The sequence below is a fragment of the Pinus tabuliformis genome, chromosome 2_1, assembly GCF_031772625.1.
Source record: "Pinus tabuliformis cultivar Carrire ecotype Pingquan chromosome 2_1, CPIR1, whole genome shotgun sequence".
Classification (NCBI taxonomy): Eukaryota; Viridiplantae; Streptophyta; class Pinopsida; order Pinales; family Pinaceae; genus Pinus; species Pinus tabuliformis.
The window spans coordinates 197,755,137-197,899,315 of record NC_142299.1 but is presented as its reverse complement, the minus strand read 5'-3'; the positions used below and the strand labels follow the sequence as shown (position 1 = coordinate 197,899,315).

At 38.9% G+C, this 144,179-nt stretch overlaps 1 pseudogene; it reads right to left on the bottom strand.

The window, feature by feature from the left end:
* Positions 1 to 48,528: 48,528 nt before the first annotated feature.
* LOC149199400 (uncharacterized) lies at positions 48,529 to 113,049 on the bottom strand (annotated as a pseudogene).
* Positions 113,050 to 144,179: the final 31,130 nt, after the last annotated feature.

Genomic DNA, 144,179 nt, shown 5'->3' with positions numbered 1-144,179 from the left:
GGGTTAGCATGTTCCATATTTTCAGCTCTAGGATGCCCTGTTATGCCACCTGGGTCACCTTTGTGTTCCTTCAAGTGAGCGTGCCAAGATGATTTGGGAAGCGCACTATAGTTGGGTTGCTGGGAATTTCGAGGTCGAGAAAACGATGGAAGTACTATAGAAGTATTTCTATTGGCTGAATCTTCAACAAGATGTCAGGAAGTACATCAGATCCTGCACTGATCTGAAATCACCCGTAGATGACCTTAGTGAATTAATGAAGGTATTACAGACTCAAGTGTTGGGGTGTGCCCATGTTATTTTATGCAATGGATCGATAAGATTGCGAAATACACAGACATGGAAATAGTAAGAGAAACATGATAAGCAAACACATAAACACAAAAAATTTAATAAGGAGTTCACCCAATCCTCCTGGGCTACATCTCCTAGTCTAGCCTTCAGTGGTGGCCTTTCTATTGTGTCTTAAAGTAGAGTTTTTACAATAAGGAGCTCAATTTGAGTCTCACTTTAACAGATGATGATCAAGACAATTGTACTTGCATTCCCCAAGTCTCTAGAGTACACAGAATCCCCTTTCTGAGTCTCGACCTCAACTGGTCACAGTGGCATGAGTCCAATTTGGTACTCACTACCTAACAGATATACACAAAAGCGTTGCTTGAATCTCTCAAGCCTTCTCTGGAGTTCACAGACTCTCAGACTCTCTCTGTCTCTGTCTCTATCTACTAGATGCTTCCTTTGTCTGTAGGTCAGCTCGGCTTCTCTATTCTCTACAATTTTCTTCTTTCTTTTCTCTCGGCTTTCTGCTTCTCTTTTTCTGCCTCTTTTGTACTCTCTATTTGTTCGTGGCTTAAAACCAATTGGTTCCCTGACTGTTCATTTCCGCTTCCTGGCTCTTTGGATCTCCTACCTCTGTCTGCTTGAATTCCTCTACTCTGCATCATCATCGCTGTAATGCTTCACAAAGAGGTGGCCACCTGTTTCCTCACAAACTGAGTGTCAGTTCTCTTTGAACGATCGTTATTTCCATTACTCCAAGATTGCTCGCGAAACTGATTCCTTTGCCAGCTCGGTGGTCATGTCGGACCTCAAATATTATATGACTTAGCCTATTTCCCTGTCGAATCCGGTCATCCATTGGATCAATTCTCCATCGTTGATCTGGAGCCCCCAGATCCTACGGTATTCACTCATATCATACGGGTAAGTTGCGTGACTGTTACTCACATGATGTAAGTAGTTTTCTCTCTCATCTGCTGGACACACGTCGTCTAGTGTATGAAATCATGTAGGACTCAGTTGAACCTGTTTAATGCTTGAAGTGCTCGCGATATCCTACGGATTTTGACGCGGGACCCACCTTCTGATGGAATCGGCAGTTTCCGCACGATTCCATGCCTTTCCTTGTGACTGAGCGGTTGGGGCTTTCCTTCACTAAGGGGGATGCCCTGCGATATGCGATTGGCACTTTAGCACTAATCACGTATCAAAAACTGCCTCTGTTTTTAGATTTGACCTTCCATTTTCCAATTTATGCCAGTGCGCAGTCACCATGGGCCAACGGTCAGCACGCCTTGACCGAGGGTCCTCATTGTTCTATGTTGGCCACCAATTTCCATTGTCTAGAGGTTATTTTTGATAAGCTCGATATTCATAAGATTTTGAAGCTTGGCATGATTTGAAACAGTCATGGAAACTTAGATAATGTTTAAGGATCTAATTCAGATCAAGGCCTTCCCACTGAAAAATCTTTTGGACCACCAAAAGTTGGTTTTCAAGCATCAACTAAGTGAGGGTACAACTGTCTCACTTGTCCAATCTCTATCCATTTTGCACTACTTGGATTTGAACCCTTGAGTCCAATTCTGAGGTACTCAACATCTCCCCTATGCGTCGTCCTCACCTTCCTCTCCATAATTTTGTCTTCCTGCAATTCATTGAGATATTTAGGTAACAGATCATCAATAGAAGGTGTTGGGTGTGGATCCTGATTATCTTCTATATTCAAAGATATCGCCACATTGGACCCTAGTTCGAAATGGGGGCGGAAACACAGCCCGTAAAATATTCGCTGCAGGGGGGGTCTAGTGGGGGGCGGCTGCGACCTTTGGGAGCCCCCTCCTTGGCAGGGGGTTTCGGGGACAACGCCCCTAAAGCTAAAAACAGCTGTAAAATTGCCTTGTAAAAGTATAGTAATTTCTAGTCAATCTAGGTCGTTCATTAGGCGGATGATTTGACGGTAGAACTTATGTTTAGTTTAGGGTTTTTTTCCCTAGAAGGCAACCCCTCTCTTTGTATGAGGGCATTTTATTTGAGGCTGTGTGATAGATGTGTATTCTGTGAGTGGGAAATAGAGAGGTGAGGCTGTGAGAGAAAACAGAGGATATTACATCGGATCTGCTGTAGGTTGTGTCTCTTCATTTTGCTGGATAATAGAAAGGAAGGACTGGCTGTTCGGGGTGGACGTAACCCAAACTGGGTGAACCAGGTATATCTGTGTCTCTCTTGTTTTATGCGCTTTCTGTGTTTATATTTCTGCAATATTTTATGTGTTCCATTGCTCCATAGTATATAATTTTCTAACAGAAGGCAATTGACTATTCTCTTCGGGATCTTCAATTATTGAAGGTTCAAATAGTCTCAAGCTATCTGCATTAATGACTGAGTAGATGTGCATGTAAGCTAGTAAATCAAGGCAAAAAGCATTTCATTAATTTTCTCAAGTATCTTGAAAGGTCCATACCTTATTGGCTTTAGCGTTTTACCTTCACCTTGCATTCTGTCTTTGCTGATATACAGCCAGACTTGATCACCAAATTGGAAACTATGCTCCATCCGATGCTTGTCATGCCTTGCCTTGTATTTGGCTTGGCTCTTTTCCAGCTTTTCCTGTACTACCTGGTGAATCTCTTGGATTTGTTCAATGAACTTGGTTTCCTTGTCCATATCACTGTGTCCACCAACTGCTATGTCTTTGTCAAAGATAAAATCCAAGGGAGAACTTTGTGTGAAACCAAAACGGGTCTCAAAAGGATATCTCTGTGTAGAAGAATGTTTTTCTCGGTTGTAAGCATGTTGAACATAAAACAAATGTTCATCCCAAAGTTTGGGATGCTTTCTGCAATAGCCTCTAAGCAACTGGATCACTGTCCTGTTGACCACTTTTATCTAGCCATTTGTCTGTGGATGAAAGGCTATGCTTTTCTTCAGTTTGGTGTCCATCAGTTCCCACAAACTCGACCAAAACTTCCCAACAAATCGGGTGTCTCGATCAGATACAATGGAGGTGGGTAATCCAAAATGAACCCATACATGCTGAAAGAACAACTTTGCAGTTTGTTTGGCTGTAATATGTTTATTACAAGGTATCAAAATACACATTTTGCTGAACCCATCCAAAAAACAACATATAAATAGTCATGACCTTTCTTAGATTTAGGCAGTCCTCCAACAAAGTCCATGGAAACACTTTCCCAAGGATGAGAAGGAACTGGTAGTGGAGTGTACAAGCCTAGTTTCCAATTGTTGGGCTTGCTTTTAGCACACATAGTACACCCTCTTACATATCTAGAAAATGTCTCATTCATTTTTGGCCAATAGAAAAATCTTTGCAGTTGTGCAACCATTTTACTTACCCCAAAGTGACCTGATATTAGAGAAGTGTGTGCTTCTCGAATTATCTTTACTCTTTTAGTTTTTGGAATGCATAGCTTCCCACAATGATGCAAGAGTTAGTCCTTAATGTGATAATCCAATTCTTCTACTCGTTTTCCTTGACTTAAAGTTGCATAGACATCTTTAAAATCTATATCTTGAGCATATTTTTCAACGTAGCTCTCATGCAATACTGAGTTATGCTTAAGTATAGTAGATGCATTTATAACTGGTCTAGATAACATATCTGGAACTTTATTGTCTATGCCCTTTTTATATTTGATGACTAAATGAAACTATTGTAGAAAACCCATCCATCTATAATGTCTTGATTGCGGAAACTTAGTTTGGGAGTGTAGATATTGAAGTGGTTGATGATCAGCATGTATAACTGTCTCTTTTCCCATTAAATAATGTTTCCACTTTTTCACACTCTGTACTAATGCATACAATTCTTTATCATAAGTGGTATAGTTAACTACTACAGAATTAAATGTCTCAGAATGATAACATATAGGTTTACCGTGCTGTGTCAACACTGCTCCCATGGCATAGTCACTGGCATCTGTTTGGATCTCAAATGGTCTTTGAAGATTGGGTAGTGTTAGTACTGGTGCTGACTGATCCTTTCTTTCAAGGTGTCGAAGGATTTTTGTTGTTTGCCTCCCCACTGAAACACCTTGTTCAATCCTGTTAAAGCATGTAAGGGATCTGCAACTAAGGAAAAGTTAGAAATGAACTTTCTCCAATATTGTGCTGCTCCTAAGAAGCTTCTAACTTCTGGAGCAGATTGGGGTTTGGGCCAGTTTACAATGACTGCAACCTTAGAGGGATCTATGTTCAATTCACCACCCCGTACTATATGTACCAAATAATTCAAAGATGTTTTGCCAAATTCACATTTTGAGAGTTTAACATAAAGTTTTTCTCTTTTCAAAACATCTAGTGTCTGCTTAACATGCTTTAAGTGTTCTTCCCATGTTTTGCTAAATATAAGAATGTCATCCAGATATACAATAACAAAATCATCAATAAAAGGTCTGAGTACAGCATTCATTATTCTCATGAAAGTAGCAGGGACATTAGTTAAGCCAAAAGGCATAACTAGCCACTCATACAATCCCTGCTTTGTTTTGAAAGTAGTCTTCCATGCATCTTGTTCTGCAACTCTGACTTGATGATATCCACTATGCAATTCTATCTTGGAAAAATAAACAGCTTGTTTTAACTGATCTAACAAATCATCTATGTGAGGAAGAGGATAACGATTTTTTATTGTTACCTTATTCAATGCTTAGTAATCAATGCACATTCTCCATGAGCCATATTTCTTTCTCACCAAAACGGTTGGACACCCACATGGTGATGTGCTAGGTCTGATGAACCCCTTCTCGAGCAACTCCTACACCTGCTTCTTGATTTCTACATTCTATAAAGCGAACAGCCTGTACATTCCGATGTTAGCCAATGGAACATCTTGCTGCAAATTAATATCATGCACTATTTCCTTTTTGGGTAGCAGAACTTTAGGTTCTTGAAACAATATATCATATTCTGAAACAACATTTTCTAAATTAGCTTGCTGTTTAGCATCACAACCCTCAAATACATTGGTTTTATCAGGTTTATTTTTCTTTACAACCATTAGTAAGAATTGTTTGCATGAATTTACAATTCGTTTCATCTACCCTTATTTTATGAGAGTATAATTATTCTTGAGCTTATGAGCTCTTACAATATATTCGATTCCATCTTTAACAAGGCGATACTTATTCCCAACTCTATAGAAAATAGCTTTTCTATCATACAAGTAGGGACTTCCCAAAACAATTCCACATATATCCAAAGGAACTATGTCTAACTCAACCTCATCTACAAATGCTGACCCAGAAGAAAACTTAAGTTTACATTGTCTAGTCACCTGTAGTTGTGTTTTATCACTTAACCAACCTAATGGGTATGGTTTCTTGTGAGGTGTAGTCAGTAATCCCAACTTCTTTACAATTGCTTCAGAAATTAAATTTACTTGTGAGCCACTATCAAACAAAGTATCAATCTTTTGATGCTTGGAAATAAATTGAATATGGAAAAGCTCATGTATTTTTCTCTCATTTTCTTCATTATTAGTAGATTGTGTAGAATTACTAGTAGATGCTTCAGAATTTTTACCTTTTATACTTGTGGCTGCAATAGATGTTTCATCTCCTGAGTCTGACCCCAAATCTTTCTAAATAGCTGCAAAAATCTTCTTCTTCTTGCCCTCGAACTTCTTAGGTCTCAGCTCTGAATGCAGGATCCAATAGTGCTCATCATCATGACCATCCTTCTTACAGTGAGTGCATGAAGACCTGCTTTTTTGTGTAGTGTTGGTCTTTATCTCTTTCCATTTCTATTTTCTTTTCTCCTTATTCTTGCTTGCAATGGGCTTGGATGATCCCCCAACTTCTAGGTTCCCATTCTTTCCTCTAGATTCTAGATGCGTAGCTTGAACAGATACCTCATCTATACTATTGGGATTAAACATGAGTATAGTGTGCCTCATGTAGCTGTGTAGACCACCTATTTACTTCAATAGAGTCTTAGGTGAGTCTAATGAAATTCCTAGAATCAAAGCTCTTTTCCTAAATTCTTGGGTGTACCCTTGTACACTTTTCCCTTTCAATTGGCGAAGAGTTTGCTAGCTCATCATGGCTTGCTGCATGTAAGCTAGTGGATAGAACTTCATTTTTATTGTAGAAACAAATTCACTCTAGACAAAAACAATCTTACCATGTTTCTTCATGTCAGCTTGTGTCCTTCCTTCCCACCATACCAAGGTAGTGCCTCTGAGGCGTAGGTTGGCCAACTGAATCTTACTCTTGTCTGAGTCGATACTTTGCACTCTGCAATAAACATCAATTTGTCTGATCCAATTATCCAGATTCTCTACATTCAACTCTCCATGGGCCAATGATCAGCGCACTTTGACCGAGGGTCCTCGTTGTTTTGTGTTGGCCACAAATTGCCATTGTCCAGAGGTCATTTCTGATAAGCTCAATATTCATAAGATTTTGAAGCTTGACATGATTCGAAACAATCATGGAAACTTAGATAATGTTTAAGGATCCAATTTGGATCATGCATTGCTTGCGATATTGCCAAAACAACCATCAAGAAGAAAGGCCTCTATACTCCGATGCCTACCCCTAGTCGACCTTGGGAATGTATCTCCATGGATTACATGTCAGGCCTTCCTTCTACTAAGCATGGCAACGACTATGTTTTTGTGGTCGTTGACAAATTCTCGAAGATGTCCGTTATGGTCACCTGCAAGAAGAATATCACAACAGAAGCCACTGCTAAAGTCTGCTTTGAACAAGTGTGGGTACACTTTGGGATCCCACAATATATCATCTCAGATTAGGACAGCAGGTTCCTAAGTGCATTTTTGTCCAGTCTCTAGCCAATGCTAGACACCATGCTCACTAAGTCCACAACTTTCCATCACCAAACTGATGGCCAAACATAGGTCATCAACATGATGATCATACACATTCTGCACATGTACAACTCAAAGCATCCACGCACATGGGATGAGAATCTCCCCTATGTCCAGCACAACTATAACTAGGCCCTCCACAACTCAATTAGCCACAACCCCTTTCAGGTGGGCTTTGGATTCCAACCACTATGTCCCATTGATGTGGCCATGCCATTTGTAGCTACTCAGGCAAATTCAGCTCATGTCCCAGTCCAAAACCGATATGGCAAACAACTTCATTGAGCACATCCAACATATCCGCAAACAGGTACATGACATTTTGGAGAAATTAAATGCCAAATACAAGCAGTGACATGATCAACATCAGGTTCCACACAAGTTTCAGGTGAGTGACAAAGTCTAGTTTCATTTGCAAAAGAAACGCCTTACCGAAGCCTATTGGAAACTTAGGCCACTTCGATATGGTTTGTACACCATTACCAAGGTTGTGGGAGACAATGCGTTTGAGCTCAGCATTCCCCCATTCCTTGGCCTGCACACATTGTTCAATGTGGATTGCCTTCGACCATACTTCCCACCATTGCTAAACGCATCAAACATTGCAGAACAACTCACACCTAAGAGTTAAATCGAGATTGCATGGAACAAGCCACAAATGATCGAATCTTGGACATGCAAGAGAAATAACACCAAACAACAAAGAATCCAACTATATCAAGTTGTCAAAGTAGGCCAACTCCTTCACCATGGCAAGTGGCTCACCAGGGACCAAGTTCAGTAGAAGTTTCCTCATCTCATGGGGGAACTCAGCGCAATGGGGACCATTGCTTCCTAAGGGGGGAGGAATTATCACAGTGGATATTTATGGCCATATACCTATTCCACTTGGACCTCCACCATTGTTTCTTTCAGTTTTTTAGTTTCCTTATTTGTAGCACAATTTACTATTTTTGGCTATTTTTCGGGTCCTAAACTTCTGGAGTCGTTTTGAGGCCATAAACGCCTTTTGTGGGGAAAAATAGGAGCAACATGGGCCCATGGACTAATGTTTCTCATCCCAAATTTGTAGTCCTCAGATAGATCTTTCTAATGAGGTATTTTGTGTGTCAAACAGAGATCGTATGCCAAAGTTACAACCCCGGGAAGTTGATGTACCAATTTACCCAAAACAGGGCCCATAGTTTGGCACTTCATCTCCTAGGGTTAGGTTTTTGGTTGTTTATGGATTTCCATTGTTTCTCAACAATAAATAGGCCTTCGAGCCTCATTGTAAGATAGTTCAGAGGCATGTAGCTGCCACACCTATTCTTAGAGATAAGCTACCATCACCGGAGCTAGTTTATTTCCATTTCTATTTGTAAGTGTATTTTAGTATTTTACATCAATGAAATGAAGTATCATCTCTGTTTTATCTTTGTATTTATGGTCATATTTTTAATTTGTTGCATTCCTATTTAAATCTAGATCAACATATTTCTTTGATAAACCCCTTGTCGCATAAAAATTTCCTTTTCTTATTAAATGATGTCTCCCCAATTTCCATGACTAATGTATTTCTCTCCAATGAAATTTCCCATGCTACACTAAGGGTCTACCATACATTGGAGCGAAGATACATGCTATGTTCAGAGATTGCAGGGCCAAGTTTGTCTAATTTAGCTTAACACAGGTTCAATTCAAAATATAAAAATAAAACCCCAAATCTCATGATATACCATATGGAGGGTGTTTATGAGTGGCTGGGTGAATTTACATTCAGTCTCGATTGCCGAGACACAATTATTAAGGAATTGAATCTCACTTCATGTTGTTCATGCCCCTTTTGAAGTTCAACAAATGTTGACTTTCATATCTGCACCACCATACTGAAAATAACATCCACAATTGTTTGACCAAGAGCTAAATGATTTAGTGAAGGCCTAAATTATAATTTTAATGAGAATTCTAACTGGAATCAATTCAAAGTGGTTTCATGAATCAGGTGCTCGATTTCACCTCTTCAATGAAAATTTCCCACACTTTCCAACACAGAGAGCCAATTAAATCTTTTGTGCATATGAGAGGATCATCATCCATGGCGCCCTTTCAAATCTCAAACATAGCTTCAAACTTCCTATGATCTGAAATCTGAAATCTATAAGGCAAATAAAATGACAATCATGCAACTATGCATAGATTCAGAAGACATTTTTGATGGGCAATACACATCACAAAATACAAATATAATTTCAACAAGTGATTCTCATAGATGCAAAAATAATTATTCATACATGAATGAAAACAGTTAGAGGCAACTTACCGAGAGTTCAAATAATTGGGCTCAAAATCCCTAGTTTAAGGGCTTTCGAAAATCAGTTTTCATTTTCTGTTCTTTTCCAGTAAAAGATTTGTTTAACAATGCAAGACATTTAGAATTTCAAATACAATGAATGTTTAATTGTCTGATAACATGTTTAGCAATGAACTTCAGCTACGCAATAACTTTAAACAAAATCTCAAGAAACTATGTTCTTTGAAGTGTTCTGATAATCTAGTTGTATGACCATACCTCCAACATATACTCGTGGAGGATATAAGTTGAGAATAATAAGTGAAATACAGATTCTGAAATAGAAAAGCTTCAATGGAATAAAATGGTTTATTTTTACAAAAAAAAAAATTCATTTTGTGGTCACTATTTTTGTTAGATAGGTTGAATGGAATATATAAATTTTAGTCACACCACTTTCGAAGATGTAAAATGAATATATTTATACTTTTTTTAGTTGTTTTCAAATTGATTTCTAAACCATGGATTGTACATGAATCAAATAATTTGTGTAGTGATGGGCCTGTTATCACTCCAGGAAAATCTCCTATGGTTGCAACTTGGAGATGCTTGGTAACATATAATCTTCAATATCGTTCTCAGGATTATTGGAATGGATGATGATTTTGAACAAGTCAGATGACCATTTCAGCTCTATTCCCACTCAAGATATGCATGAACACTCTTAATAACACAAGGCTTTAGACCACTAACGCTCAATAGTTTGTAGATTTAATGGATAGATGGAGAATGCTTAACTATACCAGCAGATTGCATACATGAACATATGTGAATGGCTAGATACAGGTGGAAAATGAGCTTACTGACTGTACTGGCAGATTATATATATGACAACACATATAAATGGCTAGCTACAGGAAGCAAAGAAGCTTTCAAATCTAATATATCAAAGCAGAGATAAGATGGTAGTTATCTGGCCTCAGATACACAAAGAACATGAATGGACTATTCAAGTGCAAGCGCAGAACAGAAGAGAAATGGATATTGAACATATAAAAACAAAAGAATAATGTATTACTAAAGGATGCAAATGAGAAGCTTGAAGGAACAGAGGAGGAATAGTCTCCAAATTTTGAACCCTTATTTCATCTTGTTTTTAGCTATTTATAGCTCGTTTACAATGGTCCTGAGCCTTTTGAGGCTTCAAGTGTCTTAATCTATCCCTATATCTTGTTTAACCATTTGATTCCCTCAATAGGCAGCATGATTCATAGGTTTATTGTTCTGACAGAAGACTAAACATATTAAAATATTTTGGGCAGCTTGTTGTGATGCCTGGGAGCTCTCTCATGCCAGAGATGCCCCATAATGCTTGTTAATATGGCTGTTGCACTGGCCGGATCGTTGATGCTCCATGATCTCATTTGATTCGGGTTACAACATGTTTTGGCCCCTCTCTTTCCCTTTCTGGGATCTGTCCGCTGGCTGCTATATCCCGGCCGAACCCCTCTTTTGGCATGTAAACATTTTTGTGCAATGCTTCTAAGGATGGTTGGCCACATGATATTTCAAATGGAGTGGCTATCGAGCCTATGAAATCCCTGCAACAGTCCCTTTCAAATGATAACCATGAATGTTTCCTATTTCATACATAAAATGCTGCAACTGTGTAAATCTCGCCCTTATCTATTCTTTTCGGACCTCAAAAATCCTTAAACATTGCCTATTCTCTCATTGATTCTACCCCCTGGGTCGTTGTTGTCTATCACAGCTGGCCTAGTCCCTTTTTTCCCCTTGTATTTTTAAATACTTAAAAAACACGGGAAATACATGAAAATTGTCCCCCCTCTGGACTTTAAATCTTATGGATTTCAATCCCGAACCCTTTCGGGTCTGGGACTCATTGCAATCGGCGCTACCACGTGTATAGAGGCCCTACTCCTTCACAATATTCCGATGTGATCTTGCGATGCGATTTGATCGCAATCGCATATCGCTCTAGCCAACAGTCTTCATATAACACAAAATATGTTCTTGTCAATTGCGAACTTGCGATGCAATGTGGGTACCCCGACCCTTGGTAATTTTCCACTACGATGTAGCAATGCGATCTTATCACAATCCCTGATCTCTCAATGTCGAGGCTTTATAGCTTATGCTCTCCACCATCGCAAGTGTTGATGTGACTCACCGATCAACTATCCCTTTAGCTTGGCCAATTGCGATTTAGCCGGTTAGATCTGGGTCGTTGATCGGCCAGATCTAACAACAACTGTGCGTTTCTCTGTTCGCGCCTGCAATGCTCTGTTTTTTCACTGTTTTGGAGTATTTTAGCCTCCCAATAGTGTATTTTTTCCCTCTTAAGGGATTTTGGCATATGATTGTTTCGATATTGGGATGATCTTAATCAACTCTTGAAGACTTCAGGAGTGTTTTGGATCCATTTTTTGGGCCAAATGCCAACAAGGCTAACAATGGCTCCTTCTGGGGATGAAATCCTCCCTGTGAGGTTTTAAGAAGCACAGAGCAATGCCTCTCCTATAAAACAAAATTAAATCTTCCCCCTAGTGTTCCATTGGGCATGGATTCTTTTTAGCATAAACATAAAAACTGAAAGAAAAACATATGTACAATAATAAGGCTTTAAGGCCTTAAATGAAATAGAGTTTTAGGAACCGCCCATTTACCGGGCTACCAAAAGTGTCTCCTCCTTCTAGATTTTGTAGGATGAATGTATAGTTATGTTGAACTTGAGCACTGACAAAATGACCTGTCCATAAGGAGTCAAACTTGCCATGGTTACCTTTCTTTTCCTTCAATGCATCCCATTTGAGCACCCAATCACCAACTTGGAAATTGTCCACTTTTTCCTTCCTTTCAAAGGTTTCTTTGATTTTCTTCTGATGGACTTGTGACTTCTCAACCAGCTGCAATCTGATCTATTATAGTTCAACTAAGTTATTCATTCTTCTTGCCATGCCATTTTCTTCATCTTGTTCTTCTTGCAAGAACTTAGCCACAGGGAGGATCATCTGGATAGGAAAAACAACATCAATGCCATAAACCAGTTTAATTGGAGAATTCCCTATGGACTTTTTGATGGAAACTCTGTTAGCCCATAGTACAAACATCATCTTGGAATCCCAGCTCTTTTTGTTGTCTTTTAACAGTTTTTTGATTATCCTTACCAGACTGTTGTTAGATGGTTCTGCCAGGCCATTTCCTTGAGGATAATATGAGGTAGAATGCACCACTTGAATTTCCATGGATTCAGTCATGTCCATCAATTCTTTTGCCTTAAATGTTGCTGCATTATCGGTGACTAGTTTGGTTGGGCAACCAAATCTAGCGAAACTATTCTCATTCAAGAACTTTATGACAACTTGATGATTATCACTCTTGGTGGGTATAGCCTCAATCCACTTGGTGAAATAATTAGTGGCTACTAAAATCCATTTGCGTTGGCCACTGTAATGTGGGTTAATCTCACCTATAAAATCCAAGCCCCACTGTTGGAAGGGACTGTCGACATGTATTGGCTTCAAAGGCAGAGATTTTATATGTTGTCTTCCTACAAACCTCTAGCACTTGTCACAAGCTTTTACAAAAGAAAACACATCATAGAACAACGTAGGCCAATAATACCCAACCCTCAATATATTGTGAGTTGTGGTTTTCCAATAATGATGCCCACCACAAATGCTAGAATGGAACTGGTGTATGACCTCTACAGATTTTTCTTTATCTAGACACCTCAAGAGGATTCCTGATGGGTCTTTCCAATAAAGAAGATTTTTGTTAATGTAGAATTTTGTTGATCTGAGTCTAATGGTAAGAGCTTGACTTGAGCTAAGCCCTAGAGGAACTTCTAGCTTCTGCAAGAAATGAACTATGCTGGAATACCATTCACACGTGGCTAGATTTCCAGCCAAGGACTGATTCTACTTTTGCTCTTCTGATGATCCTTTTGTGTGCTCATCATTTGAATTTAGACCCATGCAATTTATGTCTAACAAGCTGTAATTTTCTTTGGTCATGAACTTAGCCAAGCCCTGGCCTTTAACAAGCTTAGTGGGCTTCACCTCTATGTCAAATTCTATGAATTTTTCAATCCATTTTTCCCTGTTCCCATCAATCCCTGGCTGAGTTAAGACATCTTTCACTGAGGCTGAGGGCAGATATGCAATTACTTTGTAATGCAGAATATAAATCCTAAATGCTTTCAAAGATTTTATGAGAGCATAAGCTTGCTTCTCAATAAGGTCATACCTTAGTTCAACATACCTTATAGTTTTGCTGAAAAAGGCCACGGGGTGCTCTATGCCATCATCATTTTTCTGCAGCAAAACTGTTGCTAGTGTATCATAAGAGGAAAAAGAGAAGATACAAAACTCCTTAGTGTAATTTGGGCTGATTAGAGTGGGAGCTTCCATGATAGCTTTCTTGACGGCTTCAAAAGAGTTTCTTGAAGCAGCTGTCCATTTTATCTCCGATCCTTTCTTCAGCATGGAAGTGATGTGCTTTACTAACTGCAAATTTTGGAATGAACCTCCTTACAAAGTTGATCTTACCTAGGAAGGATTGGATGCCCCCTTTTGACCTTGGGATGGATAGTATTTGACTGGCTTGAACCCTTGCTGGATCAATCTTCACACCTTCAGTAGAAAAAATATGTCCCAAAAGTTTGCCTTCTTCTAGAGAAAACTGTGACTTCTTTGGGTTTACTGAGATTCTGAATTGTCTGCACTTTAGGAAGACCTTCTTCAAATGCTATAAATGATCTTTGTGGTTGTTGGAGAAGACTGTTATGTCATCAAGATCAATAAGGACAAACTTGTCCTTCTCTCCCACGAAGGCTATGTCCATGGCCGTTTGAAATGTAGCCCCAACATTCATCAGTCTGAAAGGCATCTTGGAGTACATGAAAATACCCCAAGGAGTAGTGAAGGCAGTCTTTTCTTGATCTTCAGGATGTACAACAATCTAATTTTAACCTGAAAATCCATCTAAGAAAGACATGACTCTAGCCCCTGAAACGTTTTGCAGCAAGTGTTCCATCATGGGCAGGGGATAGTTATCTTTTTTAGAGCACTTGTCCAGATTTCTAAAGTCGACACAAAGCCTGATTTCTCCATTTTTCCTCCTTAACACCACAAGGTTGACTATCCACTTTGAATACCTTAGGGGAATTATGATTTTGGCATCCAAAAGCTTCTTGATTTCTTTCTCATTCAAAGGCAGTAAGAGAGGGCTGACAGGTCTTAATTTCTTCTTAAAATAGGTGGTGTTCTTTTCCAGTGGGATCATATACTGAATAATGTCTAGGTCATAGGTTTTAAGATCACTATATTCCCAGGAAAAAATATCAATGAATTGCTTCATGAGGGTGCAATACTCAGAATTATGGGCAAAATACAAATGAGTAGAGAGATTGATGAATTTGGGATAGGTTGGGCTCCCTATATTATGTTTACAAACAACATACTCATTCTCTGTTTCAGATGGCTTGTAGGGCACATCATTATGATCGAAAAGTTTCTCTAGAGGCACCAATCCCTTTGGTATGTGATTACTGGGCAGCTGGACGATGCTTTCTCGGCTGATTTCACTTTTTAGCTTGGATTGGCTGAATTCTTCCATGTTTTCATTTTCTTGGTCAATGTGCGTTTGAGCAAATTCCTCAACGACTTGTAAAAACCTATTAATTTCCTCATCGTCTTCAAAAAATATCCAATATTTGACATTGACTGGTAGGGACAGTCTGTATTTTACCTGAACTTCATATGTCAATTTTTGAGGCAAAGGAGGAATAAACGTGCTAGCAAAGACATTAAGGGAGTCGGCAAGGTGGTTCTTCATTCTTGGAATATAAGAAATGCTGAAATCTTTAAAAGAATCTTTGAGCCTCCATACCTCATCCCTATATGCTTTCAGATTTGGATGCTTTTCTTGGAACGTTTTATTTACCTACTGAATGATGAGGTCTACATCTCCAAACACTTGCAGGCCTTTGATACCTATTTCTTTAGCAGCGCTTAAGCCCAAAATCAAAGCTTCATACTTTTCTATGTTGTTTGTGACCTGAAAGGTTAATTTGAAAGACAAATGAATGTATTCCTGTGTTGGGGACACAAGGACTACACCTTCCCCTGCAACTTTTTTAGAGTAAGCCCCATCAAAGAACATATCCCAAATCTGTGGGTTTCCATCCTCTACGATCTGGCAAACTGGTTTCTTGAGCTACGTGGAGGCCAACTGAGATTCTCCAATATGAAGAATACATGCTCCAAAATCAGTATCCACATCATATATGGGATGATTCTTAGGGTACTTCTCATCACTGATGATATAAGCCAATTGCGCCTCTCTATGTAATCTCTTGCTTTCACCTCCGAAAACTGGGACAGTAGCATAGGATAGATCATTTTGTAATGATCCACCTAGTCTCTTGATCCAACCTCTTGAAAGTAACATGCCAAACTTGGGTGGTACATTTGCTACCACAATATCCATCATCATGCTTTTCATGGGAAGCTGAGACAAAGTGATGGCTAGGTCCTTGATTAATCCTAGACATTTCACTTTTCTAGAGTCAAAAGAGAACATGTCATGATAAGGCTTGGTAATGTCTAGACCTAGCTCATCCATAACAGCCTTGGGCATTAGGTTATAGCTAGCTCCAGTGTCCAAAAGGCAGTTGTGAAGGATTTTATCATGAATAGTCAGAGAGATATAGAATTATGGGGAGTTGTCCTCACCATTTTCAATCGTGGGACTGAGAATAATAGCTGGCTTGTCATCTTGTAGATTTACACAATCATTGGAGGTTTGGATGGCTTTATGCTCAAGAGCCTCGAGGATGGATCTTTTGAAGGACTCATTTTTCACTAATTCAATCAAAGGCATATGTATTCTTAGCTTCTGAATTTATGATTGAAAACTAAAATGGGAAGGAGACTTGTCAAGGCCTCTTACCTCATGAGCTAAAGCTTTGAGGGTGATTGGATCAACTGCAGGCTGTTTCTACTTATTATCTTGCTATACTACAGGGACAATAGTTGAACAAGAGTTTCCTTGGAATTATTCATCTTTGACCACAGATTATATTTGCGCTGATCTTCAGTTTGTAGGATAGCTTCATCATCCCATTCATGGCTGATTTGGTCATTACATAATGACTTTTCATAGGCAGCTAAGGTCAAAAAGGAAGCATTGCCCTTGTCTTCTAGACAATGGATCTCATCATCTTCTTCAAACTACTCTTCTTCCATGACTGCATTTTGAAAAGGAGCCTTCACCCTTTGGTTTTCATTTGCATCTTTGTTTCATTTCAAAATATGCAACTGCTAATTATTTCTTCTATATGGATTTGGGTTTGGATTTCTATGGGCAAAGGTATTAGGCATTATTCCTTTCCTTGGCTGTTGCTCAACCTTTAATTTGGAGATTTTAGAGGCTAATGACTCGATCATTTTGGTCATTTTATCTATCTTAGGGTCAGAGCGCGATGAAGACTTGCCCCTTTGTCTTCTTCTATCAACATTCCCCTTGAGCTTCTCTGCAACCATGATATTTGATTCTACTTCCAAGGTTGCATCCTTCATGTTAGCCAAAGTAGCACATTGCATCTCTCTCAACAATAGGCAGAAGTCAAAGTCAAAAGCATTAGCATTGCTGAGTTTAGCAGAGGTAGTAGTGGGCTTTACTTCAGCTGGTATCTTGTTGTACATGTAGTTAAATCTCTTATTAAAATTGGATAGCAGTTCACCATTTTCTCTCTTCAAGTTCCCAAACTCAGTGTGGTAGTAGAGGAGGTCCTTCTTATCCCCCCAATGTTTTAGGAATGCATCATCTAAGGCTTCAATATTTGCTATAGATCTTGGGGCTAGTTCTATGAACCATTTTGTAGCCTCCCCATCTAGGATTTGGACAAAAACTCTCATCCACACATCATCTTCACTAATGTCTAGATTATCAACATCGCTATAAAATGACTCAAGATGTTCTTTAGTAGTAACACCTCCAGTCCCGGTGAACTTAGGCATATACTTCTGGTATTCTCCAGTAGGCATAGCATTCAAAGGAGCGGGCAATATTAGAGGTCCATACCTAGCATCCATGATTCTTTCCATTTTGGTAGGTGCTTGTGGACCTTCCATAGCTGTGGTGGCTAAAAGGGTATTGGAAGTCTGAATGACAGAGGGTTGAGAAGTGACTGATGAGAATAAAGGAGTATTATGGATAGGAGGTGAGGTTTCCTTTGGGCTTTCAACAAAAGGAGAAACTAAAGAATAAGGAGCTTTATGAATTTTTGAGAGTTTTTCTTCATTGCTAGTATTAGAATCTATACTCTGAACATGTATTTGTTCTATTGTAGGATTTTATTGAAGAGATATAGAACATTTTTTAGGTTTACCTGAACTTGATGCTCCTTTCTGCAATGTCTTTCTTTCTTTGAAGGTCTTTTTAGGGTTAGGTATTGGATCAGCTTGTGATTTCTAAGGATTTCTCTGAGTGTGCCTCACAAACTGAGCCAGAACTCCCTAGTGGAGTCGCCAAGAGGTTTGGCCTCCAGGAGAGTCACCAAATAGATGATTACAACCAAAAATGTGCCCAAACTTTGTCTATCATCAAAGTTGGGTCTATGTCGTTTCCCAGGGAAGCTGAGCTTCAGCTTCCTTTTCCCGGCAACGACGCCAATTATGTTACCACTCTAGGAAACTCTCCCATGGTTGCAACTCGGAGATGCCTGGTAACATATAATCTTCAATATTGTTCTTAGAACTATTGGAATGGATGATGATTTGTATTGGGTAGTGGAGGTCCTGCATAACAATTTTGGGTCTGATATCCTAGAAGTTACAATAAAAATATTGTAAACCTTTGAAATATGTGGAGCACGAAATGTAAAAGGTCGAGTCAAAGGTTTGTCTGCCCAAGAGATAATATAGAATAATAGGAAGTAAGTCGGTCCGCGGACCATAGGAAGGTATAAATAGAGCGAGGCTCTATGGGTAGAAGATATTTTTTTTGGTATGTGATCTTGGATCTGAAATGTAATGGGATTTTGAGAAGGAAAGTCTAAAAGCGTCTTTAAGTCCAAGTCTAGGGTATTGGGTAGTGGATAGAGGCTCTGCAGCTATGTGTGCAGAGGGCTGGAAGAGTTTGTAGCTATGTGCAAAAACCCTTGCAGTTGAGTGCGTAGGGCAGATCTGGATGTATCGATGATGAAGTGGAAATAAAGATAAGTTACTTCTGTAATTTTGTGTTAAATCTGAATTGTCATAGATCTGGCTTTTTATATGGCTAATATAACTCGTTGATATATGTGCATATGCTTATGTTATGAATATATGTGAATCTGAGTTTATTCTAAGTGCGTAAACTAGTTAAATATGATTAATGTTTGCTTAAAGACCATAATAAGTAGATTAAATAGTGCATTAATAAAAAGTAAGGGTTATTCTGGGTCCATATCTGCACGAAACAGAGCAGCGTGAAGCTGCGGAATGGTGCATGAAACCTCCAAACCACATCTAGACATCCCAAGGGTGCAGAAACTTGTTTCCAGCACCCTCCCCTGCTACCTCGGGTGAGATGTTAGTCTGCGCTTCGCGGATTGATGCTGAAAGGGCCCGTAGCTGCAGGATTTGTTTGGCTAAATAATTCTTCCGAACCTGGGTCAGGCCCATATAAGCCAAAAAATGGTTCCATTGCTAGGACCAGGATCTGCCTAAGGGGTGTCTGATGTGAAACGTGGATACTCTATAAAGGAATAATTTAAGGATTGAAGAGCAGTAGTAGTTCAAAGTATATTGGTAAGGGTGACAATGACGAGCGCGGTCTAGCTACCAGTATTCAAAGGAGCAGGAGGAGAAGACCCATAACAGTTTTAGTTCGTGTTAACATCAGTACAGAATGCACAGAGAATTGCAAATGATAGTATAAAAAATGCTACCTTAGTTAGAACGCTGCAGGACCAAGCACTGACATGGTACATAAAGTACTCAAGCGACCACCCAACTGTGGGGACAACAAAAATCCAGACCGAACTAAAGAAAGAGTTTAGATGACTAAATTCAAAAACTCAGTCGATCATAGGGTTTAAGGACATCACAATGATGCTTGGTGAAACCCCGTGGGATTTGGACCAAAGACTGAAAAGTACCATCCTCTAAGCAAACATGACACTAACAGATGCACAGAACCGCACTTGGTTTATGGCATCATTAACACCACATCTGAGGATGACTTTATCACAACAGAAGATCTCAACCTAGTTTGAGGCATTGGAGACAACGATGAGGTTGCATGAAACTCTGCTACGAGACCCAGGGTTGGGAGTTCAACAAATCCAAGCGCATATCCAAAAATTGTGTTTGGAAATCAAGAAGTTAAAACGGGAACAGGCACCGTGCCTAGAAGTCCAGGAGGAAGTATGGTGTATAAAGTGCGGGGGCCAAGGAGATGATAAAGATCACTGCCCAATCTTGGCGAATTATGTGGCAACGGGGGGACCAACACCATTGTGACCAGAGGCACAGGCAGGGCCAAGAATGACGACCCCTCTCTAGTGCGCAATCTGTCAGGTAGGAGGAAAGAATAACACCGATAACCATCATCTACTCCCAAAATTCAACCAGACCCTCCAGTAGCTATTTTGCAACTTTTGCAGATTAGTGGGTCATGAGGAGAGAGACTATCGTAGCTATCAATTATTAATAGACTAGCCACCCACTTATAGAATGCAGACTGAGGCACGAGGTCAGGCTCCAGCTGCGGTGATCGCGCGCAGAGGGTTCCAGGGACGTGGACAAGGACGGGGAAAAATGGGGCCAGGAAGGGGTTGTAGACAACTAATCTATTACAACTGCAGAGGTCCAGGCCATTAGACGTGGGATTGTACGAACCCAACTAGAATCTCATGTAGCTATTGTGAGAAATTCGATCATGAAATGATATATTACCCTACGTTGATAGCACAGATTCATGAAAAAAGGGGTGCGCAACCAACAACGACCCAAAACGTGCAAATGATGAGGTTCAAACCCTACGATGAAGATCCCAAAGTAAACATGGTATTGAGAAGTGGCACGGTTACAAGAGCAAAAAGATGGAACCTAACTAAGGAAGATGAAGGGGTTGGTAAGGAGACATATCTGGAAGCTAAGGAGAGCTTCGCGGAGGTCTCTACCCTAAGTAGTAGGGATCAACTTGAGTCAGACAGGGATCCATCGATGATAACTACCTTTTTAGAGACATGTATAAAATTGCTTCATGACAACAAGATAGTTAAAGGCTTACAGGAATTGATAAATAGATGTGCAAGATGGAGTGAACCTCGCGTAGTTCGAAAATTGGGAAAACATGCATCGCGGACCAGGAGGGAAATGCGATTAATAGTGCAGATCGATGATTATGAGACGGATCAAGTCATTCTAGACCTAGGCTCAGATGCCAACGTACTGCCTAAACAGACATGGGAGCACATGGGTAAGCCTACACTACAATGGTCCCCTATCGAATTGCAGATGGAAAACTAGCAGAAGGTGCAGCCCATGGGAAGGCTACAAGGAATTACAGTAGACATTGACGATGCAAGTACTTGGATGGACTTTGAAGTTATTGAGCTCATGGATGAAAGTACGCCTTATCCTGCATTGTTAGGAATAGATTGGGCTACTAACATGAATGGGGTTATTAATTTAAAGAAGCGGAAAATGATATTTGAAATAAAGTCGCTCTGCATAGTCGTTCTGCTAGATCTGACTGAATTACCATGCTACATTGAACCCGTGTGCAACAGAGAAAGCGACAACGACGTAGATTGCAGCTACAGAATGTCTGAACAAAGGAAATAATGGGTCAAGACAATGGAGGATAGAGGAATATCATGGGGCTATGTAGAATCATGCACTACTAATTCAGATGAAGAAGACGAGCGGTGGCATAACAGGTTGAACGGAATGACCACGCTACACTGCAATATGGTGACTAAATCTCTGTACTGCGTGAGGGTCCAAGATCTCGAATTGGCAACGTATGATGGGCTGACAATAACAGATGAATTCCTGACAAATTTGAAATCACGGTACCGGAGCACCAATGGTTTGATGCGTTGAGATGGGCGTTGCGTACGACACCTACACGGTGGTGGGGCACACATGAAGGGACTTTCAAAGACTGGCGCATCTGCAGGCGCATGATGTAGATAATATTTGGGAAGCCGACGCTATGAATGATGGAGAAATACAATGGACATGATTACCCGCACATGCACCTTACTAGATGGATGAAAACCTATGGAGAGGAACCTCAACTAGAGTGGGTGCACTTATTTTATCACACCCTGGACGTCATTCCTAGAAATTGGTATATGGAAGCAGAACTCCAACACGACATAGGCGAGTGGGATATTTTGCGTGAAGGGTTTTTGTCAACATTCCTCTTTGAAGATCAATGGATGGATACCATGGATGATGCGTTATAGCTGGTGAAGGCCGCCATTTTTAAAACGCCACTGGAACCAGAAGAAACTGTGTAGCCCAATTGGTCACGACAGTTGAGCTAGGCCATTGAATGTTACAATGTCTAGGTGGAAGATGATGAGAACGATCCATGAAACATCAATATTCCGGAATTAGAGGGGAGCCATGAGGTGCGTGGACCTAAAATAAAAGATCTAGATATCATGACGCAGTTGAAAATGAAAGAAGTAAATATAAGAATAGAAGAAGAGTTGAAGTATGCAACTCTTGGGGACTATTGGGACGACGCCATAGTGGAAAAGGTCGTCAAGTTTCTTTGCGAATATCAAAATTTATTCCCAACAAAAATAATGGAGCTAAAAGGGATCCAAGGTGATCTGGGAATGATGAAGATAACTTTGAAGCCAAATGCAAAGCTAGTTAAGCAGCGACCCTACCGATTGAATCCAAAATACAAATCGAAGGTCCACGCAGAACTGGACAAGATGTTGGCAATAGGAATTATTGAACTAGTCGAGGAGTCTGACTGGATAAGTCCAATGGTTGTGCAGGAGAAGAAATAGAAGGGGAAAATTTTCATCTGTGTGGATCTCAGGAAGCTCAATGATGCATGTGTTAACGATCCATTTCCAACACCATTTACATATGAGGTACTAGAAAATGTGGGTGGGCAGGAAGCCTACTCCTTCACAGATGGGCTATCAGGATACCACCAGATCAAGATTGTGCCAGAGGATAGGAGTAAAACAATGTTAACCACTGAATGGGGTTGTTTTCAGTATATGGTGGTGCCCTTTGGACTTAAGAATGCGCCAACAATATTTTCAAGAATTGTGGTAGCAACATTCAAGGAATTTATACATAAGTTCTTAGAGGTCATCTTAATGACTAGACCATGTTTGGACTCGTTAAAAAACACGTAGCGAGCTTACGGTTAATGCTGGATACTTGCCGCCGACACCAAATTGTGCTAAACCTAAAGAAGTGTACTTTCCTCATCCCCTTCGAGAACCTCCTAGACCATGTGGTTTGTAAGAAAGGCCTAATAATGGATCTGGCAAAGATCACTGTCATACTCAATCTACAAGTGCTGTGAAGTGTCAAAAAACTACGCGCCACACTAGGACACACAGGTTATTATCGGAAGTTTATCAAAAGCTACGCCTAGATCACGGCTCCTATGGAACAGTTGCTAAAGAAGGATGCTACTTATTGCTAGAATGAGGAATGCAACAAAAGTCTGGAGACGCTTAAGGAAAAATGGCATCTGCCCATATATTGGTCTATCCGAAACGGGACGTCGAATTTCATGTGCATGTCGACACGTCATGCATAGTGTTGGGGGCGGTACTTACTCAACCAGAAGTGGAAGGAATTGACCATTCGACTACGTTCGCAAGTCACCGGTTGTCAAAAGCTAAGAATAATTACTCCACTATCGAACGAGAGGGATTATCGATGGTATACGTGCTTCAAAAATTCTACCACTATCTGCTTGGAGGCCACTTTAAGATGTATACCGATCATTCCGTGTTAAAATACCTAGTGAATAAGCCTATGTTGGGGGGGCACATTTGTAGGTGGTTGTTGTTATTCCAGAAATATGACTTCAAGGCTGTCGTAAAGTTGGGGCGTCTAAACACAAGCCTAGATCACCTGTCCCAAATTGAGACCGGTGAAGAGCACACAAATTTAGAAGATGGACTCCCAGATGCAGAACTATATGTGGTGCGAGTAGCGAATGGCCACTTTGAGGATATAATCCATTTCTTAACTACAGGAACCACGCCGCAGGGATATTCTATTCAGTAGAAGAAGGTACTGGTGATACGCACAGAAAACATTACCGTGATTGCAGGACACCTCTACAAAATGGGCAATGATGAAATATTACACAGGTATGTCCCAGAGTTCAAGCGAGGATAGATCTTGGCCGAAGCACATGGGGGGGTTGCTAGCAGGCATTATGTGGGTCGCGCCACATGCAAGAAGATTATTCGTGCAGGATTATGGTGGCCCACTCTACATCAAGATTTGAAAGCATACTTCTAATCCTACGACGTATGTTAATGGATGGGGAAACCATCATGAAGAGATGAAATTCCGCTCCAGCCCTAGATGATGCTACAACCATTCGAGAAGTGGTTGATTGACTTCGTAGGACCTATTAAGCCGCGAGGGAAGACGAGCGTGTGATATATCATCACCGCGATAGAATATTTGACTCAATGGGCTGAAGCACAGCTGGTTAAGGACTACACGACTGCGATAGCTGTGAATTTTTTGTTTGAGAACGTACTGACAAGGTTTGGATGTCCCAAAATTCTCATGAGCAATCGAGGAATGAATTTTCTGAATGAAACGATTAATGCACTCACTGAGGAATTCCAGATATATCACCAACAGAGTACACCATAGCACCCATAAGCGAATGGGACGATTAAGACATTCAACAAAATTTTGGAGACTGTGTTGACCAAGGTCTGTAAAGCACAGCGAAATGACTGGGACTTGTGCATCCCTGTTGTGCTATGGGCATACCAAACCACGTGCAAGAAGTTGATAGGCTAGACACATTTTTGGTTAGTCTATGGCAAGGAGGTCGTTATGCCTATGGAATATATTGTGCCTAGTCTATGGATCATGACAATAACAGGTATGGCAGATTGTGAGGCTTTGGAGGAATGGCTCGCGCAGCTAGAGGAATTGGAGGAGGAACAATTTTTGGCTAGATTCCATTAGCAAGTACAGAAACAATGTGAAAAAGCATGGCATGATAGCCATATCAAGGTGCACACCTTCAAGGAGGATGATCTAGTATTACTATACGACAACAAGTTCTAAAAATTCCTTGGCAAACTCCGAATGCATTAGTTGGGACCCTATGTCGTCAAAGAAGTTACAGATGGGGGCGTGGTACAACTTGCCAAACTCAATGGAGACCTGTTCCCGAGAACAGTGAATGGATGTCACCTAAAGCTCTACATGGGTGGGCTGATCGCCTGACTAACTGATCAAGATATAGTCTCACCTCTCTAGCCAATTTAAAGAGAGCGCGGGACAATAAAGCAATCTCGGGGAAAGAGGTGAGATTGCTAGGATACGTGTAGATTTGGCCAACCACAAAGGCCATGGTCGCGTGGAAAGGAGTGCGCTGATGTGTTGCTAATAAGAGACGTGATTGTTGCTGTCACTGTTCATGACAAGATATATGCATTATGGCAAAGAGGAGCAGGCGACGGGCAATTAAGAGAAATGGTACGAGCTAGATATGGAATGAGCTACCGCTGGTTTAACACGAGGATACCAGAATAGGCAAGAACTAGTGAATTTGAAATTCGAAACTCTTATAAATAAAAGAGGGGCATCCACCAGGCGACTTACGCTTTTGGAAAACACAAGCTGGTTACCGAGATGGAACTTTTCATTATCTCTACACAACGAGTAAGCCCGAGGGTGGTGAGATGGTTGATGAATAGGCAGGACTCTCTGAGGAACATGGTGTTGATAGTTACAGTCATCCCACAAAATGCAGCATCAATAGTAAGGGGTGTATCAGAAAAGGGGAGCCACAAAGCAGAATTGGTCTAGATGCCGCCACTCCACCTGGGGACCGGCTGGCGAACTATAACAAAAATGAGAAAGGATTGAAAGATTGAGACCACTGGTAGCAATGAAGTTAATAAGTTCTCTCTGAGGTACCTTGAGGATTTGGGTCTTGTGGACAACAGCAAAGGTCTTGTAAAATTGTAACACAAGCTACATCAGATAGTACGAATTGTAGATACAAAGGTAGGAAGTGGCTGCGGTGATATAAGGAGGTTCACGTATGCGGCTCCCCGCTCAAGCTAAAATCCTATGAGGAGGTGTTTTGTGTTAACCGAGCAGAGCAGAATGAGCATTATCGGTCACGAGAATTGATAGAAACAACGAAGCAGGAGCCAGACGAAGTGTTGTAGGAGACAATGAAGGAATACTAGGATGACGAGCGTCACTTAGAGGGAGGTGAACCGCAAAGCCAAGGTAGCACGTCTCACCGCACCGACGAGTGACTCAGGACGAGTCATAATGATTGTGTTGGGAGACTGTTGGGTAGGGAGGTACCACGTAATAGTTTTGGGTCTGATAGCATAGAAGTTAGGATAAAAATATTGTAAACCTCCGAAATATGCGGAGCACGAAATGTAAAAGGTCGAGTCAAAGGCTTTTCTGCCCAAGAAAAAATATAAAATAATAGGAAGTAAGTCAGTCCATAGACCATAGGAAGGTATAAATAGAGGGAGGCTCTATGGGTAGAAGACAGTTTTTTTGGTATGTGATCTTGGATATGAAATGTAATGGGCTTTTTAGAAGGAAATTTTGAAAGCGTCTGTAAGTCTGATTCAAGGGTATTGGGTATTAGATAGAGGCTCTGCAGCTATGTGCGCAGAGGCCTAGAAGAGTCCGCAGCTGTGTGCGCGGACCCCTGTAGCTGAGTGCGCAAAGCAGATCTGGATGTATCGGTGATGAAGTGGAAATAAAGATAAGTTTCTTCTATAATTCTATGTTAAATCTGAATTATCACAGATCTAGCTTTTTGTATGGTTAATATAACTAGTTGATCTATGTGCATATGCTTATGTTATGAATGTACGTGAATCTAAGTTTATTCTGAGTGCGCGAACTAGTTGAATCTGATAAATGTTTGCTTAAAAATGATAATAAGTAGATTAAATATCGCCTTAATAAAAAGTAAGGGTTATTCTGGGTCTGGATCTGCATGAAACAGAGCAACACGAAGCTGCAGAACGGTGTGTGAAGCCTCTAGACCACATTTAGACATCCCAAGGGTGTGAAAGCCTGGTTCTAGCACCCTCCCCTGGTACCTTGGGTGAGACCTCAGTCAGCGCTCCACGGATTGTTGCCAAAAGGGCAAATAGCTACGGTATTTGTTTGGCTAAATAATTCTTCCAAAGTTGGGTCAGGCCCATATAAGCCAACAATTTGGAACAAGTGAGATGACCATTCCAGCTCTTTTCCCACTCAAGACATGCATGAACACTCTTAACAAAACAAGGCTTTAGACCACTAACGCTCAATAGTTTGCAGATTTAATGGATAGATGGAGAATGCTTAATTATACCAGCAGATTGCATACATGAACATATGTGAATGGCTAGCTACAGACGGCAAATGAGCTTACTGACTGTACTAGCAGATTACATATATGAGAACACATATAAATGGCTAGCTACAGGTAGCAAAGAGGCTTACAAATCTAATATATCAAAGCAGAGATAAGATGGCAGTTATCTGGCCTCGGATTCACAAAGAACATTAACGGACTGTTCAAGTGCAAGCATAGAATAGAAGAGAAATGGATATTGAACATATAACAGTAAAAGAAGCATGTATTACTAAAGGATGTGTTACACTAAAAAATGTCACCATGGATATTTACAGTTAGTATGGCTCTATCAACAGTCATGCTATCCTCTTAGGCAAGTCTTATGCCTCTGCTCTCCATGTCAAACTCCAAAAAGAGAGAAAGTCTTTATAAATGTATTTATCTCTGGGTACGCAGGTTCTCTCAACCTTACCTGCGGGTACGCACCCAATGTTCACAAAAGCTGTGTCCTTTGACACTCTGTATGTAAAGGGGTAGGTGCGTCCCCCTGTAAAGGTCAAAATGCGCAAGTTTCATCTTTAAAAAAGTTACTTGTGGTCATTTCTAGAGCATTCTAGAAGGTTGTTCGACGTGTATTGAGCGCCTCCAGATGGTTCATGTACCCCTACCAAAGAGGAACTTATCCCATCAATAAGGGAGCTATCCCATCCAAAGAGGGGATTATCCCATTGATGGTGGACCTGATTAACTTCCTCTTGAGCACTATAAATACAGGTATTGGGCCAGAAGGAGGGGAGGTTGGAAGCTAAACATTTCTAAGGGTAGATGCTGCAGGAATTAGGACTCCCATTTAGAAGCTTGTGAGGAGAGATTGCCATATTTGCTTGTTCTATTTGGAAGTGGGTGAGCTTTGTCAAAGTAAAGGAGAACTCTTGATGGACCCTGGGAGGGACTTGCACAACACCAAGGCTCAGGTTGTAATTGTTCCTTTTGTTACCTATTAATGCAAATGAGTCCATTCTTCTCAATAACTTGTTATTTATGAGTTGTTTCATGTACTCCTTGGTCTATATGTTAAATATGTTTTATTCTATGAGATTATCAAGTGTTATTTAATCATTTGATTGTTAGTGGATGTAGGTTTCAAAGTGAAGGAGGAGCTCATCCGGATCAGCGGAGCTGGACTGCTACAACAGCGTGGGACTACAGGTAGGATCTAAACACTTGATTTCTTATATAGTAAATTCATGTTTAGAGAAGGATTGCTCTTGTTTGTCTTGTTTGTCACTAGAGAGTCATAGGCTCCTAGGGAGGTTGGTTGTGTCCGCACAATCGACTCTTTCCGCCTGACAAATTGGCGACTCTGCTGGGGACTCCATTGATGTGAAAGTCTTTTCCTTTGTATGCAACTTTGCTCTGAGAAAAGTCATTTATTTTCTGGTTTTTGGCTCTGTGACTTTGTTTTTGGGTGGGTTAGCTTAGGGTTAGATTCAATTTAGTTTTTCTTGAATTTTCCAGTAGGACGCACCCTCTGAGTATTGCACAGTGCGTCCCTGCACGCACTGTTGCTGTTTGCACAGAGCGGGCCCGCACCTGTCTTAACTGGTTGCCTGCGTCCCCTGCTAAAATTTAAGAAAATTCCATTTTTTGCATTTTTTCTCTTAGATTTTGCTTTTTCTTAGTTTTTACTGCCCAGATCCATTAGTCTCTTATCAAAGATCTTCACCTGAACTTGTTTCGATAGCATTGAGTGTTTTAGTGGATTTCATAGAAGTTTAAGCCCTAGGGTTTGATTTTTGAGTAGGTCTTGTAGTGACTTTGGCGGTAGAAGTTGTCAAGCCTTAGATCTCTCTGGTTTTTTCAGCCTTCTTAGAAGTCAGACCTGTCATAAAGTCTACCTGTGAGAGCAACTTACCTTTGAGTTGTCTCTTTGGCAAATTTCGAAGTGCTTATTGATTGAGTATTGAATTCCATTTTACAAAAAGAACAAAAAGATTTGAGTTTTGTTTTGACTGGTCTTTTGATTCTGCATTAGCTGGTCCTTGACTTGATTTTGGTCAAGTAAAACATCCTAGAATCATCTTTATAGGCTTTTGCCTCGTTAGGTTTGCTTAGAGTAAATTTCTTTTTGATTTGCTTATGAGTCAAGTTTTCATAGATTTTATAGCTTTTGAGATTGATTTTCGTTAAAATAGATTTATATGCTTTATTAAATAAGAGAAAATACAAAAACATCTCCTTTGAAAAGTTTTGTTTCAAGTAGCTTTGAAGAGTTTTGAAAGAAAAAGAGTTTTTCGTGCACGTAAGGAGTGGCCATGTTTGTATGCTTGAAAAGATAAAGAGAATTGTTTCTTTGATTGTCTTTACTAAGAAAGTTGTTTTCTATAAAATTTGCATCTCTCAACTCTCTTAGTTAGGAATTTCATTGAAAAAGGAAAGTAGCGTAAATCATCTTAGGTGCATCTTTGTAGTGGTTTGAGTCGAGTCTACACACCATTGGTTTCACTTCCTCTACCTTTTGTCTTTAAGAAAAACCATAAAATTAACGCTTAAAGTAAAATCAACGTAGTAACTTTTATTTACTAGGGCTCTGAAACACCAATTTAGATCAGGCTAGTGTCTTGGAGTAGGAGAGTAATTAACTCTTCAAGACAACAAAACCAAACAAGTAGCTTATCTTGTGATAGAATAAATCCAATTGTCTCATTTGTACTCTGGGAAAGCTCCTCTTAAAGGAGAAGCACGAGCTCGTGTCGGAACCAGTGAGGGGATCAATCCCCCCTCGTTGGGAACGATGCCAGACACGCACGTATTACAAACGGTAAACCTCGGATTAACCATTGTCGAGGAGCCAGGGGTCACTTGTCGGTAAACCTTGGATTATTGTCAAGGAACCGGCAAGGGGATTGAGCTTGATACTCTACCCTTGCGTGCTGTCGGAGTGTAGACTGTTCCCCCAGGTGCATTTGTTGCGGTTGGTAACCTTAGTGACCATTATCTTTAGGATTCTACCGAGGTGAGGGTGGAGGGAAGATCCCACTGTACCTGGAGCAGACGTCGGCTAGACTCACTTGGATTTTCCGGGGGGTTCACTTCACTCGAGACGGTTAAAGTGGAGGAACTTGTGCCAGTCTATTCATTAAGCAGGTTGCCTGGGTAACTGTTCCACCCGCCACTTCTGTACTGAATCCGGCGATGTTGGGTTTCATCACCAACTAGCGTTTTTGGTCTGGAAGGCTACTGTTTGTGCTTGGTTTGACGCCCTAGATTCTTTAGGCGTGTGATTCAAATTTGTTTGGTTCTTTAGAGACTTTAGGTGGTTTGATTTGAAATTTTACTTTGTTTTCGTGTGTAGTAGTTAAAAGTTTTTAGCTGTGGCGGAATTACCGAGACAGTCCCGTAGACTTCGGGGCAAGTCACCTGAGATTGTCACCGGAACTGATTTGTTGAGAAAACTCCGTAGATCACGGGGTGGATCTCCTGAAAACGTCCCGGGTCAGTACGAAGGATTGAAGGTCCTTGTAACTCCTCCTAGTGGCAGTAAAGTAGGTTCACCTGAAGAAGGAGAATCTTCCTTGGTAGTCCATCCAGATTACCAAAGTCTAGAGACAGGTTATAATCCCGAAGCTGTTACAGTTTCTGAGCTTGCTGGTAGTTTTTCGTCTACTAGTGATACAGGCGAAGAACCTGAAATATCTGAACCTGTTACTCCGACTTCTAGTGTTCTAGATTCACCAAGAGTAGAACGAGTTATCACCGAAAATCTTCCTACTGGTCTGATTGCTATTGAAGAACTTGCTCCAGAGGAAGAAATAGGCGTCTCTAACCTTGAAGATCAACTTACTATTGAGCTCAGGGAGCGTGAATCTATCTTTTACAGTCCTCCTAGAAGTACTACTTGGTACCTTTCGTTAACCAATTATTTAGACAACTCAGGGGTAGGTTTTTCTACACCTCGTACTCCCTTTCCACCTGGAGGTATTTATACTCCTGTAAATATGTCTGGTCAGTCGTCCGTGTTTACTCAAGCTCCTGAATCTTTCTTACACAGCGGTCCTTCTGTTCCCACTGGGTATCAATCACTTTCTGGTACCTTTGCGGGGGCATCTCCTCAACCCATTGATCATGGGTTATTAGCTGGAAACAGTGGTAATATACCATTGGGTGTAGGAGACATTTACATGATGTCAGGTTCAGTTCCCGTTTCCCAACCTCAAGGTGGCCAATTACCGCCTGGGGGGCAACCTCAAGGTACACCATTCGTGTCTGGGGGGCAACCTCAAGGTCAGTATGTACCTATGGTGCAATACATGCCTCAAGGTCAACCCCAGCCTCAATATGTACCCCAGGGTCAACCTTAGTATCAATATTTACCTCAAGGATGGCAACCCCAAGGGTATAAACCTCAAGGTCAAGGTCAACCCCAGTATCCGTATTTACCTCAAGGTTATCAAACTCAAGGTCAATACTCAGGTCAAGGTTATCAACCACCTCAAGGTCAGTCATATGTTCAAGGTATGGGAACTGCACCTTACAATTATCAATCCTATCCTCAATCCGGTTATGGATCTCAGTATCCTCAACCTGTTACGGGTCAATACCCCGGAATGTTAGTGTGGGATCCATCACAGGGTCAACAGGTGTTGCAGCCAAGTATACAGTTGGTACCTCAAACTGGACAACCCGTAGTTTCTGGTCCACCCCAGCAACCGCAACCTGTCCAGTCAAATGTTCAAACTTCTGTAACTTCGGTAGTTACTCAGCCGCCAATTGCACCTAGTACTCCATCTCAAACGGCTGCTGCAACTACCGCTACATCTGCCACACTTACTTCTGGAGTATCGACGGCTCCGGTTTCTACTGTCTCTGTAACCACTCCTCAGACATCTTTACCGTTGTCTGGATCTACGATTCAAACCACGGTCCAGATGCCTACAGGTCAGCCTGGTATAAGTACGGTTGTCACTACTCAACCTCAATGTTCATCAACCGTACCAGGGACAGTACCAACCTGGGCAAGTTGTCCAACAACCGGTTTACCAGTATCAACCGTATCCTGGGTACACTTATCAACAACCTCAACAACCCCAGTACGGTCCGGTTAATCCTGGTTTTCCAGGAGGATATAATATCCCTAATGCGACTCCTGTTCCTAGTTATCCTGGATATCCTCCTCCTGGGACTGGTCTTGTGACCCAGAGTTTTAGAGATCCTAACCGGCAGTTACCGTTTATCGCAACTTTGGATTTACCAGACTTGACGCGCCTAACGAACGATCCAATTCAATATCTTCCGTTCTGGCCGCCAATGCCAAATAAGTTGCCCAGTGATATACCCAAGTTCGAAGGTAAGTCTGGAGAGGATCCGTCCAATCATGTGATGACTTACCACCTCTGGTGTGCTTCAAATTCTATCTCGGATGATTCGATCCGCTTACGTCTTTTCCAGCGTACACTCATTGGTCTCGCGGCCAAGTGGTACATTGAGTTACCACGGGCCTCTTTTTACAATTTCAGCCAGTTAGCTACCTCGTTCTTAACTCACTTTCAGTTGCCGGTCAGATACGATAACGACACGGAGTTATTAACTTCACTAAAACAATCAACGTCCACGTATATTTCTGATCACATTCATGAGTGGAGACGTCGAAGAAGGCTAGTGAAAGTTTTTATCCCGGACCAAATCTTAGCTGAATGGTTTGTTAAATCATTATTACCGAAGATTACTGAAGATGTAGCTAAGGCCGGAGTAGTTACTGAGGAGCAAGTCATTGCTCAGGCGCAATACCTTGACTTAGTTTATACTCAGTCGGGTACGTTACACGAGAAGATTCCAGATCTTCCAAAATCGAATCAAATCGCTGCTGCTCCTTCGGGATCTCATGCCGCTGATGGTATGATTGGTATCGTGAATACAAAGAGCAAGAAGAAGTCTTCCAAGGCTTCAACTACTCCTATAATCACTTTGCCGATTCCCCGACAGGAGAGTCTTCTCCTGAACTTTCCGCCGATATTCACGCTGTAGAGTCATCTACGGCCAAATCAAAAAACGGTGGAAAGAAGAAAGGAAAGAAGAAGGCTAAAGCAGACAAGGCTCCGAAGGAGAAAACGGAAAAGTCGGAAACCAATGACGAAAAGCGCAAACCTCGATATCCTTGTCTTATTTGTGAAGAGGATCATTTTACGAGAGATTGCCCTCATCGGGCCGAGGTTGTGAAAATAGTCAAAGGTTCTCCCACTCCTGCTGTGTTAAAAGATCCATTTCCAAAGCAAGAAAGTAAGATGATAGGTTCTTCCTCGACTGCCAGTGAAGAACCCATTTTGATGATGTCTCATGTGAGGATTGCGACTCGATCGCAAGATTATGGTAGTAAGGCTCCTGTTGATGGTAAGGAAGCAGAATCTTCTCATTCTATTCCATCAACCTCAGCTCCTGGTTCCGATCCACTACAGATCGAAAAACCTAACCCGGACTTAGTAATCAAACCGCCCGCCAAGGGTGTACTTCGAAGGTCTGCTTTCAATCCACATGCGAGAGCGGCCCAGAATTACAACATTGTTGAGGACTTAGCTGTTTCACCCTCAGCAATGTCGGCTTTAGAAGTGCTGCAATCATGCCCAGCACAACGAAAATTACTTTTGTCGGCTATCAGAGCTGTTGATGTTCAGGACCCGAACCTGATAATCTTCGATCTAGAAAATAGTACACCGCGTCTACCCCATCAAATGGCTTTCCAAATTCCAGTGATAGTCAAAAACAGGCCTATTCATCGGACTGTGATTGATGAGGGAGCTTCTACGTGTATTATGTCGATTCAATGTTGGAGATCGCTTGGTTCTCCTTCGTTGAACCAATCCCCGACCATCCTTAAGGCCTTTGATGGCCGTGGGTTCCGTCCGTTTGGTATTCTACAGGAATTGCCTATAGGGGTAGAAGGTAAAACCGTTAGTCTGGATGTGGAGGTGGTTGATGCCCCTCTAGACTACAACCTTCTTTTGGGTCGAAGTTGGTCATATGCTATGACAGCGGTCGTTTCATCGGTCTTCAGAGTAATTAAGTTTCCACATAACGGTAAGATCGTGACTATTGATCAGCTGACATACTTTTCATCCGACCCAGCCTCTTCAGAGAGTATCCAGCATGTCGGTAAGACGACAATCCCTTATAGGGACGTTGGCGTAGGTTTAGTTAAAGATTCCGGTTTACTGGGAACTTTTCCTTTCCCTCCAATCAACGCAGACCCTTCATTTGCATCAATTCATATGATTACATCAGAAAACATTATTTATGATGATCCTTGGATCGTCCCATCTGAATCTGAGATAGACTCATTCGGTGATGCTATGCCTTTGAGTCCATATGAAATTGCTTATGAAGCTGTCATGTCTTTTACCGACTCGCGTTCAACCGAGATCGACCAAATGAATGTGGTCAGTGAAGAATCACTTTTCACATCAACCTTAGAACGGATAGCGTTTCCCGAAGTCGTGTCATCTGACGAACAACTTCGCGAAATCCTAAGTGTAGACGATCTACCATGGGAAGATCTCCATCACAGATCTTCGTTTTTACCTAAGGATGATGCTTTTGAAAATGATTTTTCATCTATCTTTACCGCTGAATATGTCAAAGACGCTCAGAATCCAACGAAACATTCTGATTCAGAGTTGAATTTAGGGAATATTTCTCGTACTATTCCCATTGATATTTCAGTGAAGCCCGGAATTGAGGAGAACATTCATATAGGTGCCTCATGTACAGAAGATGAAATCCAAACTTACAAGGCCCTATTCCAAGAATTCCGCGATGTGTTTGCCTGGTCTTACGAGGAAATGCCGGGAATCGACCTGCCATTGTTGTTCATGAAATAAAGACCTACCCGGATGCTAAACCCGTCCGGCAACGGTTGCGTCAGATTCACCCTCGGAAAGCGGCTGCGATTAAAGCAGAAGTCGAAAAGCTGTTGAAAGCAGGTTTCATTTATCCAATCCCGTTAACGGATTGGGTATCGAATATTGTTCCGGTCAACAAGAAACAAGGAACAATAAGAATCTGTATCGACTATAGGGATATAAATCGAGCTTGTCCAAAAGACAACTATCCTACGCCTTATATCGATCAAATTATTGATGATTGTGCCGGAAGTGAAATGTTTTCCTTCATGGATGGTTTTTCGGGCTATAATCAAATCAATATTCTACCTGCCGACCAACCAAAAACGGCATTCATTTGTCCATGGGGGACGTTTGCTTATTGCAAATTACCTTTTGGGCTTAAGAATGCCGGAGGCACTTTTCAACGGGCGATGTCTTACGCATTTCATGACATCAAGCACATTGTGCAACTGTACCTCGATGATTTGCCTGCTCATTCTTTACATCGAGCTGATCACCTTGTCCACTTACGAGCAATCTTTATGAGGTGTAGGCATTATCGAATTCGGTTGAATCCCCACAAGTGTGTTTTCTGTATAGAGACGGGTCGATTGCTGGGATTTGTTGTTTCAAAAGCCGGCATTCGCGTCGATCCCTCGAAGGTCGAAGCTATCATCAAATTGCCTCCTCCTTCGAGTTTGCGCCAACTCCAAAGTTTGCAAGGGAAAGCGAACTTTTTACGCCGATTCATTCCAAACTACGCCGAGGTCACTAAAGGTTTTACACGGTTGTTGAAACAGAACGCTCAATTCTTTTGGGATGAGATTGCCCAACAATCTTTTGATGCACTTAAACACGCGTTGACCCATGCACCGTTGTTGCATCCTCCCAACTACAACCAGGACTACTTCTTATACCTCGCAGCTTCGCATTCCACCATTGGAATGGTGTTAGTTCAAGAAGATGAATTCGAAGCGGAACATGTGATATATTATCTTAGTAGGACCTTAAATCCCACTGAGCTAAAATATTCGCATGTGGAGAAATTGGCCCTGGCAGCCGTTCAAGCTGTCCAGCGTTTTCGTCACTACATTCTTCTCCGTAAAACTACAGTTATTTCGGATTGCAACCCTATGATTTATATTTTGACAAAACAACTGCTAGGGGGCAAGTACTCTAAATGGATCGTTATCCTGCAAGAGTTCGACTTGGAGTTTGAGAAGTCCAAGTCTAAGAAATCCTTAGTTTTTGCGGAATTGATGTGTGATTTCCCGCGTGCTGACACAGAGACTGTGGCAGAGGAGTCCATTGCGGACGAATCTTTGTTTCTTATCAGTACTTTAGATCCGTGGTACGGGGATATAATCATCTATCTCCAAACCCAAACCTTTCGGCCTGAAGCTTCAAAGTCGGAACGTCGAAAAATTCGGTTTCAATCCCAGCAATACAAAATTATTGGAGATACACTTTATCGCCGGGGGGCAGACTTAGTTTTTCGACGTTGTTTAACTCACGAAGAGGCTGAGAGGGTTTTGAATGATTGTCACTCTGGAGCATGTGGCGGTCATATGTCTGGGTATGCCACAGCTCAGAAGGTGTTGCGCGCTGGCTACTTCTGGCCATCTATGTTTAAAGATTGTATCATTGCAGTCCGGAAGTGCCACAACTGTCAAGTGTTTGATCGCAAGATGCGCGCACCACCTGCTCCTCTCCACCCTATAATTTCCGTTGGTCCATTCGCCAAATGGGGTATCGACTTTATTACTTGTAACCCTCACTCGGCCGGGGGGCATGCGTATATCATCCTCGCGGTTGATTATTTTACTAAATGGGCCGAGGCGATGCCTACATTCGACGCAAGCGGCAAAACAGCTGCAGTTTTCGTATTCAATCATATTATAACTAGGTTTGGTGTCCCACAAGCAATCATTACTGACCATGGGAGCCATTTTCGAAACATCATGATGACTGAGCTTACAAGCCAGCTTGGTTTGCGCCACGATAGCTCTATTATCCGCAAGCCAACGGTTTGGTTGAGTCTATCAACAAAGTTCTGGTTATCATGATCCGACGAACCATTGGTATTCATCGGTCGAATTGGCACAACATGTTATTTTCAGCGCTATGGGCATACCGAACCTCAGTGAAAACTTCAACAGGGTTCACTCCTTTCCAGCTAGTTTATGGCTTGGAAGCTGTGTTACCCATTGAATGCGAAATCCCATCACTTCAAATGGCTGTCGAATTACTTCCAGCTACTTCCGAAGAGGAGAAGCATTTATTATACTTAGCTAAATTAGATGAGACTCGACGTGACGCTGCATTGGCAATCGAGACTCACGCGAAGCGAATGAAAGCTCAGTATGATAGAAATGTGACCCCTCGAAGTTTTTCGGAGGGAGACCTAGTGCTATTATATGATCAAGCTAACGATAAGCTAGGTGCTGGAAAATTCGTTCCTATGTGGCATGGACCCTACATTGTAAAGCGAAAGCTAGCAAAAGGGGCTTATGAGCTGGTAGATTTTGATGGGGACTCTTTGGGTAAACCCAGAAATGGACTTTACCTAAAGAGGTATTATGCTTAAATGGTGGGTATGGAGAATTTTTAGTTAGGTTAGGTTTTCTTTCTAGCTAGTATGTTTGTTAGTTTAGTCAGTGTGCTTAGCTTAGAGAGTGTGTTTTTCGTCGTTATTCTGGCTTATCTTGGTTTTACTCTTGATATTGCAGATGTCGACGCCTCTCCAAACATACATTGGATTTGCTGATGGTGCTTGTCGTAGTACACGGAATATCTCTTCCGCAGCTTGGGTTATCTATTCGCCCTCTGACGAGTTAGTTTCTATGCATGGGGTAAGCCTCGGTCAAACAACGAACAACATTGCAGAATACAGTGCAGTGGTTGAATTATTATCCGAATCTATTTCATTTGGAATTCGACGTTTGATAGTGAGGTTAGATTCTGAACTTGTTGTATTACAGCTTAATAGAGTATATGCCATTAGAAATCCTGTGTTATTAAGGTTGTTTTTGAGAGTGCGTCTCTTGGAACGTGAATTTGATTACATTGAATATCAGCATATTCCAAGGTCTTTAAATACATTAGCAGATGCAATTGCTTCTCGAATGTTGGACAGACATTTACGATAATCATGCAAGTAAATTTAAAAACATTTCATCACATATGTTAAACAAGATAAGCCGGTAATAGTGATATATATATAGATAGGAGTGTGTCAAAAAATATACATCGTCTTCGATCATAGGTTGAAAAACACCTTATGATCGGCAAAATGATAAGTACAAAAAGTCATATGTGTCTACAAAAGTGACTAGCCAATCACTGGTGGTGCTCCCTATACGACACCACTGCACGGGCTACCTTACACAAGAACCTCCTAAACGGTCCAGGGACTGCGACTACATAGCGCTGAAGTCTGATAGGAATATCATCTATGGTAGTCTCAGGTATATCCACCGTCAGACGCTCTAGATCCTGCTCCAACTCAGCTAGTGACTCTGCAGCCGCATCCTGTGGAGCCGGTACCGGTGCAACTGGATGTCTCCTCTCAAAAGGCCGGAGGTTGGCTGGGCGCTGTGGACCAACATCTGCATTTTGAAAATTTTTACTGTCAAGACGATATATATAAATATATATAATAAATATATATATAAATTGAAAACTTGTGAAAAATAAAGTACCTCTGTCATCCCATTGTTCTCCCTGTGGAAGAACCATGTCCGGATCACCTCGAAAATCTACTCCGGCATACGGAAAGTCCTGGATCGAAAAAACCTGGTCCTCTAACCAGTGAAAATAACTATCAGGGAATCGAACAACCGCCGCGCCCTCGTCAGGATGCCGGGCCATCACCGTAACCCATCGTATCAGCTTTGGCTCCCGAGGACCCAAGATATCAACAGTGAGTTGCTGAGGGATCAGCATCGGAACTCTCTCTAAGGCAAAGCTCACAACTAGAGGCCCATATCCAAAGGTCTTCAGTTGTCCATTCTTTGCCCTAGTCAGTTGGCCCTTCATATTGGCCGACACAGCATCACACCAGTTGAAAATGGTGCCTTGGAAACAGTCAATCGCCATCCGCATTTGGGACCCGGTGGCAATATGTAAAGCGGCTGCACCGCAAATTCTGGTAACCGTGAAGGCTATAACCTTGAGTTCACGCAGAGAGATGTGTTTGATTTCTACGCCTTTCGCATGGTGTGCATTGGGTATGCACCAATCTGCCCGGAGACTAGCAAGGGATTGGCCACCCGGCCTAGTCCCGGCTAGATTGAGTTGCTCAACCCTATTTGGCAAGCCAGTGAGAAAGTATATGTCAGAGGGCTCTATCTCGAGCTGGTGCCCTCCGATGTAAAAGCATTTCTCATGAATGTTCCATCTCTCAACCAGCCACTCCAAGAATCTCACCTGAGCCCTCATGCCAGGTATGGCCCAGTATTTATATAGTCCGCATGCTTTTAGGGCATCAATGGAAGGTTGATGATTAATTGCGGCTAAATCAACGTCCTCGTGCTCTCTTTCTCTCCAATCCAACATGGTGAGTGCCCTACACACCAAGAAATGAAGATTAGAATTGATTTGGGAAAATTCAAATGGTTGTTTGTGGAGTTTGGGGTTTCAAATTCCGCCTTTCGCGGGGGACGCACCCCGCGTTCAGGACACAGAGCGTCGGGACGCAGCTGGCCTGAAGGTGGGCTGCGTACCCCGACCTTTTTCCTGTGTGGAAAAAAGTCGGGGGACGCAGGTCACCCTCAGGGCACCTGCGTACCCCGCAGAGCGGGTTTTAAAACCCAAAACCCCCCAAAAATCAAAACTAAAACCTAAAACAAACTTTTAATCGGATGAAATTGAAGAGGAGGATGTTGTGAAATACCTGGAAGAGACGGCGTTCGATTCTGACGGTCGGATTCTCCGCAGCGACCACGGGAAGTTTCTTGCCAAAAGCCCTTTTTTCAACCTCAACAGTAAAATGGTAAAAATGACATGGTAAAAAGTCTTTTTATAGGTTTTTTGGATGAGTGAATGCTAAGTTTGTTCATTTTTCACCATGGAAGGATATTTTTCAATGTATTTTTGCCTATCTTAAACAGGTATGAGTAATGTGTCGTTTTTGTGCAGGACAAAGGGATTTAGAGGGAAAATTGTCATTTTTCACGAACCAAAATATCAGAGTCATCTTTTAAGCCCTTTTCTGACTCCTAAAACATGAAAAGATTGCCGAGCGTTTCTTTTACACTCGTTAAAACGGAATTAAAAGACGGTCCCCTTATAGCTCTTTTCTGACCGTAAAATCAGGAAAAGATTATCGTGTTTTTGTCGTTTCAAACTCGATACTGGAAATAAAACGACGTGTCTTTGATCGCTTTTTACTTTTCAGGTCAGTGGCACTAATTATGAAAGTACTCCTTGGTCGCAAGATCAAGCGGTTCCCCCAGGTATTATTTTATACTTTTTCGGGCTTGAGGGACACAAATCTACGAAAAAGTTCAACTTGGAGTCTTCTTAAGTTTTTCAGACTCTCTAAAATTGAAAAACGCCGAGTTTCTCCTATACTGGACTCGTTAAAATTTCACAGTAAAGGACCTGTTCAATTACAAACAGGAACGAACCACTCCTTCCTAGGGTTCGAATCAAAACTAGGTTGGACTCATCCGAAGGATGAGCTTATAATCAAGCATATGTTATCCTCCTCAAGCTTGTTAAAAATAAAGAGGTACTTGCCAGAAATGGTGGGGGAAAAGAGAGAAGAATGAGCCTATTTGTTATCTTTTGTCTCAGAAGAAACTTTATTACCACTCTTGGACACGACACTTTTCATTCACCTGGGTTGGGAAATCCTTTACCTCACAGTTGATCAAACCACTTTGAAAGTCTTCAGCCGGGTTCCGGGGATTAACTTTGAGTTATTCATCACCAAGCCATCTGTCGTGTCGTTATGTGTTCAAGAGGTCTGCAAACAAAACTTTCATCTGCAAAATACTTGCCATCCATTTGACCATCCCTGAGTCAGTCCTTACAGCAACATTTCTTCAACTTGAACAATGATTTCGTGTTGTGGGCTTGCCTATAACGGGTCGCTTTCTATCGACATCAGCACATTATCTAGAGAGATGACTTAGAAATCGTCAGTACCTTGAAGTCTGCATGCATCAATGGCAGGTTTCTCGCCTTTGACGTCAGTTTACATCATTGACTTTCGATCAAAGGATTCCGTGAAATGTTCGACATCAACTCATTCATTCACATCTCATGGATTGTACTGGGTACTTTGAGAACCATTGACATTACTGGTGGTCTCTCTCACACTTGTTAACAGTTTACATCATCGACTGGTAATCAAGTGGTTTCTACCATGTTCGACATCAACTCATTTATTCACATGGCTAGAATCATACCAATTCGGGAAGTAGAAATGAAGACCCTGGATCTAGTTTCCACCATCCAGGCTGCGAGGAGTTTTGTATTCATTATCTAAGTAGACTAATCATAAACAGATGGCTGCGCCCATACTATGTCTACAAAAGTCTATGATTATGATGTACTACAAGATCATTCCTGTATCAGAGTAGTTAGTCTGTTAGTTAAAGTTTTGATCTGAGTATGGGAATGCCTACCTCAGTGATGATATAATCTTATACATGTATTTTGTGTTGAAAATTGCAGGTTCTGACCAGGCTCTCCACGAGATAATCCTTGAAATGATAAAGCGCTTCACCCTTCCTAGATAATACAAAACCCTAATCTATTACAGGCTTCGCACTTTAGGGGGCAATCTGTTACACTAAAAAATGTCACCATGGCTATTTACAGTTAGTATGGCTCTATCAACAGTCATGCTATCCTCTTAGGCAAGTCTTATGCCTCTGCTCTCCATGTCAAACTCCAAAAAGAGAGAAAGTCTTTATAAATGTATTTATCTCTGGGTACGCAGGTTCTCTCAACCTTACCTGTGGGTACGCACCCAATGTTCACAAAAGCTGTGTCCTTGGACGCTCTGTATGTAAAGGGGCAGGTGCGTCCCCCTGTAAAGGTCAAAATGCGCAAGTTTCATCTTTAAAAAAGTTACTTGTGGTCATTTCTAGAGCATTCTAGAAGGTTGTTCGACGTGTATTGAGCGCCTCCAGATGGTTCATGTACCCCTACCAAAGAGGAACTTATCCCATCAATAAGGGAGCTATCCCATCCAAAGAGGGGATTATCCCATTGATGGTGGACCTGATTAACTTCCTCTTGAGCACTATAAATATAGGTATTGGGCCAGAAGGAGGGGAGGTTGGAAGCTAAACATTTCTAACGGTAAATGCTGCAGGAATTGGGACTCCCATTTAGAAGCTTGTGAGGAGAGATTGCCATCTTTTCTTGTTCTATTTGGAAGTGGGTGAGCTTTGTCAAAGTAAAGGAGAACTCTTGATGGACCCTGGGAGGGACTTGCACAACACCAAGGCTCAGGTTGTAATTGTTCCTTTTGTTACCTATTAATGCAAATGAGTCCATTCTTCTCAATAACTTGTTATTTATGAGTTGTTTCATGTACTCCTTGGTCTATATGTTAAATATGTTTTATTCTATGAGATTATCAAGTGTTATTTAATCGTTTGATTGTTAGTGGATGCAGGTTTCAAAGTGAAGGAGGAGCTCATCCGGATCAGCGGAGCTGGACTGCTACAACAGCGTGGGACTATAGGTAGGATCTAAACACTTGATTTCTTATATAGTAAATGCATGTTTAGAGAAGGATTGCTCTTGTTTGTCTTGTTTGTCACTAGAGAGTCTTAGGCTCCTAGGGAGGTTGGTTGTGTCCGCACAATCGACTCTTTCCGCCTGACAGGATGCAAATGAGAAGCTTGAAGGAACAGAGGAGGAACAATCTCCAAAAGTTGAACCCTTATTTCAACTTGTTTTTAGCTATTTATAGCTCATTTACAATGGTCTTGAGCTTTTTGAGGCTTCAGGTGTCTTAATCTATCCCTTTGTCTTGTTTAACCTTTTGATTCCCTCAATAGGCAGCGTGATGCGTAGGTTTCTTCTTCTGACAGAAGACTAACCATATTCAGATATTTTGGGTAGCTTGCTGTGATGCCTGGGAGCTCTCTTGTGCCAAAGATGCCCCATAATGTTTGTTAAGATAGTTTTTGTGCTGGCCGGACTGTTGATGCTCCATGATCTCATTTGATTCAGGTTGCAGCGTGCTATGGCCCCTCTCTTTCCCTTTCCAGGATCTGTCTGTCGGCCACTATATCCCGACCGAATACCTCTTCTAGCATGTAAACATTTTTGCACAACACTTCTAAGGATGGTTGGCCACCTGATCTTTTCAGACCTCAAAATTCCTTAAACTTGTCCTATTCTCTCATCGGTTCCGCCCACTAAGTCGTTGTCGTCTATCACAGTTGGCCTGGTCCCTTTGTTCCCCTTGTATTTTGAAATACTTAAAAAACATGGGAAATACATGAAAATTGGCCCCCCTCCAGACTTCAAATCTTATGGATTTCATTCCCAAACCCTTTCAGGTCCTGGACTCATCACAAACGGCATTACCACCTATATAGAGGCCCTGCTCCTTTGCAAAACTCTGATGCGATCTGATCGCAATCGCATATCGCTCCAGCCAATGTTCTTCATATAACATGGCGTATGTTCCTATCGATTGCGAACCTACGATGCAATGTGGGTACCCCCGACCCTTGGTAATGTTCTGCTCTGATGTAGCGATGTGATCTGATCGCAATTGTTGATCGCTCAACGCCGGGGCTTTATAGATTATGCTCTCCACCGCCGCAACTGCCAATGTGACTTGCCGATCAACTGTCCCTTCAACTTGGCTGATTAGGATTTAGAAAATTAGATCTAGGGTGTTGATCGGCCAGATCTAACGACAGTTATGTGTTGTTCTGTTCGCGCCTTCAATACTCTATTTTTTCACTATTTTGGAGTATTTTAGCCTCCCAATAGTGTATTTCCGCCCTTCTAAGGGCTTTTGGCATATGATTGTTTCGATCTTGGGATGATCTTAATAAACTCTTGAAGACTTCAGGAGTGTTTTGGATCCATTTTTTGGGCCAAATGCCAACAAGGCTAACAGGTCCATAGCTAAACATTAATGGAAAAAATTTCTATTTACATATGATGAGTTTGTTGTAGCCTTTTGATATGAAAGCACCACCAATCTCATTCCCACCACATATTCATAAACACCACTCTCATTGAAATCAAATCATGTAAAATGTTCCCTTCTTTCTGTGGTTGGCATAGGTTTACAAAAGAACATATAACACAACCCTTGGGGTAAGAATGCCTATATAACCATACTAACAAAATGTACCAATTCCATGCATTCTCAGTGTAGAAAAGAAATTTTATATTTCTTTTTAAATGTGTGAAAATTTCTAAATTCTCAATATTTAGTGCTAGTAGAAGATAATTCGCTTTTGCTTGCAAAGAATACATCTGTTCTAGAAAAATAATGAGAAACAAGTACCTGGATAGGTTGGACATGCTCTCCTATTTTCCTTTTTTAATTAAAAAAATCTCATAGAAAGGATCCTCTACAGTGACAAATCTATTTATTTTGGTTCATGAAAGTCTCAAGTATTAGTAAATTCGTAATTAATTATCAACAAGAAATTTGATATAGAAAGAAAATTGCTTAGAAACCACATGCATGGTTATCAAGATCAGAAGAAACATACTTAGCATGTCAAAGAATAAAGCCATAATTTTTTCTCTTGAAACGATTAATATTTTCTACCAACTTGGTGTTTGGCATATCTTCCTTTTTGTGCCCAAGATGATCTAGCTAGTCATTAATATTTTTAAGTTGAGATAGCGTTGCTGCAATTTGGATGCTATCTCATTGTGACTAAGTTTTGGCTATAGAGGCATTCCCAAAATTTGTGTTTGCCTCATGAAAACTAACATCCAATACATCCTCTATAAATTTTGAAAACCAACTTTGTGTTTCCTTTGTTATTAGGTGATACAAGAGTGGACCTTCTAGAAGACACAAATTGTGACAAATATTGATTCTTGAATGATTGTGCAATAGAAGGATCCTCTGATGTTATAGTCTGTTGGTTATTTTGAAGGACTACATTTGATGTCCCTTTGTTTGGGGAGTTCTTGAAAGAATAATTAAATCCATATTTTATGAATATGGATATGGATTCCAAGTCCGTTGTTAATGTAGCACCAATCCATTGAAATGCACTCTTTTCTTTTTTCATTGAAATATTAAGAAGATCATCAGCCAATCCATTAGTATGTGGGATGTCCATTTACATAAAAAAATTCTTTGATGATCTTCCTCTAAATAAATATTTTCCAATTTTGACTGTATGAAAGAAAAATATATTAGTAGTCATTCAAGACTATCTTATATCAAACTTATGATAGAGAACAATATTTGAAAGGTGTATGGACATAACCAAAATAATTTTGTCCTCGTCATCTCTTTGATTATGATTAATGCACAGGTGAGTTGGATTTGTCTTCTCATAGTCAATGTTTAAAAGTTTTTCCTTATAGTTGGAAAGCAATCCACTATAACTAGAGTCTGGGATCCAAACACATATATGTTTGGATATTATGTACCTCAAACTACATCTACAAAACCATTTTCATATATTATGTAATACTGGTATTTCGTATCAATGCCAATTTTTCGAAAAAGAGTGCTTAAAGGGTAGTTATGTTTTCCAAAACAAAATGTGAAATATATAGAATTTCAAAAATGGAAGTTTCGAGACACAAAAAAATATAGTGGACCATATGTTCAAGACTCATTTCAATTGTATGCTAAGACATATTAAACACCAACTTCTGTAGACCTACAAAATTATAAAGTAAGAAATCAATTTAATATCAATCCTTCTCACAATGAGTAGACATATTTCATTTAACTTATTCTTTCTTATGCTTAAATGAACTTGAAAGAAATCGAGTAAATGTCTTTCAAAAATCTAAAGTTAGAATATCATATGTGGAAGAAAATGGATGATATTTAGTTGATCAAATGGCCAAATTTACAAAATGGTTACATCAAAGTTGTAGAAATGAGACCATGTTGTAACTAGTGCTGATGTGATTGGAGTCATTACTAATGTTTCTTAACCTAGTCTACTTTGCATGCTTAAAGTTTTGATTTGCAATTGAAGGGCCCAAATTGTCCATAAAACAAAAGAACTATAAAACAAAATCCAAAAGGTACATTTCATTACAAAGTAAAAAGTTATATTGCTTCAGAAGGTTGGCATCATAGTCTCGTTTTTCCAAACTTACCATAGACAAATTACAACAAAACCATCTCCCGATCGGGATGAAGAACTGGGTAGGTAGAGATGACAGGAGTAATCATAGCACAGAGAGGGCAGGTGGATTTGAATCTTGGGAAAAGGCAGCACCCCCAACAAAACTAATGAGTAGGAGGTCATCCCAAGCCTCAAGGCATCGCAGTGGCGGTAGTGGTTTGCAGATGAGTAGAAGGAGTGGAGACGGTAGTGGCAGAGAGACTAGGATGGAGAGCAATTTTTATATGAAGACTAAGGGAGGTAGTTGTAAACTTATCCTGTTCGTGGCAAGGGTGAAGCAGCAAGATCCGCAGCAAGAAGCTCTCAACAGGGAGGTCAGCATCCACGGGTATGTGTTTACTGTGAACTCTATTTTTTTTCCATATTGCGCTATTGTCAGAATGGAGATGTTTAATAGTTGTGAAGCTGGGGAGGACGAGAGTTATGAGAGCCCCTTTGTAACTCATGGAGAAGGTAATAAGGGATTATACTGGGTTGGAAATTCTGTGAAAAAGGAAACTGGTCACAAAGATAATAGTGGGAGAAAGCATGAGGGATCCTGTGACAAGTATCCCCAGGAGGAAGAGAAGAAGAAGCCTGGTAAGGGTGACCCGAGAAGTAATCCAATTGCGCATCATCTGGTTCGTATGGCGGAGGGTATAATTGAGTTTTGTTACCTGGATGGGCGAGAGCAGAATCAAACATATGAAAACAAAGGGAATGGTAGTAGAAGCCAGGGATTATCCAAAGGAGCCGAGGCAAGGGAAGATGATGAGAAGCATATCCACAAACTAACTCCTGCAATTGATGAATGTTTACAGGTGAGTGCAAGACAAGGGATGGCGCGCTCGGGCCGGGGAAGAGGTCGTGGCGGTCGGGGTCGCCCAAGGCAGGAGACCCAGGGTGGTAGGACTGCAGACTCATCAGGTGGACCGCGCAGGGGTAGGAGAACGACCCTAACTGCGGTTCAAGAGGCAGCCCATGCCTATCAGGAAGGGACCGATGAAGATATCAGGCGCATTATCCAAAACATGGAATCCAACATACTAGAAGAGAAGTCAGGTTCTGAGATAGAGGAAATAGCATAAGAGGTGACCGGCCCAGGCAATACTAGGGGCAGGATGACCCTATACAGACAATCCTTGCATATATACTAGGTCCTTAAGCGTTTGTTGGCTAAAGCCCTTGAACAGGTGGCTAAGGAAATGGTAGAGTTTGCCAATGGGGTGCCTAATATTCATAAAGAAATGAAGAATTTTCAAGTTATCATGATAAACCAGAATAACAAGATTGAGGAGATGTCACAAATCCTGTCCAGGATGGTTGGACGTGGCCCCAACCAAGTTGACCAGGTGCATATGCCCATGGAGATGGACCAACAAACAGAAACCATGGGAGAATGAGCTTCAGATGGCTCGATGTTAATTGTTTTGATTTTCTTTCTGTGTTATTTGCATGCGTATAAGTAGTCCGATAAGTAGTTTCAGCTGTTTGGTGTATGTAGCCAATATGGATAGATTAGCAAAATTTTGTTTTTGGACTGCCTATAACAATATAAGGTGGCCAACAGACTTGGTTTCCCTTAGGGGCAGGGTGAGGCCACCAGAACAATGTATATGGTTGCCCTGTTTGATATAAATGAAAAGAAAAAAGACGATACTACCTTTACTTACAAAAAAAAAAAATTACAACAAAACCATAATAGGTAAAACATAGGCTTATTGTTCATCAATAAATATATGCTTGTAATAAAAAGTGTCATTGGATAAAAAATTAGTTGATCCTCACAGTATTTTCCTACAATTTATTCTTTTAACCTGTGAAATGAATATCCTACAAGAAATATCCCAACAGATCTGCAATAAATTTCCTTGCTTATAAGACAACTAGTTGCTGAACACAAAAATGAAATGATTATGAGATAGAATGAATTTATTGTTCAAAATATCTACAAATACATAAGTAAATACAAGAATCCATTCTCACTGTCTTGAATGGTTGTGCCAAAACTCCTTCCATGCATGCCACCTTTAAAACTTGTGCAGGAAGGCCACTAGCGACCACAATGCAATAAAAACCTACAAATGTAGGCTTTGTACAATATTTTCAAAGAGAATATTACCATATCATTGGAAATAGATAGACAAAGTAAATCCAACATTGATCATGACTGTAGAGAAACTTTCCAGCAAAAATCTCCCCCAAAAATTTGTAATCAATCTACCAACATTTTACAAATTACAAATACTTAGCTAGGATACGATGAATTAATGAGAAAAAAGTCTGCACAATGAAAAACATGGAAAAATGTGGCAAAACTTGGATATTTGTCCATGCCTAGCCACATCATTCTGAATCGTTGTATGAAATTTCAATTTCCTTCAAACCCCTTGGTTTCTGCAGCAGAAATGTAACCAAAAATATGGAATGAATTGGGTCTCTTCATAATTTGAAAAGGTTGAACACAATCAAAGAAAACCATTGCCAAACAAGAAAGGCCCACACTAGAAGTGACCCAAATATATAGAAGAAATACATATGGTTCATAAAATCATTATAAAAAACTGTGAAAATAGAGAGACAAGGAGAAAATAAACCTTCTTAGTACATTTTTCTCTCTAACTTCGTAGTGTCCCCTTGCTAAATCTGAGAGCCAGCTTCCTGGAAAGAAATTATATGGTAATGAAACAAAAATGATGGTAGATACAAACCATCCTTCCTTCCATGGTTGTGTGCATAAAGAAAATAAAATGACAATACATTGACAACATGTGTCCAATTCATTTCCTACTTGTAGAACCTTCTCAACATATTTGGGCCACTTTTTGGGTTGCTAGGAAAGCTTTGTGCCTTTCATGAAAAGAAAATAATCCTCCTTTTTTTTTTTCCGAGACAATTGCAACAAAATTCTTGGCCATTCAAATGTTTCCCTATTAATCTTCTATTGAGGCACACATGCCTATGTATCAAATGGTGTGGAATTATGCATTGCATTAGATACTCTAGTGGTCCCAATGGCCTTTGGACTAAAGAAACCAACTGCTTTGGCATGTTTCTCTACAAGAGATCGTGAATGCCCATTAACATTTTGTTGAAGAACATTGTTTAGAAGGTGAGCACCATTTAAATATTCAGAATTCCTGGTAGAATCAATTTTGAGTCTATCCAAATAAAAAAATCAATTGGGCATGTCTAATGACAAAGGTAAATCCAAAACGAGAGCAAGCAAAAAACATGAAACCAAGAAAATTTCTCAAAATATATATTAATACTCATTGACTGCATGGTACTAAGCCAATCACTAAATTTAAATTGAAGAAGACTAGTTGTCGATTTATGGAAGCTAAAATAAAGTAACCTTTTCATGAATCGATGGCTATGTTCCTGGAGTATAGTTCAAGCCCTTAAACTGGTTCTCCTTGAATGAACTATTACATGGGATTGCACATGAACTTTCTATTTTTCATATTTCAAAGCATGGTGTTTTGTTGGTATCGATTTCCTACCCTGAATGCTAGAATCCTTCATCAAACTTCTAAATTCAATTTTGTGGCCTCAAGGCCTCTTTTTATTACACCATTGGAACAAAACTTCTTCAACTTCCTTGGGATAATTGGAGGGTTGATTCCCTTCAACCATAGAAAATTTGAAGGATGAAATTTTTTCTTAAAGTTTAGAAACCTTGGCGAATCTCACAAGTCCATAATAAACAATCTCTAAATTTTTTGGTGATACTTTTGTAAAAATATTCAAACTTCTAATAGTTTTATATAGTCTATATATAAATTTTTAGCAATTTTTAAAGTAAAATATTTTTTTACTATAAAATTTGGGTGAATTTTTTTTAGAAAAAATTGAAATTTAATTTTTTTTTTTTTAACTAGAAAAAACATGGAAAGTTAGCCCACCTACGAATATTAGCACCTAAAATTTTCCTTTCCTTTAATAGGCTACTCCAATGGTCCAAGCACATCATTCACATTCCCATTTCTATTATCATGTTATTTCTCTTTATAGATGCCAACATTATCATGGCTTCTCATAGATGAGGATGCTCATTTGATCCTTGGTTCTTCCATGCTCATCATACCGTTTCCTTCCGAAACTCCTCTATTCATATGCCTACTACTATCGCTGTCAACATTAATATGCTTGCTGCATATTTTCACAAGGGGATTCTTCCCATTGTTGCTTGGATAATGATGTAGAATCTCTGAATTAACACCTTGATATCTACAGAGAAAAAAGGCAATGAAATTTCAGAACAACCCAACAACTTCTATTTAGCCCAAACAGACACCACACCTTGCAAAATACCATCCATAAATCCACAACACAACTTCAAATACTATCAATGACCCTGAAATCCATGTCAGCAACATTAATACCATTCTTTTTTCACAAAAAGGTTAAAATCCAAACCCATTAAAGCCCTTACAAGAATTACAACACCATCAAAATCTCTTGAACAAAAAAACTAATCTCAATCCTATTAATAAAACAAAAATCCATACATATTCAACAAAAAATTATAGGCATGGTCTAATGGAGATACCCCTATTATATAGAATCAGCAGGGCCATTTCACCATTATCCCTTGAAGATAAGCCATGAAACTGGAAGCTGCATCGGGAAATAGTCTCATATAATGAGAGAGTTTTCCCCTGTAGCTCAAAAATATATTCATAAACACCACTCTCTCTACCCACAAGACTGTTGCCATGGGCTCCTGTAGAAACAATTCCTGTTGCAACTTCCTCCATAACATCCCTCATCATCTCATCGCCTTGGAATATAACTTTCATTATGTTCTTATTGACTCCAATAACAGATGCATAGTTTTCAGTTGAGATAATCAATCCATGGTCTCCAACACATAGTAGCCTTGAGAGGCTATGAGCTTCTTTTTCACATCCCAGGCTACAACACGTAATATGTCGACTTCTGTTTTTGGTGACACAACCTCTACATCTTTGTAAATGTTGTGATCATCCCAAATGCCTTGACAATCAAATATTTGGCATCCTCTTCTATTCTTTCTGCATTCGACTGATGGAGGAGGTGAGAAAAATTCCTTGAGGCATTGTGGTGAAGTAAAATTATGAGTGCAGACACAAACAATTATTCTAGCCCGATAATGGGTCTAGCCATAGCCGATGTTGAAAAGTGTGCAACAAAAACTGCTAAATTCAGAATGTGTTAAAAATAGGACTCCTAAAAATAGCATGTCTAAAACTAGCAGTTTGGCCAGTGAGGTCATTGGCCACATTGGGTGAGAGGTGAAACTTTTAAAAATAGAAACTTCTAAAAATAGCATTTCTGGGTCCCTTCCTGTTTTTAGCAGTCCCTGGTCTAACTATAGGAAGTAAAAACGAATTTGGTCTTACCAGTAGTGTAAAATATTAATTAATTAATCTCCATGAGTTAATTAGTTATGGAAATTTAAACTTGAAGTCTTTGTAAGATCATGCAATTATTTTCTCTCTTGATTTAGCAATTTATCCCTCGATTCAAGGAGATAAGGTTCAGTTCTATATTGAGAGGATCAGTTGACTTAGTTTAACTTAGTCAAGTCCAGTTAGATTATTTTAACAAGTTGTTAAAATAATGAGATATAGTTTGTTAATGCTTGCATGCATGTGACAACTATTATTTTCAGATATCTGAATATTCTCAGATGAATAACTGATGCATGGCAGTTCAGACAAAGACCCAGTTGAGATCAGGTGAGGGAAAATGTACTATCAGAAGCTAGGATATTTCTAGTAAGTATTCCTTGCATGAGAAGGAATCTATTTTCTTCTATGACTACGTAGTTGGACCTGAGGTGACAGTAGGTATGATTAGGCCAATTTTCAGCCTATATATTGAGGCCTAGGTAGTGCATGATTTTCATCTTTTGATTACAGGAAGTACAGGATAGCTCTTGAGCTGATATTTTTTATAGACAGAAGAATATTTCCACTTGATTGATAATACAGTGTTGGGGTTTTATGCTGGTGCTTTCCCTAGTGATATATCTTGTGTTATGTGTGATTTTTTCTCTTGATCAGTTATATGTGTTTATGCTTGATGATGCTCATGAAATCGATTTTGCTTCTGATTAATGTTTTGTAGAACTAGATCAAGTATTATGATCTAGGAAATAGCATATATCGGTTTTATCTACAGGGGTGATTTCTACATGGTATCAGAGCTATCTGATTTTTAGAAAAATTCTACATGGTATTGGAGCACAGGTAATCAAGAAAGGAACAATATACAAGCAAGAGAAAGGAATTCAAAGTTTATTATTCGGGATATAGATATCTAGTTCTCATCACAGTTTAGATTTCATTCAGATGGCCTTCACTGGTTTGAGGCTTGAGTATGCCCTTGATGGCAGCTCAAACTATATAGATTGGAAGGATTGCATGGAAGAAGTATTGGAAGATAATGGCATTAAGGTCTACATTGATCAAGATGTCCCTAAGCCTATTGGTGCTACTCAGGTTGCAGATTGGAAGAAGAATGTGGCTAGAGCTAGGAGAATCATCCTAGAGGGAGTTCAAGATCGCATAGTCTCAAGCCTTCATGGGAAAGAGACTCCGTTTGTAATGTGGAAGCTGGCACTGAAAGACAAGCTTCGAAAGATCAAGTGTGAGAAGGGTGATACGATCACTACATTCCTGAACAAGCTCACCAACTGCAGAGATGAGCTTGCAAGCATAGGGATCACTATCGCTAATGATGATATGGTGAGTCTAGCACTTCTTGGCCTTCCTAAGAGCTATCATAGTTACCAAGACTCGGTTAATGGAAGGGACAAACTGCCAGATTGGGAACAACTATGGTCGGATTTGATTTAGGAGGAGATTAGACAGAATACTAGAGATGGAGCTTCTTCATCAAAGCATGATGAGGAAGAGAACTTGGCTTTAGCATCTAAAGCTAAGAAGGGGAAAGGGAAGTCAGCCCAATCCAAGTCTTCTCAAGGAGGGAAGAAGTTTGACAAGTTGAAAGTGAGATTCTTTCATTGTCATGAGTTGGGTCACTATGCTACTAGTTGCCCAAAGAAGAACTCCATGAAGGGTTCCTCCAAGGAATCTAATGGTGATGCATTAGCTTCACAATTTGAGATGGATTTCTCACTTATTGCATGCATGGATTCATCCAGCATGGGATGTGTTTGGTACTTGGATAGTGGAGCTTCTTTCCTCATGTCAGGTGACAAGACTATTTTCAGCACTTTGGAGGATAAGGATCTCCAGATATGGACCGAGATGGGTAATGACAGAAAGTACCGTGTCTCTGTTTTAGGTACAGTTGTGTTTCAGAGGGAGCATGGCTATCCCCTCTCTCTTTCTAATGTTATGTATGTACCAGGGCTGAAAAAGAATCTTGTGTCTATTTCTATGCTTGAGGATAAAGGCTATGATGTAGTCTTTAGTTTGGGAAAGGTTTTCCGAAGGCATATCGGCACTAGACAAAACAAACAGATAGGGATTTGAGTTAAGAATCTCTATAAGTTACAGGTAGAAGATTGTGATCCTTTGAGTACCAAAGTAGAGGTGATGCATGGCCAAGACATTGGTGAGTTATGGCATAGGAGAAAGGGCCACTTGCATCATGGGGCCTTGAAGATCATGCACAAGATTTCTACCGGATTACCTATGTGCAAGCTGGAGCAAATGAGCACATGCAAAGGTTGTACTTTGGGTAAGTATGCAAAATATTCCTTCCATGATCGGGATGGTAGAGCAAGAGTAGTTCTGGAGAGAGTTCATTTAGATGTATGTGGACCCTTCTCTACAACCTCCATCGCAAAGCAAAGGTACTTTGTTATTTTTGTTGATGATTTTCTCGTAGATGTTGGATCTACTTTATGCAAAAGAAGGATCAAACCTTCTTGAATTTTTGTGAGTTCAAGGCTTTGGCAGAGAAAGAATCAGGGATGAAAGTAAAGGCCTTGCACAATGATAATGGTGGAGAGTATATTTCTCAGCAGTTTCGGGACTTCTATGTTTTAGAAGGAATTAAACGAGAACTCATGGCACCTCATAACCCATAACAGAATGGGGTGGCTGAAAGGAAAATAGATCTATTGTGGGCGCAACTCGATCAATGTTTCATGACCAAGGCCTACAACTTCATCTGTGGGCTGAGGCATGCAATACAACAGTATATCTTCAGAACAAAAGTCCTCATCGTATTTTGGGGATGAAGACACCTATGGAGGCTTTTTCGGGGAAGAGACTAGATGTGAGTCACTTCCACATATTTGGATCACCAATCTTCTGTCACATGACCAAAGATGCTCAGAGGAAGCTAGACCTAATAGCTAAGTTGGGAATACTTGTGGGGTACACAGATACACTTCAAAACTATCGTGTGTTTCTGCCTGCCAGTCAGAGGACCGCAGTGCACAGGGATCTGAATTTCGATGAGCAGCGAGCCATGCGAGTGTCACTTGAGAGGGAGCTCAAGTTTCATGGTGATGATGAGGAACTATTAGTTCCTAAGGATGAGGAACCTCTTGATGATGCGGATCAGCCGCATGCAGATATTTCAGTAGTGGAGATCACCACTGCTGGAGAGTCTTCCAGAGATGGGCATAAATGTTCACGAGAAGCTAACAGATTGATGCAGGATGCGAGAGAGAATTTGGGGCAGCCATCCTCTCAGCGCAGACCTCCCGAGAGATACACTAGCTACATGGCCCTGGTTGGGGAATGTGTAGCGACCAAGCCTTCTTCTTTTGAGGAGGCAGTGCAGCAGCCAGTTTGGGTTGATGCGATGGCAGAGGAGTATGATTCTATCATGCAAAACAATGTGTGGGATGTTGTTCCTAGACAAGAGGACAAGTCAGGGGTCACCTCTGGATGGCTTTATAAGGTAAAGCAGGTAGTTGATTGTAGTATTGAGAAACACAAGGCAAGGTTTGTTGCCTATGGTTTCTCACAGCTTGAGGGGATTGACTATGATGCGACCTTTGTTCCTGTTGCAAGGTACTCATTGATTAGATCGATTCTAGCACTATCAACTCATATGGGTTGGAAGATCCATCAGATGGATGTGAAGACAACATTCCTCAATGGGGAGATTGAGGAAGAGGTATACATAGAGTAGCCAGAGGTGTTTGAGACCTTCGATCATGAGTCACATGTGTGTCGGCTCAAGCAAGCATTGTATGGGCTGAAGAAAGCACCCTGTGCTTGGTATACCAGGATCGAAATCTATTTCACTGGGATGGGCTTCACCAAGAGTGAAGCGGATACAAACCTCTTCCACATCATGGTAGAAGGTATGCTATTGATTATTGTACTTTATGTCAATTATCTGATTTTGACAGGTGATGATCAGTTGATCAAGTCTTGCAAGGAAGACCTTGCAAGAGAGTTTGAGATGAAGGACATGCACCTCATGTACTGCATTCTAGGCATGGAGGTGTGGCAGAGGGATGGGGAAGTATTTGTGTCCCAAGGAAAATATGCCAATGAGATACTCAGGCGCTTCCACATGGAGATGTGCAAGCCCATGGAGACTACTATAGCAGGAAACTAGAGGAAGGAGGATGCTACTTCAGGTGAGGTAGTAGTTGCTACTATTTATAGGTAGCTTGTGGTTTGACTCATGTATTTGGTGAACACACAACTGAATTTGTGCTTTGTGGTGAACCAACTAAGTCAAGCTATGGTTCATCCAACCAAGTTATTTTGGAAGGTGGAAAAGCATGTGCTGACATATCTCAGAGGCACTACACAGTATGGATCATGGTACAGGTGGACAGAGGGAGTGAAGCTCCAATGCTTTGAGGATGAAAATTGAGCAGGTAGTCCATCGGACAGGAAGAGCACTTCTAGAGGAATCTTCAACCTTGGGTCAACTACGGTTTCTTGGTATAGCAGGAAACAAATATCAGTTGCACTTAGCACAACAGAGGTAGAGTATGTGGCAGCTAGTCAGGCTGCATGTGAGGCCATCTGGATGCGGAAGATTCTAGTGGGATTGTTTGGGCAGATGATGGATCCTACAATGATATATTGTGATAATCAGAGTTGCATTAAACTCTCTGAGAATCCAGTGTTTCATGACAAGTCCAAGCATATAGATATCTGCTATCATCATCTACGGGATTGTGTGGTCAAGAGGATCATGATGTTGCAATAAATTTCGACTGAGGAACAGGATGCAGATATTTTGACAAAGGCATTGTCAAAAGGAAAGTTTGAGTTCCACAGAGATAGGATCGGGGTTGTTGATAATCCCTTTCTTATTGAGAGGGAGTGTTGAAAAGTGTGCAACAAGAAATGCTAAATTTAGAATGTGCTAAAAATAGGACTCCTAAAAATAGCATGTCTAAAATTAGTAGTTTGGCCAGTGAGGTCATTGGCCACCTTGGGTGAGAGGTGAAATCGCTAAAAATATAAACTTCTAAAAATAGCATTTCTGGGTCCCTTCGTATGATTATCAATCCCTGGTCTAACTATAGGAAGTAAAAACGAATTTGGTCTTACCAGCAGTTTAAAATATTAATTAATTAATCTCCATGAGTTAATTAGTTATGGAAAATTAAACTTGAAGTCTTTGTGAGATCATGCAATTATTTTCTCTCTTGATTTAGGAATTTATCCCTTGATTAAAGGAGATAAGGTTCAGTTCTATATTGAGAGGATCAGTTGACTTAGTTTAACTTAGTCAAGTCCAGTTAGATTATTTTAACAAGTTGTTAAAATAATGAGATATAGTTTGTTAATGCTTGCATGCATGTGACAACTATTATTTTTAGATCATTGAGTATTCTCTCATGAATAACTAATGCATTGCAGTTCAGACAAAGACCCAGTTGAGATTAAATGAGGGACAGTGTACTATCAGATGCTAGGATATTTCTAGTAAGTATTCCTTGCATGAGGAAGGAATCTATTTTCTTCTATGACTATGTAGTTGGACCTGAGGTGACAACAGGTATGATTAGGCCAATTTTCAACCTATATATTGAGGCCTAGGTAGTCCATGATTTTCATATTTTGATTACAGGAAGTACAGGATAACTCTTGAGTTGATATTTTTTGTAGACAGAAGAGGATTTCCACTTGATTGATAATACAGTGTTGGAGTTTTATGCTGGTGCTTTCCCCAGTGATATATCTTGTGTTATGTGTGATTATTTCTCTTGATAAATTATATGTGTTTATGCTTGATGATGCTCATGAAATCGATTTTTCTTCTGATTAATGTTTTGTAGAACTAGATCAAGTATTATGCTTTAGGAAATCACATATATCAGTTTGATCTACAGGTGTGATTTCTACATGGTATCAGAGATATCTGATTTGTAGAAAAATTCTACAGCCGATACAATCTATGGAATATTTCCTTTGGTTAGAACCAATTAAGAGGGCCTACCTCTTAGTACGCTTATCTCCTTTGATGATGACCTTGCTTGCTCGCTCTGACTATCTCTCATTTCCTTCTTCAAACACTTGAAACAAGTAAACAATAGAAAACAACAATCGTGATAATAGATAATTTGTAATTCAACCTACTTAACAAGTCAAGAAACATTAAGCCATAAACATGTAAGATGACATATTATGTACGAAATCAATCGGTAGTTTCATATATATTGAATCAAGAAGATATTACAACCATTGTCTTGATGTTGCTATTCTCCTTCGACAAAACCAGGTTCCCACACACTTCTGTTAGCATTCTGTGACAACCTCAATAGTGATGGTTTTAAGGCCTTTCCCTTTAGGCTTCACACTAAACCAAATTTACACTTCTCCCTCACACAACTAGAGAGCTACAACTATGAATAGCTTACAGTTTACTCCAAACTTAATTAGCAGACCAACAGTAACACTAGCTTGTGCTTGGGAAAAATGGAGGTTTATATAGCATGAATGGATCGGAGATGGACCCTCTTCTCCTGGGAGAAGTTCTTATCTCTTGAGGTAGTTCCATCCTTATAGGGGAAGGGAGCCCAAAGTGACATCCTCGACTTCATCCGACCAAACCATTTACTAGACCTTCGTTATGAAGCTTCTAGAGCTGGAAGCTTCAGCTCCTTATTTAAAAAACTTTCCATAAGAGGATGCGTGACTGGAACAAAGCTCAATCACTCTGGTCAATTCTATGGAAAATGTTAATCCCTGCATATCGATGCGAGGATGACAAGCGTCATTTGCGTCGGTCTTGTAAATTGGGAAAAACAAAAGATTTTGGGGAAATGGTGCAAAAGGGAATTGTTCTACTCATGAAGAGGGACACAATGGGAGTTTCTTCATTAAGAGAATGCATGTAGGGTTCACTGTAGAGGTCCTCCATGATCAAGGAACGGGGAGTACAAAGACAATGAAAAAATGTTGTGTAACAGATGCCCCCTAAAGCATGAAGGCCGAACTAGAGTGAGGGATGAAATGCTTTATGAATCAGTGTGGGGAACCAGAGTCCGTTGTCGAAAAAACTACAAGCAAGTATAGATACATATACATAACTGAAAGCCCTGTCAAATGATACATGAATCATGGTATGGATGCAACCATCCAGAGAATGATTAAGTAAATGGATCTAGGTATGGGTTCAACCATCTGTTAAAGAGGATTATAATGAAGCCAAGGTATAGTCGTAGCCATCTAAAAATGAGAAGGATCACATATGATAACTCATGGTATGGTTGCAAACATCCATCTGAAAGAGACATGTATATCAACATAACCATGTCACATCAATTTGCAACTTGGAATTTTGTGGTTTGAGCCCAGGGTGTTGCGCTCCAACACGACCTGATCAAAGTACAAATTCTAACATGTGAATATATGTGTTGATGTTGAACACGCTAGAAAGTCACTTGATTACCAGTAAATGATGTAAACTATTAACAAGTGTGAGAAAAACCACCAATGATGACAATGGTCCTCAAGGTACTATCAGCACAATCCATGGAATGTGAATACAGGAATTGAAGTTGAACACCCATGAAATCACTAGATTGAAAGCTAATGATGTGAACTTGTCATCGAGTGTGAAGAAATTTCCATTAGGGAATGCAATCTCTAAGGTACTCGAAGGGATTCGCTCGATAAACTTCCCGAATAATGAGTTGAAGTCGAAAAGAAGCGACCGTGTCGAAGAAGGGCCATAATGTATCCCACATCATCAACACGAGACGAAGGGATGCAAAATGATTTTGGATGATACAGAGAATCAAAGGTAAGTGTAACCGTAGAAGGAAAACTAGTGAACATATCGGCGACACGACTAGAAGTTTGGCAGCTTTTGGATCGATGGGATCGATGGTCATGATGATGTAGCAGAGATCAAATGGAAGGCAAAAATGAACAGTCCAACCCAGGAAGGTCAACGATAAAAGGGAGGATATCCGATCCCGACACAAAGAAGAAAGCGTCATGTTCAAAAGTGAGCTGCCGACACAACCGATTAGATATTCAAATTTGCTCCCACCATTTATGGTAGGTACCCCAATTATTTTTTACTTTCAAGCTTGAAGTGGATAGCATATTCTTGCACTGTAAGTTCATCCTTAGGATGAAGCCGACCTAGTAAGTTTAACGAGCCATAGGAAGGAGAAGCTCATTTTCGTCATGGTGACGACTTCGATGTCATTTTATATTTTAACGAGTCTAACAAAGGTGTAACTCAGTATCTTTTTCATGTTTAGAGATTTTGAGAAAGAAATGAAAAAGAAAACTCCACATGGTCCCTTTTCGTATATTTGTGTCTCTCGAGCCTGAAAAGGTAGAAAATGATACTTGAGAGAACCGCTTGACCATTTCATTCCAGGAGTACCTTTTATGTAAATAGTGCATCCCAACCTGAAAAAGGGGTAAACTTATACTGGGTGCACAATGTTTCGAATCCATTAATGAGTTCGAAACGATAAGGGCTTGACTATCTTTTCATTTTTAAAGGGTGGAAAAAAGAGCTAAGGCTGGGAAGACAAAAGCTAAGGTGGGGAATTTGAAGCAATTTTACCTCAGATCCATACTAGTGACCTTTTCATTGGAACAGGTGTTGTTGTTCTAGTACCAGTTGATTGAGGTAGATCCTCCCATGCCACGTGACCTGCAGATGGCCCTTGATGCTGAGGATCATTGAGGGCCAACACATGTCGTACAAGCTTGCCTTTGTCTCATGGCTATGATGACAACTGATCATCATGGAGGATTGGCCATACAGTGGCACTAACTTTCGTGGAGATCCGGACATGCCACTGCTAGATTGAGAGGATTTTGATGATGAAGGTAAAAAATAATTTTTTTAGTTTTGTGATTTTTAAGTGTTTTTGATATATATGTGTTTATAACATTTCATTTTGTTAATGCAGATGTTGGACTAGAGCATCCTGCTGGGATGTCCCCAGTAGCCAGGCGCATTGCTCGCCAGTTTGATGTTGTCATTCCTTATCAGGAGGGGAGTGACAATGAGGAGGAGATTACAAGGAATCTTGAGGGGATGACTCATGGTATCCCAGAGTATGCTCAAGTGGGAGACATTCCTCACCAGTACCAGAGACACACGGTGGGAGTATCGGATCAGATCTGTCGATTGTTGACTTGTATTGTATGAGTTGTTTCATGCTACCACGATCACCATACTGATTAGTTCGTAGGTCCAACATTTTACATTTTTGAGGCGTGCGTGCCATGGATATATGAGGCCTGCGAGCCACCAATGTTATTTTGGACGCACATATTATTTTTGGGGGTTTTGATGTATCAAGCATTATCACCATATATATATATATATATATATATATATCTATATATATATATATATATATATATATCTATATATATATATATATATATATATCTATATATATATATATATATATATATATATATATATATATATATAGATAGATATGCTATATTTTATTCCTTACTATGGTACAAATGATTTGTTTTGTCTTTTCACATGTTTCTTAAATGTCTATCCAACACATAATTAGCTAATGCATCTATCAATGTATTCATGTGTCTAGGAATATGATGATATGTAATGTAATGAAAATGCCTTTCCAGTAGATGAATACAGAGATACATTCTCAATATCTGAGGGTTTCTGGCGGAATATTTCCCGTTGAGTTGAAGGACGACAAGCTATGAATCCAAGTTGACAACCAACTCTCGAATGTCGAGAGCAATGACTTCTGACAACAGTTCGATGACCACACTATATTCAACAATGTTGTTTTTTGTGTGACCTAAACAAATACCTTGAAGATCAATCAACTCATCATGAGGGTCATAGAAAGCCCATGCCATGGATGATAGGTTCTGGGTACTATGACAAGCACCATCAGCGAAACCGATGTGGGGAGTCAAAGACATCTGCAAAGGAGGGAAAACATAATAAACAGGAAAGTTGTTTGAAAACTAACACACCAAACCACACTGCACAAAAATGAATGACACACTAATGTACACAAGTAACCATTCAAGATGACCCAAGCATAGTACTTCTTGAGGTAAACCCTGTTTCGAGGCTTGTCTAGAGGATTTCCTTTATAATCAATATGCTCATAGGCCCCTTTTTGCAAAACATGTTTCACTATGTAGGGCCCATGCCACATGGGCTTGAACTTGCCTGCCCCCATATTATCATTAGCTTGGTAGTATAGTAAAACCAAATCACCCTCAGAGAACTCGCGAGATCGAATGATCGAAATGGGACTTGAATCGTTTCTTTTGTGCTTCAATAACTAGAGAAGCAAGACGACGAGTCTCATCGAGTCATTCTAAATATAAGAGGCACTCTTCTTGAGGTGATGTTTCAGGAGGAAGTTCAATAGCTATCTTGAGTGAAGGAATCTCACATTCAATCGATAATGTTTCTTCCAAATCATAGACAAGTTGGAGTGGTGTGAAATCAGTTGCGTCTTTGGTCAATGTTCAGTAAGCCCACAGAGCTGAAAACAACACGAGATGCCAAATTGACTTATGCATCCCAAAAATACATTGAAGCATTGTAATCAAAACCTTGTTCACAGCTTCAACTTGGCCATTGGGCTGAGGGTAATAGGGTTTTGAACCATCGTGGCATGAACCCAACGTGGAGGTCAGCTCAGCCATCATGTAATCTCTGAAATGGGAGCCATGGTCTATGACAATGACTTGAGGTATACTGAACCTAGAAATAACATGATTGAAAAGGAATTGAGCCGCCATTTTACTGTTTACAGAGTATGTAGGAATCGCTTTGGCCCATTTGGTGAAATAATCCACAGCAATGATAATATAGTCATTACCCCCGGCCAAATGAGGATTACATGTCATATAGTCGATGCCCCATTTGTCAAAAGGACCAACGGTAATGATGGGGTGTAGGTGAGTGGGTGGGGTGTGCATCTTGCGTTGGTAAATTTGGCATTCATGGAACTTGCAAATAGGAAGGATGAAGTCCTTAAAAATGGATGACCATAAATAACCAGCACAATGGATTTTTTGAGTAGTAGCATAGCCAAACATATGACCAAAACATGCCCTAGAGTGGTAGTCATTGACAACTCTCTCAGCCTCCTCAAGAGTAAGGCATCGACGAAGAACTGAATCGACACCGACACGATCTAAAGTATCACCAATAATACAGTAGGGTTGGGAGTGATGCCGAATCCGTCGACAATCATCCTTAATCAACGCAGACTGGAACATGGATGTCTGGAGATACACGATGATATCACCATACCACAGTCAATGGCGCTGATCAGGAAAAGGTTCTCATTTGAAAGATTTTCAACTACACCAGTAGGGAGAGACGTAGAAGGAAGGGAGAAAATCAACTCGATAAAAACTAGTGACTTCTTAGATTTGGTAGTAGTAAATACCAAACTAAATTCTTGTAGGATGACAATCCATTTAGAATACGTTCCCCCCAGCATCTAACAAGTCAGAATGTAGGTTATGGGGTTGCATTCATAACTCACAGTATTAGTTCATAAGAGGATGTAGTGTCGAAAGCGTTGAATAGCCTGGACGATAGCCAAAGCCAACTTCTCGACATGGGCATAACTCATTTCAGTGTCGAGGAGATTACAACTAAGGCAATGGATAACATGTTCATTGCCTTCATCATCATCTTGGACCAAGACCATAGAAATGGTGCTAAGGGCTGCAACTAGGTAAAGGAAGTAATCACGATGATAATCCAGGGGATGCAGCAAGGATCATTTATGAGGACAACCTTAAGGTCATCGAAAGAATTTTGGCAAACCTCATCCTAGACAAAGAGCATTGCTTGTTTGAGAAACTGGGTAAATCCTGTAGCTAGCCCAACATAATTGGGTATGAAACAATGAAGGAAATTTTCCTTTCCTTGCAAGCTCTGGAGTTGGTGCAATGAAGATGGAGGGGGTAAATTGACAATGGCCTTGACTTTAAGCGAATCAAGGTGAATACCATCCTTGGAAATGATGAAGCCGAGGAGTCGTCCAGATTCTACGCAGAAAGCACATTTATGCGGGTTTAACCAAATGTTGTAGTGTCTACAGTGAAGAAAAATCTGTCGAGTATGGTCAGGGTGATATTGGAACTTATGAGAATGAGCAAGAGGGTCACCCAAGTAAGGCTAAACGATGTTGCGAATATCGTGAAATGCATAGGACATCGCCTGCTGAAATGTAGCCCCAACATTTTTGAGGCCAAAAGGGAGCTTTTTGTACATGAACGTACCCCATGGATAGATAAAAGCTGTCTTTTCTTGATCGGCCAGTGCAATGTTAATCTGGTTGTAACCAGAAAAACCATCCATAAAGGAAAAAATTTCACTCCTAGCACATTCATCAATGATCTGATCAATGAAGGGAGTAGGGTAGTTATCCTTAGGACATGCACGATTGAGATCACGATAATCAATGAAAACGTGGATCGTGCCTTGTTTTTTCGTCACCAGGACAATATTTGACACCCAATCTGTAAGAGGGATCAGATAGATGAATCCAGCTTTGAGAAGTTTTTCAACTTCACCCTTGATAGCGATGACCTTCCTAGGGTGCACTAGGTGGAGCCATTGGTGAATGGGATTAACATGAGGATAAGTTGGTATTTTATGCACAACAATGCTAAGATCAATGCCAAGCATTTCTTCATAAGACCATGCAAACACATCATGGAATTCTTGAAACAGACAAGTATAGGTCTTGATCTCGTCCGAAGAACAAGTTACCCTGATATGGACATGTTCAATGATACCAAGCTTGATATAAATATCAATCAGCATCGTTTAGGTAATATTACCCAAATTTCCTTCCGACCATACTTCATGAGTCATGATCGATGGCGGAAGTGGGAGGGAAGGAAACTAAGAAGAGAACTCTTCAATACCGGTAGACATGACCTTCAGGCAAGGCCGGAATGAGGAACGATGATGAGTATCATTCCAAGGTGGTTCCTCGAGAGACATTACTTCTATTATACCTTCGTCAGCAAGAAAAGTCTCGACTAAGGGATAAAGAGATTCCAAAGCGCCAAGACATGGGGATTGAGAATAGGTATTTAGAGAGGTCTTCGAAACAAGAGAATCAGAGGATACAAAACTTGAGGCCGAAACAATCTCCACATAATTGATTTCAACAGGACTAAGTGGCATAACCTCACCCTAGGTATCAACAAGATCTGGTGAAGGTATGACCCAAGGGTAATATTTGACCAAGATCATGTTGATAGAGGCAACGTGAGGAGGTTGGAGCAGAAAAATTCCCATCAAGGAAGAATATTTAAAAATACCTGCCATCACGCTCTCATAGGGAGCACCAGTGTGCTTGATGTATAAAACATTTCCATCCTAGGAGGAATAGGCAAAGAAGGACAGCTAGTCGACAATGACAATCTTCCCTTGATGGGTAAAATGAATCATGCAGAACAGGGAGGAGGCTACAACATGCATGTCATGGGTCCAGCTCCGGCCAAGTAGAAGATTATAATTGAGATTAGCCAACAATCTCTACCTCGTCTTATACTGTCTTTCCCTCCAAAGTAATGGCAAGGTTAGGTAAGGCCCCAAAAGATTGCGAATCATGCCCATTGAAATCTTCCAAAGTGTTTTGGGATTGGTTCAAAGTAGGAGAACCAATGGCCTTCCACCATGCAATTGACATGATGCAGGTGGAAGCACCTTCATCGATGACAATCCTATGGATGGTCTTCTCATTGATGATTACCTGAATGAGAAAGGAAATCTGATGAGGTGGGCGCAGAACATGATTCTCTATATCGAAACATATCAAATTAGAATCAGTAGGATCAATACCCCTAATATCTGACAACAAATATTTCTGTTGTGATGGGCAGATTTGGAGCACCTCGAGAGCCGACATAGTTGACGACACCTCAGCCAAATCCTCACCAATATTATAGTGTTGAGCGGATCGAGTGTTGGGATTGTACGATGATTTCCTTAGCACACCTCGATAGGGTGGCCGTATAACAGAATCAGGGTAAGGGCGCTCGATATGAAGAGGGCCATAAATTAGGGCAAAACAAGAAGGTGTGGCCTATTTCTCTTTCCAGGTGACCAAAGCAGGAGTTTCGTAATATTTTGATGTAGTAGCCACATTAATAGGTGTACTCATCATGAACAATTGAGATCCCAAGGAAGCAGATGATTGAGGTTGTTCTACCATTTGGGTCTGCTGAGACGGAAATGGCTCTTTTAGGACAGATGGGGTCCCTTTAAGTAAACGACTAACTTTGGATTGTCGGTGACAATCCTTGGTATAGTGATCCTCCTCACAAATGAGTCACAGATACTTAGGCTTCTGTTGTGAGCAATCACCAGTAGATGATTTAGGACCCTATTTTGAGGCATCGACTTTACCCTTGCCTTTGCCTTTCTTCTTACCTTTCGAGGATTTGTTTGCTGTGGTAGATTGGATAGCATGGACCTCCGAGGTTTTACCAGGGCCAAGTGGATTCTAGGAGGAACTATTGGAAGCAGTTTTTGAGACCGACTTTTGTTTGGAAGAAGATTTAGTAGGGGTCTGGGACACTGAACCAATGACTCCATCAACAGGGGGTGTAGCCTGCGACTTCGGTGCCATGGGATTGGATGATGGCCATGGAGAATTGGGTAACAACTCATACAAAGTGCCAGAATGAGAGTAAGCTAGATCTAAGTACTGGGCACGGCCAATGGCTTGTTCTTCAGTAACACACCCACCCATAGCTATATCGCGAACAATTGGAGCCATGAATGACTTAGTGAACCATTCGGTGAGCACCTAATCAGAAATCTTGAATTTGATCAGGTGATTTCTACGTCTCCATCCATGGATGTGATCGGAGATGTGTGTTGCAGTATCTTGCTTAAGAGATGTGAGCAAATAGGTGTCAGTTTCATAGCGAACCGACAACTGGAAATGCATGAGGAAAGCCATGGCTAAAGAGTTAAAGTCATGGTAAGTACTTCGAGGGATCTCAATGTACCACTTGGCTACAGCACCTGTGAGGGTTCATTGGAAAAGATGGAGATGAATAGAATCGTCAACGTAGGAATTTGAGGAGCACCAGAGGTGATATGTCATCACGTGGGCTTGAGGATATTCCTTTTCTTTCCCATCGAACGTAGGACAATCGCTCGAGATCTTGGATAGAACTGAAGGCCAGTATGGCGAATGAAGGATTGGATCATTTGTAAGGTGAGAAACATTTGGCAACTCTACTGTGACCAAGAATGGAAATTGACTATTAAAAGGCATTGGAGGTCAATAAACGGGTCCAGCTAGAGGAGCCCATCCCTGCTGGTAAGGATTTTGGCCCCATAGTGGGGGATTTTGGCCATATGGCATTTGATTCTGCCCCCATTGTGGGTTACCTTGGCCATAGGGAGGATTTTGACCTTGAATACCTTGGAACTATCCAATCATAGGTTGCTGATAAGAAACATATGGGTTAAGAGGTTGTTGAGCCTGTTGACCTTGGACATATGGGTATTGTACCTGAACATACGAGTTATGAACCTGTTCCCCATCAACAAGAGGATTTTGGACCTGCTTCCCTTGGGCATAAGGATTGTACACTTGTTTCTCTTGGACATAGGGATTATGTACCTACTACCCTTAGCCAAAAGGATTATGGACCTGTTGACCTAGGACATTAGGATTTTGGGCCTGCTGCTGTAGGACTTGACCCTAGCCTTGTCCTTGCAAGGGTTGACCGTGTTGATATGTATATCAGGGTTGCTACTACCCAAGTTGGTTCTTTTGTGTCAAGGGTTGGACTTATGGCTGCAAACGATGTCCCTGGTGCTGCAAAGGTTGGCCCTGTGAAGGCATAAGCTGGGAGGTTTGCAGAGCATATTGCATCTGCTGCTGCACGGTTTGCAACAACTGTTGGGAGGGTTGCCCGTGCAGTTATTGTAGTTGACCTTGCTATGGGATCATTTGCCCTTGTTGTTGCATGGATGGCCCTTGCTGCAACAAAGGTTGCCCTTGTTGCCGTAGAGGCTATCCTTTCTATTGCAAGGGTATTTGAACAGTGCCCGGAAAATTTCTAAACTAAATCTGGCCATATCCACCCTGGACAGTGGATGATCCAAGTTGAACGTACTACCCAGACTGAAGGGCATAAGGTGGATTAACCATTCCTTGAGAACCATATGGAACATAAGGAGTTTGGTATTGAAATTGAGCCTCATAAGGTTGTTGATGCTGGAAATTGCTTGACCCAGATGAAGCAACAGGATTTTGAACCTGTTGGTACTGGACATTGCTCGATCTAGTAGGGTTTTGAATAACACCAGAAGAAGGCTGGTTCATACCAACATTGTGAGTCTATCAGCTACTCACATTGGTGACACTTGACACCATAAAAACATTCAGATTCTACCCCCTAGGAGGTGGCACACCTTGGCCACTTATTGGAGGAATTAAAGAATTGACAGAGACCGTCGATTGAAACAGACAGGTAACTAGGATGGACGAGACAAGAGGATTTGGAATGGTGGGTTTCACCAGGACTGAGGTAATATCTTATTGGGAAGTCGAGTTCACAATGAACGGACTTGTAGTAGGCATGGTGCTAGATGCCCAAACAGGGTTATGGTAATGTGATGAGGCACTAGGTGTAACTGAAACCAATTGTGCCAAGGAATTAGGTGGAAATTCCTTATGCACACTGATGGGAATAGTCCCTATATAGCGGAAACCTTCAGGAAGAAAAGGATGTTCTTCCTCCTTGAAAGTGTGTGGAGTAGAAACTTTTGACTCATCTGGAGAGGTGACAGGAGCATTGCCTTTGGGTTTCATAGCTGGGAACAAACAACGGCAAACAACTGAAGAGGTACAAGGGTATAATTCCAAAGGAACACATAACTAATCGTACAGACTGTAAGAACATTGCGGTGATATCACAACAGGGTCGAACAAAGGATTCAAATGATAGATAACCAGTCCGAGCTAACCATCAGTGGTCGACGAACTCTTAGGAGTTTGAATGGGATTGTCCAGAGATTTTGGGCCAAAAACCAGCATGTGACCCAATATCTGAAGTAAACGGAGGACGAAATGACAAAGGTTGAATTCTCAGTGTAGAAAATATGTGATAGGTTAACCCAATAATGCAATATAAATCAAAGCAGAATACTATAACGTAGTTCTACTATAGATTTGCGGAAGCTTAAATATTGAGCTGAACAATATAACTAGAAGAAGAAGAATCAATAGAACCATACACATGAAAATACTTTGGGGAAATCCATAGATAAAAACCCCACAATATTGTATTATCATACATGGTGGAAATACATAGGAATTATATAAATCCATAGCTCTCACAGCTAGCTAGCTCTCAATACAATCCTGATAGATGCTCATAGGTAATCTTGGATTCTCTCTAGCCTTCCTCTCTGCCCTCCAAGCTCCTATTTCCTTGCGTTGTTCGTTGTGGATGATTTGCCTTTTACCAAGTGGAAAACCAAACTTTCAAAACTGCGCAATCCTCAAGGATGAATCCTTGACTGCATGCATGAGTTTTCTCCATGAGAAAACACACGCAACTGATAGTACACTGTCCTTGAACATTTATCTTAATCGGGTGTTTCTCAGAATAGAGATGCATGAGTTTCTGATGAGGGAATCTTCAGTTAACTAGAATAGCACTAGTTGAGTGCATTAATGCATCAACTGACTCTTAACTCACTATTAGTTCCTCAAACAGTTTTGAACTAATTTAACTAGACTTAACTCAGTAAAATGAGTTAACTAATTACAACTCAAATATAACTCAATCTTATCTCCCTAATTTAAGGGATAACTCTTGCATGACTTCAGAAAGACTTCTAACTTGAATTTCTCCAACTAATTAATTTAAAATAAATTAATTAATTATTTCCAAGTAGATGTTAAGACTAAATTCGATTTTAATTCACAATTTAATTCAAGGACAAATTAAATTGGAATATTCTAGTTTCCATATTTCAACACTCCCTCTCAACAAGAAAGGGATTATCTGCCACCCTGATCCTGTCTCTATGGAACTGAATTTACACTTTGACAATGCCTTTGTCAAAATGTCAGGATCTTTCTCCTTTGTCAAAATACATTGTAGCAACATGATCCTTTGGACTTGTGAAAAGCCACGGGAAACAAATCTTGCCTTATGCTTCTCCACACTACCATCAACAAGTTGCTTTACCTTTCAAAGCCAACAAGAACTCACAACTGACTTGTTCTCTGGTCTCAGAACCACGTCCCAAACACTGTTACGAACTATGGATTCATACTCCTTCACCATAGCATCAACCCAAATCCACTGCTGCACTGCTTCCTCAAAGGAAGATGGCTTGGTCTCAACACATTCCCCAGCAAGGGCCATGAATCCAATGTACCTGTCAGGTGACATCCTCTGTCTACGTTGAGAAGATGGTGCTCCCACATTCTCTCTCGCATCCTCCAACAATCTATTAGCTTCTCTTGTGCACTTCCGTCCATATCTGGAAGACTCTACTTGACTGGATGTATCCACTCCTATAACGTCTACATGTGGCTACTCTGAATCATTCTGAGGCTCCTCCTCCTTAGGAATCAACAGTTCATCCATAGCCTATAGTTGGAGCTCCCTCTCAAGGGAAAATAGCATGGCCTTCTACTCATCAAACTTGAGATCGCTACGAACCACTGTCCTTCGACTGGTAGGCAAGTACACTTGATAGTTGTGAGGTGTATCAATGTACCCCACAAATATCTCCAAATCTATTGTCGGCTCAAGCTTCTTCCATGCATCCTTTGTCACATGGCAATGTACCGATGAGCCAAAGATCCTAAAGTGACTCACATCTGATCTCTTACCAGAGAAATCTTCCTTTGGTGTCTTCGTCACAAGTATGTGATGTGGGATTCTATTATGAAAATAGACCATTGTGTTGCATGCCTCAGCCCACAAGTGAAGTGGTAGGCCTTGGTCATGCGACATTACTTGTGCTACCCCTACAATAGTTCTATTCTTCCTCTCGGTCACCCCATTTTGCTATGGGTTATGAGATGCCGTCAACTCTCTTTTAATTCCTTCCGCTGCACGGAAGTACTTAAACTATTGAGAGACATATTCTCCACTGTTGTCACTTCTTAAGGCCATGATCTTCTTCCTTGAGTCTTTCTCGACCAAAGCTTTGAACTCACAAAACTTTGTGAAGTTTTGGTCCTTCTTCTGCATGAAATAAATCCAACATTTACGAGAATAGCCATCAATGAAAATCACATAATACCTTTGCTTCGATGTGGATGCCATTGACAATGGTCCACACCAATCATTATGAAATCGCTCTAAGATAGCCTTTGCTTGATCGTATCAATCATGAAAGGAAGACTTGGTGTACTTTCCCAAGGTACAACCTTTGCATGTGTCAACTTGCTCAAGTTTACCTTTGGGAAGTCTTGTAGATATCTGCTGCATTATCTTCAAAGCCCCATGATGCAGATGGCCCAACCACTTGTGCCACAACTCACCAATTTTTTAGTCAATTTAGTGTCCTAAATTGCTTTGGATAAATTATTAACCAAGGTTCGTAAGCTGATGAAGCGTGGTGCACTGTACGTGCTTAGTTAACCCTTGTTACTTCGTTGTTTTGTATTTTATATTGTTTTGTGGGTTTTTGTTCTTTGATTCCTAATGATGTACAATTTGAACTATGAGAAACTAAATCTAAACTTCCTAAAGGTGAACCCAAGAGCTTAAAACTAGTCAAAATCTAAGTTAAAAGAAGGAAAAAATAGAGCATCTGTCCTATCTTGTCATCTAATCCTAATTCATGAATCTAATTCTTAAAACCAAAAGGTAAAGTTGTAAGTCATGTTGAAATAAATACAGGGAATGAAATTAACTGAAGTACTTCTAGTTACTCTAACCTTCAATTTTGAAAGATAACCTCCTTGAGATGGAATTCAAGCAACTTCTGTACTTCATGATCTAGAAAAAAATAAATAAAAACATGCAGAAGGTAACTGATTGGTTTCAACCCTTATGTAAACTAAATGTTTAGCGATTTAGTTTAGGATGGATATTAGCTTGAAATGGTGATAAAAAACATTCACTGATACAGTGCATTGGCAACTAGAACTAGGAAATAAGTAACAAAAATAGTGAGTAAACTAATCAATAATGCATCCTCATTACTTTCAATCTTACTATGTTTAGAAAAAAGTCGTCTCCTTAATGAAATGGATTGGAGAAACAAGACTACACAATTGAATTCTAACATTATGCTACTGATCAGAACTAAAATAAATCAACCTAAGTTACAAACACTGCTAAAAGAAAATGATGAAGTTAAAACTGAACAAACAAAACAAATGAAAAGAAAATCTTCTTCAGCGCAGGGGCCCTCTGCAACTGACTAGGTTGAGTTGCTAACTTAATTCAAAATTCTCCTTCAAATGATCATCAGTCAACACAAAGCTTTGTATTATGAAATAGAACAAAAGTCCAAAATTACAGAGCTAATAAGTCTAAACTTAATACATCAAAAACTTCGAACCCTTTCCGGTTCTATACAACTGGTATTTAAAAGAAAATATCCATAACTGTCTTTTGACAAAAATTAGCTACAGGTGGTCTACACGTATCACAACCCGACTACATAAATGTTTGATCAACTACAGGTGACTTGAATTCAAACAAGGTGGTTGCAAAGAACCATTGACACAGGTGGCTGATCCAAGTTAATGCTTCAATATAACTATTGGATTTATTAATTAACCACGAAAGGGTAGACAAAGAGTCCTATTTCTTCCGGGTTTCATATGTTTGACTCCACCTTTGGCTGTGGTCTTCAGTTGGCTTTTTTATCGAGATGGGTTGGGTGACTAGGATAGGATCCACGTTGAGACGATTCCAGAGATGCCCGTGTGGCCAATTTCTTAGTTTGACACCTGTAACCTGCTAAACCATTTAAGTAGCTATGGAGCACATAGTTAGCTATAGAATAGGGTGCATTCCGTAGATAATTTGCAAAAACTTATTCAAATAGAGAAAAGATAAAAGTATAACATGTCAATCATTTAATGTCCTCCTTGAGACAAAATCCATCATTTATCAGTGATGGGGATCTGTATTTTTATGGAAAGCAAGGGAAAGAAGTGAGAAAAGTTGTCAAGGAGAGGGTAATTCTGAGGTTCAACATACCCCCACTGCAAAATCATTGCATGTCCCCATGCAATTTTTCCAAAAATGTGAACTCTTCTTTCCTATTGCATCTGCTCAGACACCTCTGCTAGTACATCTAACTTTCTTCTCTTGCTCCTCTTTGAAGTGACTTCCATCTTGGGTTTCTTCATGAGAAGTCTGTATTTTAGGTTGATGATTGTTCTATTCAAGTTTATATTTTTCCTCTTCAACTTCCTATTCTTCTTGTACCATAGCACTAAGTGTAGTATTGTATTATCATGAATGGCTTTATCCTATTTGCTTTGTTCCTTCAGGGTTTCATTTTCTTTCTTGATATGCCTATTCAATATCTTTAACTTATAGATTTCCTGTTTGAGAGATTCATTTAGAGGTTCTTGTGGATTGACAAGTTGTTCTAGATTGGCTGAGGATTCTGGATCCATTGAGGCACTTTTCTTCTCTGGTGACTCTATGTAATCATAAATTTATTGTTGCACTGGGTCTATGCGTGGAGATCCTCTGTTGGGGCTACCTTCGAAATAATGTTTAGGAGAGTTTTGAGGACTGTGTGTAAATGGAACATTATCAGGAGATGATACTAGGGTTTCTTCTTCTAGATTTATGAACTATGTTCCCTTTGATGATACCTTCTTTACCATACCTCAATGTCTAGAGCTCCTAATAAGTTGTAGGAATTTCTTCTATACATTCACTCCTTAAGGAAGGAGAACACTCCACAAGCCATATGCCTGTTCATACAATAATCCTTGACAATATTCCTTGACCTGGAGTCTCTAGCCTCTATACAGGCCTCATACATACAATACCATGGGTCATTACCATGGTTCCCTCATACCATCAAACTGATACCATGGGCCCATTACATTATTACTAACTACTTGTGGTCCCTTACATGATATGGGTTAACCACCTTATTTATTACTATGGCCCATCCCATTATTACATTATTACCTTGGGTACCTCCCTTGGTACCCCATATTATCCCCCTTAGATATATAACACATCCTCCATAAAGTATTTAGAAGGAAGAAAGGGAGGTTAATGTTTCCATTTTCTATAAATTTCATCAATAAACGTATATGATAAACATACATGCATCCGAATCTTCCCTCACAGGTAATAAATTTTTGTAATATCAAAAGCATGCTTCTCCATTTATTTTTAAGTGCTGAAATAGGAATTCCTTTTCTAAACACAGTGACATCCATACTTGGGTTCCTGAGGATTACCTTCCATGATTCACTATGAAATTCTTTATTTTTGAACCATCTCTCACCAAGTCTTGGTAGTTCTGTAGCCTCTGCTATGTAAGATTTTGTTACTGCAAACTTAATATCTCCAATTCCTACTTATGTACCATCGAATTATCTAGCAAAATATTTTGTGATCTCTTTGTGATGGCCATCAAATTTTTCAATGAAATTGAGCCATCCAGCTTTCTTAGCATCTCCTTGAGTTGTAAGTAACCTTCCATATATTTTACCCCTATGGGCTCTGTCCTGACAATGAGTCCCATGGCCTCTGTTTCATAGAATTTTCTACTTCATAATTACTCTCTTGGTCTATGAAATGGAATGACTGTGGGTATGGTGAAAAAGAATGATGGGTTTGCGTGGAATAAGTAGACGGTGAGGGTTTGGAGAGACATGAATACGTTGCTCACATTGTAGTTTTGACCATTAACAGATCGAGTTATTAGAGATCGTTTAAGTACAGAGTATGGAGAACGTAGCGGAAGTGTGGTATGATGAAATTATTATAGGCCATTTGGTACCGAATGTGGAAGATGTGTCGGAGATGTGGTATCATGAAGTGGAAATCAAATCAAATGATGACTTGTTAAGGAGACATACGATCATTCATATTATACATTACTTATGTTTATAACTTGCTGTTTGAAATAAAGTTTGCAATTTACCTTGAGAGCTTAACCTTTTGGTTGATAATTCTTTTGGTGTTGATCCGTAGGTACTTTTAGCATGGTTGATCTCCAAAACTTGATTCCTCAATTTCCTTGAATTCATGATTTATTTGTGAGATGTTTGTTTGTGCCAAAACTAATAAGTAAGTTGTAGTTGTAGAATCAGATTAACCGCGGAATGGAATCAGCTGCAGAATGTTAAAAGAAGGAAAAGTGAAATATGGCTATGGAATATGAGTGTAAAAATAAAATGGAAATGAGTTATGACAGTGAGATGGAATGAGATGTAAGATAAAATGAAAAATAGGGTGAAATGGGGTAAAACTATAAAAAGGTAAAATGTAAATGAAATATGCAGTGAGATGAAGTGAAACTATAAAAAAAAATGAAAACAGAATTAGATAGAATGCGCTGATGAATTTGCAGACTCTAAACTATAAATGAATGTAGCTTTTTGTCACTACTTATTACAGAAAGGAAATGGAAAATATAGAATGTTAGAAATCTCTGATTTTCACTCTGTATTTTATGTATAAGTATGCCAATCAATGCTTGGTTTTCAACCTCATACAATATATATATATATATATATATATATATATATATATATATATATATATATATATATATATATATATATATTATTGATCATTTTTTAGGAAAAATAAAGACTAAGTTAGTGGAGAAGAAGAATTCTTCTTCACTAGCTTCATTTCAGAGTTATTCTGGAAAATCTTAATGAACTCCTCTCTTGAAATTGGTTTTTGATATATCTTCAACCGATGACCATTCACAAGAAGAGGTATTTTTCTTCCATCTATCGTCCTTATCTTTACTGCTCCATTATTAAATACTTCTTCAATCTCATATGGCCCAAGCCAATGAGTTTGAAACTTCCCTTGAAAATCTTTGAACTTTGAATTGAACAATAGTGCCCAATCTCCTGCTTGAAACTTCTTTTCCTTAATATATTTACCATGCCATTTAGGCCTTTGTTGTTGTACTATATTGGTTCTTTGAACTGCATCTTGCCTGATTTCATCAAGTTCATTGAGTTGCTCCAATCTAAGTTTCTGTGCCTCTGATAAATCTAGTCCCAATTGGACTGCCATTTTGAAGGTTTTGATTTGAAACTCTATAGGGAATAGGGCTTGTTTCCCATAAACATGTTCATAGGGTGTATGTCCCGTTTTGTTCCTCCATGTAGTTTTATAGGCCCATAAGGCTTTAGGAAGCCTTTCTGCCCAATCTATTCTATGTAGATGCACAATCTTGGTGAAAATTCCTTCAATCACCTTATTTGTAGATTCAACTTGACAATTTTCTTGTGGATGGTAGGGAGTAGATTTCCTATGTTTGATCTTGTAATCTTCCACAAGAATCTTCACCATTTTAGATGTAAATTGAAATCCTTGATCTGTCTCAATTTCTCTTGGAACACCAAAACGAGTGAAGATGTTCTAAAAAAGAAAATTAACTACAGATTTTTCATTAGCAAAATTTAATGCTTTGGCCTCTACCCATTTAGTGACATAATTAGTGCATACCAATATATACTTCTTTTTCTTAGATGGAGGATTAATTGGTTCAACAAAATCCAAGGCCCATTTTTCAAAAGGTTCAATGAGTAGCCCCAAGATTTAGCTCAATCGGTCAAATCAAGTGCCTCACCAATGGGAGGTCACAGGGTCGAATCCCGAAAGCTCTTGGGGTTAGGTCAGTAAATAGGCCGAGGGGTGTTGATGCCCTTCGGGTGGCATCCACTTAGTGTTTAAAAACCCTGGACGTAGCGGCTACCCACTGACCCGGGTATCCGTGAACCAGTAAGTGAAAAAAAAAAAAAGGTTCAATGAGTACCTGAATTTGAAGTGGCATTTCATTTGAAGGAGCAAGTTTCCCTACCCTCTGGCAGCTGTCACACCTCTTGACATATTCTTTGGAATCTTTGAAGACAGATGGCCAATAATATCCTAAAGAAAGTACTTTATAGGTTATCCTCTTGTCAGCAAAGTGTCCACCACATGGCTCATCATGCCTTAGGAATCTTAGCCATTTCATCTTCCCTAACACATCTTCTGATCATAGGATCTGGGCTTGTTTTATATAATTCATTAGTGATCCATGAATATCTTGCACTTATCTGAATGATTTTTCTATTCTCTCTATGAAACAAATGTGAAGGCAATTTCCTTGTGACTAAGTAATTAGCAATATCTGCAAACCAAGGAGATTGAGTAGTCACTACAAAAAGATATTCATCAGGAAACGTATCTTCAATCGGAGTGTCATCTCTGATATTTTGAATTCTGGACAAGAAATCAACAAATATGTTTTGTTTTCCAGGTCTATCTAACACAGTAATATTGAATTCTTGCAAGAGTAAAAGCCATCTTGTAACTCTGCCATTAGTAATAGGTTTATTCATTAAGTATCTAATTTCAGAGTGATTTGTATGAACAAAGGTTTCATAGCCTGTTATATAATGTCTGAACTTGTTGATTTCATGAACACCAGCTAAAAATTCATTTTCAGCTACAGTATAATTCAACTCAATGGGAGTCAAGTTCTTACTTGTATAGTAGATTGTGTAGGGAATCAAATCTTTTTGTCCTAATATAGCTCCTAGAGTTGTATCTAAAGCATCTGTTGAAATGTGAAAAGGTAGTTTCCAATTTGGACCTCTCAGGATCGATGCTTCAGAAATTTTTGTTTTTAAAGTCCCAAATGCTAACTAGCAGTCAGGATTCCAATTGAGTTCACAATCCTTGGGGTGTAATTTGAAGAGTGGGAATACTATTTTAGTGAAATTTTCTATAAATCATCTATAGTATCCTATAAATCCTAGAAAACTTTGAACATCCTTTTGGCAATTTTGAATTGATAATTTAGAGATGACTTCAACTTTAGATTTATCAACTTGAATCCCATTTCCTGAAATGTGATGCCCTAAAAAAATACCTTCTGTAAACATCATAAAACATTTTTCATAGCTTAGTGAAAGGTTTGCTTCCTTACATATTTTAAGAATTTTTTCCAAATTTTCCAAAGCTTCTTCAAATGTATTCCCATAGACTGTAAAGTCATCCATATATACCTATACACAATCATGTATTAGATCAGAAAAAATTCCAAGTACTGCTCTTTGGAATGTTGCAGGTGCATTACATAACCCAAAAGGAAGTACTCGGTAGGCATAGGTTCCCCATGGACAAGTAAATGTGGTATTATCTTAATCTTCAGGTGCCATCTGAATCTGATTATAACCACTAAAACCATCCAAGAATGAGAAAAAATTCTTACCTGTTAATGTATCTAACACTTGATCTATAAAGGGCAAAGGAAAATGATATTTAAGGGTAGCTTTATTCAATTCTCAGTAATCAATGCACACCCTCCATTTACCATTATTTTTAGGCACAATCACTAAAGGGGGAACCCATTGGATATCTGAAATTGGGTGAATGAAGTTTACATTCAACAGTTTTTGCAACTCTTCTTTCACAATTTCCCTAAGATTTGGATTCATCCTTCTCTAAGATTGTCTAATAGGTCTAAAAGTTTACTCGATGTAGATGTGATATATACAAGTCTTAGGACTAATTCCTTTCATGTCAATATATTCCCATGCATATGCAACAAAATGTTGTTGTAATGTCTTGATTAGCTTTTCCCATTGTAATTTCTCCAAGTTATTATTTATGTTCATTGTTCTCCTTGGAACGATTTCAATTATAGAGCTTCCAAATTCTTTCATAGAATAAAGAGACATATGCCTAGATGACAAATATTCAATATTGTATTTTTCTTGAGATTGATCATGTTCATATTCTAGAGATGATTCAAAATTTTCCATTGTATTTAAGATTTGACTATGTTCACTAATATCTGAAATAATAAAGAGAGGATGAATGTCATTTTCATCATCAATCCATTCTTTGTCATCTATTTCTGTGATTTTTCTTGCTGGAGGATATATAGTGAATTTCTTTGTTGAATTCCCATCAGAGATATACATATCACTAGATCTACAACTAATGAAAGTAGCAGTTGTGGCTAGCCAAGGTCTTGCTAATATGAGTGGATGTCCTCCTCGATTGTTCTTGATTACAGATCTATCCTCTATTTGCAGTAATGTAGGTGTGTAAAGAAGATTAGGAAGCTTGAGTTGTTCCATGGTTTGTTTTCTCGTGATGTTTATTGCTGCTCCTAAATCAATCAATGTATTTGGAATTTCAACTCCATTGATATGTGTTTTCACAATTGGACTTCCTAGATCTACATATTTTTGTATGACAATTTTTCCCATCATTATATCTGCTATTTTTCCTACCACGCGAATTCTTTTCGTTTCCTTTCCTTTTCTTCCTAGTTTCTTTATGCTCAACTCCTTTATTGTTTTAACTAGGATTGGAATCTCCTTAATGGCTTGTAACAAAGGGATTTTGATACAGACATTTTTTAATTCATCGAGAAAATCATAATTAGGCAACATGATCTGCTTTTCTACTCCTCTATCAACTTGTAATCTTTGAGGAAAAGGAGGTGCAGAAGTAGATACTAGTTGTTCAATGATAGGAGTTGAGTTCACTGGTTCTTTTTTTTTTTCATTTTTAGTATTTTGGTTTTGGATACATGTTCCCTCGAAACTTTTATTGGGTTGTAGAGAATATTCCTTAGAATTGTCTTGTTCCTGAATAACTATAGAAGGCCTTTCCTTTTCTAATATCCTACCAAATATTAGTTAAACATCATTGAGATCTAAAGGAGTGATCATATAATTTGGAAATTGTTGTCCTTCCACCATGTAAGTATTCTGAGTATTTTTATTGTTGGGGTTTGGTAATGGCTGGGCAGGTAGCTGATTTGGTCTCTGCTGAAATGGTAGTAAGAGTTGAGGATTTTGAGTTTGTTGTGGAATTTTTTGTGGAAATGGTAATGAAAGTTGAGGGCTCTGATTTTGAAGTTGTGGTTGCTGATTTTGTTGTGGAATGTGTGGGGGAGGATAATTCTGATATGATGGAGGATATTGATAATATTGAGAAACTATCCCATAAGGATTTTGTACTCCTTGAGTCCAAGGTTGAGATTGAGATTGAGGTTGAGGCCAAGGTTGCTGCCAAGAATTCCAATTTGGTGGGGGCTGAAGATACATTTGATTGTTAAATCCCTGATTTTGTGGCCCTTGCCAAGGTCTTCTAGAGACAAAGCAAAGAGGTTCTGCTAAATTTGGAACTGTTTCTTCTTGAAAAACAACCTTAAGACCTAGAATCGAAGGACAACCCTTGGTCTCATGGTTTTTTGAGAAAATCATACAAGTCTCTATAATTTTTGCATCCAAAGGGCATTCTCTGAGAGCATGTTTGTTCTGCATTTTGGACAGAAAATAGCTAAAGCATCAGCCTCAGTTTTCTACATGTTTTGCAACTTAAGGGTGTCTATTTGCTCACTAAGGCTCCCAAGAATATCTGTTTTGAATTCATCAAGCATATTACCAATTTCTACCCTACTCATTGTTCCAGTTGCAGATTTATTTACTCTAACAAGAGAAGGATCTCTGGGACCTTTCCCAATTTTGGATTTCCCTCTTGAGAGATGAACACATAATTCTCTTATGTCATTTAATGGGAGTTGAGAGATATCTCCCTTCCCCGTCATGTTAAGGATGTCTATCCACTCATCTCTAATGGCTTTTAATAAAAGAGATTTTAAGGCATCTTCATCTAAATTGTCCATCTTTGCTCTTTTCAAATTATAGTTGAATCTCTCAATTAAATCCTCTAAAGTTTCATGCTCTCTTTGCATCATTTTGAACACTTCATCTTTGTGATTGGTAGGCATGAAATAATCCAAATACCTATCCAAAAACACTTTTTTCATGTCATTCCATGTTATAATGGACAGAGTTACTAAGCCCATGAACCACTTGAAAGCAGCTCCTTTCAGTGCTGAAGGGAAAAAATTAAGTTTTTGAGAGTCTTCTAAATAATCATAGGTTTTGCACAAGACTTCAAACTCAAATAAAATTGTTTCAGGATCCTCACTTTTTAACCCATGGAAATTTCGGAGGACAGAAGGTGAGATATTTTTCATTGTGGAATTTGTTTCTTCATCCACTATAGGGAATCCATAAGAATTATCTATTTTCCTATTTTCTCTACCTCTTCGTCTACCCCATCCTCCAAACGGTGTGAATTCTCCATCCTCCCATTCTTCTGCCATTATAGTTTCTTCAGAGTCAGTATAAGTTTCAACCTGCAAGGTTACTTTCTCTTCCTCTGGTTCTTCTATTAATGGGATATGGGAGAGAGGTTCTACTTCTTCTTCCTCACTATGTATTCCTAATTATTCAACTAAAATGTGCTCCCCTGTGGAGGTGAAAAAGGCTACTCCTGTTGTTGGAGACCCAGGATTTTTTTCCTCTAGAACTGCCTTGGTAGATAAAGTAGGAGATTCTTTTGATTGGATCTCCGACCTTAGAATTTCAAGAGTTCTATGGCTGGGAGTACAACCTTGAGATGGAGGTGTATCTCTTCTTGTTCTTGGTGTAGTAGGTGGTGTTTTAGGAATTGAACTCCTGCCTCTAGCTATAAATCTACCCCTAGAGTCTCTTTCTATATGCATATCATTTTTTTTTTAATGTAAGAGATAATATTACCTAATTACACTTCCCCGACAATGGTGCAAAAATGTTTAGTCAATTTAGTGTCCTAAATTTCTTTTCATAAATTATCAAACGAGGTTCGTAAGCTAATGAACTGTAGTGCACTATATGTGCTTAGTTAACCCTTCTTACTTCGTTGTTTTGTATTTTATATTGTTTTGGGTTTTTTGTTCTTTGATTCCTAATGATGTACATTTTGAACTATGAGAAACTGAATCTAAACTTCCTAAAGGTGATCCCAAGAGCTTAAAACTAATCAAAATCTAAGTTAAAAGAAGGAAAAAAAAAGAGCATATGTCCTATCTTGTCATCTAATCCTAATTCATGAATCTAATTCTCAAAACCAAAAGGTAAAGTTGTAAGTCATATTGAAACAAATATAGGGAATGAAATTAACTAAAGTACTTCTAGTTACTCTAACCTTCAACTTTGAAAGATAACCTCCTTGAGATGGAATTCAAGCAACTTTTGTACTTCGTGATCTAGAAAAAACTAAATAAAAAGATGCAGAAGGAAACTGATTGGTTTCAACCCTTATGTAAAGTGAATGTTTAACCATTTAGTTTAGGATGTATATCAGCTTGAAATGGTGACCAAAAACATTCACTAATACAATGCATGGACAACCTAAACTAGGAAATAAATAATAAAAACAATGAGTAAACTAATCAACAATGCATCCTCATTACTTTCAATCTTATTCTGTTTAGAAACAAATTCATTTCCTTTATGAAATGGATTGGATAAACAAGAATACACAATTTAATTCTAACATTATGCTACTGATCAGAACTAAAAGAAATCAAACTACAAGAAATCAACCTAAGTTACAAACACTGCTAAAAGAAAATGGTGAAATTAAAACTGAACAAACAAAACAAATGAAAATAAAACCTCCTTTAGCACAGGGGCCCTCTGTAACTGACTGGGTTGAGCTGCTAAATTAATTCAAAATGCTCCTTCAACTAATCATCAGTCAACACATGGCTTTGTATTATAAAATAGGAAAAAAAGTCCAAAATTACAGAGCTGATAAGTCTAAACTTAATACATCAAAAATTTTGAACCCTTTCCGGTTCTGTACAACTGGTATTTAAAAGAAAATATTCATAACTGTCTTTTGAGGAAAATTAGCTACAGGTGGTCTACACATATCACAATCGGACTGCATAAATGTTTGATCAGCTACAGGTGACTTGAATTCGAACAAGGTGGTTGCACAGAACCGTTGACATAGGTGGCTGATCCAAGTTAATGCTTCAACATAACTATTGGATTTATTAATTAACCACGAAAGGGTAGACAAAGAGTCCTATTGTTTCCGAATTTCATATGTTTGACTCCAACTTTGACTGTGGTCTTTAGCTGGCTTTTTTATCGATTTGGGCTAGGTGACTAGGATAGGATCCATTTTGAGATGATTCTAGAGATGCCCATGTGGTCAGTTTCTTCGCTTGACACCTGTAACCTGCTAAACCATGGAAGTGGCTATGGAACACACAGCTAGCTGCAGAATAGGCTGCATTACGTAGCTAATTTTCAAAAACTTATTCAAATAGTAAAACATAAAAGTATAACATGTCAATCATTTAATGTCCTCCTTGAGACAAAATCTATCATTTATCAGTGATGGGGATTTGTCTTTTTATGGAAAACAAGGGAAAGAAGTGAGAAAAGTTGTCAAGGAGAGGGTAATTATGAGGTTCAACACCAAAGTCTTGGATTTTCACCATTTCTGCGTTCGTACTCAATGCTGCATAATCATCTACCTCTAATTTATAGAGATTCTTCACTCAAATCCATATCCTCTTGGTCTGACCCATGGCTATGTGTCTTAGGGATGCCTTTCCTTTACTGAAGACAACATCATAGCCTTTGTCCTCCAACATTGCGATCGATACCAAGTTCTTCTTCTGTCCAGGCACATAGATCACGTCTATCAAGGTAAGAGGAGCTCCATGCTCCCTCTAAAAAGCAACCGTGTCTACTCCTAAAACACTATACCTTCCATCATCACCCATCTCTATGCACATCTTGAGGTCTTTGTCCTCCAAGGCGCTAGTTTCTTTTTTTTTATCATCGGTCATGTGGAATGAGGCTCCACTGTCATGATACCAGACACAACCCATCATCGATGACACCATGCATGCAATGAGGGTAAAGTCCATTTTGAACTGAGAGGCTAATGCCTCACCTTCCAATCCTTCTGAGGGTCCCTTCTTGGACTTCTTCGATGGGAAATTAGTCACATAATGTCCCATCTTATGAAAATTAAAGCATATTACTTTTAGACATGTCACCCTTCTTCCCACCATGAGAAGAATTCAATTTGAAAATGGGAAGCCTTCCCCTTCCCTTTCCTTGCCTTACTTGGAAAGGCAAGATCTTCTTCATCATCATTCTTGGATGAATAACCATCTCGTGTGCTCCTCCTGATCTCCTCCTGCATAAGATCCGACCATAGTCATTCCCAATATAGCAGTTTCTCCCTTACATTCACAGAGTCCTGGTAGTTATTCCAACTCTTTGGAAGGCCAAGGAGAGTGAGGTTCACCATATCATCATCGGAATTAGTTATTCCCACACTTCCAAGCTCATCTCTGCAGGTGGTGAGGTTGTTCAGATATGTTGAAATAGTATCGCCCTTCTCCATATTGATTCTTTGAAGCTTATCCTTGAGCAGTAATTTCCTCTGGTCACTACTATTTTGGTAGAGGTCCTTCAATGTCTTCCACATTGAAAATGGAGTATCCTTCCAATGGAGAATCAACAATATATGGTCTCGAACTCCCTCAAGGATGATCCGTCTCAACTTCGCCACACACTTCTTCCAGTCAGCCAAATCTTGTGCATTGTTGAAGTTAGCTTTGGGATTTCTTGATCAATGAATTCCTTCAAGCCATTGTCTTCTAATACAACCTCCATTCTATATTTCCATGCTCTGTAATTCTAGCTACCTTCCAAGGCATACTCGAGTCTCAATCCATAGAACACCATTAACCAACCTTGAAGTATGATATGAATTCAATTTGCACCTGCAACCCCGAACTTCAAACTTCAAATTCGCTTCTCAGTATACCGTTCACAGCTCTGATACCATGTAGAAAATTTCTACAAATCTAGCTCCGATACCACGTAGAAAATCTGTGATAGGTTAACCCGATAATGCAATATAAATCAAATCAGAATACTATAACCTACTTCTACTATCAATTTGTAGAATCTTAAAGATCGAGCTAAACAATATAACTAGAAGAAGAAGAATCAATAGCACAATACACATGAAAATACTTTGGGGAAATCCTCAGATAAAAACCCCACACTATTGTATTATCATACATGGTGGAAATACATAGGAATTATACAAATCCTTAGCTCTCACAGTTGTCAACTCACAGTACAACCCTCACAGATGCTCACATGCAATCTCGGCTTCTCTCTAGCCTTCCTCTTTGCCCTCCAAGCTCCTATTTCCTTGCATTGTTCCTTGTGGATGATTTTCCTTTTACCAAGTGGAAAACCAAACCTTCAAAACTGCGCAATCCTTAAGGATGAATCCTTGACTGCATGCATGCGTTTTCTCCATGAGAAAACACATGCAATTGATAGTACACTGTCCTTGAACATTTATCTCAACCAAGTCTTTCTCAGAATAGACATGCATGAGTTTCTGATGAGGGAATCTTTAGTTAACTGGAGTAGCACTAGTTGAGTGCATTAATGCATCAACTGACTGTTAACTCACTATTAGTTCCTCAAATAGTTTGGAACTAATTTAACTGGACTTAACTCAGTAAAATGAGTTAACTAATTACAACTCAAATATAACTCAATCTTATCTCCTTAATTTAAGGGATAACTCTTGCATGACCTCAAAAAGACTTCTAACTTGAATTTCTCCAACTAATTAATTTAAAATAAATTAAGTAATTATTTCCAAGTAGATGTTAAGACTAAATTTGATTTTAATTCACAATTTAATTCAAGGACAAATTAAATTGGAATATTTTTGTTTCCATATTTCAACACTCGGAACAATTCCGAGTTCAACACCTTTGTCCTTGAGTGACTCTGGTACTTCAGGAAATGGCTCTTCAAGCAAACTTTCAGATGAAGGAGAGGAAGAGGAACTAGGTGAACCAGATGGTTCAGCCATGATGACCTTGTCTTAGTTAACAGGAAGAGAGAGAGATAAACTTTAAGGATTTAAAATGTTCTTTAAGGGAAACTAATGATTTGGTCTAGAAAAGACTAACAAGATGTTATAATATCGTGGGCAATCAATTTATTAAGATGCATAAATAGACTGGTGCTCTTTCATGTTTTAAGAGTCAAGAAAGAAATAAATATTACTCTATCACTTTTGGTTGGAAACAAGATCGAAAGGACAAGTGCTCGAATGATATTTTAAGTTTAATGAGTCAAAAAGATCAAATGACTACTCTGGATGGTCTAGGTAAAAAGGATTACCGGGCAACCGTGAACTGCAGAATACCTCTCGGTGAACCTAGAAGTATGAGCAGGAAATCTCCCCGAATGCTGTGTTTGGTGTATCATGCTTGCAAGGCAACCGAATCAGCTTCCTATGGATAAAGGATTGAAGCCTAGAGGGGTCTCCCATTATATACTTGACAGTACAGGGAGCACAAATCTATACTGGCATTATCTAGTGCCAAAGCTAACGAAAAATTCTAAGTTTAAAGACGTTGGAACACATCTCTAGCCTAGACCTTCTAGATGTGATTGTTAGATTTCAAATGCACCTTAAGTTTATTGAGTTCATTTTAAAGTTTATCTTGAGTTATGTCTCAGTTCTCAGGACTTAGCATTGTGACTCGATAAACCCTAAATGCAACTAAATGAGACAAGACCCTTTTAATTCGATGAATTGTCTACACTAGAGAGAGTAGAAAATACAAAATCAAATGAAAACAACCAAAAAACTGAAAGAAAAATCATCTTTCACTACTTCACTTTTTGAGAAAATAAACTAATGAAAAATACATTCCAATTCCTAATTTCCTGACAAGTACATTTCCAATAGTCCTTTCAAAAGCAAAGAGACTTATTTTTCATTTCAAATACCAATGTATTCCTAGTCTTCAATGATGCTAACTACCATAGCATACTGATGCAGCAAACTATAATTTTATACTTTTCATGAAACGACGAAATGAATTTTTCTCATACAACACTTCAATGAAACGTTTTCGAGACAATTAGCTCTTCAAGCAAATGAAAAAACAAAAAGAGAATCTATTTCAAACTAATGTAACACCGAATTTACCAAAAACAAGACAAGCAATGTGATCCATGTCGGAAAAGAAACGTTTAGACAAGCAAACGAAAACGTTTCAAACTTGTGTAATGGAGGTCAAAGCCATAAAAGGACCGCAAATGAAATGCAAGGAGTAAATGCACCAACAACTTGACTCACTGAGTTTACAGTTAGCTGAATGGATGATAATCTAGATGCCCTAGTGCCACTAACCATCCAATGACACAAGAAATCAAGAAGAAAGATGACAAATCAACAAGCAAACAAACCAAATGAAACTCAACTTTCTAGTTAAGGAGAAGATGGTCTAAAAGGCTTACAGATTCGAAATCATGAGAGAAAAACACACTGGCCAAGATTTGGAGAAAACCCTAATATTCATTTACAGGCATCAATGTGACTGCCTAACTGACAACAAGCACTAGAAGGGGGTCGATGCGACTGTTTTTCAGCATATTGCACTGATCGACATGACTTTCAGCAGATTAAGCACACTGAGCGAGGAAGCCAAGAATTTTTATTCTTTTCTTGAAGTTGGGACCAGACTTGCTACTATGAATTTCAAACTTAGACCAGTAAGCAAAGGAAAATAAATAGAACCAAAGGGAAAAAGTGGAACTAGAAACGTTCACACAAAACCATGAAATTCCAAGCAAACCAACAGAAGGATTGGCTCCCAGAGGAGTCGCCAATCTATGGTGAAGTAAAATTATGAATGTGACACAAACAATTCCTCTAGCCCAATAATGGGTCTAGCCACAACCAATACATTCTGTGGAAGATTTCCTTATGTTAGAACCAATTAAGAGGGCCTACCTCTTAGTACGCTTATCTTGTTTGATGATGACCTTGCTTTCTCTCTCCATTTATCTCGTGTTTCCTTCTTCAAACACCTGAAATAAATAAACAACAACAAACAAAAATCGTGATAATCAACGTGACTGGAACAAAGCTTAGTTGCTCTGGTTGGCACTAGGGACAGTGTTAATCCCTGCATATCGGCACAAAGAGGACAAGGGTCATTAGCATCAGTCTTGTAAACAGTGAAAAAAAGAAGATTTTGGGGAAATGGTGCAAAAGGGAATTGTTCTGCTCATGAAGAGGGACACAATGGGAGTTTCTTCATGAAGGGAAAGCATGTAGGGTTCACTATGAACCAAAGGGAAAAAGTGGAACTAGAAACGTTCACACAAAACCATGAAATTCCAAGCAAACCAACAGAGGGATTGGCTCCCAAAGGAGTCGCCAATCTGTGGTGAAGTAAAATTATGAGTGTGACACAAACAATTCCTCTAGCCCGATAATGGGTCTAGCGACAACCGATACATTCTATGGAAGATTTCCTTAGGTTAGAACCAATTAAGAGGGCCTACCTCTTAGTACGCTTATCTTGTTTGATGACGACCTTGCTTTCTCTCTCCATTTATCTCTTGTTTCCTTCTTCAAACACCTGAAACAAATAAACAAAAACAAAGAAAAGACGTGATAATCGGCGTGACTGGAACAAAGCTTAGTTGCTCCGGTTGGCACTAGGGACAGTATTAATCCCTGCATATCGACACAAAGAGGACAAGGGTCATTAGCGTCGGTCTTGTAAACTGGAAAAAAAAGAAGCTTTTGGGGAAATGGTGCAAAAGGGAATTGTTCTGCTCATGAAGAGGGACACAATGGGAGTTTCTTCATGAAGGGAAAGCATGTAGGGTTCACTATAGAGGTCCTCTAGCATCAAGGAATGGGGAGTACAGAGACAGTGACAAAATGTTGTGTAACATGCATATTGGAAAAGCTAGGAGAAATAGAATATTGAGAAGGGAAAGTATGTGGCCAATCACTACACATATTATTCGAGCCCTCCAACTTGGAAAACCAGTTTCAACATTCGATCTTGGTGTATCCCTCACACTACTACACCACCATACTTGCTTCAAAGTTAATGGCATCCCTTTTGGGGTGACAGGTGTCTGGGGGTGAGCTTGCAAACCGAAGTCTCCACTTCGAGACTCTACCCTACGAGCCAACATTTTCTAAAGTGCGCATAGGTGAAGAAAAATATTGTTAGCATGGGTAACTATAACAAAGTTTTGGAAATGGTAGGCTTGTAGCTCCAAGAGCTTTATATGTCAATACTAGCCCCAAGTGCTTGTGTCAGATGTTAATTTTTAAGTGGAGGGAATGGCGAAAATAGACACTTTTGATTGGCCATGGTAAATAGTGTTTGGTCACCCAAATCCGACAAAGAAAATACATTTTGGCATAATTATATCATTATATTAGATTTCTAAAATACCAGCATAGATCCATTTTAACTCTGGATCTACCAAGCGTCGAGAGGATCAAATCTCTTTTTATTCTAAAAGAGGTTTGCATTTAAGGAGATTTGATCCCTCTTGATGCTTGGTAGGTCTGAAGTTAAGATGAATTTAGGTTGATTTTATATATATAATATTGGTACTTAATGAAATGTACTTGAAGCCCTATTGTTAGAACTTAAAACCCAATAAGCTCTTTTTTGTAACCTAATAAGAATATATATCTTTGCATGAACCAAGTATATTAGTTATCCCTGATTCAATTTTATTCTAAATGTTATCATTAGATATCCTAATCAAAACTCAATAACAATTGTATATAAATTAACTTGTTAGGAGCATATGAGAGACATATTTCAATGAATTTTTATGCGGGGGTTAAAACCAATGGTTGACATAGTCTAAACTGAGAAACTCCCATAAATTTTGATGCGAAAAAATAAAATATAAACAAAACATAGCGAATGAAATTAGAGAATTCACTGCAATGAATGTCTCACATTACTTAAAAAATCCTTTAAATAGGCTACATTAAAGTATAATACCATGGGAAAAACCATCGGATGTGAAAAACTCAAGCCCAAAAACCTCGAGCCATAAAATTAATATTTTATATCAATTATATTTTATTATTATTATTATGGAATTTGACCATTAAAGAAGAATACCATGGGTAAAACCATCTGTTGTGAAAACTTGGAGCCCAAAAACATCTAGTAAACTATTTTATCTCAAATTTATTTTGATTATTAATTCTAATTTTTTTCATTTTATTTTATTTTTTTAATTTCATTTTTTTAATGTAATTTGAGTAAAAATGTTTACATAAAATAACATAACATATATATTCTTATGGGCCAACATTTAAATCATATACATTTAACATATAACACCTACGCACGTAACATCTAACATGTAGGTTTTAACCCATACAAAAATTACCTGCATACAAATTCTAAAAACAAAAAATAAACAATAGCAAGAGCATAAAATATAAAACATATATACACAAAGATTTTCCGTTGGATCCCAAAACCAAGACTACCAGATTGGTTTTTCATTATATTCCTTTCAATGTTACAACACATATATACATGTTGAAGCATCCATAAACCCTAATCCATTAACCCTGGATTAGAACATAACCGTAGTTCCCTTGACTGGATCTACAAGATACCATGGGAAGAAAATGATGATGCCCAAAAACATGTGCAAAACCCATGCACAAAATCATAGGTAGGTCCACCCACCTAATATAGGGTCCAAACAAAAATTCCTGGGGCGCCGCCCTGAACACCATAGAGGGGGGTTACCGCTCCCCTCTAACCCCCTCAGCTTCACTACTGGGGCTAATCATGGATATAATATAACACACACCCAATATTCTCCCACTTGTTTTTTTCTTTCCATAGGCAGCCACAAGAGAGTTTAGTCATTGGTCCAACCCTGCAATGCCCATTATTTCTCTACACCAAGAGAACTTCTCAGCGCTCACAGACTTTGTCAATGCATTTGTAGTATTATTCAAAGTGTCCACCTTTACCAGCAACACCTTTTTGTCCTCAACCATATCCATCACAAAGTGATACTGAGCATCAATTTGCTTTGTATTTGAAAGATAAGAAGGGTTCTTTGCTAAGAAAAATGCACTTTGACTATCATAGTTTATCCTTATAGCTCATTGTACTAACCCCATACTTGAACACAACCTCTACAAAAAAACTACTTCCTTTCTTGCATGAGTGGCTACCATGTATTCTGCATATGTAGTTGAAAGTGCCACTACAGAATGTCTCTTACTCATCCAACTAATTTCACCTCCAATATAGGTTAAACACATACCCACTTGTAGATATTCTATGATCGAGATCTCCAGCCCAATATGCGTAAAAAGAGCTACAAATGTCCAAATCTCTATCCAATCCCCGTCTTCCTTGGTAGAACAAACCATAAACAATATTGCCATGAAAATACCTACAAACCCACTTCACTATTGTCCAATTATCCTTCCCCGGTTTTGACATAAACCTACCCAATACTCCCACTCAATGTGCAATATCTGGTCTATTATAGACCATTGCATACATCAACCTACCAACTGCATTTGCATAAGGAACACAGGATATGTCCTCTTCCTCTTCTTCTGTCTTGGACACTGTTCAACAAATAACTTTACACCTATAGGAATAGGAACCTTTACCGATTTACTATCCTGCATATTAAGGCTCTGCAATATTGTCTCAACATACTTCCTCTGGTTTAACTAGAGCTTCCTCTTTGTCCAATCTCTTTTAATTTCCATGCCTAAAATATAGTTTGCAGCACCAAGATCTTTCATGTCGAATTTGGAGGACAATTGGGTCTTCAATTCTTGTATAATTTCTTTGTTATTTCCAATCAACAACATATCATCCACATACAAGAGCAAATAAATAACACGGTCACCAAATAATTTAAAATACACACAATTATCTACTTTCCTTCTTGTGAAGCCAATTCCTCCTATATATTTATCAAATTTATGATAACACATCCTTGGTGATTGTTTTAACCCATACAATGACTTTTTTAACATGCATACCAGTTCTTTCTTGCCATTCACCGCAAAGCCTTCATGTTGCTTCATGTAGAGCTCTTCTTCCAGATCCCCATGAAGAAATTTTGCCTTCAAATCCATCTATTCTACCTCAAAATAAAAAGCAACAACAAAAAATAAAAGTAATATAATAGAAGCTACCTTGGAAACAAGAGAAATAATATCACCAAAATCAATTCCCAACACCTGGGAATAACCTTTTCTACCAACCAAGCTTTGTATTTCTCCACCTTGTCTTATTCATTCATCTTCTTCTTAAGAACCCACATCAAAAATGTACACAACCTTCCTTTTTTCCTGGGTTCCAAATCTTATAAAATTTTAAACCATTCTTATACCCAATAAAGATGTACCTTTCATATTTACTATGCAACTTGGTTCTTTTCTCCTTTGTAACATGTACGTATGCATCACATCCAAATACCCTCAGATGTGAAAGAGAGGGTTTATTATGAGTCCATACCTCCTGTGGAGTCTTATCCTCCAACGTTGATGAAGGTGATCTATTGACCATGTAACATGTCGTCTCCACTGCCTTTGCCTATAATTCTTGTCCTAACCCAACACCACTGAACATGCTTCTCGCCTCTTCCATCAACATCCCATTCATTCTTTCTGCAACTCCATTTTTCTTAGGTTTTTATGGAGTAATATTTTTTCGTGCAATACCACACTTCTTACAAAACTCTTCAAATTCATTCTTGAAAATTTCTCTACCATTATCTGTCCTTGGAACCTTTATCTTCTTCTCTATCTGGTTTTCCACTAGAGCCTTAAATTCTTTAAACCTGTTAAATACTTCATATTTTTTCGTCAGGAAATATATCCACATATTCCTTGAGAAGTCATATATAAATGATACATAGTACACAAATTTACCCAGTGATGGTATTGACACAAGTCCAAACACATCACTATGCACAAGCTCTAATATCCGTTCTACTCTCCTAGCACTAGAGGGGAAACTCACATGATTTTGCATCCCACATACACAATTTTCTAGAAATCAAAATCCAAAGAGAAATTCGACATACTTTCTACCATACCATTACTATGAAGTATTCAAAGGACCTTCTCTCTAACATGTCCAAGCCTTTTATGCCATAGCATGGTCTTTTCTCCAAGGACCAATATATTTTCTGCTCCACTTTTAGGAACCACAAATTGTTCCACCCATCAATAACATTTCTACCCTGAAGCCTGTACATAATTCCAATCCACACTCCCTGCATCAATACCAGTGCTCCCCAAACCATCATGCATATATATTTCTCAAACACTGTTGTTATACCTACATCATCCAACTTTCTTACAAAAATCAAATTTTTGGCCAATGCAGGAATATGTAGAACACCCAAAAGTGTTCTAATCCTTCCACCTTGCAACTTCAACTTGACTTTTCTAAAACTAATGATTCTATCCTTTCTGTCATCCCCTTAGAAGACATCACCACCATCATATTTATCATACTCGTGGAACCACTCCCTATGGGGAGTGAAGTGAAAGGATGCACCTAAGTCAATCAACCATGCCTCATGATCTACATGTGTACTTGAAGAAGAACCCAAGTACACATATCCACCTTCATCTGAGGTGGTTTTTTCCTCTCTAGAAGGAGAATCATCGGATCCCTTTCATTTCTTAAGTTCTTTAGATCTACACTCCTTTTTGAAGTGCCGTTCCTTTCCGCACTTCCAGCATAGCCTTATAAGTTTTTATGGATATTTAGAGCTACCTCTAGATTTAGATCTCCCACTGGAGGACTTATTTTTGTTTCTATAATGGGACTGTGCTCATACAGAAAAGCCATCACCATTTTGTCCCTCCATATTTTTCCATCTTATCTCCTCTATCAACAAGGATGAGACTATTTTATCAAACTACAAGGTAATTGCATTGCTACCTATTGCAACAACCATACTATACAGCAAATCTCGTAGAGAGCACAAAAAATTGATGCACTTACCTTCATTTGAAATTTTTATATCAATATATAACAACTGGCTTACCACGATATTAAAGTCATTCAGATGCTCTGTCACCAAGTCTCCATACTTCATTCTCAGGTTATACAACTTTTTCCATAGGAACACTTTATTCACTAGAGACTTAGATTGGTACAAAGTCCCTAACTTGTCCCACAAATCCTTCACCAAATATTCCCTTGATACATTCAACAATACTGAATATGAGACACACAACCATATTGTTCTCTTTGCCTTTCGATCCAAATTCGCCCAATCTTCAACTGACATTACCCTTGGTTTAGTACCCAAATCTACCGTGATCCACTGATATTTATCCACTAGCAGATCCTCCATATTGAGTTTCCACAACTCAAAATTCTAACCATTAAATTTCTTGATCTCTATTTCTCCACAGATTACCATCTTCTTTCACCACAAGAATCAATCCCATAGATCTCGCACTGAACAAAGTCTACCACAGGCTCGAGCAAAACCCCTTAGAGGGAAACACATTCCTTTGAAGCAAAAAGAACCTTGATACCAAATGTAGGTTTTAACTCCATACACAAATTGGCTGTATACGAATTCTAAGAATAGGAAAATAAACAATAGAAATAGAATAAAACATAAAACAAACATACACAATTTTTTTCCCTTGGATCCCAAAACCAAGACTACGAGATTTATTTTTCATTATATTCCTTTCAATTTTACAATACATATATATACATGTCGAAGCATCCATAAACCCCAATCCATTAACCCTGGATTAGAACATAATCGTATTTCCCTTGACCGGATCTACAAGATACCATGGGCATAAAACCATCATGCCCAAACCCATGTGCAAAACTACACAAAACCATAGGTAGGTCTAACCACCTAATATATGGTCCAATTTTTTTTTCCCTAGGGCACTGCCTTCTTCATTTGTGAGTTTCTTGCTTGACTTGATGGAATCGAACTATAGAGTAGTCACTTAAAGCATTCTGGTATGTCTTCTTTCGTACAAACGATTTCTCATTATGTGGATTAAGGACGTGTGGAGAAATCTCCACACAATGAAAAATTTCTACACTCTACATACAACAATGAGTTAACTATGGTGTATAGTGTCCAAGATGATTCATGGATCAAGGAACCACAAAATATAACTATAAAATTCGATTAATTTCCACCGAAATGCGCTTAAATTTATACTTATTTCCTTCAAACATCTATTGTCACTAAAGAATTGAAATCTAAGCCTTAACCTAAGATTTACATGAACAATGTCAGGAAAGCAACATTTTGATTTTCACAAAATATATATTTTTCATTACTTATATTTATTTTTATTATTCTTTAAATATTGCGAAGAAAAGGAAATCTTAACACTCTCACGTTGATCAAAAAGCAGAGGAGGAAAGGCAAAAGATTGACAGACACAAATAATATGAGTTGTTTCTATTCTTATATTGATCACACAAACTAGAATCTCACATACAACTATTAAAAGAGCTGCAACTCTTGGATTTAACATACACTTGATTTGACTTGAATTGATTACAATGAACCCAACTTGGGGTATTTATGCTTTTCAAATAATGACCCACTAAAAATAACTTCAACATGAAAACACACTATATTTTACTTTTCCCAAAATAAGACTGAACTCGAACTAACTCACACTTGAATAAGTTAACTCACACTCTAAATTTGGATTACACTTAACTCAACTTATCTCTTCATACATCACTCGACTTTGATCTTTCTAGATCTTCATGTAGGATTAATTACTATTTCCAATGACCCCCATTAATTACAACCGTATGACTCAACATAACATGTCTCGACTATGTTTTCTAGGCTTACAATAGAAATTGACTTAATCATCACTTAAAAATGCCTATTGGTCGAAGTCTCATCTAGGCTTACAAAGACTCAAAATTTTTACAGTTTTGAATTTTATTTTTTGTTTCTTCCAAATTCTATAGCCTCAAAACTGGTTTATTCTTCTTTTTTTTTCTTGTCATACACTCCATAGTTCTTCACTTTTTGTTGCTGCAATTTTTCTTTGACTTCTCTTGTATTTTTTCTAAATCTGTCTTCTACAGCTCCCTCTTCAACAATTATTTCACTCATGGACTGCTACCACAACTCTTCATCTTCAAACTATCTTGTTTCCACTGCTTCCTGTGCTTCATATTCCCAAATTTCTTTATGCTATATTTATTGATAGAAAAATCACATCTCTTCTTGAATCCACTGTTGAAAAATTGTTTCAATGCTTTCATCTTTGTCTTCAACAAAATCCTTCTCTTTGTCTTCTCTTTCATCATTAGGTACTGCTACCTTTTTCCTATACTATGAAAACTCAGGATCAATGTTAGAAATGTATTCATTATGATTTTTAGTGAGAGAATCCTTCTCTTCCTCTTCCTTATCTACCTTACCTTCCACTCCTTTACAAAACCCTGCTACTATAAATAGGTTGTCTTCCACTTGGCTTCTACAAACAAGTGGGATTATCTCACCAATTAATAGTTTTTCATCAAATTTAACATCAACATAATTTTCATTCACTCTATTGTGGGATATCTGAGCATGCATGTTTCATTAACAAATTTAATTTCACCAAATTCATCAGTTGTGGCTAGATTCACTAATGCACATGTCACTTTTTAGTCATGATCTGTAATGAAAACTTGAAGGTGATGGTAAACTTGCAAGTAAATTTTTTATGTATTGTAGGAAATGGATCTCTTTGCCAAACACATAAAATTATGGATTTTAAACTTAGTTAACAACATAAAACATAGACAATATACCATATATGAAACACACAATAGGAAACAATGATAAAGGAGTTCACCACTCTCTTGGGCTACATCTCCTGGTCCAGCTTCCAATGGTGGGCCTTTTTCATTAAGTTCTCAAATTTGTGTTTACATGGATTTATAATGCTCATAATGTAATTATTACGTCTCCAATGGCTTCAAAACTATCAAAAACCCTCATTTGGGCTCTTTTTGCACTACATTTGGCAAAAAACTGAGAAAGTTATGCATCTCCCAAGCTTTTTCCATTTTCCACAACTAACCATCCTACAATTCAGCCCAAACCTAGCTTGAGCACCGCAAACCAGAACCGAAACACAATTTCAGCCTATAATCATTCCCGACAGTGCATTTGGTCTGACACTTTAAATGCCCAATAACCTCCATTTTCTAAAAATTTGGGTCATATGGGGACATGTGCCTAGTGGTTGGGGCTAACCATCCACTCCCATCCATCGATCCCCAACAAAACTGCACTTGGTCATATCGGTGCATAGAACCAGGCTTGGTGCCAAAAATTCCATGTGTGCCCGAATTCCAAAGAGTGTGGTCATGTGTGGGTGCATGTGCCCTGGGGCTGGCCCTCGCTCTGTGCACCTAGGGGTTGGCCCCCTCTGCTCAGCTCATCCTATGGTATTATTATATTGGGCCATGACTTGGGGCTAGGGCTAAGACCTGGACCTTGGTCTTGCCCCATATTAATGTGGGTGCAAGGACTAGGGCTGGGGCTTAGCCCCTGCCCAACCCCAAATATGATTTGCGCACAAACTTAAATGAAAGTTTGGACTTAATATAGTTAATTCACAATGTTTGGTGTAGTGGTATAATTCTCTATTTATTGGTGATAAGTTGTGTGTTCGACCCTCCCAGAAGCCTGTTTGCCCATATTTGTTTTTTACTATGATGTTAGGAGGCCACGTGGCAGCCAACCATTGGCCCACGTGGCTCTCCACCATTGACCCAGCCTTCAACCAATCACAAACCAATAAACTTATACCAACTAGAATGAGACACTTGGCAATAAACGATTGGCCCAAAATATATAATCAACTTTTCTAGACACCTGCCTAGTTAGTGTACGAACTGATAATTATGTGTACATACAACTCAACTGTAAATTTTTTCCTGTTTATAAAAGCAATTAGAATGCGATATCAGGAGCATACAATATCAATTTTTAAAAATTCAAGTCATCAAGATCTACACACTGGTACATGTTTCAAGCACTTCTGAACACTTTGAATTTTGAGCACTTTACTGATCCCTTGGATCACTCCTCCCCATTGGAAGCTTTTGGACCTCCAAAAGGCCACTTTTAGTCAACAAATAGATGAGGGTACAATTCCCTCACCCTTCCAATCTCAATCCATTTGGATTTTCTTGGATTTGTGCCTTTGAGACCGACATGAAGGTACTCGACATTCCATCATTTTTATGTTCTTATTCTTCTATGAAGGATGGTATGTTGTTGCAATTCTTAAATAAATTATGGCGAGAAATGATCTATTGAAGGAATCTGAACATTCTATCCTTGATCATCAATCAAAGGAGGCTCATACAATCTCAAATTATCAACATTAAAAATTGCATACATTCACATACATGGAGGCAAATCCAATCAAAAGGAATTATTACCAATATTTTCTAGAATATTAAAAGGTCTATACCTTATTGGTTTCAGTTTTTTACCTTCTCCTTTATGCCTCTCCTTACTAATGTAAAGCCAAACTTAATCTCCAACTTGAAAATTTTGGTCAACATGATGCTTATCCTGCTTTGTCTTGTACTTGGCTTGCCTCTTTTCCAACTGTTCTTGAACCATCTGATGCACTAATTGAACTTGTTCAATGAATTGCTTGGCATTATCAATGTCACTATGACCATCAATAACAACATCTTTCCCAAAGATAAAATCTAAAGGATATTTTGGTAAGTAACCAAATCGTGCCACAAATGGAGATGTTTTATTCGATGAATTATTTTCTTGGTTATAAGCATGTTGAACATAGTGTAAGTGTTCATCCCAAAGCTTGGGATGTTTGTTGAAATAACCACGAAGAAGATGTACTACCATTTTGTTCACTACTTATTCCTGACCATTGGTTTGTGTATGGAATGTTGTACTCCTTTTCAACTTGGTGTCCACGAGTCCCCATAATCTTGACCAAAATTTCCCAACAAATCGAGAATCTTTATTAGAAAGAATGGATTTTGGCAACCCAAAATGTACCCATACATGTTGAAAGAACATGTGTGCATTTTGTTCAGCTATAACCTTGTTCTTAAAAGGCATCAAAATACACATCTTCCTGAAAATATCCACCATAACATAAATATAATCATGAATTGTTTTAGACATAGGAAATCCTCCTACAAAGTCCACAGAAACACTTTTCCAAGGATGAGAAGGAACTAGAAGTGGAGTATACAATCCTAACTTTCTATTGCCAGGCTTACCTGTAGCGCATAAAGAACACCCTCTTACATATCTTGACACACTTTCATTTATCATAGGCCAATAACAATACCTTTGTAATTTTTCCACCGTCTTGCCTACACCAAAATGGCTAGCAATACGAGAAGTATGCACTTCCCTTATGATGTTGACTCTTTCACCCTGCGTAATGCATAACTTTCTAGGATGATACAAAATTTTATCATGCCCATGGTAATCCAATTCCTCTACTTGGTTTTGTTGACAAAAAGTTTCGTATACATCTTTAAAGTCATCATTTAAAGAATATTTTTCAACATAGCTCTCATGCATGATATAATTATGCTTAATAATAGCTAAATCACTAACAATTATTCTAGAAAGCATGTCATCAACCTTGTTATAGATACATTTATTATACCTTATCACTAAGTGGAATTTCTACAATAAATCCATCCATCTGAAATGCCTCGCTTGTTGAAGCTTTTTTTTGTGATTCCAGGTATTGCAATGGTTGATGATCAGTGTGAATGATAGTCTCCTTTCCCATGAAATAGTGTTTCTAATTTTTCACACTTTGCATCAATGTATACAGTTCCTTGTCATATGTAGGATAGTTAACTACTAGACCATTAAAAGTTTCATAATGGTAACATATGGGCTTACCATGTTGCATCAAGACCACTCCCATGGCATAGTCACCTGCATCTGTTTGGTTCTCAAATAGATATCATAAATCAGGAAGTGCAAGAACTAGGGCTATGTTGATTCTCTCATTCAATGCATAGAAGGGGTTTTGCTTCTTGCCTCCCCACTGAAAAACCTAATTTATACTTGTCAAGGCATGTAATGGAGCTGCAATTGAAGAAAACTTAGAAATGAACTTTCTCCGATATTGGGCTGCTAAAAAAAAGCTACTAACCTCATTTACATTATTGGGCTTGGGCCAATCTACAACTACTTTGGCCCTTGAGGGATCAATCTTCAATTCACCCCCTCCAACAATATGTTATAAATACACTAATAAGGTCTTTCCAAACTCACATTTATACATCTTTAAAAACAACCTTTCTTTCTTCAAGACATCTAAGACTTTCCTAACATGCCTGACATGTTCTTCACAGGTTTTACTGAATATCAATATGTCATCTAAGTAGACAATTACAAAATAATCAATAAAAGTCCTTAATACATCATTCACAACTCTCATGAATGTTGCAAGAGAATTAAAAAGAACAAAATGCATAACTAACCATTCAAACAAATCTTTCTTTGTTTTGAAGGCTATATTCCATATGTCTCCTTCAACAATCCTAATTTGATGATAGCTACTTCTCAAGTCCAACTTAATGAAAGACACAACATCCTTTGAATGATCAAGCAAATTATCAATTCAAGGAAGAGGGTAACGATTATTTACCGTAATCTTGTTCAAGGCTCTGAAATCTACATACATGCGTCATGTACCATCTTTCTTTGGTACTAAAACAATTGGTGACCCACATGGCAATGTGCTGGGTCTGATGACCCCTTTATCAACAAATTCTTGGATTTGTTTATTGAATTATGCTTTCTCCATAACTGACATCCTGTACATTCCAATGTTTGGAAGAGGACAATCTTGTTGCAATTGGATCTCATGTTGGATTCCTCTTTTAGGAGGTAATACTTTGGGTTCCCGAAACATCTCATCATAGGTGTTAACAACGTCATACAAATCAGATTCGAAATTTGCATCACATCCTTGGAAGGCTTCATTTTCAACATTCTCTTTTGGTTTAATCATCAAGAGTACAAATTTCTTACTAGCATTAACAAGCCCTTTCAGTTTTCCAACATTCACAAGTGATAAATTCAACTTCTTCCTATGCGCTCTAACAATGTACTCATCCCCATCTTTAAAAAAATGATATTTGTTCTCATGGTGATGAAAGATGACTCTCCTATCATATAGATATGGGTTTCCCAAAACAATACCACAAATTTTAAGTGGAATGACATCAAGCTCTACCTCATCTATAAAATTTACAGATGGAAAATCTCAATTTACACCTTTTCGTCACATGCAAATTTGCATTGTCACATATCCAACGTAAAGGATAAGGTTTAGGATGAGAAGTGGTTTCCAAATTCAATTTCTTAACAATATCTTTAAAGGTAATTTTTTCTTGTGATCCACTATAAAATAATGTATATATATTGGGATGTTTTGAAATGAATCTAATGTGGAAAGCTCTATTATTTCTTTTTCATGTTGAGTTTCATTGAGGCTACTTGAATAAGTAGTACTTGCAATAGAGTCCTTAACTTTGAATCCCATGGCTATGATCTTTGTTTCATCCTCAGAATCAACTCCTAAATCATGCTATGTAGTTGCAGTAGTCTTTTGTTTCCCTTTGTTGTTAAAATTTTTGGGTTTCATTTCAGGACAAAGTTTCCAACAGTGGTCTTCATCATCGTCTTATTTTGAACAATTTTTACATGTGAGTTTTTCTCCCTCTTTCTTGACTGAAGCATTATTCTTACCTTTTCCTTTGGATTTCACCTTTCCTTTGTCTCCACCCTTAAATGGATTTTTTATACCCTATTGAGGAACATTCTTCCATATTGATTCTAAATGAGTCGCCTGTACACAAAATTCATCTAGTTTTGTAGTGTTAAACATGAGAATTTTGTCTATGAAATAACTATGAAATCCTCCAATGTATTTTAGTAGAGTTTCTTGAGAGGATAAATCTATACCCAAAATCGAATATCTTTTCTAAATTCGTGAGTATAGCTTTGCACATTTTGACCTTTAGCTTGCCTAAAGTTTTTCCAATCCATAATAGAATTTGGCATATATGCTAATGGATAAAATTTCCTTCTTATTGCAACAAAAAATTATTCCAAGAGGATAAAACCTTACCATGTTTCTTCATGTCCTCTTGATTTTGGCCTCCTACCAAATAAGTGTTTCACCTTCCAATCTAAGAGAAGAGGGAGGAATTCTAGTCTCATCATTCTTGATTCTTTGTATCCTGCAATACACTTCAATCTAATGAACCCAATTATCTAATTTCTTAGCATTTACCTCTCCATTATACATAGGAAATTCAAACTTTATATAAAGCTTTAGCAAAGGAGTTTTTCCATGTCCCTTTGGAGAATTTAGAGGTGTTTGTGAAAGGGTTGAAGAAGTAGGAGAATATGAGGATGAAGATGAGGATGAAGATTAGGATGAAGATGAAGGTGAAGGTGGTGGTTTGTCACCATTCTCTCCATTCCCTTTTGGAGGCTTGTCTCGTTTTCCTCCATATCCTTTTGGAAGTTTTGAGATTTCTCCTTTCAACGTTGAATTCTGCTCTTCATATGAACCTATTGTAGCGACTACAACCACCCTCTAAAATTTTGGATCGCATTCAAATTTCAGAGCCTACCATGGATCCTGTGATCGACTGTTCCTTGGTCACTTATTGGCAAGATGATGATCTCAAGATCCCCTCATTGATCCTAAGAGTTTTTCACGTCCTCATATTTATGTAGCAGATGTCATCTTTAGGCATGGGGATTATTGTTTGTCATGGAAAGGAAAGTTTTCTCTGCTTCAAGGGGGAAATATTTGTGTGTATGAGTTGTTCTCATTACATATACATGTTTCAAACTCAATTCAAACACTCTTTTCACGAAGGTTTTTGCATCAAGAAAAGTATGTTTTATATGTTCTCGATGATCTATGTTGTATCACTAACTGTTCAAGTGTGTGCTCACATTTAAATTTCTATCATTGTTCACATCAGTTCCTCAATTAGATTCTAGAGTTTCCCAAGTAACCTAGCCTCATCTAGCTTTTTGGAACTGTACACTTCGCTTTTGCAACCCTCAAGTTATTTCCCTTGCTTGCTCGAACTACATAATGTGTAGAGTCTTTAGCCTCCCTTGGAATCCAAAACTACATAGTGGTTTCGTCAAGTGTCCTTCCCTTAGTCGAAACCCACTGGCTCCAGAAACTACGCACTATTTTCCCTCAGCTATCCAGTCGGCCTTGCATCCAGAAACTGCGGAAAGGTGTCCTCCCAGGACCCCATCCCAAAATAGTGTCTTTCATTCATAAAATGTGCAGTGTTTTCCTCAGTTTTCCAGTACGCATCACATCCAAAAAATTGGGCAGAGGTGTCCTCTCAGGACATCATCCCAACAACAGTCACTGCCTGTTGAAACTGCATAGATGTATCTCTTAGTGAACACAAGGAAAGATGACATGCTAGATGACTCTAAAGGAGCTAAGGAGAGAGACCAAGGAACTGAGTTATGATAAAGGATCAGGACCACATGTAAAATTCGACAAATGCATAACCATCTAGAGGTAAGTATTGTAACAAAAGATCATCCTTTTCAAATACATCTCTTAATGTAGGTTGAATTACTATTGATCATAGTAATATCATTCTATCTTCAATAATAGAGATGGTTGCAAGCACTAAAAGTCATTCCATGCATTTCCTCTATGTGTCTTTCTCCCTATCACTTGTTTGACCAACTTTCGTCTTTGGCATATTGATTGTTATGTCGTGCTTGTGATCTTGTTTCGGTGATGTTGAAGGTTTTTATTTGTGCCTTTGGGTTGTCTTAGCTATGTGAACATTCGTTACACTCACACACAATTGCGTTAGCACTGTCACGCAAGTTTTGTCACGGTCGTCTGAAGGTCTATCATAAGTGTCACACTTCTTACTTTCACCATTAGAGAGTCTGACACAAGGTCACGCTTTTCTATGTTGTCTCGATTGTTAGTGTCATCATGTTGTCAAAGTATGCTAAGTCTATGATCACATTATCAGCCTGCAAAAGTTCACTTTCTTTTGACACTTAACCATTTTCTTGAAAATTTTCTCGACCAAAAAACCTCCTTCAGCCGGACCTCAACTGAGCTTCACTGCACAGTATCAACCCTCAATGACCCTCCTCTATTTTCCAAAACTATGCAGTACTTGAGGTTGTCCTAAAGGTTAGTTTCAATGTGAAATATTGGAAGTGAGTAGCATGTTTTCCTCCCAGAATTGCGCAGAATTTGCCTGCAAACCATATCCAAACTGCACTTGTTGCAAGATCAGTTATCAAGACTCCCTTTGCTCTGCCAGAAACCTGCACTGCATTGAGACTCGGTGTTGCACTACTCTCCAAAACTGCATAGAGATTCCCAGCTGATTCCCCTACTGCCTGCCCTGCACTTCCTTAACAAAATGTGCAGAAATGATCAACAAGGCCTTTGTTGCCTTGCTCTGCACTGTCTCTAGAAATTCTGCATTCTTGTCCAGCAGGCCCTCTGCTAGCTTGGTATACACTCCCATAGGAAACTATGCAAAATTCCTAGTTGGTCTCCATGTGTCCTATCTTGTCTTCCTCTTGAAAACTGTGCAGGAGTTCCCCTGCACTCTGCCTTGTCTTCCTCCTAGTAACTACGTAGAATTGACCAACAACTCCCTTATAGGCTTGTTCTATCTTCCCTTCAGAAATTGTGTAGAAATTCCCAATAGACCTGCTCTGTCTTCCCCATAGAAACTGCGCAAAACTGCCCAACAGTCCCTCTGCAACCCCTCTCTATCCTCCCTTTGGAAACCATACAAAATTTGTCCCTCTCAAGGTCTCATATTGCACCCAACACTGTTGAATTTCACTGCCACGATTCTACCTCCCAGTGATCACTACACAATTTTTCCTGACATTACAAACCAAGATTTGGAATTCCTCATCCTGGCCTGAATTTTTCTCTATGTAGTTTTGGTGTCATGTCCTCCCTCCTGGTCACCTGAACCTGAACACAAAAAACAATGCATCATGCTAGACTAGGAGATTTTCGGATTTGATGTCGTTCCATCATGAGTGAATTGTAGGAACAGGTACATTGATGGAACATGGTGAGATGATGAATGGGATGAAGAAGGAGTGCATGTTATAAGACTTGCTTGCAGCTGGACGGACGCATAAAGAACATCGAGGAGCATGTGAAGGAGTACATGCATGGAACCATCTTGCAAGACCAAGACCATTGGAGACCCCGAAACACCAAGCTATGTGGAGGTAAAGACAAAGCACGTCCAAGAACACATCTATCACTCAGCAGCGCAATAGCTTGACATGGGAACCACAGTCATCGAGTACATGACAACAATGTCATGTCGAGTTGTGTCATGAGTTGTCTCGACCACATCACTACAGTGGGCCATCCTTGTTGTAATCAAATGTAATGTAAAGTGAAATTCCAAGTGTCATTCGTTGAATGCAAACAATCATATGTAATGTAAAGAGTTATATGTATTGAAGTTGAAGAGTCATGAGGGTAGTTCAAGAGTCAAAGGGGAATGTCAAGGGTTGGCCCACCCTTTGCTATATATAGAGCCTCATAACCCATAGAACGAGATTTTTGGGGGCCAACCTTTTGCTAAGCATTGCTTAGAGAGTGCTTGGGGAGTATTGTGATGAGCCATGGCTTCTCCACAGTCCAGAGTGAGTCCATATCTTTAGAGGAGCAGGCGTTGTTGACTGTAACGTTCCACTGTTGGGGCTAGTCATTGTCATGGTTGTGTGTATGGATGGAACTTTCACTTTATATAATATAATAGAGACAACATGTTTTCATGCATATGTTGTTATTGTAGTTGGACAATTCTAGTTTCTTTAGCAATGTATGTCATTTAACTTATGCATTCATGTATGAACCACTTTGTACATGATTGTATGAGTCTTATTGGAATTGTTTTGTTGATTTAACCTAACACCGTGGATTCTAGACTATTCCACTTTCAACCTGTGATGTCATTCTGCTTGTGTGTTCCTTTCATCTTGTGTACTATTGCAAGCTTCTAAAGGACACACATCCTTTTCCCCTTCATGTGTTAGAACCTCCTCATGAATCTCTCTTGACTCACTGCAAGGTCACATACTTACTTCCAATATAGATATATTGTTGACCTCTGCATGCTACTGCAGTCATGGCACTATTGTACTACACACTGCCGGGACTCCTACTCCAAACAATCTAAGGTCTAGTTGGGAATTATTACCGAGGAGATCCCCTAACATGTTGGTAGGTCCGACACCATCAACAAAACCTTTACCATTTTAGACATCTCAAAGAAAGCTTTTATGGAAGTTATTTTATCTTCAAACATCCCTTCAGGACCTTTTTCATGTGCCATGGCTATTGAAGCTCGAGGTGTGTTTGTTCTCCTTGAAAAAATTTAAGATATTGGCTCCACAAGTTCTCCTTATCCTACTTTAAGCTTTAGCCTTCTAAGCATCAGAAAAACACTTGCCAACAAAGTCAAACCTTCATAATAACCTTGAGCTTTGATACCAAAGTGATTTGTAACGAAAACTTGAAGGTGATGGTAAAATTACAAGTAATTTTTTTTATGTATTGTAGGCAATGGATCACTTTGAAAAAACCATAAAATTATGGTTTTTAAACTTATTTAACAGAATAAAATAGAGACAATAGACCATATCAGAAACACATAACAACAAAAATGATAAAGGAGTTCACCCCTCTCCTTGGATACATCTCCTAGTCCAAATTCCAACGGTTGGCCTCTTTCATTAATCTCTCAAATTTGTGTTTACATTGATTTAAAATGCTTAGAATGTAAATATTATGTCTCCAATGGATTCGGAATTGTCATAAAACTCCATTTGGGCTCTTTCTACACCTCATTTGGCCAAAAGTCGAGAAAATTATGCTTCTCCCAAGTTTTTTCCATTTTCCACAACTAACCATCCTACAATTCACCCCAAATCTGGGTTGAGTTCCCCAAACCTAGAACCAATGCAAAATTTCAGCTTACAATCACACCTGACGATGCATTTTTTCTAACACTTTAAATGCCCAATAATCCACATTTTACAAAAAAAAAATTATGGGGGCACGTGACCAAAAGCTAGCGCTAAATGCCTGCCCCCATCGGCGAGCCCCCAACTTCAGTTGGCCATATCAGTGCATAGAACCAGGCTTGGTGCCAAGTTTTCAATGCGTGCCCAATTTCCAAAAGAGTGTGGTCATGTGTGGGCACATGTGCCCTGGGGCTAGCCCCCTCCGCTCAACTCTACCTGTGGTCTTATTATGTTGGACCATGACTTGGGGTTGGAGCTAAGCCATGGCCCTTGGTCCCACTCCATGGTTATGTGGGTGCGAGGATTAGGGTTGGGGCTTAGCCCCGACCCAACCCAAATATGATTTGCGCACAAACTTAAATACAAGTTGGGACTTAATATAGTTAAGTCACAACGTTTAGTGTATTGGTATAGTGCTTTGTTTCTTGGTGGTAGGTTGTGTGTTTGACCCTCCTCGAGGCTTGTTTGCACAAAAAAAAAAAAAAAATTACTATGATGTTAGGAGGTGAGTTGGTAAACAACCATTAGCCCACATGGCTCTCCACCATTGGGTCAACCTTCAACCAATCAAAAACAACTAAATTTTGACCAACCAGAATGATACACTTGGAGATAAATGATTGGCCCAAAATACACAATCAGTATATTCAGTCACTTTTATAGTCATCATACAGACGATTGTCTGTGCATACCTACAACCTAACTGTAAAATTTGGCCTATTTGGAAAAGTGATGAGAACACGATATTAGGATCATACGATATTCGTTTTGAATGATTGAAGTTGCGTTGGATTCAAGTTGTCGAGATCTATGCACCGGTACATGTTTTGAGAGCTTTTGAACACTTTTATTTTTCAGAAAATCTATTCTTTTAGGATCTTCCATGCTTCCTTGGAAGTTATATCCTTTTCTACCTTGCACAAAAAACTTCTCATCCAATGCATGTTTTTAAAAATCCAATGCTAAAAAATCGCACACTTCATCATATGGGTTATTATATTGATACTGAATTAAATCTTTACCTCAAATAAAAGTTAGCATTTTGATAACCCAATGATCAAAATATTTACTAGTAAACATAGGAGGTGGTAGCAGATCTAGGTTACAACAATCACCCTTGATCTCTTATCCATCTTCTGCTAGAATTCTTAGTTCATCGACTTTGGCTTGAACCTCTCTAATCATGGCAATGATCTATACCTCTTATTTTCTATTATTTTTCTTAATCTACTTCAATCACACTTTGTGGTCCTGTTGACATGGCCAATATGCACTATTCCAACAAGGGGAACTAACCCAATCGCAAGCCCCAATTAGACTTGCTTTCGTTTGGATTGGCTAGCTCCGATGGGTTTTAAGGGACCCTGTAAACCGCTTGAACATGTCGAAAGATTGCTTCCGGGAGGAAGACTTCAATTAAATCAACAAAATCAAACAGCTAACCTCTATGTATTAAATCCTATCTATACTACTTCGAACTACTCTAATCTATCATGCAAGAGCATGATACAGAGATTTAAACATCATACATATGTTCAACAGGAGCATGATAAAGAAGGTTAAACATCATGCATAGATTCAAGTCCAAATGAATCAATCACTGAATTCACAACTAGACAAGACTGTATTAACGTTAAATTGCAATCCAATCACTCATATAGGAATCCACATTCTTCTATCGAATTAAAACTACAAGTGACATTTAATTTAGTTTCAAATCAAAGACCATTCACAAGTTAACCATGAAACTGGATCACATTCAATTTAACAAGACCAATAGTGAACTGTAAGTAATTAATATGGATAAATATAAATCACATTTACATTCATGCCAGTAACAACACTCTGATCCAAACCAATAAAATGAGTTCGAAACTAATGGTTCCCTCTTCCCTCAAACAAAGTCCTCCTCATTCATAATAAAAAAACATTGTTCTTCTCGAAAATCAAAAGCCTCTTTCCCTCTTCGGGGGTACTATTTATGCTAAAAATCTCACTCTTGGTCTTCCCTGCCTCTTCATCTCCCCCACAATTTTTCAGAATGCAAATCGAGTACACAAGGATAGGAGTGGTGAGGCTGCTGCCACGTCGAAGTCACTTTGCTGGAGCGTTTTTCTTCTCGGGAAATGGATAGGTGTCGAAGGAACTAAGCATGGCTGTGTATCCCTTCACTACACCTGTGTGGAATAGTTATTATTTCCTGCCTCGTCTTGACGAAAACTTGAAATGTTGTGTCTGCCATCTCATACCTGGCACGCTTTGAGGCGTTTCTAGAAGGTGTGACATCTTGAGGGATCGGCGCTATGCTTTCCTTGCGATGGAGAGAGCCTTCATCATGCATAATGCCTATCCATCTCCCTTTTTGCATGCTTTGCCTTTGCAGTACCCAACTGGGGTTGTAGAGGTGTCATCTAGACATATAGTGCCTCTATCTACTATTGGATCCACTCGAGCTCACCCGTAGAGATAATTCATATTAGCCTTATGATTACGAACAAATGATAAAATGCCTAAAACAACAAATCTTTGCCTTCATGAAGCATTTATAACATCAAAAGAACAATCGTGAAAGAATCACCCCCGTGGTCTTTAATCCATACATTAATTCAGTCCTGCAAGTGAGAAATCTATTTACACTGAAAACTGTCACAATACACACAACCGAATCCAAATTGCAGACTTGAAAATTTATATGCTAGGATTTGTAATCATTGGCGAGTTCGAGAGGTTATGGTGCGCTATATATGAAACTTTGGACGGGGCCAATTGCGATACACGAAATGCTCCGGACCCGATATATATATATATATATATATATATATATATATATATATATATATATATAGATATACATATATATCGTGGTTGATAAAACCATCGGGTCTGGTAGATGGTAGCACGCCATATATAAGCCCTGTGCCTCCCGATAACAATAAGCGATTAATTCCGGACCCGATATATTATATGGTATGCTTAATAGGATTGGCGGGTCCACCACATCACTGCGCACCTTATGTTCAAGCCTTGGGACCCCGCCGATTGCGATATGCGAAATGGATCCCAGACCCGAAACACATATGTGTTAAGGTTCATAAATTCCTTCGGATCCGCAATGTTACCCTTCCCTTTGGAAAACCCCGACATTAATGATTTATCACATAACACATGGATAATGGGAAAAATCTGCGCATGGTTGTTGGGGCGGACATGGAAATAAATATGCCTGGTTTTATAATCATCAACGGGTCCACTTCTGCCTCCCCACTAACTGTATACCCCCACGCTTTGCCGATATGGGATGAGCGATTGGGAACCAGACTTGATAGCGCATATATTCTGCTTAATAACTTTGTCGGGTCTGGAAGACAGTAGAGTGATTTATGTAAAGGCCTCATACCTAGGCCAATTGTGATATGCAATAGGATTTCAGACCCGATGATGTATAAAATGTGGTTAGCAATGTCGTCGGGTCTGACAGCCATGAATGCATTATGTTAGTTGCGATAGGCCCCCAAAAGGGAATTGTGCATGCTTTGCGAAGGATCCTCGTTATAAAGGGTTATAATGAAAATAAAGGGGGGATAGAAGGTTTTGTGTATTAAGTACACAAATTACTCTAATGAGAGTGGGGGTGATTATGCGTGGGGGCATAGAAATACCACGAATGCATATGAAGATTGAAAAGTCTGATGAAGGGAATGAATGAAGGGCTACACTGGGTAAAGAATGAACTATGCAGTAGAGATTTATCAAAGGGGGTCTTGACCATTTAGAAATTAAATATTTGGCTTGGCAAAGAGCTAAAATCCTTGGGACAAGATAGATCATTCAGAGGAGTGCAAGATCAACTTATAAGGGGGCCCATTCAAAATTGCTATCAAGGCAAATTTTAATAGGGTGGTCGTTGTGGCCACAACAAATGGAGAACCACTGGGCAAACCAGTTATCTCTGCTTCCAAATAACCTTCAAACCAATGGAACATCAGGATGTTAAAATAAACTTGAAATGAAAACTATATGGATGGACAAGCATGGGTTCCACTTAAGCATTATTGCTTCAGAGGGGATAGAGACAAATAGCTTCTACTTGCTGATATGATTTTGACAGGCATTCTGCAATGGCAATATTATGGGGTTTACTGACCTTCCTCTACCTGTTTCCCACTTTCAAAAATCCCTTTGGGGCCATCACTGGCCTATCCATACCTGTTTAAGTGTGTACCTCAACTCCTTATTTCTCATCAAGCTTTATGTAGACATGCTTTTCATGCACTTTATATGAGAATTCAGTGCTATATTTATTGATTGAATGGGGCACAGTCATGGATCATGTCATATTTTTAAACTGCTTAAGCAAGGTTGGGCTTGCTGTGTCAACCAATACTCTGAGCCCAGCAATAGTCCTTAATCTAACCGGCTTCCCAAACAACCTGTCCTTCCAGATTGGCACAAGGACTTGACATTTCATTTCCTTTTAGGTGAGTCCTTCCAATTTCAGGCACAAGGACTACAACATAATTAGAATTGCCACAGGGTATGAGATAGTGAGTTTAGCCCATGAAATGAGGTTTACTTGTGAGTAATAGGTATTGGACCATTTAGTGTGGTGGATGGGACCAATGGAGAATGACTGTAAACCTTAAAAGCAAGTATATGCCAGGTCTGAGTGGGATTTATTTAAATGCAGCATTCCTCCATGCCAGTCCAGCCATAGTTACACATTTTTTGTTTTATAAAGATGCCCCTACATGCTCCAGATATCCAAGTTACCAACATATCTCACACAGTTCCCGACAAATGCCAATGAGGGGTTTTGGTTTGCATTCTACTGTTGATTCTCAAGTGCTCATGAGCTGATATAAAGTTTGCTTGATTTGCAGGGAAATTATCGATTCAGGAACACCAGAATCATCAGCAAGTTAATGAGGAAGGGAAAGGCTGAGAATAGTGAATGAGGGAAAATATGGAGGGTAGAACGAGTCTAGAGGACTACAATCAGCTGGATGCAAAGGAATGTATTCAAAACAACAAGAAAAATAGACTCAATAGAAAAAGAAAAAGAGAGGACGGAAATACAACTAAACTAACTGTAGAAAGAAAGGAACTCTAACCTACTCAGGAGGTAACCACCATGTGGTGGCTACTGGAAGTATGTCTTGAGATGATGGCCATTAACAGGGAGTTTTTTCATTTTCTCTCCATAAGGTCTTCAATCTCTAAATTCCATGAACAATTTTTTCCACAACTTGGAATGGGCTCAGCCATGGGTGTTGTAATTTTGTGTGCTTACCTGCTGTCTCATTCATGAGAGATGAAAAGTAAATAAATTTCTCAGTGAAAGATATCACCTCGTCTTCACTTCCGTTTAAGTCATGCTCCCTTTTGTTAATGGCTGCATTTCTGAGTGTTCTTTCACAATGCAGGAACTCAAGGATTTGGTTATCTCCTTCGAACACCTGCCAATTTGAGATGTTATTAGTTATGGATGATCTGAAAATCAATTCAACATATAGTTTATTATTGTTTAATCTAAGATTAGGCAAAAGTTTCGCAACCATAGCAGTCATCAGATTGGCATCATGATTATATTTTTGAGGTATATATGTGACATTGAAGGAATCGAAATTGTCAATTAAACTCCATACCTCGTGTTGGTACCTCACCAGGTGTCGCGGACCGCAGTGTATATTTTTCTTTACATGGTCCACCATTATCTGTGGGTTATCAAAAGCTCTGATATTTTTTACATTCCTTTCAGTGGCCCTTCTTAGGCCTTTCAGTAAGCCTTTATGTTCTGTTGTGTTACTAGTGTGTGTGCATTCCAACCGACTGGCCATCAGATATTGTTTCAATAGTGGGCCAATGAAAATGCTCCCAGTGCCTGCACTTTCAAGATAGTTAGAGTCATCGAAGTGAAGTGTCCCGAAAATAAACTCTAATGTTATGGTAAAAGAACTACTTCCTATGAAATTAGTCCTATTATATACTATAATACAAGGTAATTCATTAGTTGGATTATGGGCGTGTTTAATTATTTCTTCCAACTGTGTGTTTGTTAAAGCCTCCTTGACTGTTTCTGCATGGCACTCCCCAAAACAGGTTTCCATGGCATAAACATCAGAATTGTAATTCCCAAGGATAGAGTTATAGAACATTATAGGTTCATTGGGACAGTTTGGTTCCATTACCATGTACTTCATGTATCTTTCCTGGCCCACTCTCAGCATATCACTTTCTCCCCTCTGAGGCAACAAAAGATGAGACCAATCAGTGTAGAAATATCCATTTAGATTTGTTGACCAGTCCCTACTAAGCAGCATCCCATGAGCCTCAGGTATATCCACTACCATTATATCAATGAATTGAGCGTATTGAGGTTTGGCAGCCATTCGAATCAACAAATCATTCAACTCCCCAATAACTCTCACATTCGTTTTGTCCAACTACATAATTCGAGTTTCCGTTTTATCAAGTATTACCTAAAGTCTCTTAGCAACAGTGTAAGGCATAACAATGGATGAGGCGGCAGAGTCTACCAAGCAATTATGCACATTCATGTTGAAGATTTCGAATGTGATAAGGAAGGGTGGAGTCATAGATTTTGATTTCCTCCCTATCATGGCAGCACTGACATCTTTGGGCTCTCGATTCATTTTAGACAACATGGCCTCCGTAGCTGATGGTATTTAGGCTGTGCTAATCATACTAACAGGTTTGGACATTGACTTCTTGGTTTGGCCGCTGGAGGTGGTGGGGTTTTGCATTTTCACTCATTCATAGCTTTCAACAGCAAATCTCTTTGTTGCAATAATTTTAACAAGTCAAAATACGTGATATTAACCCTTGACTTCTTGAGATCATCTACAATATTGTAGTCAATGTTATAAACAAGATAGGGCAAGGTAAAAATACCTATTAACTGCTGTTCTGAGATGGGAGTTTACCATCTTGTGTCACCTTAGTTGCAATGGGAGATGTCTTATCCTTTTCTGGATGGTTTGCAACTGGGGTATTCCTGGAATCACCACTAGATCTATCTTTTCCGATAGAAACTTCAAGAGAGGCCCCTTACTTCACATGTGGATTTCATTAGTGTTGATTTCTATGGGGTTATCTTCGTCATTGTCATTCTCATTACTATGCAAATCCCACAACACATTAATCTGGGTTTCCTCTTCTAAGGGTTCTTCTACTTGGTATTCCTCCTCATCTCCTTGTTCTAGTTCGAGCTCCAGTATAGGTTCTTCTTTGTTCAGGAGCGATCTAATAAGAGCCAACTCTTCTGTGTTTAAAACCCCTTCATTAGGTGGAGTAGGCAATGAAAGTTGACTATGACCACCTTCTATTTCCTTATGATAGAAAGGCTTGAAGGGATTTCTATTGTTATAGTCTCCTCCATTTCCACTAGTACTCTCCCAATGATTCCTTTTCTTATCAATGACTGTGCTCGTTAGTTTTTTAATGATCCGATGCAACCCTTCCACATTCGTGGTGTCCCTTTCTTTATTTTCAGCCGCTCTGTTATCATTTCCATTATTCTTCTTGGAAGTATGAGAGGATTTCTTTTCTCGAGTTGTAGGGTGGCATGCTGTAAGACTAAGCATTTCATTCTTGACCTTTACCACTTCATTGATAGCACCTTGTAAGGTTTTCACATTACTCCTTTTAACCCACATCGCTGTAGGGACAGGGAGAGTAGATACATAGAAATCCATGAGAACTTCCTCAATACGTCTAGTAGTGGCTGGGATTCTATTGAATAAGGTGTTGAATTAGATATTAAAATCCTTAACCTTCTCCTTGATCTCCCTTTTCAGACGGGATAATTCTAAACCTAAGGCCGGAGGTGTTTTGTTGTCATCAAATTTGTCCAAAAAAGCCTACTGAAAAGCATCCTAAGAAGTGATTGGCCCTATTCTCAAGCTGAAATACCATGTCGAGGCTGCACCAGTCAAAGTAAAAGACAATTGGCGGCACACCACATCTTCATCAGCGACCCCCAATCTGCATAAGGCTAGGAAGAAAAAGCGAATATGGTTATCAAAGGTATCACCCCGCTCAGGGTCGAAATTAGGTAACACTCTTTCTGTATTTTTGGGTAAGGGATATTGCTACCCAGGTATCGCTACAACATCCTGTGCAAGCCAGGGAGGGAGTGCACCCGAAGGAGGAGGTGGAGGCTAATTCCCACCCAGAGGAGGAGGTGGAGGGTGATTCCCACCCGGAGGAGGAACGTTTGCCATATTATGGATAGGGTAGTTTTGGTTGGAGACTACTCCGTTAGGATTCTCAACATCAAGCGAGGAGTTTCCTTTAAAAGGGGAATTCTTAGGAATTTATTCCCAAGGGGTGTCGATACTTTGCAAGGATTCTAGCACAATATCTTCGAGAGAAGTGGCTGCAAATGTATCTTCGGTCAGGGTAAAGATACTTGGCTTTCTCTTAGTTGTCAGAGTTAAAGAGTGAAATATGGGAAGCTGAGAGTGGGAACGAGCATAAGCCTAAGTAAGTATTCTAACTGGTTGTTCCTGGGTGACAGGATACTCCCACAGTCTTTCTTCTTTGGGTGACCTAGAAACAAGACTTAGAGGGGTCTTTGTTTCTTCAAAATGAGGCTATTTCAAATGTGGGGCAGGATCCCTCCAACCTTTACGATCCAAACATAATCCTTTTGAATCCATGTGTGGCAATTATAGATGAAATCCTGAAAAGCTGGAGAGGGCGGTTAGGCCCTCCTTCTAGTGCCAATTTTTTGACATGGCTAATTGTAGGTTTTAACCCCATACAGAAATTGCTTGCATACGAATTCTAAAAGACAGAAAATAAAAAATGCGAGAGCATAACACATAAAACACATATACACAGAGATTTTCCACTGGATCCCAAAACCGAGACTACCAGCTTGATTTTTCATTATGTTCCTTTCAATGTTATAATACATATTTATACATGTTGAAGCATCCAATACCATGAACCAAAAACCATCGCATCCAACACCATGGACTGAAAACCATCGCGTCCAAAAACATGTGCAAAAATCATGCACAAAACCATAGGTGGGTCAGCCCATCCTAGCATAGGGTCCAAAACCAAAATTTTCTGGGGCGCTGCCCCGGACCCCATGAAGTGGGGGTTACGAGTACCCCTCAAACCCCCTGTGACCTCCCCCCCTCAAACCCCCGATTAACTACATGGGCTAATCGTGGAAATAATATAGCAGAACCCAACACTAATATGCACAATGCCAACAAGGGGAGCTAACCCGATTGCAAGCCCCAATTAGACCTACTTTCGTTTGGATTGGCTAGCTCTGACGGGTTTTAAGGGACCCCGTAAACTGCTCGAACATGTCCAAAGATTGCTTTTGGGAGGAAGACTTCAATTAAATCAACAAAATCAAACAACTAACCTCTATGTATTAAATCCTGTCTATACTACTTCTAACTACTCTAATCTATCCTGCAAGAGCATGATACAGTGGTTTAAACATCATATATATGTTTAGGAAGAGCATGATAAAGAAGGTTAAAAATCATGCATAGATTCAAGTCCAAATGAATCAATCACTGAATTCATAGCTGGACAAGATTGTATTAAAGCTAAATTGCAATCCAATCACTTATATAGGAATCCACATTGTTCTATGGAATTAAAACTGCAACTGATGTTTAATTTAGTTTCAAATCAGAGACAATTCACAAGTTAACCATGAAACTGAATCACATTCAATTTAACAAGACTAGTAGCGAACTGTAAGTCATAAATATGCATAAATATAAATCACATTTACATTCATGCCAGTAACAACACTCTGATCCAAACCAATACAATGAGTTTGAAACTAATGGCTCCCTCTTCCCTCAAAAATAGTCCTCCTCATTCATAATAAAGCAACACTATTCTTGTCAAAAGTCAAAAGCCTCTTCCCCTCTTCAGGGGTACTATTTATGTTAAAACTCTCGCTCTCGGTCTTCCCTGCCTCTTCATCTCCCCCACTATTTTTCGGAATGCAAATTGAGTACATAGGGATAGGAGTGGTGAGGCTGCTACCACGTCGAAGTTACTTTGTTGGAGCGTTTTTCTTATCGGGAAATGGATAGGTGTCGAAGGAACTGAGCGTGGCTATGTACCCCTTCACTACACCTATGTGGAATAGTTATTATTTCCTACCGCTTCTTGAGGGAAACTTGAAACGTCGTGTTCGCCATCTCACACCCAGCACGCTTTGAGACGTTTCTAGAAGGAGTGACATCTTGAGGGATCGGTGCTATGCTTTCCTTGCCACGAAGCAACCCTTCATCATGCATAATGACGGTCCATCTCCCTTTCTACATGCTTCACCTTTGCAGTACCCAACTAGGGTTGCATAGGTGTCATCTAGACATATAGTGCCTCTATCTGCTACCAAATCGGCTCAAGCTCACCTACAGAGATAATTCATATTAGCCTTATGATTAACTTCTACAAATGATAAAATACCTAAAACAACAAATCTTTGCCTTCATGAAGCATTATAACATCAAAAGAACAATCGTGAAAGAATCGCCCCCGTGGTCTTTAATCCATACATTGATTCAGTCCTCCAAGTGAGAACTCTATTTACACTAAAAACTGTCTCAAAACACACAATTGAATCCAAATTGCGGACTTTAAAATTTATATGCTAGGCTTTGTAATCATCGGCGGGTCCGAGAGGTTCTGGTGCGCTATATATGAAACTTTGGATTGGGCCAATTGTGATATGCGAAATGCTCCGGACCCGATATAGAAATATATATATATATATATATATATATATATATATATATATATATATATATATATATATATATATATATATATATATATATATATATATATATATATATATATATATATATATATATAGATATATCGTGGTTGATAAAATCATCGGACCCTGTAGATGGTACCGCACCATATATATAAGTGTTGTGCCTCCCGATAGTGATAAGTGATTAATTTTGGACCCAGTAATTATATGGTATGTTTAATAGGATCGGCGGGTCCACCACATTGCTGCGCACCTTAGGTTCAAGCCTTGGGACCCCGCCGATTGCGATATGCGAAATGGATCTTAGACTTGAAACACATATGTGTTAAGGTTCATAAATCCCTTCGGATCCACAATGTTACCCTTCCCTTTGGAAAACTCTGATGTTAATGCTTTATCACATAACACATGGATAATGGGAAAAATCCCCGCATGGCCAATGGGGGAGACTTGAAAATAAATATGCCCAGTTTATAATCATCAGTGGGTCCAGCTTCCACCTTCCCGCTAACTGTATGCCCCCGCACTCTGCGGGTATGTGATGAGCGATTGGGAAAAAAACCCGATAGTGCATATATTCTGGATAATAACTCCGTCAGGTCTAGAAGACAGCAGAGTACTTTATGTAAAGTCTCATACCCAGGCCGATTGAGATACGCGACGGCCTTTTGGACCCAATGATGTATAAAATGAGGTTAATAATGTCATTAGATCTTACAGCCATGAATGCATTATGTTAGTTGTGATAGGCCCCCAAAAGGAATTTATGCATGCTTTGCGAAGGATTTTCATTATAAAGGGTTATAATGAAAATAAAGGGGCGATATAAGGTTTTGTGTATTAAGTGCACAAACGACTGTAGTGAGGGTGGGGGTGATTATGTGTGTGGGCATAGAAATACCACAAATGCATATGAAATTTGAAAAGTCTGATGAAGGGAATGAATGAAGGGCTAAGTTGGGTCAAGAATGAACTATGCAGTAGAGATTTATCAAAGGGGCCCTTAACCATTTAGAAATTAAAGATTTGGCTTGGCAAAGAGATAAAATCCTTGGGACAGGATAGATCATTCGAAGGAGTGCAAGATCAACTTATAAGGGGGCCCATTCAAAATTGCTATCAAGGAAAATTTTAATAGGGCAGTTGTTGTGGCCACAACAAGTCCATGATTGGTGTCTCTCTTCTATCTGATAACTACTTTCTTGATTGCATGAAGCTATCTTCCATATCGCCCCCAAAAATAAATATGATGTTTGTTGACACCTAATCATAGGGATTGGGTGAACAATTGTAAATAGTGTAAATAGTTAATAAGAGAAAATGAAGAGTCCTTAGGAGATGAAACTCAACAGTCACTCCCTCATGTATATAACTATGAACAACCCAAATGAATATACATCATCTCGTTTAAGGGTTTACCTCCTAGCCTGACATGGTATTAGAGCTAGTTCTAATTTTGGCCTTCCTAACTTTGTAACTCCCTCATGTTCTACCTATTTTTTATAGAACTATCACCTTCTTTGCATCTTGTACACTTGCGCTAGTGATTTTTCTGTCTTATCCCTGCAAGATTATGTGCATTATTGAATTCACTAGTCTAAATTCAGTGGAAGTGTTGAAGGGTCGATTTGCTGCATTAAGGAATTTCTTTGCCCAATGTGAAGACTAGAGCACGTTGCTACATTAAATGGTCATGTGATGTTTTGATTGATGTGACTATGTGCTGGAAGGGTGGCACAACTAGAAGCATGGTGTTATGGCCAACATTGTGACTATAATTGCATTTGAGGTTCTTTTATATGTCAATTTATTCTTATAACTACCATAATATACCACCTCACCTTTTATAACTGTGTGGTTGAAACTGGCATTAATGATATGTACACTCTTATGTTGGTTCAATTAGCATAGACTATTGAAAGACCGTGAAGAATTGTACATTAATATTTTTTTTAAAGACCATGCATATATGTAAGTGCTTATGCTATTGATATAGTCCACTAACCAAACTCTTGTTATAATACCAACACCTCTCCTCCTTCGGTTGTTGTGTCCCGCATAGAATAACATATAACTGCGTGTTTTACATGGTATATACACTTCCGCCATATATAAATGCATTTTTTTTTACTGTGACACCTCTGTTATATACACCCTCTTGACACCCAATCATACAATCACATAGTTACATTGTTGAATGGTCATTCCCATTTCCTAGTCAAACTGAACCATGTCTGCGAAAGGAGCTATCATCCTTGCCAAATTCTATCGCATCTGCGACTACTCCTCAGCTCCTCTCCCATAGCTCTCGTTGTCACAGTGTGAAAGAATGTTGGGGTATTTTTAAACTGGTTGCAAATTTACAGTTCTGCAGACAAAAGTTCGAGGTATGGTGAATGTATATGGTGTGAAGCGCATTCAACTCCTTTGAAAATGGTGGTAGTATTAAAGTTCATTGAGATTTTTTGAATGGTGATAATAGAATGAGAATTTATAATGGTATTTTTTTGAATATATAATATATGGTTTATATGTTGAAACCATCATATAATATATTTGTGAGTGGAGGAATATATGCTACATTAAAAGTATTAATATAGTGAACTCTTTTCCACCTAACCAGAAGATACCAAGAAAGATTGTGTTTGTTTTGGAAACCAAAATCATAATTTTTTTTTTCGGGAGTGCATTAACTGACATCTATAGTTGGAGTAGTTCTCCCTATGAAAGAGAACTATCCATAATGGTCAAGGAAAATTAAACACACTCTCATTTTTAATGAGTTGTGGAAAGGAGTGTGTGTTGGAGACGAAGACATGGAACTAGAACAACCTACCTTAGACAAGGAATTTTCCATTTGGGAAAATAAGAACAACAAGGCTTATGCCTTGACTGTAGTATCAGTAAATGAAGAGGTGAGTTGCCATATTTCACCATTTTCAAATGCTTTCAAAGCCTTACAAAAGCTGAAGGAACTCTATAACTCACACTCTGCACTTGAAGTTGTTCAACTCATGATTAAATTGTATAACCTTGAATTACAAAATGATGATCCTCTTTATCTTGCATCAGAAGTAAAATATATTATGCATGATATCAAAGTCACTAATGTTGAACTGGACATTCCTCTGATATTTTTTGTCAAGGAAATTTATCCCACTTACTCAAATTATCTTTATTTATTGCAAGCAAATGGAAACTTCAAAAGAAATTACCTTTGACGCCCTTGTGAAAAAAATTGTTGAAACAGAGAAAGCTTTTGGGAAGAAGACAACTCCTCAGTCTTCTAAAGAGACTATGTGTCTTGCAAATAGAGAGAAGAGTCTTGCTCAAAATTCTTCCAGAGGAAGAGTTGGTTGAAGAGGAAGAGGAAGAAGAAATTTTAGAGGCAGGGGGGGCAGACACTCTCAAGGAGAAAAGTCAGATTTGCATTGCATACGTTGCAAAAGAGATGGATCACATCATGCATCCACATGGAAGTTTCCTTGGGACAAAATTGAGTAGGAAAGAAACCAACCCAAAGGTAAAACTAATGACAAAGAGAAAGGTAAAGCACCTGAATCCGCTCACTATGTTGTGGCACACTGCAATATTGGAGTAAATGAAGACCTATTTAATGATTCACTTACTTCTTGGAAAAATGATTGGTTGCTAGATTTAGAAGAAAATTGTCACATGACTTTTAGAAGAGATTTTTTTGAAGAATTTACTAACAATATTGATGGAGTTGTATACTTTTCAGACAAATCAAAACTCAAGCCATCAGGGCTTGGCACACTCCGGCTTAAATTGCTAGGTCTTCCAGAATTTCTTCTACATCATGTTTTATATCTCCCACAACTGAAAGAAACTTGTTGTCCTTGGTCCACATCCATCAGCAAGGACACTCCATTCATATGTTTTATGGTAAGTTTGAGGTGAGAAAAGCATCAGATCACTCACTTGTCATGATGGGGATAGAAGAAGAAAAGCTTCTTAAGGTGCAGGGTACCTCTGCTTGTGCACAAAATTTCTCGTACAATTATAATTATGATGAAGGTACATTTACGTCAAGTTTATTATGGCATGCTAGATTTGGACACTTGAACTATGACATCCTCTACTTGTTGAAGAAAAATGGTGTTACTGGTTTGCCTACAATTCCTAGGAAACTTAAGCGATGTGATGCTTGCATCCTAGGAAAGCATAACAAATAGTCTTTCGTGATTCACATTCTAGAGAACATAGAAAACTTGAACTCATTCATTCAGATCTATGTGGTCCAATGCCTATTCCTTCTGCAAATGGAAATAAATATATGATGACATTTATTGATGACTACACCAAAATGTGTTGGGTTTATTTATTGAAGAACAAATCTGATTCTTTTGAAACATTCAACAACTTTGATACATGGATTGAAAATGATGCACAATATCATATTGGCTCTATTCGCATTGATAATGGAAAATAATACACTTCAAATGAATTTGAAAACTATCTTCACCAACATGGGTGATCCGAGTTGACTCAACTCCTGGATTTAACCAAGATCTTTTGATTCTGTGATGTAGTTAGAATTGCATTTAAAATATCATAAACGAACATATATTCATGTTATAAAGAAGAGGGAACATGAGAAGAATAAAAAACATAAAACACTAGACATTGATAACGAAGTTCATCTAGTGTGGACTACATCTTCGGGCTCGGTGTCAGGATGGTGTTGGCCACTATATTAAGTGCTGGAAAGAGTGATGATGTACATACATGTTTTTTCTCTATCATGCAAAGAATATGCCCTCATGCAGGAGTGGCTCCATGAGATGTTCCACTGCAGGAACTCTCATTCACAAAAGGACTCCTATCAGCATGACATAATTTCATGTATTATAATAATGAGCATCCCGCTAACATGGCATCAAACAGATCTCAATTCAAACATACATGGCAGCACATGAGTATCCCGTCAACATGGCGAAAAAGGGATCTCTATCAAAGTTTGACAATAAGTACATCTCACATCAAGAACAAAAAAAGATCCCACATCAAACATCAAACAAGGATCTATACAACACAATGCAACTCAAGCAAAAAGATAAAGAAGTACATGATCACACTGAATATACCTCACATCAAGGAGTTATCTGAAGAAGAGGATGATAAACTATTGGATCTGGTTGTACCATCAATCTCGTGGCATCGAATATCATGGAAATGATTGCTCACACATTGAATGCTAACACCTGCACTCCACTTTGAAAAGTGGCCAAAAAATGGAATGACCAAATGGAAAATCTGATTACACCATCAAATTCATGGCATCGAATAGTGTAAAATCGACTATCAAATTTCTGAATTTTGACAATGTGAAAATCTAGGGCTATAGGAATCTTTTAGATTCCCCCTAGATTCCTCAAAGGTTCCCTCCTCTGGTTCATCTTATGATTTTCTGCTCAGATCAAAATTTTGTCTACACCATCAGGTTCATGTCGTCGAGAGGTGTAGGATCGACATAAATTTTTTCCAATTTGGCCACTAGAAAAATTTCGCCCTCCTGAAAGTTGGGCCCAATCATGTTTCCGCTTGCCTTTGCTCCATGCTCATGGTTCCACCTGCAGTTAAAAATTTTTCTCGGAAAGCATGTCAGGGTTCCACCTCGGCATCTATGTTAGGGTTCTTCTTAGGGTTTCATTACTCAGGGTTCTGCAATGTGCGCTCTCCGTTCCCCATTCCATGTGTTCTACATTCATCGTTCACCCTCCGTGCAAATGGGTGAGGAAGTTAAATAAATGTTTGATGGCGGAATTTCCCAAGGAGGCCGTTGGCTCCATGGTAAGTTTGGAAACCACAAGCATGGGGTCGGGGGGCCAAATCCTGCCCATGCTAAAATGGGCGCGCAATTATCTTTTTTTCTAACCGGTTATGATTTTATTGGGTGTTGTGTTTAATATGGGTAGAGAGTGTTTAAACAACATTTATGGGCCGCGTTGTTTGTTCTTTGGATTTGGTGTATGCCACATGGGGTTGCCTGGTGGGGGCCTACCCATGTGGGCTGGGTGGGTTCAATCCCTGTCGACTCCACATTAAATATCATGTGTATATTGTGAAGTGGTTGGGTGTGGGTCGGGTCCATCGGAGGTGGTCCACTCACCCCATTTAACTGTAATGTTTATAACAGTGATAAATGGTGGTTGGGGGGTAGCAAGGGTCATGGCTCATTGGACATGTTTAGTTTAAAAATTTGTTTTATAATATATGCAATAAAACCAATGGGTGGCGGGGGTGGTGGCCCACCACCCATATTTTTATATTTTTTTATGTCTTTTTATTATAAAATTCATTTTCAAATCTTTCAAAAATAACGGATATTGGTAAATTTAAAGAGGACACAGTTTCACCCGATTTCGGGAGCTAGGTTCCAGTTGATGGTGAATTTGTAGGACACTTAAACCTGGCCCACTACCCAACTTTGAAAAAAAATTTGATTGGATCTTTCTCCTTCATACGAACTCGGATTGACGAACTATTCACACCGTTGCGGTCTTGGTTCGATAACATTCTAATCACTTTGATTTTTGACCCTTTCTGAGTCCTTTAGGACTTCTGCATGTGTCTAAAGCCACCTAGATCAATCCTCCCCACTGAGGAGCTTTTGGTCCTCCAAAACCATGAAAATAATCTGCCACTTCTTTGTACCCTCTTTTGCACTTACAAGTATCTGATATGTCACCCTTCCTTCTCCTTCACCTTTGTCCTTCGGAGCCATAAGTGATGAGATGACACCTGCCACCTCTGCAAACTTGTAGTACATTTCTGAAAATTACATGCTTAATTCACATGATCAACTAATGACCCAAGCATCCCATACTTTCCATGAGATAATAACACATACTCGGTGGTCAGGTTTACATCAAAATGGAAACAATTCCCCAACTATGAAAACAAGGCCAAAATATCATTGTTGCTTAACAAGTGATGCAAAACACATCATTATTACAACACATGATTTACAAAAACAAGGCCAAACACTATTTATTCTATAATAAGTGATGGAAATACAACATCACTTTCACAGTATAAAATGCATCACAAAATAAGACCAAACATCATTGTTGCTTAACACATCAGCACTTTTACATTTTAAAATGCAACAAATGATTTACAAAAGAACGACCATGACAAGCTAACATATCTAGAAACCATTTTTCACTTATCGATTTGAATGGATCATCCCCTTGTGGTGGTTTTTCTTGTTGATCAACTATTTCACCTGGTTCATGCACGAATGCTTTGTTTTTAAGGCGCTGCTCTGGATGGAGCTTCCAACATGTGGATCTTTGATGGCCACCTCTGTCGCAATTATTGCAATAGGTCTTCTTCCTCCGGATCTACTTTACCTTCTTCTTTTCCTGCTGTTGAGAGGGTCTTCCATGCCTCATACTCTTTTGTGCTACTATTCTTTTCCAACACACGACAAATACATGGTTATGTAATCCAAAAAAAGTACATGTTTTTTGATGCCTTGATTTATGTCCATCATTAACAACATGATTGTAATCGAAATGAAAATTCAAATATTGAGATTTGTTATACCTTTCCTTATTGTCTCTACTGTAATTATGGCGATGAGAGCTTGCCTGAGCTCTTTCCCTACAATGGGAATTTCCATGGGATGATGGTGAAGAGTTCCCATCATTCTCTTTCCTTGACGATTTCAACAATGTCTCAGAAGCATCTGAATGAGTTGGTGCATTCTCCTTTGGTGTATCCCAAGCTTGAAAATTGAGGTCTCTACACAACCTCCAATGGCTGAGTTATGCTTTAGCTATTAACACCAAGTCCTTCTTCCTCCTTGTACCTCATCTTGGTAAGAAGCCTCATGTTTCTCCGTATAACTGGTATCTCCACATTTTCAATAGAAATCATACTGTGTGAAGATGAAAATGAAGGGAGATTAACATATTTTACCACCACTTTCGAGTTGGAAAGAACTGATGAGGGCTTCTCATCAGCTATTGTTGGTGGTTCGCTACCTGTCTTGGCACATTCCCTAACTTCCTTCCCGACATAAACAAGTCCTACATGATGGGGTAATTCCTCTTCTTTGATGGGGTTGACAATGCCTTAGCCATTAATTCCCAAGCCTTTCCCTTTATACCCCATTTTATTCAACATTTTGGAGCCAATTCCTATGGTATGATTTTCAAAAATAGCAAAATCATCATCAGGTAACATACATGAAGATGGAGGATTAATTTTTACCTCACACCGGTCATGCTGCAACTTTTCCAAGGCCTCATCCTTAGCTTGTAGTTTTCATAGAAAACTTTTTTTGTAGATCTTCATACATTATATACACCTTTTGGGAAATTCTGAGCTTGGTATTGTACATCGCTTTGTCATCCTCCATCGTTGCACGTTCCATTGTTCATGCTCGCAATTATCATCCACGCAAAGGCCGCTTCGATACCAAACTTGATCCAAGTTGACTCAACTCCCATATTTAACCAAGATCTTTTGCTTCCGTGATATAGTTAGAATAGCATTTAAAAGAGCATAAAGGAACATATAAGCATGTTTTAAAGAAGAGGGAACATAACAATAATCAACAACATAAAACACAAGACGCTGATAATGGAGTTCATCTAGTGTGGACTACATCTCTGGGCCCGATGTCAAGGTGGTGTTGGCTGCTACATTAAGTGCTGGAAAGAGTGATGATGTACATGCATGTGTTTTCTCTATCATGCAAGGAATATTCCATCACACGAGAGTGGCTCCATGAGATGTTCCACTGCAGGAACTCTCATTCGCAAATGGTTACCTATCAGCATGCCATAATTTCATGTATGATAATAATGTGCATTCCGCCAACATGGCATCAAAGCGATCTCAATTCAAACACACATGATGACACATGAGTATCCCGTCAACATGGAGACAAAGGTATCTCATTCAAAACAAGACAATAAGTACATCTCACGTCAAGAAAAAAACAAGATCCCACATCAAACATCAAACAGGGATCTATACAACACAATGCATCTCAAGCAAAGAGATAAAGAAGTACATGATCACACTACATATACCTCACATCAAGGAGTTATCTAAAGAAGAGGATGATAAACTGTTGGATCTAGATGTACCATCAATCTCGTGGCATCGAATATCATGGAAATGATTGCTCACACATTGAATGCTAACACCTACACTCCACTTTGAAAAGTGGCCGAAAAATGGAATGATCAAATGGAAAATTTGATTACACCATCAGATTCATTGTGTCGAATAATGTAAAATCAACAGTCAAATTTCTGAATTCTGACAAAGTGAAAATCTGGGGATACAGGATTATTTTAGATTCCCCCTAGATTCATCAAAGATTCCTTCCTACAGATCATCTAAAGATCTAATGCTCATATCAAAGTTATTTCTATGCCATCATGTTCGTGTCGCCGAGAGGTGTAGGACCGACATAAAGTTTGTCCAATTTGGACACTGGAAAAATTTCACCCTCCTAAAAGTTGGGCTCAATTATGGTTCCACCTGCCTTTGCTCCATGCTCATGGTTGCACCTACAATTAAAAAAATTTCCTGAAAAGTGTGCCAAGGTTCCGCCTTAGCATCTATGTCATGGTTCCACTCCTAGTTTCTTTAATCATGGTTCTGCAATGTGTGCTCTCCATTCTCGTTCCATGTGTTCTACATTCACTGTTCGCCCTCTATGCAAATGAGTGAGGAGTTTAAATAAATGTTTGATGGCGTAATTTCCCAAGGAGGCCATCAGCGCCATGGTAAGTTTGGCAACCACAAGCATGGGGTCAGGGGGTCAAATCTCGCCCATGCCAAAATGGGAGCAATTACATTTTTTTGTAACCAGTTATGATTCGATTGGGTGTTGTACTAAATATGGATGGAGTGTGTTTAAACAATGATTATGGAGCGCGTTTTTTGTTGTTTTGTTTTGGAGTATGCCACATGGGGCTGACCCATGTGGGTCGGGTCCACCGGAGGTGTCCTTCCCACCCCATTTAACTGTAATATTTATAACGACGATAAATGGTGGTTGGGCGCCGGTGGACTTCATGGCCCGTCGACCATATTTAGTTTTAAAATTTGTTTTATAATGTATGCAATCAGCCCAGTGGGTAGTGGGTGTGGTGGCCTGCCACCCATATTTTTATAAAAAAAAAATATTTCTTTTATTATAAAAGTCATTTTCAAATATTTCGAAATAAAGGGATATTGGGCAATTTAAGAGGCCACAATTTCACCCAATTTTGGGAGCTAGGTTCCCATGCCGATTGACGGTGAATTTGTAGGAAAGTTAAATGTGGCCCAATATCCCACTTTGACCAAAAATTTGGCTGGCTATTTTTCCCTCATATGAGCTTGGATTGACGAACCATTCAAACCGTTGCGATCAGGACGACGAGATCTACGCTTTGGTCCTAGTTTGACAACATTCTGATCACTTTGATTTTTGACCCTTTCTGAGTCCTCTGGGACTGCATGTGTTTGGAGCCACCTGGATCAAAGTGATAAAATATCAAACAAATGTGCCTTATAATCCCCAATAGAATAGAGTAGCTAAAGGAATGAATAGGACAATCTTAAATATGGTGCACTCCATGATGTTTTTCAAGAATGTAAAATTGATGTTTTGGGTTGATGCAGCTCTATATGATGTATATGTAAGGAATAGATGTCCATCTAATGCTATTAGAAACATGAATCCTTATAAATGGGGTATGGGCACATTCCTTCAGTAAAGCATCTCAAGGTCTTTGGTTCCACCTGTTATTCCTTAATACCAAAGGTACATAGAAACAAACTTGGTGTGAGTCGTAAGTGTGTCTTCTTAGGGTATTCAAACACCTCCAAAGCATACCTTCTCTATGATAAAGTCAATAAAAAGTTTGTTGTATCTAGAGATGTACTCTTTCTTGAAGCATCCAAAGCTGATAATGTTGTTGAGAGGAAACTTGATTGCTTGGATAGATTTGCAAATGCAAAATCAACATAATATGTGCCCCCGTAAGGCACAATCTTCATCCAAAACATAGTCATTCTTGAAAAAATAGAACCAATTATTTTTGTGGAATAGTTCATCTATGCAAGGGCCTAAACTTTGTTTCAAATAAACTTTAAGAAGAAAATTAAAAAAATCGCTTAAAAAAATCTCCTTTTTTTGTTTATAACCCTTTAAGCTCTTTCATAAACCTTTAAGATATTTTATAAACATTCCCATTTAATAAACCCTCTTTGTTTGAGAAGACTTTGAAACAAAAATGAAACCTTTTATTTTTTTTATATAAAAGAAATATTTTAAAAATCCTTCAATGCTTTGACCCTTTAATATTTCTCAAATTCTAATATCTCAAATCTGAAACTAAACCTTTCGAATAAATTTTTGAAGCGCCTTCAAATAAAGAACGTAAAATTGCCTCATATAGACTTCATTCTTTAAAATAAAAGTTTAACTTGCACACGTGTGGTAGATACTGTCAGGGCCCTGATTAGGCACTATGACCAACAAGTTTTCGTTACCTCCTGCAAACATGTGGAGAGGCAAAAAACAGAACCAAGTTGGGAGAGTGTGCATTCAACACTTATAGTAGCAACATGAGTCGGTGGACTTGTACACATTATAATGGACGCACTACAGGCGTACCTACACCATGGGGCACCTAAGCAAGGGTGACATAGCTGAGTCGTGATGGACAAGTGAGGGCACAGAGTGATATCATGCAAAATTAAGGAATGAATGACAATGAGTGATGGGGTAGCATGCACACTAAGGCAAGGTGTGTCTACCCACAAGGGGCGCTCGACTGCCGACCGAAAGGTCAGCCTGGGTGCACCCACTTGTGGAAGGGGATCTTACTAACACCACATTAATTTAGCTAGGCCATTCAAACATAACAACGGGTAGTTCAACCACAAGGGATTCACTCAATAAATCTCTAACATATCAAGTGCATTTGTGGCATACTAAACAATACCCCTAATTTGACTACAAATTGGAAAATGACTCTAAAAATCACATTATTTAATCCCCTACCAATACAAACCCAATACACCTTTCCAATTTAAAAACCCTCACTCTCACTATATATTGTAGGTATTCATTTTTTCATTAACATTTTTTATACCCCTTTATATTCTTTTTTTAATTTTGAGCTCCATTTTTTATACCTTCTAATATAAAAACCCTTTACCCCCTAATATATGCTCAATATATTATGTCATTTTTTCCTCAATATATATCCCCCAATATGAATGTACGTGGTATGGTGTTACTCCCCTAGTGAAGCCCTCGTGCATTCAAGAAGTTTCCAAGCCGTCTCATATGGGTGAGGGGCATCGACCACTTGAGGAGAGCATATAAGTATAATGAAGGGGTTATTAGTTCAAGGCAGATTGGAACAAGCAAATCAATAAAAAGTAGAAACTGTAGAAATAAGGAATTCACACCTAAGGTAGAAGAAGGATGAAGTGCAGGGTGATGGAAAGAATGGGGCTCGCCTAACGAGCCTAAGCACCAAGCCGAGCGAGTCATTTGTCTTGGCAGAGGAAGTCAGGGTTTCTAGAAGAGGCCTAGTTGGAGTAACAAGAGTCGAGTTGAATTCACCACAACTACATGACAGGTATAGGCCAAGTTGGAGTAATGACACACAGAGTTGAATTCACGATAGTTTCACAACACGTATAGGCTGAGTTGGAGTAACGACAGACCGAGTTGAAGTCACAAAAACTGCATGAAAGGCAGAGGATGAGTTGGAGTAATGACAGACCGAGTTGAAGTCACGATAGCTGTAGGATTGGGCATAAGTTGCACTAGGGTAACGACAGAGTGCACGACTTGGGTAAAATAGGTGGACAAGTTGATGGTGCAACCATGAAACTGCCATACACTTGTAAAATTATTGCAGAAGTTTGATTTTATGAATTTAGGGTGAACTGTTGGTATTTTCCCCATCCCATTTATAAACTATTGTATTTACGATATTGCATGATTTTCCTACTATTATGTTTATTTGATGGATATCACACATTGGTGAAGTAGATGTAATATGAACTGAGGTAAAGGTAATTATGCTACATAATTGAGCAAGAGAATAATCTTGAACAAATAATTGACTAAGTGTTCGAAGTTAGGTGTAGTCTAGGTGGAATAACTTAAGAAAAAGTGAAAACTTACTAGAGACGCAAAATGTTCAAAAGTGATCTTAAGGCATCATAGCGTGGGGCTATGACAAATGGTATTAGAGCTTGGTTCAGGTAGGACTAAGCTAGTTTGAAGTATTGAAGTTGGTTATTGCAGAGGTACATTGGGTTCAAGGCCGAGTTAAACAATGGAAATTTGGTTAGAGTGTTGTGAGAGACATGTCCAAACCTTGCATATCTTGAAACACATGAAGAGGATTTAGTGTGAAATTGAAGTTTTAGAGGATAAAGTTAAAGGAGAGCTTGTTTGACTTGGTTGGGAAGTGGAGCAGGATGAAGTTTCTAATTGCGACGAGGAAGGAGAAGTTATGGTATATGAATAAGAATGTGTTACAAATGTGCCATCAAAAGAGGAGGAACTTGGTGCGATGAAACTTGCCTAGGTTGAAACAGATTCAAGCACATTGTAGATATTGAAAGAAGGAAGCACTCACATGGAGAGACCTTATGAAGATTATTTTATGGTTGAAAGAAGTATTTGTTTTCTGATAAAATGGGTATAATTCCAATGGATGAGACCTTGTGCAGTTGGGAAATAATGAACATTTTTTATTGAAATATTTGTCTGGGTAGTATCTAACCTTAGATAAGAAGGTGAGGATGCCAGAGACAAGGGTGGAACGTGATAAAATTTGCAATGAGTGAGTCATGCTTAGCCAAATGGAGAATTGTATAAGTTTCAGGAATTTTTCATGGACAAAACAAAGGAAGGATCCACCAAACTGAAGTGAATGAGACTTGATGTCCATACTTGGGAGGAATTATTCATTGCAATTTCATTGAGGCCAAGAGGCAGCCTTGGTGAACCTTTAGTGGGGGAGGAAACAATGAATAAAGGGACCTGTGACAACAATATGGAGGTAGTGAAATCAAGGGCATTGACCTAAATGAAAGCAAGGATATAATGATTGAAGTTGCTTTGGGTTTGCTGAGGTGGACAAGTTAGGCAAACAAAGTTGTTGGCAACAATTTGAAGAAGAAGGGCACATGGAAGACTTCATGCAAAGGCATCAAGCGAGAGCACTTGTAGATATGTCGTATATTGGCATCAAGGAGAAGTGAAAAATTGAGGATTTTGTGTGAATGGAATTGTCGATGCGACATGAGGAAATTTTGCAGATAGACGTATGGGGATGTTGGGCACATTCGAACAACAAGGCAATGGTTTTTTTTGAAAGAATACATGTGCATCCTATGAGAGCATTCATGCAACAAGGAGGGAAGATGAAACTTGTGCTAGAACTTGTGAGTGGGACAAGTGTGCCTACATAAAGTGTTGGATGGAGATAGTTCAGGGGAGATTATGATGACTTGAGAAGAAGTTCCAAAGGACGAAGACTTCACGTTATGGTGGTCTTGGATTATGTTATTTGTTAAGGAGCTAAGGTCATCTTTAGACTTGACTTTGATGTGGTATGGGACGCATACCTTGGACACAATATAGGATGTCTTCGTAAGGAGTGACTTGATGGATGCGATACAGACGAGACAGCTTGGAGTTGCATGCAGTTATGACGATGGAGGTGCCTTGGTGGGAGCACTTAGGCATGGGTTGAGTTGATGAGACACTGATATTTTATGGACATGGACGATGTTGGTTTATGTTGTAGATCTAACCCAGAAATATATGAAAATATAAATAAACCCAAGAATAGTAAGATCCAAATATAGAAATGATTCACTTTATTGATCAAACCCTTAAGGTAGGGCAACACCATACAGTCACTCCTTAAGGAAGGAGAACACTCCACAAGCCATATGCCTGTTCATACAAGAATACTTCTCTTCATCTTCCTATCCTCCATGTGGAGTCTCTAGCCTCTATATAGGCCTCATACATACAATACCATGGGTCATTACAATGGTTCCCTCATACCATCAACTAATACCATGGACCCATTACATTATTATTAACTACTTGTGGTCCCTTACATGACATGGGTTAACCACCTTATTTATTACTATGGCCCATCCCATTATTACATTATTACCTTGGGTACCTCCCTTGGTACCCCATATTATCCCCCCTAGGTATATAACATTCCACCCCCCTAAGAATGTTTCGTCCCCGAAACATGGGAAGAACACAAATAATAAGATCTACTCAAAAGAGTAGTCCACTGATACCATGCACGTGCATCTAGCCATCCAAGAGAAATGTGAACCCTCGATCTTGCTGGTGCCTCGCTCGCTTGAGATGGCAGTTGACCGTGGCAGCTCTTCTATGTTGATGTGTAGTAGGTGGATCGTCTCTCCTTTCTATCCGTCATGTGACTACTTGGTTTCCATCTTGATGGTTGTCTTGCGGGGTGATGTGGGTGATGATATGTTGAAGTTTTAACCCACGATGGCTTTTGCTTGACTTCACCCTGCTGTGGTGCCTGTTGTGGTGTTTTCTTTTTCAATATGACTTCAACCACTGAGCCCTCCTCTGATGTATCATCACCTGTAACATTTTCTTCTGCAGCCTCTATTTGTGTTTGATTGTCGATCATCAAAGGCTCATCATCTGATATGTCAGTCCCTTGAACATCTTCTGCTTCAGCCTCCATGTGCTCTACCTGTTTATGGATGGAAATATCTTGTAATGTGATTTTCTTCTTTTTATACCATAGCTTCAGGAATTTCTTCTGCACATTAATATTGATAGTACCCACGGATTCCATCCAAGGATATCCTAAAACAACATCCCTATTGTCCATCTCGGAAGTATAAAAATCACCATGCAACACATACTTATCCATAGAAATCTTCAAATCCTTGTACACTTGAACATCCTCACCATCCACTTGTGTGTTTTCCACGTGTTTTGCTGGAATTTGCAATTTTTTTGCCAAGTTGACATTTATGAGATTTTGTTTGCAACTCGGATTTATAGACACAATGACTTTCTCCTTCTGAATCAATCCATGAACCTGCAATAAGGAGATACCAGAAGAAAATAACCCTTTAGGTTCCTTGGTTTCCTTCTTTTCTATAAAATCTTTGCTAGGCTGTGTGTCTGTCTGTGTGATCTTATCCACAAGATTAGCTTTACGGTCAAAGTGGTCCATAAGATCTTTTGTGAATGTGTCCCAAGTCAAGGGCCTTTGATAGCAACGTTGATGCCATTGCCACCATTGCTGTCTTTCATTGTCCAAGTACATTATTCCCACACCCAACTGAGTCTCATCATCCATGATGTAATTCAATCTAAAATATTTCTCCATTTTTTCTAGCCATTTGGCTGGATGAGAGCCATCAAATTTATACAAGTCCCTGAAATTCTGACCTAGGGCCGCCATACAGAAAAAATTCACTTACTTGGAGAAAATTTGTAATTGTCACAGTTTCGTCAATATTGCTCAGAATCTCTATTATAACCTGTTTTTGGAAATGGAGCAACCATTCTGCATCTTCCCATGTGATAGAAATCCTCATTCAGACACTGGAATTACAGATATGCGCTGCTACTTTCCCGTCGTCACCCAAAAATTCTGCAAAAAAGAGCTGATTTTAAATCAGCGATATCTCCCTCATCTGGACTCCGATTCGACTGATTTGTTTTTTCAAATTCGGTATTTTTTCCCAAAGAATCCAGATCTGCAATTAGATTTTGTAGATCTTGTATCAAGACGTCTAGATCTGCGCCGCAAACTCGCTGCCCTGAAAATTGTCTGCAACCCCACTGATTTTTAAATCAGCGATATCTCCTTCATCCGGACTCCGATTCAACCGATTTGTTTTTTGAAATCGGCTATTTTTTCGCAAAGAATACAGATATATAATTATATTTTGCAGATATTGCACCAAAACATACAGATCTGACCTGCAAAGTCGCTGCCCCCGAAACCCTACAAAAATTAAAAAAAAATTCTCCACTGTTTGCCCAAGAAAGTGCTCTGATACCACTTGTTGTAGATCTAACCCAGAAATATATGAAAATATAAATAAACCCAAGAATAGTAAGATCCAAATATAGAAATGATTCACTTTATTGATCAAACCCTTAAGGTAGGGCAACACCATACATTCACTCCTTAAGGAAGGAGAACACTCCACAAACCATATGCCTGTTCATACAAGAATACTTCTCTTCATCTTCCTATCCTCCATGTGGAGTCTCTAGCCTCTATATAGGCCTCATACATACAATACTATGGGTCATTACCATGGTTCCCTCATACCATCAACTAATACCATGGGCCCATTACATTATTATTAATTACTTGTGGTCCCTTACATGACATGGGTTAACCACCTTATTTATTACTATGGCCCATCCCATTATTACATTATTACCTTGGGTACCTCCCTTGGTACCCCCCTAGGTATATAACAGTTTATGACAATGGGAAACACATGGATGAGACGATGAGGCAAGTATAAAATTTCCACTTTAACAACATTAATGAGAAACATATCGTAGATGAGATGGATTTGTCTTCATGGACCTGGATATGGCACATTTCATGTTGATTGAAGGATTTATACATAAATATGGGAAGAGTTCTTGATCGAGTTGAATATGTGATAGAAGGGTGCAGAACCAACCAATGATGGCATGGGGAGGTGCAGTCTCATGATTTGAACATGAAAATTAGAGTGATCACCCAAATAGTTTCAGTTATGAGTCCTAGCAGTGCGTTGAGATATTTTGGAGTTTAGTTGGAGTATGGCAGAAATAGTTCATGAGATGATGACATACAATGGATTGACATGATATACGTTGTAGCGATACCATGCGACCAAGTTGGAGGGAGAAGCCTTCCATGAGTTGAGGTAGTATGGAGAATTATGACGAGTTGTGGCTAATGATTGTGGATTGAGGGGTCTTAACCACATAGAGTCATGAGCCTTAATGGAGGTTTGTGCGATGGAGGCAGAGAGTTCACATAGCAAGGATGATTGACGTTACAGCTGGTGACACTTTGCAATAGTTTGACTCAACAATGGAGTTTTTTGAGATGGTATTGTCATGGGCGACAAACCTTTTAAAGTGGGGAAGTATATCAGGGCGCTGAGTTGGCACTACGATCAACGAGCACGCGTGATTGTCCACAAACATGTGGAGAGGTGAAAAACCAAACCGAGTTGGGAGAGCGCACGTTCAACACTTATAGCGGTGACCCGAGTTAGTGGAGATGTGCATGTTATAGTGGTGACACAATGGGTGCACCCACACCATGGGGCACCCGGGAAAGGGCGACATGGTTGGGTCATGATGGAAAGTGGGGTCACGAAGCGATAGCATGTGAAACAAAGGAATGAATGATGATGAGCGATGGGGTGGTGTGTGCACTAAGGAAAGTCGTGCCCGCCCACAAGGGGTGCCAACTGCCCACTGGCAGATTAGCTTGGGTGCACTCACCTATGGAAGGGGCATTCACTAACACCATGAAAGGTCATTCGAGGCATTCCAACATGATAATAGGGCATTCAACAAGTTGGAAGGTCATATGGGTGAGGGGCATCGACCACTTGAGCAAAGCGTATAAGTAGAATGAAGGGGTAATTTATTCAGGGCATATTGGAATAAGAAAGTCAACCAAAAGTAGAAACCACAAAAATAAGGAATCCACACCTAAGGCAAAAGAAGGATGAAGTGCCAGGAAACGAATAGAATGGGGCTCTCCGAGTGAGGTGAGCGAGTTGTTTGTCTTGGGTGGAGGAATTCAGGGTTTTTGGTAGAGATTGAGTTGGAGTCATGACAGTTGCATGACGAGCAAAGGCCGAGTTGGAGTAACGGCATGCCAAGTTGAAGTCATGACAACTGCATGACAGGAACAGGCCGAGTTGGAGTAACAATAGACTGAGTTGAATTCATGATGGTTGCATGATAGGTAGAGGCCGAGTTGGAGTAATGACATGTCGAATTGAAGTCACGACAGTTGCATGACTAGGAAGAAGTCACACTAGGGTAATGACAGACTGCGCAAATTGGGTAAAACAGGTTGATGAGTTGCTAATGCAACCAAGCAACTGCCACAAACTTGTAAAGTTCTAAACTTTGTAAAATTATTGCAGAAGTTAGATTTTATACATTTGGGGCAAACTGTTGGGAGTTTCCCCCTCCCCTTTATATATTGTTTTATTTATGATATCACATGATTGTATTACTATTATGTTTATTGGATGGATAACATATATTGGTGAAGTAGATGTAATATCAATTGAAGTAAAGTTAATTCCACCGCATAAATGAGTAAGAGAACACTTGAACAAATAATTAACTAAGTGTTGGAAGTTAGGCATAGTCTGGGTGGAATAACTTAAGAAAAAGTGAAAAATCGTCGATGCCGCACAATGCCCACAAGAGATCTTAAGGCATCATTACGTGGGGTCGTTATAGATACGGTGTCTTTTACACTTACGAGTCTCACTTTTTTTTAAGTTGGCTTAGCTGCAGTGCTACAAATCGATTTAAAGACTACGAATACGCAAATCTAGTGTTGACTCATGACGGTGGCTATGAACCCTTCTCAATATGTTAAGAGACTCCGCTAGCTTGTGCTCATTCACATACACATGGGCAGAAACAACTTTCAATTCTTGTTGTGGCTTGAATATTTTGACTTTAGTCGTGACTTATTGCTCACATGGTGTTGTTCTACAAACTGTGGTTGTAGACTCTCAAGATCATCTAGCTCTGACCTCAACTCTAAAACCACTTTGATGAAAAAGAAGAGGAGGAAAGGCACAAAATTGACACACACAAATAATATGAGTTACTACTCTTCTTCACATATGACTATCCATAGAACTGCGACTCTTGGATTTCACATACACTTGATTCGATTTGACTTGATTACAATGAACCCAACATGGGGTATTTATGATTTTTAGCTAACGACTCACTCAAAATAAATTCAACATGCAAACACACGCTATATTTTACTTTTCCCAAAATAACACTAAATTCGAACTAACTCACACTTGACTCAATTAACTCACACTCTAAAGCTGGACTGCACTTAACTCAACTTATCTCTTCATGCATCACCAGACTTGGATCTTGCTAGATCTTCATGCACGAGTACTTACTATTTCCGAAAAACATAATAATTCAAAAGGAAGCATATTTTTATTTTCTTGAAAATATATTTAATAAAAATAATATTTTAAATTTTAACGATTTTCTTACAATAGATAAATACAAGTTGTAGAACTCTTGCAAAGAATTATGCTAATGCGTTCAACATAATATTGAAAAAACATTGACTGCATTTTACTTCTAAAGTTGTCTCAATCACTGGAAAATCTTAAGATCAAGCTCAAGAGGAAATAAATTCATTTTATTAGTCCGGAAGGCAAAAGATGAACTTTAGATTGTTGACCAAGTGAAGCTGTTGAATGAATGTTGAATTGATCAGAATGGTGATTTCTCTGCACTTCTCCACACTTCCGCATTATAGACATGGACATGTGGGTCGATATGAATTTTATTTCACATTTCGAGTGTTTTATTTAAATCCTTGACCATTCTTCAAACTAAGAACACAGAATAGAGATATCCTAGGACCAACCCATAAAATACTACTCTATGAATGATGAAATATGAATATGAATGGTGAAATGAGACTCTTTAGTTGGCTAAGTAATATTATTTGAAGAAAAAAAATCCAAATTCCATAATCCAAGCCTAAAGTCAACATTCTAGTAATATTAAGTTCTATGGGCAAACCCTTAATTATCTCCTTTAGAATACATGGTAAGGGAATTTTCATCCCATAATAATTACCTCACCATATCCATGAAAACCCAATACATAAGATATAATGCAAGATAAAAAGAATTGGCAAGGAGAAGTAACAAGAGTGAGGTCAAATTCGTAGAGGCTAAGCAAGAAATTGGTAGAGTTAATCTACACCTAATGGTATTCGCTCTCTTTATGGGAAATGTCCTACAATAAACTTTTTAGGTCTGCCTTATCAATGCCAACATGCATAATAGAGCTCATAAAAGGCGCATATCAATATGGCAAGCTGAAGAAATTATTTTTGAAATAAACTAATCAACAAAGGATTGATTATGTTATGTACATACATTTTTATCCAATGGCGTGGTAGCACCAAGTGGCCCAACTAGGGTTGGAATTTGGATTCCTCTTTACCCGTCATAGAATCTTTTTTTGGCATTTAGGTCTTTATGCTTCCCTTCAAGAGTTTTTTTTTATAATAATTTAACCTTTCATCAATAAAGGTTTTATTAAAAAATACCCTTCAATAACACATTTATGTTAAAAAATTTCACATATTTATCATAAGAAAAAAAACCAAAATAACCATAACACACAAATGTATTATTGAAATGTGAATCTTGATTTCAAATTGCATGGAACACTCACAATAAAAGCTCAATAAATATCAAATCAAATGTCCTTAACCTATACATGTCATAGCCTTTGTATATATGACATATGACTAAGGAGATCTTATGGGACATATAAGATGACGAAGAAAGTAAAACTATAAGATGGAATATCCTCTACATCCTCTCCATGATCATAATCAAATGGAATCAATGTGTTTTAATATTTCGTAAGTGGAAGTAGATGTTGTTCTTCATGAACAAGATATTTTAGAGCTTTTAAGTGATATGTTGGTATACTAGGTGCTGATTGTAGTTGAAGCAACACTTTCATTGTTCCATATGTGACAGTGTGACATAAGATATCTTTCATGAGTGAGTTGTGAGTTGGTGACATTTCTACAGGCCCCCAACCCATACAATCCGATAAGGGTGGGTAGCCAATACACTCAAGGAGAGAAATGGAAGCATGAAAGATTGTGGTCCAAATTAATTATGACAAGGAAGAAATTTTCTAATTTTTGCTATATAGGTTCGATGATGCACTAGCACACTCATGGATTGATTGTTTGTTTCATTCATGTGGGAATTTTAATAATGTTTTCATAAGAGATAGATGCATATTCATTGGATTTCAAGGAAACTATTTGGACTTGGATTCCAATCCAATTTTCCCTTATCAAATGAATGAATTATAAGTTATTTAATGTCATTCCTTCCAAGGAGTATCAAATATGTATGTTTTTCCCCTTGTCCCAAACGTGAACTAGTGAATGTCTAATTCAATTCAACAAAAGTTGGTGTTGATGTTGAATTCAATTAAAGTGAAATATAACAGTGCAATATAACTAATGCAAATGGTAAACAATAATACATACAGAAATGCCTTATTTCTTCATTGGGTTTTAAGGTTATAACTGCAAGAATAGAATAAGCAGGAGTTTGTGTTTAAAGCACATCTAATAATGAAAACTATTCAAATTTAAAAGTTAAGCTTTGTAATAATGGATATGTTTGAGTTCCAAAGTTTTGTAGTAGTAGATTTGTTCATATTTAAAAACTATACGAGACAAAGATTAAAAGTTAATGTTTATGAGTTGACAATACCATTTTTTTCTTATTATATTACTTCATCTATTCCTGGTTGGAAGTGAAGGGAAACTTTAGCTAATGGAAAGGTGTTAGATAAGGTATTTGGAAGTGAAGGAAAATTTCAGCTAATGGAAAGGGGTTAGATAAGGTATCAATGACATTTTGCTAAAAAAAAATAAGATATAAAAGATACTTTGTACACCCTTCAAAACACATCATCCAAAATGGTCATCTAAAAATTTTAAACTTATTTTACTTTCAAAATAGCCTCTCACGCCTCTAATGGACATTTTTCCTGTCAAATTCCAACCCTCTGCCAAGCCTCTCACAAAAAAATTTCCCGTCAAATTCCAACCATCTGCCAACAGCATGAGAAACATTTCTTTAATTTTTCTTTCATAAACTTGTAAACTTTTTTCGTTCTTTCGACTGTGGTTGAGGAGACTTGGCGACAATCCAAAAACACAATTTTTGCTTCAATTCAACATCAATCCTAACAGCTAATAGAGTCCAACGAACTATCCAACATAAGTGATGTTGATATCATCTCCCTCTCGTTTCAATGTGTGGAGTGAGGAGCAGAGGAAACAAAAACAGTGGCAAAGTACTTTGCACATGGAAAAGTGCACTACCAATGCAGAATTGCAGAAACTAATTATGGAACAAAGTAAACAAATTGAGACGTTCATTAATTATTCACGGTCCTTGTCCTTGTTATTCCAAAAACGAGACGAATGTCAACGTAAAGGAATAAAATATGATTTTATGGAAAAATGTAATCACTTAGTGACAAGCCAAGGAGTTCCATTGTACAATTTTAAGCACGTCACCTATAAATTCATTATATGGAAGTTAACTTGGTATGCATCCTACAGGCTTTAGCTTTCATTTCATGGTGATATGAAAATTTAGTTGATATATTCTTAGATTTAATTGTAATCCACATTGTGCTGAGTGGAGAAAATAGAAAATACTGCCCAAGCACATTGCACTTGGAAAACAAGAAAACGCACTACCACTTTGACTCACCAGAGTTGCCTAAGACTGACTTTGATTGATTTTTTAAATTTTCGCTTTTACAATTAAAACCAAGTTTAAATTAGTAATTTTTGAAAGCTTCAAGAATACTAATAATTGTAATAAAGTTAATATCTAATATATATTATGAATGCTTTATGGTGTTGTGTTAAAAAGAAATGTTTGAATTAATAAAAAAAAACCACTGGTCAGCTCTACGACAGAGAGTCTGAACTAGGAGAGTCTGGCTCCACATAACATTCTACATTGTCCATGTACATCACACATAATATAGTAATCATAGATTCATGAAAGTTAGAACCATAACCTAATAAATAGAAACTAATTCCTATCCTAAGGTCTCGTGAACCAACTCGCACTATTCTAGGATATTCTCCATTATCTATAACACTCCCCCTTAATGGAGAAGGGGTTCAAAAATTTGCCTAGCATCTCTCTAAACATTTCAAACTTAATTTTTCCAAGAGGCTTAGTGAAAATGTATGCAACATTATCACATGTATTACAATATACAAGATGGATTTCTTTTGACTCCACTTTCTCGCTAACAAAGTGGAATTGTGTGTCAATGTGTTTCCTGTTCTTGTGAAACACCAGATTATTAGCAAGTTTGATTGAACTCTGGTTGTCACATTAGATTGTTGTTTCATCTTTCTGTTCTTTACATCCTGGAGAAGTCTCCGCAGCCAAATTGCCTCACACGTTGCTGCATACATGGCTTGATACTCTGCTTCTGCTGAAGATAAGGAAACTATGTTCTCTTTCTTACTGGTCCATGTAATCACCCCAGATCCAATGTTGAATGCATAGCCTATTATGGATCTCTGGTTGTCTACATTTCCAGCCCAGTCAAAACATGTAAATCCTGTCAATCTGACATCATAGGAATCAGTATAAATAATACCATAGTCTATAGTTCCTTGTAGATACCTTAACACACATTTTGCTGCATTATAATGAATTTCAAGTGGTTTGGACATGTATTGACTTAACACACTGACTGCATAAGCCAAATCTAATGTAGTAGTGGTTAGGTAGATTAGGCTCCCAACCAGTTGTCTATAAAGTGTCACATCTGCCTCTTTAGATCCATCCTCACTCTGAAGTTTAATGTTATGTTGTAATGGTACTACTGCAGCCTTACACTAACCCATCCTAAGTCTTTCCAGTAGACCTTTGACATACTTAACCTAGGAAAAAAAAAATTGTCCTGAATCTCTCCAAATCTCAAGACCCAAACAATATCTTAATTCACCATGGTCTTTCATTTTGAACACCTATGACATCTGTTGCTTAATTTCTTTGATTAGAGCAATAACATCACCTGTAATAATTAAATAATCTACATACAAAGAAATCAACAATATGCACCCATGTTCATCTTTAATGATATACATATTAGGGTCGTTTTTACTTATCTTTTAGCCAAGTTGCAGAAAAAATGAATCAATCTTTTCATACCACGACCTGGGTGCTTGCATTAGTCCATCAAGAGCTGCCTTTTATCTATAGACTAAATGTTCTTTCCCTTTCTAGACAAACCCCTTGGGTTTCTCTAAATAAATCTCCTCTTTCAATTCTCCATTTAAAAATGCATACTTTACATCTAGTTGGTGAATCATCCAATGTTTCTTAGTAGCTCAAGTAATTAATATTCTGATGGTATTTAGTTTAGCTATAGGGGCAAAGGTTTCTTCATAGTCAATGCCTTCTTTTTGTGAATACCTCTTTGCTACCAATCTAGCTTTTAATTTATCTATTGTTCCATCTGCATTAATCTTTGGTTTATACAACCATTTACAACCTATGGTTTCATCTGCATTAATATTTGGTTTATACAACCATTTACAACCTATGGTTTGTTTCCCTTTAGGAAGTTCAACCAGATCCCAAGTGTTGTTCCTGATTATAGATTCATATTCTTGTTCCATAGTTGTTTTCCATTTGCTACATTCATTTGCTTCCTTATAACTAGAAGGTTCAACAACACTCATCATACTAGTTATAAAAGTATTTTCCTTGCATCTAGTAGGAAATTGAATCTGCCTACCTAATCCTCTGAGCGTTGGTGTAGCTTTTGATCTATTCCAAGTTTCCTTTGTTGGACTCGGCTTGACTGCTGCGTCTAAATTCTCTTCTTCTTCCTTTGTCTGCTAATTCTGGTTGTTTCTTGTTTCTTCACTTTCTTCTACCAGGAACGAAATATCCCATTCCTCATTATGCTTATCAAATTTTTCATGATCGTTCTCATGGAATATTACATCTCTACTATCGAAAATCGTGTGAGTAGAGGGATTAAATAATCTATAAGCTTTATATTGTGAACAATACCCTATAAAGGTATAGCTGATGGCTTTTGAATCTAGTTTTCTTCTGTCTTCCTTTGGAATATGGGAAAATTCTTTAGACCCAAACACTCTTAAATGTTTTATTGCAGGTTTAAATCCATATAATGCTTCATAAGGTGTTTTAAACTAAAGAATATTTATAGGACTCCTATTTTTCAAGTAAACTGTAGCATTCAATGCTTCAGCCCAAAAACCATTTGAAAGATCCTTACCTTTCAACATGCTCCTAACACATTCTACCAATGTTCTGTTCTTTCTTTTCATTACTCCATTCTGTTGAGGAGTATGGGGTACTGTGAATTGTTGTAATATCACATGGTCTTTACAATACTTGATAAGCTCATCCTTCCTGTATTCTCCCCTTGATCGGAGCGGAGAATTTTTATGTGCTTCCCTATTTTCTTTTCAATCATGTCTGAACTACTTAAAGTACTCAAATGTGTGATTTTTCTTACTCAAAAAATATACCCAAGAAAACTTTGTGCAGTCACCAATAAACAGTAAAAAATACAATGCACCTCCTAAAGACTTTGTTTGCATGGGTCCACAAAGATCTGTATGCACTAATTCAAGTATGTCTCTCTGTTTCTTCTCTACTTAAACAGGGAATTCCTCTCTATGCATCTTTCCTAATGTACAAGAATCACAATCATTATGCACTTGTTTTAACATAGGAAGATATCTTACGATTTCTTTCTTCTAAAGTAACAACAAATCATTGTAGTTGATATGACAAAATCTTTGATGC